The 144,179-nt window shown below is 43.2% G+C and overlaps 4 protein-coding genes across 5 annotated transcripts; 2 read left to right on the plus strand and 2 right to left on the minus strand.

Annotated features, from left to right (window-relative positions):
- Positions 1-1,833: 1,833 nt before the first annotated feature.
- Positions 1,834-16,273, plus strand: LOC311003446 (outer dynein arm-docking complex subunit 2-like; the record flags this gene model as incomplete). Its single annotated transcript, XM_083995213.1, has 9 exons — positions 1,834-2,045; positions 2,480-2,637; positions 3,084-3,283; positions 5,870-5,986; positions 8,830-8,943; positions 9,083-9,168; positions 9,593-9,742; positions 10,585-10,738; positions 16,250-16,273. The coding sequence occupies 9 exons, from the start codon at positions 1,834-1,836 to the stop codon at positions 16,271-16,273; spliced, it is 1,215 nt and encodes a 404-aa protein (XP_083851339.1).
- Positions 16,274-16,666: 393 nt separating this feature from the next.
- LOC311003777 (outer dynein arm-docking complex subunit 2-like) lies at positions 16,667-74,399 on the plus strand (the record flags this gene model as incomplete). The annotated part of the gene is made up of 16 exons (XM_083995631.1): positions 16,667-16,774; positions 17,095-17,304; positions 18,332-18,565; positions 18,791-18,901; positions 18,993-19,147; positions 23,990-24,170; positions 24,356-24,417; positions 26,821-26,935; positions 30,852-31,040; positions 31,265-31,490; positions 50,172-50,391; positions 52,614-52,773; positions 55,694-55,847; positions 59,432-59,866; positions 74,008-74,041; positions 74,186-74,399. 16 exons carry the CDS (start codon positions 16,667-16,669, stop codon positions 74,397-74,399), a joined length of 2,808 nt encoding a protein of 935 aa, XP_083851757.1.
- Positions 74,400-97,628: 23,229 nt separating this feature from the next.
- On the minus strand, positions 97,629-109,262 carry rab18a (RAB18A, member RAS oncogene family). The gene is made up of 7 exons (XM_083995644.1): positions 109,006-109,262; positions 105,830-105,885; positions 101,522-101,583; positions 100,843-100,915; positions 99,968-100,086; positions 99,488-99,554; positions 97,629-98,845 (listed from the first exon to the last, which is right to left on the minus strand). The coding sequence occupies exons 1-7, from the start codon at positions 109,071-109,073 to the stop codon at positions 98,676-98,678; spliced, it is 615 nt and encodes a 204-aa protein (XP_083851770.1). The 5' UTR covers positions 109,074-109,262; the 3' UTR covers positions 97,629-98,675.
- Positions 109,263-111,917: 2,655 nt separating this feature from the next.
- itgb1a (integrin, beta 1a) lies at positions 111,918-143,765 on the minus strand. Of its 2 annotated transcripts, XM_083995635.1 has the most exons (17): positions 143,522-143,765; positions 128,993-129,062; positions 127,883-127,968; positions 126,964-127,183; positions 126,708-126,878; positions 124,777-125,015; positions 123,654-123,809; positions 122,792-122,887; positions 122,211-122,300; positions 121,847-121,987; positions 121,541-121,743; positions 120,290-120,528; positions 119,207-119,429; positions 117,226-117,461; positions 115,893-116,059; positions 113,649-113,726; positions 111,918-113,253 (listed from the first exon to the last, which is right to left on the minus strand). In XM_083995635.1, the coding sequence occupies exons 2-16, from the start codon at positions 129,060-129,062 to the stop codon at positions 113,649-113,651; spliced, it is 2,415 nt and encodes an 804-aa protein (XP_083851761.1). In that variant the 5' UTR covers positions 143,522-143,765; the 3' UTR covers positions 111,918-113,253. The 2 variants fall into 2 exon arrangements, with proteins under 2 accessions (XP_083851761.1, XP_083851762.1); XM_083995636.1 differs by lacking the exon at positions 113,649-113,726.
- Positions 143,766-144,179: the final 414 nt, after the last annotated feature.

Consider the following 144,179-nt stretch of genomic DNA (forward strand, 5'->3'; position numbering starts at 1 on the left):
GGCTGACGGGGATCGGCCTCTGTGCCATTGGCGCTCCTGGCAGACGGCGTGCCAAGCGAGGCTTGTACAAGAGGAAATCAGTGGTTTCGCCGGCCATGAGATAACCCCCCCCTCGCCTCCCTCTCTCCTCCTCTCAGTCCGCCTCAGGACTTCATAGGTGGGCAGCTGCCATACAGTAAGGGCACAGGTTTTTTCTTTTAGATGGAAGGAGTTTAATCACATTGAATGAAAACATGTCTGCGCCCCATTTATAAATCAAGTGTCTAGGAGGATGCATGGACTCGTGTAACCTGCCTACTACTACAGGGCTTGACAATATCTTTCTGTCTCTGTTTCACATCACTGTTGAGTAAGGGAGGGTTCAGTGTGCACAATAAATATAGTTCAACATTGAATTTTCTATAGCTTTTGTCTTGAAAAGAAAAGAATGTACTCACTTAACGTGTGATAGACAGAACAGCGTTATTGCGTCTTTGCTCAGTCAAACATGTAATCTGTTTCACATGAAAATATTTTTACTCCCTCTGCTTCTCTGTGTCAAGAATACGGTTCAACATACTGTACCTGTGCTGATTGATGTTAAGTTTATTAACTTTGAACTGAGTGAACTCATTTGCTGTATCCACCCAAATAGACTGTTTTCACTACCCAATGTTTGCCTGCAGGTCAGTGCCAAACCAGCACTGAGAGAGGAAATAGGCTCTCAAATATGCGGTCATGCGGACACTCTAAAAGGAAGGCACACAGGGATTTTTATTATTATGACAACATTTGATTTAACATTTTAGAGTCTGTGACCATGACGGTCACAACACATATCTAAAGTTAGACTTAACACAGGTAGATTGCAAATGCTGGTAGTGCAGATTTGATTTTTTTGCCAAGTTGCCTTTTTAACTCACCTTCACTGCAGATATGTGACATATAAAACCACTGAATGTTTGACTCTATATGCTGATTTGTCAAACATTCAAACACTGAATGTGATATTAATGGCAATTGGCAACACACAGACAGATTTCCTTCCACCGTGTGTATACGGCATACTCTTATTGTCTATTTAAAACCTGCACACAGTAAATAATAATATAAATATGTATGTACGGCACATAATGTACACATTCATCTATCCCCTGTTTGCATATTTATGTAGTATTTATTATTTTATATGGTTTGCAGTATGTTTACTTACTGTCAGACTCATCCACCACTTTTTTGTACCATCCCATAAATTAACTGCTCTTTTTTTTTTTTTTTTGCTGCCCTTGTTTCTAACTGAATGTAAGTATTGTATTGTGTTTATGCCCATACTTTTTTAATAAAGCGGTTTTATTTCCAATTTGACAGGTTTCTTCTTTTTTTAATTTGAAAGTTTGCGTTTGGCTGATGTTTGACCCAACTCCCTCTCCGTTGTGTTTGGCTGTATCATAGCAACCATGGAACGTGAGCTTGTGGTTTCCATGGACAACGTTGTTGTTGCCAACTGTCGAGCCAACAAGTTTTATTTTTTACACTGAAAACTCTTGGTAAGTTTCTACGTGAGTTGATTTATAAATATAAAACATAAAGGCGGAAACGTATTTTTTATGTTATATTGATGAGGAAAAGCTGAACTTTGTTGAATTTGAGCTAGTAGTCAAGTCAGAAGTGTCATTTACCCTAACGTTAACGGTTCTACCTTTTTTTTTTTTTTTTCAAAACTTTATTGTTTTCAAAATGTAGTTAACGGTTCTAACGTTAGCGGTTTACGTCATATTAGCGTGTATTTTCTCTCTATCTCTCCGTGTTGTTGTTGTGTGTAAGCTACACTTCAGAGCTTCCCTTGCCGGTGAAATGGGAGCATCAGTGACCAGGGCAGCCCAGTGGACCAGCTCTGGGAAACTGGAGTCCACCCCGATGAATGAGTCCTTGTTGGGGGAGATGCTGTGCTTCGTGGGTCAGCTCTCCTCCAAACACCCAGTGGAGGCAGAGCACGTGTTCGAGGCGCCGCTCCAGTGGAGTACCACTTTAGTGGCATCTGATTTCAAAACAGACTATGACATCAGGTTAGTCTAATCATGAGGCAGGCAGGCAGGCAGGCAGGCAGCTGGCTGGCCCGCTGCTCTCAGTATTACGTGTCTGCGCAGGATATGCTGTCACCATGGTGTCCAAACGTATTTTACCTTTTGCTGCGCTCAAAGCAGAGGGCTTAGGGCTATAATTAATTTGTTTTTCAGCCTCTGTGAGACTGAGTACATTCCATTTTATTTCATCAGAAAGTTAAGAGCACGCTCCACTTTCACTGTGTGGTTAGTTTCGTATCTCAAAGCCGGGAAACAGAGAAGTACAAAAACAAAAATACAGTCTGACTTCCTTAATTATCTTGGCTTTAATATATTATTTTTATAATCTAATACAAAACAAATGTTAAAAGACATAAAACTGAGGTGTGTAATTTCGTTCATGTTCTTTCTTTTTCTTTTTTTTCCCCCTCCCTCAGTGACTCAGACGTACAGTCCCATGAAAAAGATGGTGAAGGGCTTCCATTGTTGCAGCTCTCCCCACCTACTGTTTATGTACGAAGCTTCAGCCAGCTCTCTAAACTGGTCCGTCTGGCAGACGATAAGAAGCTGGAGGAGGTTCGAGCATGTCTAGAAGGTAAGCACGATGACCACAAGATGAGATTTGACTCTCATTTACATCCCGAGTAGTCCGGCCGCAAGCATACCTCCATAACCGCGAGACTTAATTTTTTGTCCTCATTGTTATTGTCTACATCTATCTCATCATGCTGCCAATGATATTTCTTTACAGATACGTATTTACTTTCAGGCCACTGCCAAAAGAGATAAGAATATATATGCATTTTGTCTGACAGAGGAATACATGATGAATATGTAATAACTCATTTTCTTTGCTGATTTATAGAGCGGGAATGTTGGCTCAGTTCGTGAAGATAAATTTGTGTGTGGAAAAACAGAAGTACAGTGTATTATAGGCCTTCTGTGTTGTTACTTCAAAATGACCCCACTTCACATTTTTAGAAACATGGAACTGCATCTGATACTGAAGGTTTGATGAGGCTAACCCCTCTCATTATTCAGAAAATAGAGATCCTGTGGTGAAGATTCTTGGGCCCTGCTTTGCTAACATCTTGGATAGAGAAGACACCCACAGTGAAATACAGCGCTTGGTAGACGATGACCAAGTAAAAGACTCCAAGGTCAAGATCCAGCTTTTTCACTTGCTCCAAAACATGGACAAACAGATCCTCAGCAAGCTTCTCAAAGAAATATCACAGTGGGTACTTCTCTTTTATCTCCTCTTCTCCTCTCATGCTGTCAGATTTCCCATCCATCATATATCCTCTTCACTCTGACATGTGGTTGTGTCTGATTGGAACAGGCAGCACGTTTATAGAAGTAACCATGGATGAACAAGATGAATTGGATATTTATTTTGTTTTGTTTCTCTACATTTTCATTACAGGCAAGTCAGGCTTGACCCCACCGCAGTAAAGAATGACATGGAGCTGTTGAAACGGTTCTGCAGTGAAGGGGAAAAGAGGGTGTTGAAGTCGGTTCGATACACATCAGGTTTGAATTATCTCCACATTTCACTGGGTTGCAAGGAATTGCTATTAACGCTAATGCAGTGTACTGGAAAGCAAAGAAAAAAACAGTGTTCTGCTGCAACAAAAGACATGAAAGTCATTATATCTGTCAGTTTCCAGTCATTAGTCTGCATGTGTTTTTTTGCTTAATTGCAATGTATTTATCATGCCTTAGCAAAGCATCCAGCAGCATGTGCGCATCAGGAGAAGAATGCAGCTCTGTTTCGGAGGCTGAATAGACACCTTCATTGAAAATAGTCTCAAATCAGATTCCAAATTCAAAATGTGATGAGGGTGGCTCTGTAAGTTGAACACTGGCTCTATCCTGGTGTTATGCCTCAGATCTGTGGAACATAAAGTACTGTAGTATGTCACTTATGTCTCTTTAGCAGCTCAAGTATTTTCTATTATTCTCTCATTCTGCATCACTGCCAGTCTCTGTGCTCTGACTCGCTATGTCCCAATATATATCATAAAGTTTGGTTTAAATTTTTTTCCAACTTCCTTCCTCTTTGTTTTTTTTAGATTATGAATTTCCAAATGCCTGCCGCGCCCCTCTGTGGAGACAGGTGCATGGTGAGATCTGTCACCTTGTAATTGAGCCTTGTGACACCCAGGAGCTCTGCATCACCTGCACCACCACTGGAGTTTTTCTCAATGGGGTAAGACTGAGGAGATACAAAAAAACATTAGACGTAGTATTGGTTCCTTGTTCTGTGTAAGAAAACATTCATGGTTAGTTATCAAGAAGTGAAGCAGCCTTCTGGCAAACAAATTCCAACAGACCAATTCATTATTGTACAGTCAGTTAAGTGGCAGGGAACTCACCTCTGTGTGTTTTTGTACTTCGGCGATTTAAAAAAAAGATTTACTCTGTTCTTCAATCATAAATCTTTGTTGTACTGTAGGTCGGAGTGCAGGTAGATCTTACCAAATGTAACTGACTGTTTTTGTGTAACAGTCATTCAGACCACTGAATCTAGATTTTTTATTCATCTAGATAAATCACTGCCAGAGCCACACCACTCCAAAGTATGACAACAAACATAATATTCACTACATAATGAACAATACAGAATACTGGCATCGTGTTAACCAAAGGTATTATCAGTGATCAGACATCCAGACCGCCAAAATGTATAACACAAGATATCTATCATTCTCTGTTTGATCATTTATTTAACTGGCTAAAGTCTCTTTGAGATTAAAATCTACTTCCAAGAGAGACCTGGGCAAGTCGACCACAAGAAAACATTATTACAGCAATAAATCACACAAAATAAACAGATTGACAACTGTCACCTGCCACAAGTGAGTACAGACGTTCACTTAAGATGTATAAACAGTGGGTTTCCAAAACTACCAAAATTAAGTAAAGCATACATTTAGTACCAAAGATATTGTCCAAGAATTCCATTTTCCAGAAAAATAAGACTTACTTGAGTTCACTATGGGTAATAGTTTCTGACAATATTAAGTATTATTGTGAACATTGTTCCACCTGGAGGGAGCAGCACATTTAAAAGCTTTTTTGTGCCCAACTTTGTCCCAACTGGAGGATTTGACATCTGTAGAGCATAAAACACAGGCCACGCATTAACAGTGTCCGTACACAGGTAAGGAGGACCTGGGCTACAGTATATAGATATACTTTATAAGTCAGTACTTAAAGTGGTATATAGGATAACTAGATCCAGTAATACAATGTAGAGTGCAGTAGTATAATGTTTCCAACACATGGATTCATGAAGATCAGATCTCCATAATCTAAGACAGGTAGAAAGTTACCAAATTAGAATCTGATGTTATCAACATGTGGAAATCAATATCTAAATATTTGGCCTCGAAGTGTCCCCTCAAAAATTCCTGCATCTGGAGCTTCCAAATACTTCCTCAGTGTCGGTAATCTGTCTGAATGTGTGTGCAATCACTTCTCAGAAAGGATTTTGCATTCTGCAGCACCTTTCACCTTCTCTGTGACTTTGCTGACAAGCAGTAGGCTTCCTGTCTCTGTTTCTTCACCTGGAAATAGTTCGGCCAAGGTGAAAAAAATCTACAACCGAACACCAAATGGGTGACATTGATGCAAAAGAAACCTCAAAGAGCTGTAGTGTCTTAAACCTAATTTTGTGGTTTACATGGTTTTACACTTCCTTTTTGAGCCTGGCTGGAGATACTCTGAGCCTCCTAACCTCAGCAGTTCCAGCTGACATGTGGGTCACATTATAATTGTGGTTTTTAGGATTAATGAGGCTGTTTTTCACTTTGTTTTCACAGGGCATAAAACACGAGAGGGTGGAGAGTGGCTACGAGCGAACAAGTGATATGTACGAGGACCTGGTAACACTTCTCAAGAGCCGATCTCCATATTTTGCCGAGAACATAAACAAGCAGGTACCGGCAGATGCAATTATCATCAACATATTAAAACCTCCTATTTGTTGCCTTCAATTTTAGCTCTCAAAGCAAAGATGCGTGGGAGCTGAAACGCCTCTTTGTCCCATGAACAAGGTCCTTCTCTGTAAACCCCTTATTTGATCTCTGATGCCGTGTGACTCATATTCATAAACAGAGTTTGGATTGTGTAATCAGTGTCTGTGCTGTTCCACGCTAGTGAGCTAGTGTCTGGTTGTCACTGTGTTGAACAGTTTCTGAAACGACCTCCTGTCTGTTCCAAGATCAAAAAGACTGAGCCCCATACCACCCTGCACACACACACACACACATTTATAGACATTGAAATATGGATCATTTATTCAGTAGTGCTATTTCCTGCCTTAGTAATTTGATGACATAACAAATCACCTCTATAATACATCCCAGCTGCTCTCAGAAATCTGTTAATCATTTAAAAATATGATCTCTTTTTTCTCACTCAACGCTGATGTTTGTTGGAAAATGTGGTGTCATTACGAGCTCATCAAGACCACGGCTGCTCACTTCCTGTTCTGCAGGGCAATAGTTGAGTGGAGTACAGCCTTTTTTTTTTTTTAAACATTGTAAAGTGTAAAAAGGCTAATTAGTGAATGTTAGCATCCTAGTGTGATATTTGTCAAACTGTGATTGGTCTGTGTGATTCATGGTTGATGGATCTAAAGGTGGAGTTAGTGAAGTCAGCCATAAACCATCGAGTAATGCCAAGCTGAACCGTGTAAAAAAAAAAAAAAAAAAAAAGACATCAAGGCTTTTATGTTTTATGAGTCCTGTGTGAAGAGTGATGCCTTGAGTCTGGACGATCTAAAAATGACAGACAGCCTCAGTAAAACTTACTGTGAACGAGTTTGTGGAGGCACAAATCATTGTCAAGGCCTTTTTGTTTAATGTTCTTTAACTCTTTGACGTCCGCTCTGAGGTCTGCTCTTCCTCTGCTTGAGCTAATCAACCTTTAAAAAAAAGAAGAAGCACTGCTTGGATATTAATTTGATTGATTGATGACAGCAGCAATTCAGGGGTGCCATTTGCATCCTATGTCTGAGGTATGTAGTAATCGCAGTGATTCCTGGTGACATGATTCATTCCAGATCAAATATGAGAGTGTAACAACAGAAGTGTCCGTCTGAAACACAATCTCACATAACTCTGGCTCGGTTCCCTGATTGCAACACAAGGAGTACAGAGTCGGGGTGGGGCGGTGGGTGCGGTGGAGTTGAGGGGGGAGGTGGGGGGTTTGGTAGCCAAATATAACAACACCTAATCTCCCAACATATCTGCTTGTTTCCAGCGTGAGGAAGCAAATCTTTTTGAACAGTTGTATTCGATTAGACAGCCTCAATCAGATGAGCAGAGGCAGCCAAAGGAGACGAGGACGGCTGCAACACAGGGAGGAAGCGGGCTCGCCTTCTCCCCTTAGCGTTGTGGATTTGTTTTGACATCACAGCGTGATTGGAAATTGGACATGCTGTGAATTTGCATGCATAAGACACTCACTGAAAAGCAAAGCAAAAAAAAAAAAAAAAAAAAAAAGCTCCCTTGGTTGTAGATTTGTTTTTGTTATTCACATCCTGAAATTAATATAGACTGCCTCACTGCCATAATCAGTAAGTATGAAACGGCTTGAATCCCGTCACTGACAGATGTTTTATGGCCAATGGCTTCAGCTTCGCCTCCCTGCTGATTTTCCATCAGTATAGATCAAGTAATTAGATACAAGCCGGCCCCAAAAACATATGTAAATAGTTGGGGTTTAGGTTTTTAGTAGTCAACTGCTTGGAAACAAGACAAATGAATACATAAGAGCGAATAATTGAATGTCACCTACTATAAAAATGTATTTTGAGTGTAGAACTGCAGGCGTCAGTCTGGCTTAACGCAGCATTTGTCTCTAATCCTATAGCGTTTTCAGCTGCAGAAAGGCACCTGTAATAGGATGTTAAACTGTGGCATGTCAGGGAATTTGTACTGTTCCCTTCTGCCTCATGCACATGGACCTTATCCATTTCACATATAATAGAATTAAAAAAAGGTTGGTTAGCCTAATAAAGTCAGACTGTGGGTCTGTGGTTGGGTGAATTGACTTCTATGTTTCCAATAGCAGGTCACTTTGTGTTTTATGAAAAACAAGTCTTTGGAAAAGTGATTGGGCATGCTTGGCTCCAGCTTGTGCGTGAACACAACCCATAGAAATGCATCTTAATTCTTTTTCCCTTCCCTTAAAAATGTTGAGCCCCTAACAACCAGTGACAGCCGGGGCTATTTCTGCAGAGCAGGTGTCTGTGATTAAAAACTCTCCTGCCTGCTAACCATTCATATGTGTCTTATTGGCTTTCGTATATAGGTTGTAAAGTTTGGTATAAAGACTTTCAGAGCTCGAAGAAAGAGAAAAAAAATCATAACTGAATAACAGTGACACAAAGGCATTACTTTGTCTGTGCTGTGCTGCAGGGTTTTAGGTGGAGGAATGTACAGAAACAATAAACTTTTTGATATTGTTCAGCCAATTAACAGAGGGGGACCTATTCTGTGTAAAGCATTGGGAAAGTGTGATTTAATTCCAATACCTCAATAAAAAAGCGAATTGTTGTGCATGCCTGCAGAATATTGAGAAAGAGCTTTTATGTGAATTTTATGCTTTTCATGTGTCACTGATACTATTGTGTTTTAATACGTCTCCTCTTGGATTGAAATGAACAACACTTTGCAAAGTTTGGTGCACACACACAACATCTCACCAGTAATGCAAATCACAAGAATCTTTTTCCTCATTCTTCAGCTTCTGTCTTTTTCTCCCACACCGACAGGATTGTGCCATTCCATCAACACAAAGGAGTCAGCATGTGGAATCGGTTGATAAGAAGGAACAAGGCCAACCCCAGAGGTCTTACGAGCAACAGGAAAAGAATGTTCATGACAAGGCGAGACAACACCATACGCTGTACACGACGGGCGGCGAGAGGATATATGAACCATGTCCGAGATGGAAGACTCTCGGTCTCGCGTCTCCATGTTGGTATGTGATAATTCCTCGTAAGATGTGTCCTGAAATATCTGCAGCCTGCCACGTACTGTGCGTGGCGGGGAACCCTCATGTTGAAGAGGAGCGCTTCAGATGACAGTGATGCCAAGCCTCCCACACATGTGTTCGGTGTGTGTCTGCCAGCAGTCACACATTATAAAGGGATAGTTATATGGTTTATAAATTTAAGGGCAAGTGCAAATATTCCCGATTATACAATGAGTTAATAAGTACGTTCACAGCGTGGAAAACCCTTTCTGCCCAATTACAGACAGAAAACTTGGGAAAAAATCCGCAAGAGATCTATCACATCTGGTCTTTGATTGATAAATAGATCTAGCGAGGGCTGAGCTGTTGCAGCTGTACCTTGTGATATCTGTACCCATTTGAGGAGAAACTGGCTCAAGATAAAAGTATCTCTGCTGCTAAAACAAAAAAAAAACTCAACTGAACTCAAGTCTCAAGTTGTTAAGTAATGATTATGTTAGAAAAATAACCATTTTCAAAATAGAAGCAGGCATAATGACTCTTATTTCACATCATTACAGTAAAGCAGAGGAAAAGAAATCTAGAAAGAGCCCCGGAGAGGAGAGGTCTGCTGCAACGCACAGGAAAAAGCCGGGAACAGCGGCCAAGAGCAAGATCAAAGCAGAATTCTCGGTGTCCTCTATACCTGGACGCCTGTCCTCCCAGAAGATGTAAGTGTCCCTTGTTTGTTCTCCCTTTGTCAGGATCAATCAGCGACTTCTTTCTCTGCAGGTGGAGTGATTTGAGAAGAAGTAGATGCTGTTTTATCAGTAATGAGATCTGAAGTTGAAGGAAAGATCTGCTGAACAAGAACCTGTTTTCCTGGCTCCCACCATCAGGAATCGATGCAGCTGATTCAAGTCACTGTTACTGATATCACAAAGAAACAAGGTGCATTCACTAATTCACAGTTCGCCACCCAGGACGATGGATGCGTAGGCTCGGCTGCTGCGTGAAGGTCTCGCTCTCTGTTTATCTTGTTTCTTCCTGGAAATCACTCCCTCATATCGACTGACTCCTGATGATGAGCTCCCCTGGAAATGCTATTTGTATATACATGGGAACTGTCTCTCGGCGGTCCCATATGAAAGTGTACCAAATTTCATTACTCCACAGTGCCCAATCTTCGTGATACAGTTATCCGAGCAGCCTGAGCAACTTTAAAAAGCCATCTGCATTTCTGTTTGCATCAATAGCCTAGCACGAGCCTTTGCTCTGTATATGATGACCGCTCCAGTCTTCCCATGACATTATTCCAGTCTGTATTTTCCTACTGCTTAGATTCGGAGGAAGTTCAAACCTGACACTTGAATTTCAAAAACTTTAATCTTTCTTCTTGTGTGGGATGACCAAGCTGTTTTCCACACCGGAAAACAGATTTCACGATATTATATTGCATCCTTTGGTCTGTTTATGTGTTATTGTCCAGTTATTAGGCTGACCCACACCTCGGTTGGATTGTTATCTGCGGTCAAAAGTTCACCGTTATCTGCTGTTCTTTTTAAACTTTCAGTAAGACCCCGGCAGGAGCCATGCCAGTGGAACTTTCCAGTGAGAGTTCATTCGAGAGTGAGGAGGAAGAGGAGCAATCAGAGCGCCGGGTGGAGAGTAACACAGACCTGCCCCCTGAATACTGGCAGATCCAGAAACTGGTCAAGTACCTAAAGGTAGGGGAATGTTGCCCTGGACTGTTTCCTTTTCTTTCTTTTTTTTCGCACTGATTTAAAACCAAAATAAAGATTTGTACAAAGAGCTGTAGTACTCCAGGTGGAGGGCAGGCCACGGCTGACAGGAAACAGTAAAGTTCGTGCTCCTTTCCTGTCAACTGTACAAGAATTTTGATGCTAACCTGAATCGGTTTTCAAAAATTTCAAAAAAAAAAAACCTTTTCTGAACAGCACAGCGTGGAAAATAATATTTAGTCATGGGCGTGCGAGGAGAGCCTTAGTTAGATTGGATCATAAAACGTAATGTTCCAATCATTTAATCCCACCTGTCTGTGTTGCCTCAGTCATACCGAGGTGTCACAAAGCCTTTTCTGAAGGTTTACGTCGCTCCCATTTTAAAGCGGCACTTTGTAGGAAGATGCCTATTGAAGTGGTTGGCTTGGCTCGTGGATTCCTGGTTTCTGACAAAGGCCTGTTTGGTTGCACATGTGAGCTGGGGGAAAGAGCTGTCTGACGGCAGCAGCTGTACTCACTGTTTGCCCACACCGCAGAAGCATAAAAATGAAGCGCGCCTGTGATAGGTCTGACAGGGCATATGGTGAATATTAATGTGTCAAAACACAGAGGGAGAAGAAAAGAGGACAGAAAACGCCAATGACCCAGACTGGCTGGGAATACCTCCGACCACTTGACTTCTGTGATTACCCTGCCTCACTATTATCTCTTTATCTGGACAATGTCCCGTAGACAGATTCAATTAAGAGGGAATGCATTTACTTTATTTTGACAGGAATCTGTTTTGTTGCAAAACTGTTCAGCAGAAAAACTTAAAACCCAAAATACCTGAAATGTATGTTACCTCAATTTAAAGAAAATGAAATGAGTTAATGGCATTTCAATATGCAGCTATAGTATAGTATACATATCATATTTTCATACAGTATAGGATTTGTGTTCTTGAGTTCTGCGGCTTGGTGCTAAATAAGATTGGTCACAGTGCAACAGAGTAAATCTTTTATAGAAAATGTCGCTGTAAAGTTCAATTTGAGGCAGATATTTTTAGCTTAGCAAAATAGAATATAATGGAAGGAAATTCCCACTCTAAAAGCAGGCCGCTGCTCCTTTCCAGAGAGGGAAAAAAAAAGATTCAAACGATATGAAAGAGGCAAATTCAGATAAAAAAAAAAAAAAAACCTCATTGGTTTGTGTATTTTATACTTTTCAGCAGGATTGTAAGCTGTAGGCTTGTGTGTGTGTGTGTGTGTTACTGCTTCAACAAGATGCAGCTCTGCACTAACCAACATGTCCCGGCTTTCTATCTCTCTGGAAACCACACAGCACAGTTATTTATGGGGTTTGTCCAGTAGTCATTTTATAATATCATTACCATCAGACGCTGAAACTTACCATGAGCCAAGTTAAATATCTGTTTTATTTTAGGAGGAGATCTTTTTTCCCCTTTTCCCTTGCACTATAGACAGCCGTTTGTACTCGAGGAAGTTTAACACTTTCGTAAAGCGACACATGGATGTTCTGTTTTGTGTTTTAATGATATTTATGTAGGAATATTTGCCCAAGGTTCCAGTGTGTTTGTTTTTATACCTGTATGACTGGAGATCTGCGCCTGTAAATTGGTTACATGGTCTCTCTTAAAAATCCAGCGCGTAGATTTAAGTCCAAACCTGCCACACATGGGTTTATATTGTGTTATGGTTGCGTGCTGTGTATGTACAGTACCGTAGGAGATGGGAAGATGAATTATAACACATTTCACATTATTCCAATCTGTAATGCACCAGTGTCCCAGTACGAGCAAACATAAACATTAATCATACCTATATTTAAGCATTTATAGGCTATATACTGTACCTATATAGTTATGTACAACATAGAGCTTCTGTAGATCGTGTAAACTAGTAAAGATAAGTGGCAGATTAAAGGGTTAAAGAAAAGTTTTACTTGTCAGGACTAAAAATCTTTGCAATTTTAACTCACGCAACTAAGCCAAAAATGTCAAAATATGTTTTGTCTGTGTTTAAAAACAAAATTCAGCAGCTGCTATCAGTTAGGTTGGCCTGTGGCTTTCCAAATACAAAACAATTTTCATATTCTCAGAGATATAAATATTGTGTCTGATATACAAGATGTTACTGGTTAACAGGTAAACATTTCAGTATTGTGTGTTGTAAACATTTTCATAATTGACCTTTTACTATTCTTTTTTACATTTTGTTTCTTTTTCTGAGCAGATGGCTTTTGCTCACCTTTATTTTTTCAGACCAAATATTCAGAAACAGCTTTCATAAAGCGTCACGATCAGTGCAACATTTGTTCTTTTCTTACCACAAAAGTGTAAAAGTTTAATAGATTAACAAGGTGATCAGGGTGTTTTTGTGTCTGGACCCATTAAAGTTTCTCTCCCTCTGCTGGGCAGTGGTAGAATTACTGCCACAGTGCAGAGCCCTTCCACTGATTGGTGCACTGATCTGTTCCTATGTCTCTGATGAACAGCAGCCAGTAGCAGCTCATTTTCAAAGAAATATTAAAAACTTACTACCTAGAGCTAATTATGCTCTAAATAGTTAGTTTTAGATACTTTTTTAAAACATATATTCCACTCAATCTTGGTTGTAATGCATTTACTACCTGTCCAATCTGGATAATATACTTACAAGAAGAATGATGTCATTTCTTCCTCATGAGTTCAGCAACTTTTCAACTTAAAGATCTGACTAGACATTTGCCCAGTGTGCGCTGCACTCATTTTATGACAGCGAAGGCCTATTAAGTGATCAAGTTTTATGTTGTCGGAGATCTAATGTCAAATATGAAGTTAGAAACAACCAGTAATCATTCATCCTGTCCCACAGTACCTTTCCTATAATAGACCAGGAGGATTGGGTTTGTTCTTGTCATTAGCAGCGCTCACTCTCAAGTCGGCAGTAGACTGCAGAGACGGTTGAAACCTCATGAGTCCTCCATAGCTCGACCTCTGCCAAGAACCAGTGCTTCTCTCTTACACTGAGCTCTATGAAGCACTGGCAGTGGCCCGAGTCTACCTGACATACACTCTTACAAATCTGAGCACTTAACGTCCACCCTTGTTGGCATGAGCTCTATGCCACACACACACTTGTGCACAAAATATCCACAACAAAACTCTGTAAAGAAAATGACCAGAGGTCAACAGGGTATCTTTTACAGCCCTATTAACACTGTCCCTGCTCCCACGTGCTTAGTGCTGTGATTTATAGGCCTGGAGTGGCTCAGGCAGGGCAGACTGTCTGAAGAATCCAGTCTGCAGAGGAACCAGACTAGAATAAGACCTCCATTCAGTAGAGCGAAGGCTTCAGCTATTTAGTAGCTCGGGCAGAGACACCTGCAGTAAAGGAAGACACAAAATGCATAAAGCATCTTTAAGTGGCTGATATCAAGTTCTTCTCGTGAATGGAATTAAATTGTCTTTTACTTCTTAATCTCCTCTAAAGCCGTTTTAATCCTATAATTCCACCAGACAAGGGAATAAAACATTTATACAATCTATAAAATCTTCTGTCACTGTGTTTTACCTCAGTGATTTGTATCATCCAGTCATTTTACAGCCATGTTAGCAGCAAGCTAGCTAGCATGTGCGGTGGTGGGTCCACCACCTCAGTCCAGAAAGCTTTTGGATAGACTGCTGTAATATTTTATACAGAAGATTGATTGATTCTATCAACTTTGGAAGTATTTGACTTTTCCACTACTTTCCCCAACGAGTGAAGGTTTTCATTATTCGGTTAAATATCTCGACATCAATGGATGGCCTGGTACAAAGTCTTGTAAAGATACTCATGTTTTCCAGATGGAGAATATCACTGCCCTTGGTGACCCCCTGACTTCTTCTAGCACAAACTACAGGTCTCACATTGTTGCTTCGTTGTAAAATCTCTTGTGGCTTGCTACCAAATTTTGTACAGACAGTTATGATCTGCAAACATGGCTGCACACTCTTAATCTTGTTTTCCATTCAGAAATATTTACAAAGACATTCATCACTGCTGTTAGCAGCTGCCAGTGTCTTGAGTAGTAGAAGCTAACTCAGATTTATTAAGCAGATTTACAAAGATTGAATTTGTTTTTTTCCAATAGCTCGTAAAAAGAAAAGAAAATTGACAATTGAAATGCCAAGTTCATGGCGTCCAATGTTCTTAAAGTACTTTTTGAATTTCATGTTCAGAAGTCGAACAGTGATTGAATTCATTCCACTTTGAGCATCTGCTCCTATCATGCACGGAGAGAGTCAAAGATCTCTCGCCATAAAAGATTGTCAGATGTTGTCAATGTTTTAAAGAATGTCGACAATACTTCAAGACCAAAGCTAACAAAAATGAAAGCATATGATCTGTTTTCTGTTCTCCCAGCTATCACCCCTAAACATAGCTTTTTTTTTTTTCACTGTTTTTACAAGGTAAGAACCGCGTCTGCTGAATCCTTTGAAGAGTGAGAACGGAGGAGACAAAGGAAGCAGTAGATCCACTGCTGTTAATGGGCAAATGGTTCACATTTAGGCCAGCGTCATGATATGGAGAACATGTGGGCATTATCCTGCTGTGTCAGAGCCCTGCTCTGTGAGGGAGATATGATCAAACACCACTTGAAACTTTGGTAAAGGCCTACGCTGATGAGCCATCCCGTTCAATGGCTGCATGAAACAGATTACTGCCCCCGCTTTCTATATGGCGATGGGCTATTTTCTACTTATGTGGGAAGCTGATAGCAGGACTGGACATGTTGGATTCTTATGTTTGGTTGAAATAATGTGTTTAGGATGGCCCCGGAGTCTCAAGTTGTTTGCGAAAGTGTGCAACCAATAAAGCCATGTGAAGCCTCGAATGGCGGAGGCGTCCTTGAATCCACTAAATGAGAATCCTATCTGTGGCACATTTAAACCACTGCAAGAACAAAATAATATTTGATTGTTCACTTGCCAGGAAATTTTGGACTGGACGTCTCAGTGTCACATATCAAAGACGTGTAGCAGGTCTAGTGTTACAGCAGCTAACTCTTCCAGTTTCATGCCATGAACTTCTGTTTTATCTGACTACCGATTTTTTTTTTCTTCCCCCTTTGCGTGATCAAAACCATTGCTTGTCAAGAAAGTTTGTTATGCAATGGCATATGATACAGACTAAATATGGTAATGTAAAAACACACTTGCTGCCCGCGCCTGGACAATACTTTAACCATCTCAAAGCACCAGTGATAAGACTGGTATTTTAAGTGTCATAATGCTGTCAGCAACTGTCCACAAAGCTGGCTTCATGGGGATTTATTCAGCATGAGCAGAATGTGAAAAAAGACCAGAAAGGATTTGGATACTAAATTTGGGAAATTGTAACAGAGGGGCAGGTTTGCTGTCATGGTTTGACCACACATGTCCTATTTTAAATCTCTGGATTTTTCTTTTCTTTTCTGTAGTTCAGCGACAGTATAACTTTTTCAGTTGTGTTTCCTGCTCCATGTGTGTAGGTGGACTTTAAGGCCTTTAAATGAGGGTTTCAGTGCTATTAGTGTTCTTGTTTATCTCAAGGGCAGTGTCTAATGGTTTCTTAGCTTGACACTGTTGTCAGAGCTCAGTGCTGTTAGCAAATAATTCCTCTCCATCAGCGTTTACCACCACAAAGCTAAACACTTACCAGGCTGCGGTATAAACAAAACAACCCCAGCAGGAGTGGTATTATGGGGGGAGTGGGAGGGCAGGGTAATGGAGGGAGGTCTGTATCCTCCTCAGCCCCCCTCCAAATGTCTGCTTGATGTTTAATTTTCTCCTCTCCTCTTCTCTTCCTTTTCTTTTTTTCATTCCCCCATTTTCATTCATTCATTCATGTTTTGCCGTTATTATTTCAGGCAGGCGACCAGACAGCCACTGTGCTCACTCTTTGCGCCATGATGGACTTTGATTTGATGCAGGAGACGTGCCAGCTGGCCATCCGGGACGTAGGTGGCCTTGAAGTCCTCATTAACTTGCTGGATACAGATGAAGTCAAATGCAAAGTGAGTAGCTGTGCCAAAGCTGGACCTGGATGGCCTGCAGGCATGAACAGAGCCGGCCGTGTGTGCCAGCCTGTGTTTTAGTTACAGAAACACTCGCACTGGGTAGAGAGAGTGTCCCTCTGAAGACACAGGGTAGCAATTACTCTCCAGTTTGCCTAATGACGTGTGGGGGCGTCTCAAACCTGCTTTTATCATTATTATTTATTATTAGTCGGGTGCTTTATGTTGGCACGGACACAGTTTCCACCAACTAAACTATCATTTATAAACTATCATACTTAACTGTGGATGTTTTTCTGTATGTGTGTGTTTGTGTTTAGATCGGATCACTGAAAATACTGAGAAAGATTAGTCACAACGTGCAGATTCGTCAGACCATCGTTGACATGGGCGGCCTGCAGAACATCGTGAGGATTCTGGACTCGCCGGTGAAGGAGCTCAAGGCCTTAGCCGCCGAGACCATCGCAAACGTGGCCCGGTTCCGCCGGGCGAGGAGAACCGTCAGGCGCTACGGCGGCATAAAGAAACTGGTGAGTTTGAGGAGAGAGAAACGTGATCTCTGTGCTGCCAGCGTGGAGTGCAGCAGAGAAAACTACACACCAGAACCTGATCTTTCTGTTTTTGTGTTATTGAAAAAAAAAAATGTTATCCCTGCAATCCATGATGGTGTCAGCTGTGTTGTTGATTTAGTGCAGGCATTTGGTGCTAAACCACAGACACCTTGGAAGGTTTGAGGAAAAAAAAGAAGGATGGTTTTGTTATGATTATTATTTGTCTTTCACTTAGAGCGTAAAGCACATTTTCAGACTTTGCAGAAGTGTTTCGATGAACAGCGAATCAATCATCCGCCCATGCCCCCCTTTCACCCTGTGGAGCAGATGCCAGACAGTGGCCCATCCACTTTTAAAAAGGGCCCCAGAGACGGTGCTGTGCTAAAAAACAGATAGAATGTCCTTCACATCCTCTGACCTGCATTCATGTTTGTTGACAGAGGGACCTGTGATTAAAGCCTGCATGCCTTGTATATTTTCCTCAGCCCCAAATCGGATGTTCTCATGTGCGAGTCACTCACGTAGGCAGATTAATTTCATGCTATGCTACAAGACCACCTTTGAACTGCGCTGTGGGTAATAGCTTTGCCTACTCCGTCTCACTGGCCAGGAACGATGGATTAGAACACTGAATGATGGCCATAAACCGTCACACTGGGATTTTCAGGCCTAACATTAACATCTATCCTGACAGTTTTCCACTCCTAACATCTCTGGCTTTTTCATCCGTGCAGACTCCGGTGGTAATAGAGTTTTAATTATACCCTTAATCACAGCCAACAACTTGCTATTCCCCTCTTGACACCAAACATTATCACCCCAATCCAGAAAGAGACTTTTCAGAGCTTTAGAATTTATGTCAAGTTCATCAAGTTTGTGTAAATGGTGTGTGTGTGGGAGGTTTTCTGCTGAAACGCATGTGGTCCGCCTGCTCTCTGCACACATGTTAGTTCATGTTTGTGTTTATCCACGTGTGTGTTTGTTTACCTTGTGTCTCTCCAATCAGGTGAAGCTGCTGGACGTGAGCTGGAATTTAGACACGCTGACTCCAAACCAGGAGAGGGACGTAGAGGTGGCCCGCTGCGGCGTCTTGGCGCTGTGGAGCTGCAGCAAGAGCACCAAGAACAAGAAGGCCATCCACAGGGCCGGAGGCACCCCGCTGCTGGGACGACTGCTCAAGTCCCGAGACGAGAACATGCTCATCCCCGTGGTGGGCACCCTGCAGGAGTGTGCCTCAGAGGTGAGGAGGGCGGCCCGGGAAATAAATCCTGCAGCACTGGAGCACATGTGCTGTAATTTAAAGCATTCATGTTTCTGTGGTTCCTCTACAGCCATCAGGCTTTTTAGTTCTTGTGCAAATGGTAGATGAGCTGACAGACGAAATGAATTTCCCTCTGGGGATTAATAAAGTCATTCTTATTCTTATTCTTATTCTTATTCTTATTCTATTGGTGTGTCACTACAGGAAAGCTACAGGATTGCCATTCAGACCGAGGGCATGGTTAAAGACTTGGTCAAGAACCTGAACAGTGACAACGACGAGCTACAAATGCATTGTGCCAGTGCAATCTTCAAGGTGCCTGTTTTCCACACTTTTACACGCTTATGCAGAATGAACCGGAATAATATTTGACAGATTTTTAAGGCCCCTCTCTTTTGCTTTGCAGTGTGCAGAGGACAAGCAAACCCGCGACCTGGTGCGCACATACAACGGTCTGCAGCCACTGGTTTCGCTGCTGGCCAAGGTGAACAACAAGCAGCTCCTGGCCGCCGCCACCGGGGCCATCTGGAAATGTTCCATCAGCGTGGAGAACGTTGCTAAGTATAACTGGACTCGGGGCTCTCACCTTTTTACCTCTCATTAAAACACCCACACACACGCACACACAGAAACACGCCACCGAAGCGAACACAGCAGAGATACAGAAACACATTGTGTCCATATCTTTTCAGATGTATGACTACATGTGTGTAATTAGTGCCGAACAGACGAGTGTGACTTTGACAAATCACTTGCTGCGTGGGAGGACGGCAATCTAATGAGCTTCAGTGTACAGTAGATGGGGGTTAATAGCAATTAGCAATTTTGCCCACATGTGCCCTTAACTGTAGGAAAATAGGATTTCTAAGCTGACGTGGTTATAGAATGTGAATATATATTAATAGCAGCAGAGGATACCGAACACGAGGGCTCAGTCCTCTTGCGTGCATTAGCGTCGTCATGCCATCATCACATATGTTACTTTTATGGGGTCTCGCGTTCATTCATCACCGGCTGTGTAACTTTTTCCATTTGCATGCTGTTGTCATGTCTGCCTTTCTTTTTTTTTTACCACTGTGTCCGTTTGAAGTGATTATTTGCATTAAATGTAAAGTTTTTGTACGGATCCTATTAACTCTGATCTTTTATGCGAGCGTTCGCCGCTAGAATTCTGCCTTTTCCACCGTTAACAAAAGCTGAAGTGAACGTGCTGATTTTATAGACTCCAGTGATATGTTAGTCAGGGCCTGTTAGTCCTGAACCAATCGCAGGCATACTGAAAGAATCAGCCCGGAGAGACGGTGATTTTCTAATGTCAGAAGACGCGGGCTGACAGAGCCTTTAATCATTTGTCATGTAAAGCGGAGGTTTATTTAAGTGTCAGTTAGCTTGGTCCTTTCAGCGGTGACATTTCTGGAAGGGTTCTTGACTTTGCACTGTAGTGTCAGATGATTTTTAAGTCAGTATTTTTTTCCCCTTTAAAATAAATAATGCCCCAAGACTGTGCCCTGGCAGACCCATACATTTCCTCCAGTGCTCCCTTGAAAGAATGATTAAGCTGTGTTTATTTTCTTATTCGGTGTGAGGCTGGGGATATAACATATGAAAACATGCAGTGATTTAATACCTCGGTAACATATTAATCAATTCGAAACCCCTCTCTCTGTCTCACCCTCTGCAGCGTAGCACAGTACGTTACAAGACGTTGTCTTTTAATCATTTTTATGATAAAGGCTGTTTTTGAGGTTTACGGATTTTAGCTGAGGTGAGATTATGTGAAAATGTTTTTCCTCTGACTCAGAAATGCTGTGTAGTTCAAATTGCAGTGGAATTCTAAAAATAACAAGAAAAGCGCTCGGTAGCACACACGCGGATCTTTCTGCACGTCATATTTCATAACTGACAGAATGATATCCTACATTTAAAGTCTAAGTTAAGTCCTCCCAACTGGAACTGAGTGTCTGCTGCCACATTGAGTTAAGCGAGGATTCCTGTGCAGAGGCAGAAGCATGACGATAACATTCCTTCAAAGCAGGATGGACAGATCGCTGTCTATTTAACCCATGTCATGAAGGAAACCCTGATTATTTATCATTATTAACAGAACAGCATGGCCATTACTTAGACGGACAGTTCTTTTTTCATACTAGAAAATTGAACTTTTAAAATGGCTTATTAATAATTTTTTAACAAAAAAAAGAAAAAAAAAGAAAGAACAGTTATAAAAACAACAGCAGTGGCATAGCTAAGGAGCCCTTCTGACTGCAGCTTGGCGTGATGATAAAACAAGTTAACTGCACTGGCCATGAGTAATGTGGCAGCTTAATACACTTGCTGCCAGCACAGGCCTTGTGCCATACGTAATGACTTGTCACACCGCTGCGATGTAAAACAGTTATGCTACCACTGATAATAGCAATAATAGAAATAATTATAATCACATGTGAAGCACATTTAGTGACACTTCATTAACAAACACAAAATATCACAACTCTAAATTTAACATGTCACAGTGGTATGTTAGTGAGCTTCCCCAAAGGGCCGCAATACGAAGTGAGTTCTCATTTTGTGGAGGGTTTTTCTTTCTGTGTGTTATGTTTTTATTTTGTTTTTTTGGACGATGTGGGAAGTTGGGTGTGAATGAAGGTGAAAATTGGCCTCCTCATCAGGAGGAAACCAGCATGATGCACAGCAAATGTTTTTAATGCACACTTGAATGTGTAAGTGGATCTGTTTTTTCGTACTCTCTCGGGCTTATTTGAATCACTTAAAATGTCGAGGTCAGGCAAAAGCTTGGAATGAAGTGACTGAGCCATTACTGTCAAAAAGGAAAGGCTGCTAATGGTGACAGGGTTTTAGGGGCATGCGCTCATTTCAGAATCAATCACAGGCTGAGTGGTGTACCGAAATGAAAATCATTTTGGAATACAGTTTTGCTGCAGCAATAATGGCAGGCAGAGAGTGGATATTTCCCTCTTTTCTTTCATTAAGTACACGGTCAAATGAAACAGACCTCGCTGCCCACTGCAAACAACATGATTTTCTCCTCTTTTATGTGACTGATGAGTAGCGTGGTCTGGACAGTATAGGGGTCGGGGTGTGGGCCGTGGGGGGGGGCACCTCCACTCAAGACAAGTAGCGGCATGTGTTAACCATTTTCATGATTAATGACGCATCAGAATGAGAGATGATCGATGCCCTGAAATATAATTACATTCATAACCTAAAGCATGTTTGTTGAAATACCACATGAGCTTATGTTAGTTGTATCGTTTTACATGACACAGATGAGATACCTGTGCCAAGGTTGCAGCGTGCTGTACTGTATGCACTACCTTTTTGTATAAGTCCTGCTTGGAAACACTGAAACATAATTAATGGATGTATCGATATGTGGTTGCGAGGGGGCCTGTGTGTACGGAGGTGTTACAGACACAGAAATGCTGTAAAACGCCTTGACAAAGGAGCGAGTGAACAACTTTGCAATGGAAAGTCGCAGCTGCCAAGTCTCGGACTCTTATTTGCCAGAGCAGTAATGTTTAGGGTCAAGATTGTGGGGTTTGCTTCCAATTACTGACTACCCCTCCATCTTACCTCTGTTCCAGTCCTATGATGAGCAGACCATAATTGTCCCTCCAAATGATACTTCTCCTTCTCCTTGCCTCGCAAAACTCCCGTGCTCACCCAAGTTATTCACGGCTCGGCCTGTTCTGTGTCAGACACATCGAGCTGTCTGTTAAACTTCAGGTTAATCGAGCGTCTCTCTCTCTCTCTCTCTCCTGCTCCCTGAAGTGTTTTACTCTCACTTGGGCCGGCCTGTAACAACCCTGGTTAGTCAGTCAGTATTTAAGCTTTCTGCACTCTTGGTTGAACGTGTGACTAGTGCTAGATGAATGGGGAGAGGAAAAGGCAGACAATCAATCATAGAAATCTGCTGCACAGAAGCCTCACTGTGGTTCCTGTGTCTTCTGACAGGCCTTAATAAGCTTCCAGTTGTGCGGAGCCCAGTGTTTGCAGTAGGAGCCGCTTCAGGCAGCTTCGTGTAACGCTACTCCTGCCATCACGTAATTACTTGAGTTGGGACTGGCTTAACAAAAATAGACATGACTTACCATTCATTTATCAAAAGTTATGTCTGTTATTACAAGATAATTCTACTGTAGTCAACTGCAGATGACACTTCAGTGATGGCATAGGAAAACCATTGTTTTTCTTTATGGTGAATTTCACTGAAGTTAACTTTGGCAGCTTCTCTGTTCATTAGCAGTGTTTTCACTTGCAAGAATAGGCTGTCTGTCGGTGGACCCTGACCAAAACCAAATGACCTTGGCCATCTACAATAGCTTACGGACCATGATGCCAGCAACCGTAACTGTGAATAAAAACAGTCGTAGAACTTAACTGTACATCAGAGGTTTGTTGAGGTTTTTTTCGACCGCGTTATATCCCTTTTAAATGTTTACTATAGTTTACCACTCTATAGCGCTGGCAAACAAGGCAAAATCATGGCAAAAGAGGGAGGGAGAGCTTCCAAGCCACAGCAAAGCTTCAGTTGTGCACAAGTACGTACAAGGGACAACTGTGAGCAGTCGTGGGAAAACTGCTCGCACCGCTGGGACACAGTGAGACATCTGTGCCCCTGAGGCTGAGAGCTCCATAACTGCTACCTGCCACTGACGCTGCTGATAGCATTAGTGCTGCGGCTCCAGCTGTGGCAGCGTTGGTCTGTCAGTCTGTTTGTCTGTCTGCAAGTGACATGAACTCTGGCACTGAGTCTGATACAGTATAGACTTTCATGGTTCCCAGGTGATGCATCCTAAAGAGTCTGGGGACTGTGGTTCTCTCTAGTGCCACCACACGGTCAGATTTATAAAATGCATTCAGTACATATGACAGCTACATCAGCATGTTCAACCTTTTCTTGTTTTCTATAAATTAATCAATGTGAAGTGATTAAAGAGGAACTATGCAAATCCGGTTGCTTTTCAGCTGTCTTGCTGACCCTCATCCTGGCCATGTGCATTTGTTTACAACAAAGCCGTCGAGAAATCAATCAATAGAGTGGAACATAACGTTATATATGATACACAATGTTACAACGTGCTTATTTAGTCTTATCTGTCATAAACAAGAGATTACGAGGCGCATTTCTGTGGCGGTGCTGCAGAGCTGGGACACTGGGTCAGAGGCTCTGATCTTACAAGGTTTGTTTTCAACCAAGAGACAGGTGGAAGAGCCTCCGTTCTCCCTGGAACAATTTACAAGTCATTTATTAAACCATCACAGTTACTCCAAAGTCTAATTAAGATAAAAATGTAGCAAAATTAAGCTACAAATCCTGCATTGTTCCTCTTTAATTATTCTGACCTCTGCTTCTGTTCCTTCTCTCTCCACTCTTGGAAGGTTTCAGAAGTCCAAAGCCCTAGAGACCCTGGTCCGCCTGCTCAACGACCAGCCTGAGGAGGTGCTGGTGAATGTGGTGGGCGCCCTGGGAGAGTTCGCCCAGATAGCTGAGGGCAAGTCCATCATCAACAAGTGTGGAGGCATCAAGACGCTGGTTAACCTGCTGGTTGGAACAAACGAGGCATGTTCAACCTCCTCAGCCCTGTCACATTTAAAGGGATAGTTCAATATTTTTGGCAAATTCGCCCATTGCCATAATCCCTATAGTCATAGGAGTAGATTCATTACCTTTTGATTGTTGAAGTATCCCTTTAACAGATGAGTTTATGATTGTGTGTCTTTTTTATTTTCATGTCGTTTGCGCAGGCGCTGCTGGTGAATGTAACGAGGGCGGTGGGTGCCTGTGCCACAGACAAGGATAACATGGCGTAGGTTTCTGTCTCTCTCTCTCTCTCTCCCACTACGTCCAACCAGCCAACACACTTTGGTTTACACAAGGCAAACGGCCCCATGTGAGGTGTCTCTTAAAATGCGATTAGTGGCCTACTCACTGTCATTACTGAATTAGCTCTAAACACATATTCTTGGCCATGTCTTGATGTCATATGTTTTGACAAGGGAATGACACCAACTGCTGTACTATTAACCTGTCATGAGCTGATGCTCGGAGAAATCTATGTTCTTTTAATTTGTAATTACGCAGGTAGGCTCCTCTTTCATCCTCCGGCTTAATGGCAGATTTTAAAGGCTTTGTTTATTGTACCTGCTGTGTTAAATATGGTTGTGGTTTAATTCCCAGTGTTTTACTATAGCTTTGCGGTCACTGTCGAGACTCGAGCTGGTCAGATGAACATACCTAAAGCCCTGCCCTGTCCAAGACTACATGGCTGGGAAAACACAGTGAACCACAGTGCAGAGCAGGCTTTGTTCTGTGTTCGTTTAACCTCACCCTCGACAATACTGCACAACACTGTGCCTTCCATCTGCTTTTACAAGGCTGTTATGGAATACAAGACCATTCTTAATTAGCACTGGACACAAATACAGCTTAATGTCTGAATTCACACTGCTAGTTAGCTGTTAATGCTATCATATGAGCCCTATTACATTTGTTTGTGGGCAAGAAAACAAGGGGTTGAATAAAAAGTGAAGCATGTCAAAATAAAGCCACCAACTGTGGTAAACTTCACACAAGAGGAGAAGTGTTTCAGACTGGTTCAACATGTTCTCTGTGTTTTCTCACGGTATATTATATGTATATATATTTGGACCGGACCTTGTAATCTTTTCTCTCTTTACACTAAAGTTTAGATTTCAATGGCCGCTTGTGGTGATGGCTTATTCTGGGACATGAACAGTGTGTGTACAGAAGTTTGCTGAGCAATGAACACCACTTTCCTTTGATTGTTTCATGCTCCAACCCAATGTGGCCAGAGCTGTTTTTCAGATTCCCAGTGTTTTGACGGTGCTTGGTTAGCTGACAAATATCACGCTGATGAATTCACAATACCATGCTACAGCTACAGCCTTCCTGTCAGTTAACATGACTTCATTTTTAACCAACAAAAACCTTTTTTTCTTCTTCTTTTTTTTCTCAAATACCACCCTCTGTTGATCAGGGCAATCATTCCCTCATCATCATACTGATTCAGGTCATCCATAACTACTGAAAGCCCAGAAACAAGCACTGATCACTTTCAAGTTTTCCATGAAATACTCATATGTTTGTTTTTATTCTCAACCAGTAGGCAATGTGTGGTTAATGACATAACACTTCCCCCGATGAATCCCCGTGTATCTACAAGAGTGAACACACGTTGTCTAATGCCTCCAGGGTTTGTGGTCTCCTCCTCTAATCCATCACTGTCAGCTGCAACTTCATTGCTAATCTGTTTCATACCTGCTTCATGCTAAGATGGAGCTGTTTTGGCGGATGATATGACGCTTCACTTTTGTTTTTGGTCCGGATTTAAGAGGCCCCGCGCACTGGAATCTGATGTTATGATCCCTCTAGACTGATTTATGTGCAAACGGAAGACAGATGGCGCAGGGGACGTCCCTGATGAGTGTTCGCTCGTTGCCAGTCACGGAGATACTGTGATTAGGGAGTGTTTAAGTAATTATGACAGCATTCAATGTCGGCCTTGTTGGTGGAAGCACACATGGGGAACACGTTACATGTTATTTATACCAGACAACGGGTGCACTGTGGCGTAATTCTTTGGGTTCCCAGACCCTGACTGCAGTTTTGACTACAGTCATGTATACAGCATGAAATACAGCTCATGCTTAAGTAAACTTCACTCAGACTCTATGAAATACAGAGCGACCTGTCTCTGGCTCTGTTTGATTTGGAAAGAGGTCCTCTTTTTGGCTCTGGTTGAAAAACAAGCCACCAACATAAAGTGTAAGTTTGTCTCACTTGCTATTTATAGATCCATGTATGAAGCACTATACGCAGATGTATGCACGTTAACCTCTGGCCCGAGCATCGCCGAGCTCTTTCCCCGTGGAGAGCGATTTGAGCGAGCAGACGGTGGGTGGGTTTATAGACCTGGAGAGGAAATGAGCAGGACTGAAGTTGTGATGAAAAGACATTGTTGAAATCGATCGATGCTTTGAACCTGCTTGGCTCTTGTTGTGTTGAGCTGCTGCTGCACAGACGAAGAAGAAAAAATAAATCACGCGTCCTAATCCCTCAATTTTGAAGGCTCTTAATAAAACCTCAACCTAATGTTTTTTTTTGGTTTTGTTTAATCTTTGTTTGATTGTTCCTTTCCCTCCTGTCTCACACCTGTTTTCTGTCTCTCTCCCTCTCTCTCTCTCTGCAGAATCATTGACCAGCTTGATGGAGTCCGTTTGGTTTGGTCTTTATTGAAAAACCCCAGTCCAGAGGTCCAGTCCAGTGCTGCGTGGGCCCTGTGTCCATGCATTGAGAATGCAAAGGTACCGGTCCAGTTTGGATCATTTCCTCCCTCTATATGAATTAACATAGATGTGTCTTCCTCTTCTTCTTCAGTCCGGTATCTGTGCCAGACCAGCCATTAGCAATTATGTGGGACAGAATTTTCCAAATCGAGCCCCTCGTCCACATCACATCCTCGGTTGTTTGCCGCTGTCAATCTCACCTCGCTGGCTCTCCTGCAGCAGCATGTTGGCCGCTGCCCCGCTCCTCCTCTCCAACATCCCTCTCTTCCTCAGCTGCTCTCCCTTCCCTCCCCTGACCATCTCCTCCCTCTCTGCAGCCGCAGCACAGCTATGGCCTGGAAATATTCAAAACCAATCAGTTGGATAGATAGCACACTGGTTGGACAGTTCGGCTCTCCCCTGTGTTTTCTTAAGTTTCTTTGTGCTCTCTTTTGCCAATAGCTCTGGTAGAGATTGTCTTTGTGCTTCTTCAGGACAAGCTCTTCTGAGTCTGAAAATATTTTTCAATATTCATGCGGATTGAGGGAGCAAACACTCAGCTTCTGAGTCAAAATTCATTTTTTTTTCTAAATTAAATGAATGCTATCCACTTGCACAAGCAGTTGATCTTGACCGGCAGCCATTGTAGCTGTCTGCTTCACATTCACTTTTCAGATGTTATTATTTATACATGAAAATGCGTATAAATTATATTGTCAGGCATATAAGTCAGTAAGAACATTCTCATACTTGATCCCACTGAAGGGAAAACCATAGACCTTTGCATGACCTTTGTATTTACTTGGGCAGGGGTCATGTGTGCACCCCCCGACTCCCCCTGATGGTGGTCCTGGTCTGTGCAAGTGAAACCCACCAAAGGCACACAGACGGTCTGGAAAATCAAAGAGTGGTGCAGAGTTCGTGTTGTTTCAGAATAAAGGGTTATCCCGCTCACAAAACAGAAGCCTTCTTATATCACCATGCTTGTCTCTTAAGCTTTTCCTCCAGCCTGCCGCTGCTGGGAGGTGAGCCGGGGCAGGCCTGTGTTAGAGGAGGCTTACATGAACCTCGGGCTAATATGAAGCAGAGAAGCCTCCTTGGCACACTGGGATCGGCGAATTGGGAAGAACGCAGAGAGAAAGACTGAGTAATATCCTGTGGCATGGCTTTTGATTTCCCAGTTGAAAATCTTCTCTCAACATGCTACTAGTTAGAGAGGCACACAATCCAGGCATGGAGCGCTGGGTAGCCCATGGTTCCTGTGATCCCACCCCTCTAATGAAAACACTGCACAAGTGGCTTCAGAAAGCCACAACATGCCTCTTATATAATTTTAGATACAACTATGCGTAGAATGAAATGGTGTCGGCCCATAAACTTGGCACATGTTTCCATTATATAAAAAGAAGAAAAAACTCCACTTGTTTTTGCAAATCATTATACATTGGTCACGGTCACTATTTCTGCATAAGTAAACAGTTACATAAAACTCTTTGTCTCTGCGGAGGGAGCAGTGTGAGGTCTGACGTATGTCCTCAAGCCATGTCACTTGGTGCTGAAGAAACGAGGGGGTTTGGTTTCATTTAGCAACAAGCCTGACATTGTTATAGGTGCAATGCTGAGTTAGTGGAGTCTTGTATTATGAATGTCTTCATGCCATCATCACAGGTCTCCTACTATTACCCTCCAACTCTAATTTCAGTTACACATCAGCAGATCTTTGATCTCCTGGGCGCTTGTATCATTTCCAGCTACAAACGTAATGTTGTTCTATTAGATTATCGCTGTGATTAAGGTAAACAGCTTGTCAGTGGGACAATCTGGCTAAGTTTAAACATATATTGGGTCCAGGCAGGTGTCTTGGGGGCGAGGAGTTTTTTTTTTTTTGTGCTGGCTGGAATTTCTCTGGCCCAGAAGTGTAGCAAAAATGATGCATGGCAACCATATGGAGGGAGAAGGGGGACTGCAGACCCACTAGTGAGCGCTAACAAAGTTTGACAATGTTTGTCTGGACGTCAGTGTGCCAATTTTGTGGGAAATTCATGAACATGCTTTTTGGGTGATTTTTCTGAGACAGGGGCAACGACAAGAGCTAAATAGTGCTCTTTGCCCATCGAGTGGAGGAACCCGATACAGCTGCTTCGGTGCAGTCGTTATTTAGATAAAAACCCCCATGTGGTTCCAGTTAGCAGTTCCATAGTGGATTTATGAAAGAGCTGTGGTATAAATGCATCTGGTGGATGCTCCGTACAGTTGTGCTGCCTCTCCACACAGACAGACGCTCGCAGATCAGCGACTTCGACTCGCTCAGCAGCACCAAACAAGTCGACTTAGCAGTGAATCATTCAATTATCGTTGTTCTCCAATCAAGGAAACACAACCCTCTCAGTCACACGTAATGGGGTGTATCATTAATTTGCCTGGATGCAGAGGCACATTGAGATGCTTGATTTATTTTTCCTTTACATAGTAGCCATGTATGTTATAGAAGCCTGATTGCTCCGGAGAAAAGGGTCAGGGCACGCTTCTGCCATTCAGAGCTTGGCCCTGCTCCCCTCGGCACTGAGATCACGCACACCAGATAATGTGTTTTCTATTTCATTTCATCCTGAGTAAGAGGAGGGGAGAGAGAGAGAGAAGGGATAGCGAGAAAGACCTTTCCGTGTGCAGCCTCATAATGCTGTGGTTTTCGGATCTGGGGGCCCGTCCAGGCCATGAAAGAGATTCTGGCTAGTCTATCGCAGCTGGTGGCTTGAGAGAGCTTCCTCTGTCGCAGGGACTCCCGGCCAGCCGTCATCAGTATTCCTGAGGAAGGGCTTCCTGTGTGTCGGGGGGTCAGCTCCTGGCCCCGGCACACACACACACACACCCCAGCCCGTGCCCCCCCCAAACCCCCAGCCCTGCACTGCCCGCATGGCTCATCCTCTGGCACAGCATCACAGGGCCCATACACCGCAACCCTGACCTGATCTCAGCTGTGAGCTCTCTGTTATAGAGGAGAACACAGCAGTACATCACACTCCCCCAAAGTAGCTGAACACTAAACCTGTAAATCAGCTGCTCTCGCTTTTTTTTTTTTTTTTTTTCCCATTCAGTGCAGCATTGATGAAATCCCATAATTTGTACATCGAAGAACAACTGTTCAGTGCACATAATAAATTCTGTGATCGCTGCGCCCACTCCACAGTACTGCGGCATTCATCAGCTCTTGACAAGTAGATTGATGTCGAAATGAACTCAAATTAAGCATGCTTTGTGATTTCCATCCAGAGATCCATAATTGTATGCTTTTTTTGGGGGGGTGCAGAATTTCAGTTCTATTTTCAAAGCACTGAACATTACAGGCTCAGCCACCTTCATGTATTCTTCTGCGGCGGCCGATACGGTGAGTTGTGATTTTAAACAGTGGCCTGTTGTGCCAAGCCATGCTAAAGCCGGTGTCTCCGCCAGCTCTTCCGCTGTGGTTCCCTGTGCGCTCCCTAACAGCCTCTCGGTTTTGGTAGGCATTGCCCCATAAGTGGCCCGGAGTCTCTGTGGTACCAGCTGGTGCCATGAATACAAACCATGAAACGTCGAGTCTACACACTGTGTCAGCCCGGGGCGAAAGGTTTAAATGTCACTGCTAAGCTTTAAATGCTACGTTTCGTCCTCATTATGACATGGTGGGGTGAGAGCAGAGGTTGACGAACATGTCGGATTTATTGCGCGATCACGAAGAATTCAAAACACAGCTGTGAGGGTGTTTTGAGTTTGGGAAAGCTAAACATAGCTCCTCGGCTCGGTTTTCACTAATGAGACAATGATTGTTGCCTGAGCTGATGAGGATAGTTTGTTTGTACTTATTTAGAATCCTTTGTTTTGTCTCCCTCGCTTAAATGCCTCCTCTTTTTCCTCATCACCACCTCATTACACCACCTCCCTCCTCAGCAGCTAATAGGAGTCTCTTTGACTGCAGGATGCAGGGGAAATGGTGCGCTCCCTTGTCGGTGGATTGGGGCTGATTATTGATTTACTGAAGTCAACAAACATCGAGGTCCTGGCGAGCATTTGCGCCGCCATCGCCAAAATAGCCAAAGACAAGGAGAACCTGGCAGTGCTCACTGATTATGGGGTTGTCCCACTCCTGGCCAAGTTGACTAACACAGTAAGTACACCTCATCGCTGGAAACAAACAAGGTTGTACTATTCGGGAACACTGCGGTTATTGTCAATATACAAAGAAACTGTCTTTACGGTGTATTTTTAGTTGGCGTTGTCTAACTCAACGGAGCATAAATGCAACTAATGAGAAGAACGCTGGTAGATTTTGCCAGGAGTCTCTTACTGAGCTCGTTCTCTGCATAGTAAAGACTGTTCTCCTCTCCACAGACCGATGACCGGCTGCGTCGGCACCTCGCTGAGGCCGTCAGCCAGTGCTGCATGTGGGGCAGCAACAGGGCGGCCTTCGGTGAAGCCGGTGCCGTGGCCCCTCTGGTGCGCTACCTCAGGTCCAAGGACGGCGCCGTCCACCAGAGCACGGCCATGGCCCTGTATCAGCTGTCCAAGGATCCAAACAACTGCATCACCATGCACGCCAGAGGAGTGGTCAAGGTCAGTTTTTAGAGCCTTTGTAGCAGGATATCTGACTCCTCACTCATTTTTCTTTATAGATAATTAACACAGCGGTTATTTATCTAGTTTAGTCGGCGCTTTGGAGACTAAATCCGGCATAATTACATTGAGGAAAATGTGCCTTGGCCTCCCACCACCCTTGTTTTAGCAATGTGCGAAAAACACTAAGTAATAAACTTTGAAAAGCTGTGACTATTTTCAGAGCCTTTGACCGATGGAGCAGAAACAAAGTGGGTTTTATTCGGCGGCGGAAACATGACTCCACTTTCTAGCCGTCATGGGAATTCAGAAAAGCAAACAGCTCAGTGTGTGCGAAGTGCCATTTCTCCAGTAGACCCTAGATGCCATTACAGCACAAGTCAAAGGGCTGTAGCTGGGGGTAACTGTTGCTAAGGGCTGTTCCTGGACATCAGGGCAGAATGCGGCAGCGATATGGTGCAGGCCAAGGAGTTTAGTCAGAGCTGTTCGAGGCAAAAAGAGAACAATGTTTTTTTATAGTCCATTTTTCCCCCCCCTCCTTCTCTGTAAGGCCACATCCGCCAGCGCTCTTCATCATGGCAGTTGTGCGGTGGTGCACTTACAAGAAGAAACAAGCATTGTTTTGCCTTTCCATGCTCAGCTCCAGAGACTGTTTATGTTTGTCTCTGCTGACAGTGACGTAGAGATTTTATGTTAAGATTACCCCGTAACTGATGTCTTGTCACAGATGGTAACATGCCCATATTTCAGCATTTTTTTGGGGAGGGGGTAAACATTGCTATCATGCTGTAATTCAATCAAAGTTTCACATACAAAGACTTTCACATGAGAAATCTTTTTGTGGCCGCAGTGACTTTAAACCCCTTTTTTTCCCCCTAAATAACAACTGCAATATAAATTATGAAGTGGTTATGCTATTGCAGCCAGATATTTTTTTCCCATGTTCATTAAATGGTATACTTTAGCTTGATCTGCTGTTACAGTGTATGTGGTTCAACACTAGCCATAATTGGTAGCTGGACTGAACATTGGGTGTTCCGAAAGAGTTATGTCCAATTTGCAAAAGTCGTTAAGCTGAGTGCTTTTTGTAGTTTGAGCCACGACAAAAACTGGACAAGTCCTCTTTCTTGCTCACAGTTAGTGTGTGCGTGCATATGTGTGTTTCTATATTTGAAATTCTAGTGTGAGTTTGTGTGTGACTTAGGGTGTGTGTGTGTGCGTGTGTGCACAAAACATACCACCCTTTTTAATCTGTCTCTGTGTTTGCCCTTATTAATGTACCAGTTAAGAGTTGCAACACTACTCCATAATGTATTTTTGGACTTTTAAAGAGCTTAATTGCCAAAGGCCACGTAACTGCACCAGCATTGCATTTGTTCCTAATCTCAGACATGGAAACACAACACAGGCAGCCTCATTGTTCAGTCTGGCCTCCGTCTCAGCCAGTCTGGTCGGGGGAGGCTGATACTTACCTGCATGACCCCGGAGGAAACATTTCCAGTGTGGGGAGAGCTTGCTTGTCTATCTCCAGCTCTCTCAGTCTGTGATATACAGCTTGCTGGTGGAGAGAATGTGTTAAAACAATATGTCCATTAGTTTTGAGTGGATCGGAGAGAGAGGGTTTATCGATATAGCACCCTGTGTCTAATTTATGGTCCTGTGTGAGTTTTTGAGCTCCCCTCGTATTATTACAAGCGTATTTTAAAAAGTGTTTCTGTGCCGTAGAGAAGCTCTAAAAACACGCTCACCCACGTGTAGTATACGGTTTCGAAACGAGCAAAGGTCTCTCCGACTCTAAAGCAGCTTTAAAAAACTTACCTTCCTCTCCCTAGCATACATAATGGTGTGTAGACCCGCGCACCGAGATTCACGGGGGAAATTAAGAATCGAAAAAGAAAGTATTTCACACTGGAAAACACATTAGTGACCTGTATTAGTGTTTTTACTCCGCCTCAACCAAAACATTCAAATTGTGTCCGCTCAGTTATTTAGTTTCAATGCAACGAGCATTTAACATCTTAAAAAAAACCCCAAAAAAACCTGTTTAAATTCATGTTTGGATAGAAACCTGTGGAATGCGTTGGATCGTATCAGGCCTTGTTCAAGAAAAGTGACCCAGGTGCTCGCTCTCACAGGAAACACATACCGGGGAAAAGAGCGTTTTAGTTTTGGAGATGAATTGCTCTGGACATTTGATTTGACATCCCCTCTCGGTATCTCGCAGTTTTATACGGATGCGCTTCATTTTGTGTCATGTACAAAATCAACATTCCTTCCCCCTGCGCTTTACGTTGCTTCCAAAGGACTGGAGATTGTTTGCTGAAACCATAAATCCTTGTAGACAGCTTCAGCCAGCTATTTGTATTAAAGAGGCTCTTTCATAAGAAAAGCTTTGTGAAGTAAATTGATGAAAATTACAAAATGCGGATGGTAATTATTGGTAATTTTCAACCTCGGGTATTCCAGAGCGTGGCTTTTGCCAGGTCCTGGTATGTATTTTGGGCCTTAACTAATCTAAATGAGAAAAACGTTTGCACTTTTGTTGCCATGAGCACACTTCTCCTCCGGCACGGTTACTGTTTGTTTTAATTTTTTTTTTTTTTTTCATTCCCCCCTTCCACTTACATGCTCAGACTGCAGGAGTGAAAGTGTGCAGCGAGGCTGTGGGGGGCAGCAATTACACAAACGTTAAGGGAGGGAGTGAAAACCAAGCAGAGCATCACAGGTTTACTTTTGAAGTTTCCTCTGGGTTTGTGTGAAACATGACTTCAGGTTGTGGGTGTGGTGAGCAGATGATACAGGCGCTGTGTGTTGCCTGCTCTGTTATGACTACCATGTTGTTGAGATCCATGTGAGCGTAATGTTTTAGAGTCTCTGACTTAAGCCTCTCAGCCTCACGCCCACACCAGAAACGCCAAGCCGTATCCTTCAGGTTGAACAGGCTCAGGCTCAGGCTTCAGACGTTCAAACTTTCCCCCCCTCTGAAAGTCACTGATTTGAGAGCTGCCCTCCCTTCTTTTCCTCTTCCTCTTCAGAGACACAGAAAAGCAGCTTAACAGTCTCTGGCTCGCTGGAGGCTGCAGGGAATGTTGTTTACCTTGACTTCCCTCACCAACTTCCCCTCGGCCCAGCTAAACACTGCTGTCTGTTTGTGCAGTTTGCCTCCACGCCGGAGTCTAAAACATGGGAATGCTGGGAAAAAAGGGGGCAGTGGGCTGATGGAGCCGTAATGGCTGTCAGAAACTGGGCGCAGGGGGAATTTCAGGCCGAGCTCCTGCAGGCTGAAGCGGTCCAACTGAGCGCACTTAACACCATGACACCTCCGCGTGCGATAGGACGTGTGTGTGTACACATGCAACAATATGTGCAGCCCTCCCAGACTGCACGCCCCCCCCCCCCTCCTCCCTGAGCTGGGGAGAGGAGGGGATGAGGGGGGCCGGCTTGTTCCCCGGCTCCCTTCTTGGAGGTCAAGACTCACTGGAGCTCTCTGAAGTGCAAAAACCTCAAAAACTCACGATCCAGTTTTCAAACGTGGGGCAAGTGTTCATGTTACCACAGTCAGGGAATATCTAACAAGTGGCGTATTATATTCTCAGAGCTCCCAGCTGGGAGGGAAGGAGCAGGCCAGAGAAAAAAAAAAGGGCAGCAAAGAGAGACACGCTTATCTTAGCCTAGCTGTGCGCTTCGGGAGACCTTATTTGGCGACGTCTGAATAACATGCTATGAGGTTGGCAAAAATGCTGCCTCTGGCACTTCTCAGGCATCCTCTCTTTTCACAAAAGAGACTTGTCTAGTGAGCTGCATGTTTTCTGGAGCCTGTGGATGTGAGTTTGCTTTTGGAGGTGTTTTGGATGCTATTTAAAAACCATATAAAACCTGAGGGCAAATGTTTCGCATAAACTCCTCAACACTGGTGCATTGAGATGAGCTGACATCTTGGACCGCCGTTTGCCTCTCCCCACAAAATGATGTGATTATAATCAGCGGGAAGGATTTATACTGTAGGTCCGCGCTGCTTCTTGTGCCCGAACACAAGCTGGCTCACCTCATCTTTCATCTGCTTTCCTTCCACTGTTTATCTTTGTGCTTGAAAATCCTGGGAATGTCTTCTCGCTGGCTGTTTGGCTGTTTGCTAACCACACAAATGTGCAAGGCGATGTTTTAAGCTCACATGTAACACGGAGAAGGGGGTCGGGGTCATCCTCAGCTCCGCTTTGCTTCCGACGTGCGTTATGAGCACGAGCGGTTGGAGGGAAAACACGATCAGCTGGACGGAGATCAGGAAATGTCTGCGCTCGAAAATATTATTGAAGATGATTACTCAAGTTGACAGTGGCATTTCACCTTTGTGAGACAGACAAAGGAATCCCATCACTTCCTATGTTGACATGTGGAACCAACACTGAACAGGATGAGAGTTTTAAATAAGGAGGCGAGACGAGACAGAAATTGAGAAAATGGACTTTAGCCAAAAGTTTCTCTGCTGCCTCAAAACTAAACCTGAATTAATGGAAAGATGTAAGTTTTAAAGAGAAAAGACATGTTAGGTATTGGCATCTTGTGTTGCTCATAAAGGTTAACAGGGATGTGACACATTACTGCACCAGGGAAACTGTCCAGATGGTCAAACAGCACTTGTAAACCTCCTCATTGTTTTTTCCAAATCTCCTCTCCTTTAGTTGGCTCAGACGTCTGAGCTGTTACTGTTTCTACCAAGGCTTCATTACGTGTAGGAGCAGAGAGTCCTTGTGTGCTTAGCTGAAGGATGTAATGTTGTTGTTGCTTCATTATGGACGTAAACAAGACTCTCCGAAATAATTGAAAGTGTGGCTTGGGAAACCTCAAGTGGCACACCATTGTGATTTGAGCCCACAGCACACATTGAACAAATTTAGATTCATCCCTTGCACCAGAGTATTTATGCTTACATTTACTTTTATTTTTGATTCAGCCCCAAAACCGCCCACAAACATAATGTAGTGATTTTGCTGCAGATAAAACAGGAAAAAAAAGCTCAGTCCTAAAAAACACATGCCACTCAGTGGTATTCCATATAGTGTGTTCCCGTTTGCTCAGTTTTACATAATACACAACTCTTTGAACGTACGCAAATCTTAAAATGTTCAATTTTTATGTAACCAAAAAATAAACTTTCCAAAGCTAGAGATTTTTTGGAAAGCAAAAAACCTTGTTCTGCAATAAGATCTAACGAGATCCATTACACAAGCCACTAATAGTCGGATATAATCTGACCTTTGGAGCGGCGGAAAGGCTGTCGAGTGGTGTGGTTCATGCTCAGGTTTTTAATGTCGAGCCTGCCCCGCACGACTTTCATCTGAACAAACTTACAGAAGCATGTGTGCTCGCAGCTGTAACCCCTTTGCTGAGGCATGGTTTGCAAGTAGGACACACACACAATGAATACACACATGCACACACACAGAGGGACACGTGCCAGTGCAGCTTGAAATTGTCACCGCACAGCCACCGTGTGTCTTTTGCAGCCCTAACCGGTGGTAGGGTGCAGCAGCAGCCGCCGGTGCTGACATGGCAACATGCACGGCGGCCACTGCTGAGGTGTTGAAGGTGTATCAGAATCATTTATTTTAGGAATCTGTTCCCTGCTGCTGCCGCCACCAATCTGTGACCTTTGTCCTGTCCTCCCACAGCCTCTCATCCTCATGATGGGCTCTGACGATGAGATGCTCCAGGAAGCTGCTGCCGGCTGCGTGCGAAACATCCAACTTCTGGCCCAGGCCAATAGGAACGCCCGATTATTTTACTGAGAATCACTCAAGAGCTTTAGGTTTGTACCACAAGTGTTTGAAATGTGTTTTTATCTATCCATATGTATCAAATTAGCTGAGAGAGTTTTTATAAAAAGGTTTTGTGTTGATTGATGAGTATTTATTTGCCTTCTTGCTTCCGTTTCAGTAGGGAACTTTTATCCGTACATCAATTACCTCATCAGAAGTTCATACAAACATTTTTGGAAGCTGTCCACGCATCCCACCCTCCTTCCTCTGTCTGTCTCAACTCTGAAATTGTGATGGTAAAAATAAATGTGTCCCTCTCATGTTTGTTCTTTTGCCAAATGCCCCGCACATCGATCGGGGAGTGAGACGCTCTGAGGCCGTGTTCCCCACGCTGACATTCCTCAAGTAATCCACACGAGACCACAATATCTAAACAAGACCCACATCTGTTTGGGTTGCTCAGCTTCCTCTTATACAGCGTGTGTGTGCGCCACACTTATATGAATATCTGTCACACATCCAAAGTGCAGTGATAGAAAAGCGAGATAGAAAAACTGCACCAATGTTCAGTATAAATACAACGCAGCATTGTTATCATAAGTGCATAAGAAACGTCTACAACAATTAGCGGTACAACAGTGTGTCCTGTCTCCACCACAGATATTATGTACAAGAATGATTTAAAATCATGATTTTTCCACATTACTCACTGTTTACATACAGTAATTTTAGATTTTGTGAGGGTATTTATTATGAATAATAAAAAAGATATGTTACAAACAAGCTCATTATTTTTGTCAGTAAAACCAAAAATGAGTAGATGTTTGGCCTGTTGGAAATATCCATGTACCGAAGCACTTGTATGGCATTTACTCAACAGCAACTATAAAACAATCTAATGAAGGATTTTTGGGGGGGAAAACGCAGCAAATTGTTCTGTTTTTCCTCAAAAATCGGCGAGTTTTTATTTTTTTGTTACTGACATATCTTTAAAAATGATATTTCCCTGATAATTATCTTGTCATGTTCCACACTGTACATGTACAGACCACACAGCAGCAGTTATGGTGCAGGCTCATTGTATCTGATCTGGGAATCGTCTGATCCTTTTGTCTTCTGTTCTTGTTTATTATAAACAGGCCGTGTCGGGGCTCGACGGCCCCTCTTTTGCGCAGCAGATTTCAGTGAAACGACGTGAGCCTCCACCACCGCCCTTCATGTCTGTCAGCCTCTCCGTCTCTCTGATCCCTCCGTCCTGGTCCCAGTTAGCTCAGATGCTCGGCACTAACCACAGACGCTGCCACAAACTCCCATGGGACTTTCATCATTAATATCGGCCACGTGCTAAAATAGAAAATTAGCAAACATTGAAAATATGTGGTCGAAAATCTTCATCACTCTTTGAAGTTTTAAACGCTACCAGCTGCGTGTGAGGGTCACTGGAGGAGCACAGATGGAGGAGAGAGAGTGAAGAAGCTACTTCCTCCAAAAACACAAAACTAGGAGCTGAAGGGAAGCCACTGTCTCCAAAGTATTCAGAGCAAATAAATTCCCAATGATTAATGGCTCTTTAATTCTGAGCAGCGAGCTTTACGGCCTCTGCAGCATGCCTAATGTCAGAACTGATTCAGAGGAAATGTTACAAGGAAAAACATTTGAACATTTGAACAAACAACGAAGGAAACGCGTTGTTTTTTTCATGTGTGTGTCTGCTTCCTTTTTCTCTTGCCACGTTTCTTCATACTTTTTAATTTCTGGTAATTTCAGCTCCTTTTCCTTTTAGCTCTTCTCTCAGAATTTAAAAGGACGAGTCCAGCATCTCGGGGAATATCTTATTTGCTTTCTTTCCAACATTGAGATACAAAGATCGGTATCAACCTCATATCTGTGTGTTAAGCACAGAGCTGGACTCAGGATGTGGTTAAGCTAGCTGGGGATGAAGACTGAAAACAGGGGGAAACAGCTCGCTGTCTGGCTCCCCGGTTTCCTCATGAAGTATTTGCAAAAGCCATTTTTTAATATACTTCACGTCCTGCAATGTTAACATGCATGTCTCCTTCCTAACAGTGTTCTTCTTGCTTTTAGTGGCGCGTCGCCACATAACCTACTGCCTCAAACTGTCAATCTGTGGAGAAGCTGAAACTAAGAAACTACATTTTATACGCACTATTTCCCCTGTTGCTACCAGCTAGCTTTAGCATCATCTGTTGTTTACTCACCTGTCTTGAAGAAACATTGTGAGTTTAAACTTTATTCCTTTATTCAACACCAGCTCTTGTTTCTATTACGTCTTTTCTTCTGCTGATGCTAGCCAGCTAGCCAGCTAGCCCCAGTTAGCCCAACTCGTCACTTTGCAATAGTGACTCATTTTAGCCTCCAAGCTTCCCTGAAGTCGGAAGGAGAATTACAGCCTCTTGTATTATAAAGTCAACGATGACTGAAGCTCTTAATCACCACCACCTGCTCAGACATCAGGATCACATAAAGCTTGATTTTTTTTGGTGAAGAACAACTCAACACAACAATATTTCTACTGAGCCAGGTTTCTAATTGACAGCAGCACCTATTCTCTGTATGCACCGCCTCATCGTGTCTTCAGACCTTGATGAAGATCCTTAAACACTTGTGCAGAGACTGTGCTTCACTCTCAATCATCTCTGAACCTGATGTTGAGTTGAACCTTTAAAAAACACAGAGCAGAGGCTGACTGGAAGCAGCGAGGTGGTTTCAGGAGCCTAGCCCTCAGGCTCATTGGTCATGAAGCCACAGTTGAGTGTATTAGTTGAGCCACAAACCCTCTGAGAAAAGAAACTGCCACTTTCTTTGGCTTGCTGTCCAACACAGGGACATTATTCACAGGAAATTAGAGGTTCTGCCTCCACGCCTCGGCAGAAGCAGCAATTAGGTCCGGCTTTGGCCTTCCTGCTCATCATTCACGATCCCGGGCTTCTCATCACTTAACGGAAAGGATCGAAATAGTGGAGGGATATCCCTGATGTTGTTGCTCCTGTTTTGAGGGAACATGTGGGCCCGTGGCATCCACCACACCCCTGTACTGTATCTCCACTGGTGTGTCTCACCATTGGCCTGACCTTCACCCCGTCCAGACAGACGTTTCCCATAGGTCACAGTGATGGATGCAACCACACTCGCGGACTTTATTACAATGTGTGTGGAAATACCCTTTCTACAGTCGTGAGATTTGTCTGTCCACCCAAAAGTTTGGGTGGACAGACAATGTATCGCTTATTTTCACAGTCAGGCAGTGATACAAGCTAATTGTTTTAAAATGGAACTAACCTTTTGATGTTTTTGTTTAAAGATGCCACATCTCCCCAGGCGTTCTTCAGCAATATTTCATAAAAAGGAACTAATGAACAGTAAAAGTTCTTTCCAAATATTAGAAGTGGCTTTTTGTACCCTTCAGTGTCTAAAGGCCATTTTTAATATAAAATTACAAACTGTTGCACAGCAGTGGAAGCAGCTTGGTTTCCTTGTGATGCTGCCATTAAAAACATGCGTGTGTAGGCTTACAACGGCCTCTCAGAGCTCCGTCCAAACACAGAAAGCCGCCGCTGCCCCCGGGGCCGCTGCCGAGGACCAGGGCGAGAACACGGCTTCTGTTCTCAATCTGTAAATTAACTTTTATATCATTAGGGCGCGCTCACACCACCGGCTCTGTGTTGGTGTGAGTCTCATTCGCGTGTTTCCGCGCTCACACGCTGTTTGCTCAGCTTCACACTGCATCCGCCTCCTCACGGCGGCTCTCTCTGGACTCCTCAGAAGGTTTTTTTACCGTGCTGTCCTGTGATCCACTCGCAGTTCTCTCCGTGGTTTTTGAGAACATTTTTAAAAGAGCTTTCACAGCACTAATGAATCCTGACATTCCCTTCCATAAAGTGTAAATAACAAGCTGGCATGACAATAAATAAACAGAGAAATGAGTGGGCAAATACCACAGCGTCTGGGTCGGATTTCAAGGCTGCAAGAGTAATGTCTCCATAAAGGTCTCAGAAATATTAATAATACCTTCATTGGTCATGACAGCTGCGGCTTACGGTCATATATGTTAATTACAAGTGTTTGGCCTTTTTTTTTTTGTAAAAGAAGCTTTAAGTCCCAGTTTGCTTATGAAGTGCCTCCCAAACACCTATAAATGCTAAACTTTCTACATCTGCTCTAAACAGCATTATATTAGTGTCTCAGCTCTGATTATGTAACACAAACACCAGTAAAGGCTCATAAATTACATTCTGCACAGACATTATTAGCAGTCAAAGCCTAATTTCATTCGCACAAACAGAAAAAAAAACCCCCGTCTGTGCTCAATAAATGTGTTTGGATGTTTGCAGAACAGAATAATAACCACACTCAATCACTGTGAACGAGTCAAGTGTTGAGAGCAGTTTGAAGGAATGTGAAAGAGTTCATTACTCTCTGCTTTTGTGGATTACAGCAAATGAATTAATTGAGCACAGAGCAGTTTTTTCTCCTGCTTTAATTAAATTTTTCTATGTGTCATAATGAATTCTCAACAAAATATTTGCCCTAGCTTTTTTGTGTGTATGTGTGTGTGTGTGTGTGTGTGTGTAGCAGCCATGCTTGGCAGAGCAGCCAAGGTGAGGTGATGAATCATGCTAACACATGCACACATTTGGTCCAATCTCACCTTGAAGGTATTTTTGGAGTTTCCCCTCAGTAGATGCTGTATGTGAAGAATGTAGAGACCTTTTTTACATATCATCAGCATAATTTCGGTGTCAGGAAAGTGATTATTTTTGGATTATTGCACAGTATTTTGGTGCCATTTACTTGTTTAAAGGCCAAAATGTGGCCTCACCTGGTCGTACCAGTGTTTAAAATGCAAACTAAGTTCATTTCAGTGGAAGCAACTGCTTAGCTTCTTAGCCGTGTTGAGTTTTATTGAATCTTTGGTCAATATTTATCAGGCTGGCTCAGATAACTTCCTCCAGGAGCTCTGTTGAAAGTTTACCAACCACTGACCAGCCCCCCTGTGAGTCGCTGCTGTGTCACCAAGTTCCTAGCAAACACTTGTTTCAGATAGAAATTGTGCTGTGAGTGGACAGCTGTGAGTCTTGACAGTGAGTTTTTTTCTTTTCTTTTTTCTTTTGAAGCAGCAGCAGCAGATTGGAGGGACCTCTCTGTTCAAGATTTATGTTAGATTAGTCATCCTGGCTCATCCTGAACTGTTACGGCTCTCAACATCCAGGCATTTCTAATGAAACAGTCTTTACTCACCGGATCTGTTGTCTGTGTGTCTGTTGTAGTCAGAGTTAAGGTAGAAGAAAGGGAGAGGGTGGGGGGCGCTGGCGGTTTGGGGGCGCTTAGGACATGCTTGTCAACCGCATTAACAGATCATAGCATTTTTTTCTGTACCTGACCTTGAAATTGAGGAAATTGTGAAATCTTAGACACCACCGCTCTGATTTGATGAAAGTTGGAAGGTATGACTCGAGCTTTAAAACACACACACACACACACACACTGATTGGCTTCAAAAGGTAAATGCATCTTTTTTCCTTTTCTTTTTTTTTCTTTTTACGCTACAACTTTTCTTTGTAATGTTGACATGTGATGTTCGGCACACTTCACAAAGGTTTTTCTTCTGTTTTGTTTTTTTCATTTGACCCGAAGCCCTATTTGAAGTTTTCTCCTTGCACTCACACCAAACTGGAAAGGAGTGGATACTGATAGCCAACAGGCAGTTATATTCATTTGCAGACAAAGGATATTGTCTAGTAAAGATGCTCAAAAATGCCAAGTTCCTCACACAGCAGACAGTGATGAATTGGCACGCACTCGCAGCTGCACAGCTGTGAACCATAAGCCCCGGCCAGGTTTCCCCCATCGCTGGATCGTGAACCAACCTGAGAGCTCTGTATGGCACCCCACCAAAAATTATATTATCCCAGAGTTTTCATCAGAATCTTTTCATCAAGCTATCACAACTCTGGACCTGAGGGGAAGACATGCAACAGAGGGGGAATAGCACCAAATCAACAAATCATCAGCAAGGCATTATAGAACATCCTATTTAAATCTGTAACTGATTGCACACTTTGAGACATGAGCGCAGAGCACAGAGCTGTAGTGGATGCTGTCGGCTTGAGTTTCTTCACAGATTTAAGAATAATATTTGTAAAAGTGGTCAATTAGGCCGATGTTCAAAAGCACATTTCTCCGCCCTGCTGTGGTCTTGTATCTCTTTTATGCGCGACACTCGACCTCTAAACTCGGACGTGTTTGCTCTTTTTTCCTTTTCCTTTCGTCTTTTCTTTTTAACTTCTTTTAATTCTGACATTAACAAATGTCCTCTCCCTCTGCGCGATGCATAAATAACCTCCCGTTCCAGTCTAGCTCACTGCTGTCTGTCAGTTTGCCCAAGCACTCCCAAATACTTCAGAGCTTTGCAACTGTCTGCTCACTAAGAAAAAATACCTGGAGACTCAACAACCCGAAGATAGTACAACCAGAATTATAGAGGCGATGACACACGAATAACTGAAACAATTCACCAAAGTTTTCACACTGGCATTATAAACGAGCGAGTCAAATATGCCTCTTTGTTATTCCAACATGAGTGAGTAGTTTTGGCAAAGCTTAGGTGCACAAAAAGCACGCTTTGTTTGACTTAATTCAACTTGGATCGGCAACGCAAGAAAATCTGAGGGTCCGGTTCACAATGAAAGCATATTACTTGACAGATGTATCCATCACCTCCATGCACACTGGATACTGAACTGGCATCTCATCTCCCTCCTCTGTGAAGGAGTGTGTGTGTGTGTGTGTGTGTGTGTCTGTTTACCAGCCGGTTTGTGTATTCTTGGAAGGTCGTATTTAGAAAGACAACAAGAGGATGGGAGGGTTAAAAGAGCGTTGGGTGTTCCAAGTTGCAATTACTTCCCCACTGTAATTTCAAGGAGCAAAATCCCAGTGACATCTAATGGCGCTTGGTTTTGACTCCTGATTGCTTTCAGTAGACATGTACAGAACAGGCGCGCACGCTTCAACCGGCTGATTAGTGTCCCGAATGTTTAAAACCCTCCCCCGAAAACAGTAATTGGGTCATTTTAAACAACCTGCAAATTTTCTCCTCAGTCACATTTTCCACCAAAGCTGGCAAACTATTGAACAAATATGTCTGTGGCTTTACAAGTAGTCTGTGTGCCTCGGTCGGTGCATAGTTCCAACTTGGTTTACATGATGAAATTAAGTCCAAGTCTGCAGTGAAAACATCGTCTTTAAACGAGGGACAGATTACGGCTGCAGAGACGTGGGTTTTAAAAAATAATTTGGATTGTAATGGCGTCAGGTGTTGACATTGAGCTAACACTGATTTCAAGTAATGGCCACCTTTCATAGCCAGATCCTTTAATACATATTGAATGATGAAGAACCCTCGAGGCAAAAAACAGGGTGTTCCCTGCTGGATCTGTAATGTATGATGAATGTCTGCTTTTCAATTTTATGCCTAAACACACACACACACACATACACACACACACACAAGTCCGACGTTTCAGGCCGTATAATGTGGATCTTCGTCCATTGCAACAATATTTAATGTTTTTTAAAAAGCAGAAACATTTAATTGCCTCCGTAAGTGGTGGCTTTTCTTTAAAGGGTTCAGAGTTAAATTGGAAGTTTACGGAGAAAACAAATGTTATGAGTGCAAGGGAATAAAACTTTCACTGCAACCGCCCTCTGGCAGCCCGGACTAAACCCACATACAAATGAACTCCAGTAGACGTGATATAAAACAATACAAGACCTGCGTGACACATGTGTATAAAACATGTACGGAGAGACTAGATGTAAGAACAGAGCTACATGTTTCCCAGAATCACTCTCTGACATTTAAAATTACATTGTGTTGGATAGAGGAGGAGGCAGCGGGGTGACGTTAAACCCTGGGCTCCTTCCTGGCACCGGTGAGAACGAAGCTCCAGATGTTGGGATGCAGACCATAACGTATCAGACACACTGATACAAATCAGTGTAGCTATAGACATATTTGGAATTTGGGCCTTTAACTGTATGACAAGAGGCGATCCAGTGATTATTACACAGCTTAAATTCAAAAACAAAGCAGCAGCGGCGGAGGCCAAGATGTTACGATGTTATGGCCCAACTTCACTTCCCTGAAACAATCAGTGGATTCGAATCGTGCATGGAGGCGGATTAACGTCATCCTTCACGTCTTTGACAGAAAAATTAGCACCATAAGGCTGAAGATACTTTTTATCATTAGCTGTTTATCGTCATACTTTTATTTAACCCTTTCCTTTTGCAGCTGAAAGAGGAATGTTATTGGAAGACTTATTGTCTTGTCTATTGTCTCTCTACTGACCGATACCTAGTCTTGTAGCTTGGAGAACATTTTCCTCCCTTCACTAACTCTGTGTTGAACTCAATGAAGTGCAATCTTAGGAAACAAATACCAGGGACAAATAAACAGTCTAATGTTGCAAAATAAAATGTGTTAACTCATTATCTGGTTAGCGACTGAGCTAACGAGCTTAATGAGTGATACAATAGTAGCAAACAAAGTGCTGAACTGGTTCATCAGAGTCTGAGGTTCGTATCCAGATCTGTTTAGACGATAAAAACACTTTGGTTCAGGTTAAAGAGGGAAACTTTCAGTTTTACAATGCCTTTTGTTTCTAAATTCATTATAAACACAAGATAGACTGAACCTGTGAACACTAAAGGTTTACAGTCTCTCTTATAGATGAGTTTCAACACCTTCATTCAGCCAGTCACAACAGTTTATCTCAGATGGAGCAGATTTAATACGATGACTGACAAAGGAGAAGCAGTAACACACTGCACTTACAGCATCTGTTTATAGGATGGATGTACAACTGATAAAATATAGATACCGTTAATGTACCTATGTCACATTTCAATGCTCTGATTGGTTGTGACTCTATGTAACTTTGGTTGGCGACTGTTAAAAACACACCGAGAGGCTCCAGACGAAAGGTTTTCCCATAGAAGGGAAGCAGAGAGTCAGGTGTCGTGTGAAAGTCTCTCTTTTTTTTTTAACCATTACGAGACAGAGTTTCTGAGCTTCTTGTATCATCTGACCACAAAACTCCGTCAATATTTGCACAACGTCTCGCAAGATCAGAGGACAACGGGAGCAGATGCCGGTGTAGCTCACGAACTCCGGCCTGAGAGATGAAACAGAGCAGAGTTTTGCAGGGTTCGTCTGCAGAGTCGCTGCATGTCACCAACCCCCACGAAGCCGGACACCATGATTAATGTGGTGCTCCTACCTGCTGAATCGTTTGCGTACGCCCCCACTCTGGACAACAGCGTCTGGAGCAGCCGTCCTGAGCCAAAGCAGAGGCCTCGGGGAAGGCGGATGAAGAGATGCCCAGTGACAAGCACTCTTACGTTTTCCCATCCCTGGAGAGGAGAGACAGAGGCCTGACCTACTGGTGAAGATATCGGCGACAAGGTCACCGAGGGGGAAGCCGGAGTTCACGTCAGGTGAGAAGAAAAACTTACATATTGTGTGTAACATGAGCAAATAAACCCTCCCCGACCCTTAATTAACATGATTACATGACTGGGCCATTCATAGCATGTTTGCACAAACTGTTAGTAAAAGTTAACTTCCCCTGTTAAATGAAAATAAGTACAAATAAACAATAATTACACGGATCCCAAACCCTTCATATGGCTCTTGCTGCTTAGTCACGTCCTGCGAATCACTACCTTGGATAAACCCCAAGGGAACACACAGCTGAGCGCCGCAAGAAGCTCTGACTCACCAGCCCATAATGTGACAGGTTTTATAATGGAAGTCAATGAGAGGGTGCATCGGGAGTAATCAACAGTGGCATGGCTATATACAGTAGGAATCCGAGTGTCACCAAAACCCAGCTTGGATTGTGTTTCGCCTTCGTTCTGATGGAATAATTATCGTCGTTGCGAGCGAAAAAAGAAAAAGCTCTGGGGTTCTGTGTGTTTGATACCGAGTTTGGCTTCAGGCGGCTGGAAGACGAGGACGTGAACGAGAAGTGAACCAGAAAGAAGGAGGATGGACAGAAGATGGGTAGAAGATGGACTTTGGCTTTGTTCAGGTATGGAAGAGACAAAGGTGTTTTGAAACCTATGTGATAAGAATAATAGACATGATGCAATCCTTAACACAGGTTTACTGTGCTGTTCAACAGAGGTATGACTCCCTCATTCACAGTATAAAGGGGCTGTAAAAAATGTCACCTCCACAAAGAGACTTGGTTTCAGCACTGAGAGATTTCATTCTGACTCATTGAAATTCTGCAGTTGTGGTGAGACGACTCTTGATTTCAGTGGTTTCTTTTTTTCTCTTTTCTCTCGTTTTAGGCATGAGAATAAAATCCTTTGGTTCTGACTGAGGCTGAACTCCCACCAACCAGCTGCACCCGGGGCCGAGACCCTCTGTGGCCCCAGGTGGCTGCAGGGTCACTGTACTGTACGTTTAGCTGCCTCCACACTAATGCATTTAAGTCTTGAAATGTGTCTTTTGATGTGTTTATTCCTCCAGAGATTTGGAGCAACCTAGAGTGGAAACCTGTAGAAACACTGCCCGCCTCGTTTTAGTTTGATGACTCTGAGGGCGTGTTGTCGTCTAGACAGGTGAAAACCGAGACCTTTGGAGATGATGACGTGGACACCGAGGATTGGATCTTATCAGCTCCAATTACCAGAGGTCAAAGCAATATGGATATTGAAAATAAAAGAGTTACTAACGTTGTTCTTTTCATGCCGCTGTTGAGAAGTTAAATCCTGCATTTTAACATCCCAGCTTTTTTTTTATATATGCAAACTAAGAAACTTCAGGTTGATTATCTACTTCCTGTTTACGTTTGCTTGCACGTGCCACATGCTGCTCAGGTACCTCTGTGTTTTCAGGTGTTAGTCTGGACCGAGATGCTTTAATCCTGGCTATCTGGAAAAAATTCTAATACAGTGCTGTTTATAAGTTGTAATTATTGTCTTTTGTATTATTAGCACTTCAAAGAAACCAACATTTTAAGTCCCTTTACAAGCTGTTTCTATTAAAAACTTTTGGGTTGCCAGGTTGGGAAACAGGTAGACTGATCCTACACACCATATTTATTCAGATTAAACATGCAAAATATAATTAGTTAATCAATGAGCAGAGCTGCTGATGGTTGTGTATTGATTTGCACAGTCACTTTTATAAGATGCATGTGGCACAAGTTGATATTTTGAACTGCAGCACAGAGAAAACTAACCTTGATTCAGTCAGCCTACTTTTTGCAGCGTGAAGCCTGACCCCCCCTCTCCCCCTCTCTCTCCCTCTCTCTCTCTCTCTCTTTCTCTCCCCCCTCCCTCTCTCCCTCCCTCCCTCCCTGCGCTGGCCGCGGCCCCAGAACCGGCGTAAACCATCGACAGTATGTTCGCAGGCTCGGGCTGTGAGCTAGGAAACATGAGCAGGGTGAGATATTCAGAGTCCCGGGCGGCGCAGCGCAGGCCGCTGGATAAAGCGGAGGAGGAGACGGCGGTCCGTGTGGTTTGAGCTCAGGATCTCAGGACAGGAACATGTGAGCAGGGAATGGGCGACTGGAAACAGGATTATTGTTACACACAACAGAGAGGAGACGCAGCAGGGGCCCGGGACAGGTAACTCACCGACACACACACTTAACACTGGGCTATTGTTTTATTTTAGGAGCGGACCGATATGTGCAGGTAATTAAAAGTTTGGAGCAGGGATGTAAAGTGCTCCACTGGCTGTTTACTGCACTTTGAATGAACAGGACTCAGACTGTGTAGCCTATCATCCGGCTCTGTGGCTGATTTACATATACACCCATTTAAATTATATATAATATAGATATAGATTCAAAAATCCATACATTTCAGTTTTATTCCATCTCTGATAACATGGGGCTTTACATACAGTATTTGGCACCAGGCTGCTGCTGCTGCTGAGGATGGTAAAGCGCATCAGGATGAGCGACAGACAGAAAGAGAGAGAGAGAGGATCTGATTTTTTTTTTTTTAATTGAAGAGGAGAAAAACAGAAAGTGACATTTGTGAGTCTGCAGGGTTTGTTTGCTTTGCATTAAAAGCGGGAGAGCACCAACCAAAATAAACCGTCCAGGATTTATAGCGACGAGCGGAGCGGACCGCAGCGCAGCTCTGGAGGAAGGGCAGAAATATTCACGCTTCACTTTTTACATTTTCTTTTTTCTTTTTCTTCTTTTTCACCCAGAATCAAGTGTTTACGGTCCAAAACCCCGAGCTGCAGACTGACTGAACAGTAGTAAACCCTCTGTTCTCACAGGCGTTTATAGAAAATAAAGTGAAACCACATTAAATAAAGTTCAAAAGGAGGAAAAATCAGATTTGAAGTTGAATGAAAGGTTTTGTCCCAGCTGAAAAGAAAAATACCTGCACCATGAAATAAACACTTATTAAACTTATTGCTCTGTGAGGTCTCGTATAGATAATTTAGTGAAATTCAGCCTCAGATGTAAATGTTTTGCACAGAGTGAGTTCATAATGACACATCAACAGCAGCGCAGTTACGCATGGACCGTTTTAGCTGAGGATGGTCTGCAGCCTCTGTTTGTATGAGCAGGCTAATCACACACACACATACACACATATACACAACACACTGAAGCCATCACATTATAATTCACACCAGAAGTGTGTGTATGTTTTTTTCTGATATTAGATTCTTGTCCGGACTTGATTTTTCTCTCCACTGCACCTTTTTTGGTAATATCCTATTCGCACTTGTTCCACAGGAGCGACGCGGGGACACTGTGACCAAATCCGAGGAGATTTTCTTTTTCTTTTTTTTCTTTTTCTTTCTTTTTTTCTTTTTTATTATTATAATTATTTAAAAGAAAGAAGAAGAAAAAGCCTCATCGCAGCATCAGATACCATACTGGAAGGGCTACTGTGTGTGTGGCCAAAGATGAACACCATAGTGTTTAACAAGCTGAGCAGCCAGGTCCTGTTCGAGGAGAAGGCGAAGGAGGTGGAGATGAGCAGCAGAAACTATCTAGAAGTCATCGACGGGCAACATCCAGACCTCCTCTCCAGCAACCAGGCCATCAGAGACAACCAGGCCATCAGGCACAGGCGCAGCGGGTATGTGGAGCTCCCTCTCCTTCTCCTTCTCCCCCTTTCTATGTCTCTCTCTGTCTCGAGCCGCCGAGTTTAACGCAGCATGTGTGGCTTGTATTAACATGTGGATACTAACTGGAGTCCCGGGGAAGCTCCCTTGGGGGGTTTTACTGGTTGTTCTTCTGTGGTTATCTCTCCTCAGCTCTTTACGCGTAATTAAGGCAGATTATGGAATATAAAGCTCTAAATGGGCCGCAACAATCCGTAGATACTGGTTAATGATGTGTTATTGGTGATGATGGATGATCCTCGTTGGGTTAGTGTTGTTAATTCCGTAGCTGTGCAGCTCAAGTGGCAATTTACGCACCAAAATCATAAATTTACGCGCGGATGAAAGATCCAGATGGAGTGACGTTTACATGTGGAAAACTACTTGCACTTTACACCTCAAGGCTGAAACACACAATTCACTGTTCCAGTTTTTCATGTGGCTTTTTCTTTTTCTTTTTCTTTTTTTAAAATTATTATTTAGTGCAATAAGATCTGATGGATCAGGGAATTAATATTTTTAAACCCAGTCTGGTCTTCACTGAGGTGTTGATGTTAACACCTAATCTTAAAATTAATAAGTAGGTCAACCGTGTTCAGTAGCGTGTCTACTTAGAGGTCTCCATCTGTTTCCAATATAGAAATTCGTCCTTCAACTCTCTGTGTGGTCGAGTCGATCACATTTAGGATCCAGTGCAATGTGGAGGTTTTTTTATTTAGTTTTTCCTGCGACAGGGAGCAGGTGTAAGAAAAGTCCTGTCTGATGCTGAGTGTTTATGCCTCACTGGGGCACAGAGAGGTTCAAGAACATCATGAATTATTGAACTTTTGTGACTGTGGAGTGTCTCCTCTAAGGAAACATCAGGGCTAATGAGGGACATTAGATTATTAAAAAGGTGTGTGGGTGGGTGGGTGCACTTGTGTGTGTGTCTGTGAGTGTTTAAGAAATCCAAAGTTCAGAACACGGAGTAAAAAATGTCCTTAAGGATGTTCATACCGATCTAGATTACAAGGAAAATATTTGTAGAACATGGACCTCGGGCAGACTTGAGGTTAGACTAAAATATGTTACATCTGCAGTCAATGGAGCTTTTTGGTGAGATAAAGGGAGAAGCAGCAGCAGCAGCAGCAGCACAGCAGCACCACACTGACATCTACAGGTTCAGAAAACCTGGATGGAGCCACAGGTGAGAGCAGGTCCTGCACCGCTCAGGAAAACAAACGCACCTCAGCTGAGAGATGAAGCTGAATCCTCCTTTAGTTCATCCGTGTTTCTCATTCATGAATTTCATGCTTTTATTATGTGTTGCACCACTGACATCAAAGCTGCAGAGCTGCTTTCTCTCTCTCTTTCTCTCTTTTCTTGGATATTTACACCCGCCGTCTCCACCCGTGATGTTTTTTTATAGCCTCCTCCTCCTCTGGACCGTGTGTCACAGCTTTTTCTCCGTCAGGGTCAAAACCAGGAGTAGCTATAATTTAATTTTCTTTGCCAGTCCCTTGTGTTGAAGGCTGCTTTGACCCCGGTTTACATTGTTCTCCCAGTCCAGTCCCATCCCAAACTCCTCCTGGGTGTCAAAAACGTTTCAAATCTCGCACCCCGAGCAAAAAAAATGTTTTTGTTTGTTTCATTGCAACGTGTTGGTGGTTTTTGTGGAGGGGGGAACACAATGAAAAATGAACCACGAGCCTCCATTTCTCTCTCCCTTACTCTCTCTCTCTGTGCCGTCTGCCCTCGGCCTCTCTCTCTGCTTTAATCTGACGTGTCTCGGTCTAATTGCAGTGCTTTGGGTGTGAAAATTGCACGGTGTGTTGAATGTTCGCTCCATGTGTCATGACTTGCTAATTCAGACAACACGCCGGTCGCCTCTCACAGCTGTGCAACAGTGTTGGTTCACTTCAATAAACAACATGATCCTGGAGCTGCTGGGTTTTTTGTGTATAAAACCAGATTTGAACTCAGTTTAGAAAAAGAAAAAGTGGTAACTGGATTGAATTCTTGTGATATATTATCTTATATCCTTGCATGTGTATTTATTTTATTTCTACATGCTGATGCACAATGAATCTCTTCTTCTATAAATCGCCTCCAATCTGTGTATTTACGTCTTTATAATCTACATCCTGCACTAAAAGCTTCCTGTGCTGTTTTTTTTTAAACCATCTGGCTGAACATTACTCTACCTGCTTCTCCACAGGGGTCGTCCCAGCGGCGGCAAAGTGCGACACAAGCGTCAGGCTCTGCAGGACATGGCGCGGCCCCTCAAACAGTGGCTCTACAAGCACCGAGACAACCCCTACCCCACCAAGACAGAGAAAATCCTGCTGGCCCTCGGCTCACAGATGACCCTGGTCCAGGTGAGTTCACTTCACACCGCCGCCGGCTTATGATAATACATTTTTAAAAAAGAGGAAGAAGGAGAAGAGGAAAAGAAGGAGCGATGGTGAATATGTGAAAAGCAGGGAGGGGCTTTATTGAGTGTTCATGATGGGTGAGGGGAAAAGTCAGATTTGATTTCTGTGGTTTTGTGTCTCTGTAATCAGCTCTGAAAAGCTGGATTTTAACTTGCATTTGCAATTAGGAGAAAGTGTTTTTACATCTTGAACTGTTTATTTTACAACACTCATGCAGTGGTGAACTGTTAATTCTACTTTTCTTCCAAATGCTGCAGTTGGCAGTTACATCCCTCCTCCTCCTCCTCCTCCTCCTTCGTCTTCTCCTTTCCTTTTTTTTTGTTTTATTCTATTTCACAGCAACATGAAACTTGAAGTCATAAATTAAATTTGCAGTCCTGTCTCTCCCTGTGACTGTGACTCTTTGAGTTATGACTCCTTAAAAAGTAATTACCACCTGTCAGCTCTTGTCATATTTCATCTGCAACACAAAAGTTATTCTCTTTTCCTATTTGAACAAAGTGTAGAAAGAGAGGAGAAACACGAGTCCCCCTCTTTCTTCTTCTTCCTCTTCCTCCTCTTCTTGGAAATCACCTGTGATGTTCCACTGGACCCCCTTGTTTTTTTATTTTATTTTTAATTCATTTTTGACTTCATAATCATGTGAAAACTTGACATGAATAAAGGCAGGGCAGGAGAAAACACATGTCTACACAGCAGGGCTGGTTGGTTTCTTATATTATTTTACTGGTTTACTCAAATCATTCAGAATTTCACGAGGAAATAAAATAATAAATGAGTGAACCGCTGATCGACAGCAGCTGTAGTTGCACTAAATCCGGTGTTTAAGTTCTCTTGCACCCTCTGCTGATAACACCGGAGCAGAGTGGACGGCTCGACCAAGTGACCACTTCGAGGAAAACCCTGCGGTGAATGCGAGTGTGTTTCGTGTCTGGCGCGTTCAGCTGTGTGTATGTACAGTATCATCTGGCTGACAAGGTCACTGATACGGCCTCAGAAAGTCTGCGGCAGCTTTTTTTTTTTTTTTTTTTTTTTTTCTCGGGCCGCCGGCCACGACGCTTAATCTGGTTCTCATTTCGGGGGCCTGATGGAGCTGTTTGTTTTGGTGAGCGCGAGCAAGAGTGCAGAGGAATGCTTTGTGTTGGACAGTGGGATGCCGAGCTGCGAACACACACACATGCACACACACACACACACATAGGAACAAGCACACATTCAAATAGCAGCAGCAGCAGCAGTGTCAAAGGTCAGTGGAAGATTTCTTGAAATTGAGTGAGAGCGATGATGAGCAGGTAAATTGTTTTCATCACATTTTCCAACGTGAAAACTCTTCTTGGGGAATCTGCAGGGTTTTCTTTTGGTTTTTTTTAATCATCCATTGATTTTCTGCTTAAAAGTTTGTGCTGCTGAGGAGATCAGATGATAAACCAAAGAGCTGAGCAATAGAAAAGGACAAAAATGTTCAAAATGATCTGGTGTTACTTCCTCATGCAGCTTTTTTCACTATTTTTTTAGATTTGTAAATGTGATATTTCTTGGTTTTTCACTTTGCTGCAGCAATAGGTGGCACTCTATTCTTTCCCCTCCGTCCTGTTTAAGGGGAGGGTTAAAGAAACTACCCAGTTCTTCCACTGTTTGGTCCAAACAAACCACTGATGCTGCCGCTGCTGCCAGAAATGTAGCACGCATCACGTCCTGTGCAGTTTTCCCCTGCAAGCACCCACCTGGCACCAGGTGTTCGAAGCAACTAAATCTGTCATGTTTTAGCAAAGCGTCTCCGTTTTTCCGTGTAAATATTGTGGACTGTTTCTTTAATGAGTCGCTGCCATCTCTCCATCGCCACTGAAATCCCTCGCCGTGCCTGCATGCCGTCTCCTCTACGGTACACACAGTGCAGACAGGCCACGGGTGAAGGAGCTGGTTTGGCTTCTTCCTCCTCCTCCTCCTCCTCCTCCTCTGTTGGTGTCACTGGAGCAGACGTGCCATCCTCCACCTCCTCCTCCTCCTTCTCCTCCTCCTCTTTCTTCTTCCTCCCTCCTCTCTGTTTCCTCTCACCCCGTTGACAGCCATCTTTCCTCCAGTCCTCATTAGCGAGCCGTCCCATGCGTCGCCTCGTCTCACCTCGCCTCGCCTCCCCTCCGGCCAAAGCCACATGTACGAGATGCCGCCTTCCCCTGAGTGCCACAGCGCTGGGCTCAAGACAAAGGGATGTGGGATGGTCTTAGTTAACGAGAAACACGATACTGAAAGAGAGGATCAGAAAAATAAGTACTCTAGCATAAGGCCCCGGTCCCAGCCCCTCCATAAGCCGCTTGAAATCTATTGAGCATGAAAAGTTATTCTAGTATAACATCTAATGGTCTCCCTTCCCAGTGAAAGGAGGAGCGCCAGCTCAAGTGTCTTTTTTATTGCATCTTGAAGACAGTGTTGGAAAAAATGTATTATTCAAGGGCGTCTGTGCGAGTCCAGAATAAGCACGGGGGGGACGTACATCTCGGTCGGAACATTAGTTAATGAAACGTTGCGTTCGCTGGCCGTCCGGCATGTGGAGGGTGTTAAATGTGTCTGTGTGTGGGGTTGATACAGAAAAGATGCATGCCGGCGTGTCTCTCCGGAGCGTCTGGGATGTTTCTTAAAGCTCGGTTTCAGTCGGAGCAGCTCTGCAACCTGACTCTGTTTCTGTCTCCTGCCTCGGCCCTTCGCTGGCTTTTCTGAATGAGAGTGACGGCGGGCGGAGAGCAGACGTTTTCATAAAGGATAGTCTTTGTTTTGCTATGGATGTGGAGATGTTTGGATTCAAAACAATAACATATGTTTCTATTTGCTGTGCGCTCCCACTTCCTTCTATTCCTCTCTCTCTCAGGTCTCTAACTGGTTTGCGAATGCCAGGAGGCGACTGAAGAACACAGTGAGGCAGCCGGACCTGAGCTGGGCGCTCCGGATCAAACTCTACAACAAATACGTTCAGGGCAACGCAGAGAGACTCAGTGTGAGCAGCGACGACAGCTGCTCAGAAGGTAACGACCGATACGCACCAACACCAACTCACCAACACCTCATCATGTCCATCTGCTCTGGTTCGTACTGCGGAGGATTTAAAATTAGAGTCGGAGCTCAAAGAAAGTCTCAGACATTTAGTTGTTTAATTAACTCACTCACACCCACTGTTTGGACGGTGACGTCAGTGACGGTCCACTAGTCAAACAGGAATCAGTGTTTCCAAAGGGCAACGTAAACAAAGGAACTGTCAGATCACGACATCAGGAGGCTCTGGAGTTGCATTGTGGGAATTTTAGGGTAGAGACAAGTCTGACCTCTCACTTTTTCATCGGTGTCCTGTCTCTTTAAAGTCCCCCAACTTCATAAGAGTGAGATACTGAATTGTGACATTACGTAACTCTCTCTCTTTCTCTTTCTCTTTTTCTCTCTCAGACACAAGCTGTCTGTCTCTCTTTCTCTTTCTCTTTCTTGTCTGAAATTCCTGTTGTTCTCATTGCGAAGCTTTTTATGTTTTTATTGGTGACACACAAATAACCTCCGGCTCCCTGCTGCTGCTGCTGCTGCTGCTGTCCTCGCTGCAGTTCACCAAGGACGCCATCACTTACTGTAGACCTGCAGACTGTCACCTGCCTCATACGTGTCCAGCCACTTTGTAATGTTAAATAAATAAACACTGGCTGCTCAGTATTGGCCAATTGCATGGCATAAATCACAGTTAGGGTTTAAACTATTTGACATGAGACAAACCTGAGTCACATCGGGCTGAAAGGTGCAGGATTATCCAGTATGCAGCAGCAGGATTACCAGGCCGATTCAAGTTCGTTTTTTGTTTTACAGCTCAATAGAAGTTAATGCAGCAGAAGAACAAACAGTATAGAGTTAGTTGTCTGGATTTTGTCTGTGACCCTTGCCCTCCATCGTTGTAATGGTAACCGAGCACGTCTGGAGTTCCTCTGGATAAAAGCTGCATCAATATCCCTGAATCTATATGTCGAATTTTTTGAAAGTCATTCAATTTGTTTGATTGGCGAGATTTAACATAGGTGCAGCACGGTGCGTTAAAGCACCGGAGGGGGAAACTTTTCCATTTGTGCGGCTGCTCCATGCATCAAGCCTGATGGATGATCTTTTCAGAGATATCACGTCTTAATGTCTCCATTACTTCCATTATAAACCGGTCCCATACTCTCCACCAGTAAAAGGGAAAGTCCTGACATCATCCTCCTGCAGCATTACATTATGGGCCGTCCTGGTGCTGCAGCAGCACCTAAAGCGGGCTGATGCTATGCAGAGTCATGTTCTGGGTCTACACAGTATATAATTGGCGAGTGTGCGACCCAGCCGGGAGACACGGAGGCAGGCGGGCCGCGGCACGCTGTCATTAAGACACCCCACTGAGCCAACCTCTGTCCTCCAGCCTACAATCTGAAATGAGTAGCTCTATGTCAGCCTGTGTATTTACTGCAAACACACGCTGATTTCCAATGGAGGGGGGTGATGGCCTCTTCCTCCTCCTTCTTCTACTTCTTCTTTTTCTCACTGACGGCGCAGAAAACATGGTCAGGAAACATAAAAACAAAACAAAATAAATAAAACACACATAGTCACGCAGTGCGAGGATGAACAGAGAGGAGGAACGCTGCGGTGTCGCTGATCTCTAATTAAATTTTTGAGGAGGAGAAGCCGAGCGTGCGGCCGACACAGGAATGTGCGCATGGTGTTTGCATTGTGTCCGCCACAGGCCACTGTACCACCGGAGGCTCTGTATATCTCCCTGACTCTTCCCCCTGTCACATAATGGTTATGAAGCTGTCCGCAGCCTGCTCCCGCGCCTGACCCACGCGCTGAAAGGCCCTCCATTATGTTTTTATGCCTGTGCTTTTGTTCCTATTTATGGGGCCAGACCTGACCCAGCTAACCCGGTGTGCTGTCCTGAAATGGTCCAGCTTGTTTGCAAAAAGTCCAAGAGAGAACGTGTTGTTTTCTGTTAAAAAAAAAAAAAAAGAGGGCGTTCTTGTGTTGAAGTGTGAAGAGCTGCACAGTTTGATGTAAAATGACTCTGTCAGGGGATTATAATGACAATCTGATCGTGTGGTTTCAGAGGAGATGCTGAGGGTTTGTTCATTTCTGACTCAGACAGCACAGGAGGAGGAGGAGGAGGAGGAGGAGGAGGAGGAGGAGGAGGAGGAGGAGGAGGGCAAGTTCTTTACCTCCATGTGTTTCTGATATGTGGGAGCTATAATTTTAATTTGGCCCAGACTGAATCAAATGTCCAACCTGCCCAAATTACAAAATTACAGTCTTGGCAGGGACAGTATCTGCAGCGAACTTCTCCCTGATTTCCCTCCTCGCCAGAGGATATCTGGTTTTTCAGTCCGGTGTTTTATCTTTCTCCCCCCTCCACCTCCCCCCTTCCACCTCTTTCATCAGGTAGGGACCCGTGCTTTATTTCAATCTCCTCAGCTGCAGAGCACCCTGGAAATTATTTATTTCTGCAGGGGGAATTGAGCTGGGGCAACGAGCTTAAGATGGAGCGGAAATCGACTGCCATCCGTTACGGTTTGGTAATGTGTCTTTAAGGGCTTGGCCCCGGCTCGCGGCTCTTGAGGCGATGCCAACACGAGGGCAGGAGTGCCAGGTGGAAATCTCCCCTGCCCTGGTATTTAGATCGAAGATTAGCTACGAGTCACCTCGCGCTGACTCAGAGCGGGGACGGAGGAGAAAGCAGCGCAGAGAAGAAGTGGACGGTCGTTAGAACCTAGAGACGAACATTAACGCTGACTGGAAGGAGTATTTTTTTACATTTGAATGGAAATAACATCCAGGAACAACGTTTATTGAATTATATAGATGATAATAACCGTACATGTCGTTATCAGGTTATCGCTCAGTGAGCAACAGTTTGTACTTGTGCATTAAGTATATCAGTTATCAAGAAGCAACCACATGCACAGATGTGACACACCAGGTGCAGAATGTTGTTGTAGCACTCAAATCAAAAGTTTAAAAAGTGAAACAACTCATAAAATATGCATATTTAAAAAATACAGAAGTGTTGAAGGTTAAAAACAGGATAACATGGTCTTGGCTCTGGAAGATTAGTTTAGTTTATTTATTTAAAAAGGACCATGTACAGTAATAACATCAACTCTTTTCTCTTTTTAAGGAAAAGAGAAAGGAAAAGGCCCAACGTAAATGTACCGGAGTTATAGCAAATAGCTCATTTTCACCCGCTGTCCTCTGGCAGTTTACATAGAAAAGATCTCATTACAATTAGACAAGACACAGGTAAACAAGACAGACATATAATCAGACACAGTACGGACAGATGAAGTAAAACAGACAGTACAATAAGAACTCGACAGAGCAAAGCACAGGGAACAAAAACAGGCAACAAAACAAAAACCTGACATACAAAACAAAGCACAGAGACAAAGAGGTAGAATAAAGTGCTATACTGTAGTGGCAATGCTTTACACACTGTAAAGTACATTAAGTGCAGTAAATCAGTTAAAATTAGAAGTGAGTGCAATTTTGACTGCTTTTCAACCAGCTTTTAAAACACTAAACCTCTGAATCTTTGTGACGTTTGTCCCGGCAGATGGTGACAACCCTCAGAGGACACAGAGCGGCCCCGAGGACCTCACCAAGCCCATGTACCAGAGCGTCATCAAGAAGGAGGGCTCGTCCATGGTGGGCATGTCCATGGTGGGCATGGGCATGGGCATGGGCATGGGCATGGGCATGGGCATGGGGATGAGCATGGGCATGGGCATGGGCATGGGCATGGGCGCGGGGCTGCGCTCGGCCGCCGAAGCCGCCTCGTTGGCCGAGGACTACGTGTCTCCGCCCAAGTACAAGAGCAGCCTGCTGCACCGCTACCTGAACGACTCGCTGCGCCACGTCATGGTGGCCAACGCCGTCATGGACGCTCGCAAGAGGAACCACTCCGGCTCCTTCAGCTCCAACGAGTACGACGACGAGCTGCTGTCGCCGTCCTCCTCCGAGGCCGAGGCGAACTTTGTTTATCGGGCTGGTAAGGAGCCACATTTCTTGCATTCTTTCCCCTCGCACACACGACATCCTTCACTTTTGTTCTTTTTTCGTCCCCCTCCATCTGCACATTTTGTTTTAATTCCTGCAGCTGGTGGTGTTATTTCCAACTGTCTGCCGCTCTGCCTGTCTCTCTCCCTCCCTCCCTCCCTCTGCCATACTACACTGTTTTCTCCCACCTCCCCACCACTCTCTCTTAATATGGGGTTTGTGTTGCTAAATGCGGTTCCTCCGACTCCTGAAATGGAGATGCAGTTACGAGGGCCCCGGCCTTAAATCTATTAGATTTAAGCGAGACTGTAAGCGTGTCTTAAAAACCCACACACACACACTCCTGTATTGTCACTTCACACACTCGCGTAAACACTCGGGCCCCTCCAGCTGAGCAGAGGAGGAATTCCCCCTCAGCCAGCTCCTCTGACCGGGCCGGGGCCAGACACAACAAGGCCATGTGGAACATGCTCACTTTCATGCTACTGTTTGGCAGCTCTTTGATCTGCCATGAGGTCCTGCTGCGAGAGCCGGACTGTGTTTGTGTGTCAGCAGACATCAGAGTGTGCGTCAAACAGAGAAGCTTGCGTTCCTTTTTCAAGTTCACGCTTCAAGTCTTTCACGTACAAAAACTCACTGAGCGTCGCCTGGTTCGCTGTCGCCTCCACGTCAGCGCAGAGTTGAAGGTGTAACGTCCTCGTTGTCCTCCAAAAAAAAAAAAAACACAACAACTCATGATTAAACTGTTTCTCTGCCTGTTTTCACATTGGTGAGCACAATATGTTCCACTCTGGGAACATATTGAGTTTTTGGCACAAATGGGCAGAAACGAAAGTCTCTGAAAGGAAATAATCCTTTAAAAAATGTCGCCCAACAGACTTTGGTGCTCTCACGTGTTTTTATTTAGGGCGTCTTTGCTGGAAGGGGCTTCATCTCTGACAAGATTTAACACTGGAAAGTGAATAAAAAACAAACTAAACATAATAAAATGTATTAAATGTGGCTTTTAAGTTGCAAAAATGATTCTGCCGTTACTACAAAACACCAGAATCAGCTTATTACTCATTATTGATTTATTATAAACACACGTTTTATTAACTTGACATCAGTTCCAACTTTATATTTGTATTTTAAGTCATATAGAAACATGCAGTTAGTAGTACAGAGTTCCCAGGATGCATTAGAAACCTGTTGCACTGTCTGCAGTGAGTTCAGTGTGAATCACAGTTTGCTGTAACAGTGTCTCGCTTCACAACTCGTCTGAGCTGTGAACAATCAGCATCGGCTCGGTCTTCTTCAGCTGAGAACACTGGCCCTTTGTTCACTTCATAGGCGATAGTGATGTTTTCACTTTTCTGCCGAGCGTGGACGGCGTCCCCGGAGGGGCCGGATCTGAAGGTGAAGGTGACGGAGTGATGGAGGAAGAGGAAAGGAGGAGGAGGGAGGAGGAGGGGAGGGCTGGCTTTGTGTGGGGGAGGAGCAGCTTTTATTGTTTCATTCAGAGCTCTTCGTATGGACAAATGTGTTTCATATTATCTCGAGCGTGATGGAGGGTGGAGTGTGTGTCTGTTCGTCTGCATGTGTGTGTGTGTGTGTGTGCTGGGTTTGTATAAAATGCATCAGCGACCGCGACGTTACAGTCGTCCTGATCAAAACACTCGAAACCCTGTGACCTGAACGAACGTCAGGTTTTTTCACAGCGAAGCACCTGCTGGGTCTCACAGATGGAGAAGGAAAGAAAGAGATGGATGGACCAAGAGAGACTTATAACTCCCCCTCTACCAGATTTTAATAAGAGAAATCCCAGAAAAAAGATTAATTCACCTGGCCGGCGTGCTGTTTTTAATAGAGAGTAACTATTTTATCTCTATGGTTAATATAATTTCTTGGCACCGGCGTCTCCCTCTCGGATTTCTCGGGGCTCTGGCACCTTTACAGAAGTGTTACTCTGTTACATGCAAGAGAAGCTTTCTGAGTCCACACATGGAAACTTCTCTGAAGCCGTGTTGACTCATGGGATCGAACACCTGCTGGGGCCCTGCGCTCCGATCGCCCGCTCGAAAAAGAAACGCAACAAAGAAAAGTCGAGAAAATGAAATTTTAATTCCACACCTGATCTTGCCGCCGCCCGACGCAGACGGAGCAGAATGAAAGAGGGAGACGGAGAGAGGGATGGCTTTAAGCTTCGGGTTTGCATCATTTCCTCGGCTTGCACAGTCCAGATACTTTCGTAGTGAACACATTCCTCTGCACAAATAGTTTTATTGTGTTTTTATAATATGAGAAAAATGTTTCCCAGAGTAGTAGATTTCACATAAATCTGTACTTATATCAGGTACACAGAGAAAAACAGACAGAATAAATCAGACTTAAGCTCTCTGAACGTTCCCCCTAGTTTTTCCCTGACAGTGACAAACGTCTGACATTTTCAGGCAGAAAAGGAGGAAAAGAATTTGAACTCGACAGAAAGAGCACAAACGATGTCTCTTGGCTCGTTCCTTTTGCCGAATTCCTGCCCGTGAAGCAACAGTCGTGATTGGTCAAAGCTGCCAGTGGCGTGCCTGGCAACCATGATGCGATTGGCCAAAAGTCCATTAATGGGCCAGTTGGCCGTTGTGCAGCGCGGCCTGAGCCCACAGTGTTATCTGTGACTACAGAGGGCAGTCAGACGTGGCAGGAGATGGAGAGTGTAGATTTACCCCAGTGGAAAACTAAACTTCTGCCGGCTTGAAAGGACACACACACACACACACTCACACATACACACACATACACACTCATGTACCATTCACAGGCTTCATACAAGCACACACACACATCCAGTACAAACAGCCACATGCACACACACCTACAGGCCAAAGCCTGTGGGGAATTTCATTGAACACAAGGAGCAGGAGAATTCCATCACACATGCCAGGGGTTTCATGCCAAATTACCCTTTAATGGGATATTAAATGGCAGGAATCTGGCTGAATGTTTTTCTTCTTGCTCAGTACCAGATTTCGCCCCGTCTGATATCATATAGATCATTATACGCCAAATAACTCCCAACGTTTCTGCGGACGGAGACTAAGAGATCTCGGTCAGACGTTTTACGCGAGCTTGACAGGGCTACGTTTTCTCAGGTTCGCTCCTTTATGGACTCTGGTTACAGCTGAGCACAGTAGCCTGATGGTGAATGCAGCGCTCCTGCCAAAGGCTCTTATTGATGTGGAAAAGTACAGATAGCTGAAAGCAAGTCAGCTGCCACCAGCGAGTTTCCAATCATTTGATTTTTATAATGCACCTCCTTCAAAAAAAAAAAAAAAAAAAGCGCATCTATTAAATTAAGACAGCAGAGTTGGATCTGCAGCCATCTTGGCTAAATTCTAACACTTGGATGTTAGCATGCTAAAGCTGAAGATTTTCAACTGTTGCATTGCATTATGACGTTAGAGGCTCATTAGATTGAATAAATTAACTCGTTCATTCATGGAAATCCACCCGAACCTCGTTCAAACATCTGAGTCAAAGCCTCAAATCTCACTTTAATTGTGGCGTTTGATGTAAAAATAAGCTGAGAACACTTGGATAAAACTCGCTGACAGTTCATCAAACATTTATTGTTATATTTTAAATCTACTTCTAGCTCGTGACTAAAAATAATTTCAGAAGCCAACTTTATTGTTTTTCCGTGCAGACTCCATTGTTTCCGAGCCGCACGTTAACTCCCACTGCAGTTTTAACAAGAGCAGCCGGGCTAGCAGCTCTGTTTCAGCAACATCCTGCAGTATAAACATGGCTAGTGGTGCTCACACATTTAATAAGAAATGCAAAGGCCAGTCGAGGCCGATGGGAAGATCATTAGTTTTGCAGGTATTTGGGTTTAAACCCAACGCGCTGAACAAAGTGAAGGGATCACCAACGTCATTACCGTTCATCCTGCAGAGAGCATAAGAGTGTCTGGCGAGGCTGCGCTCACGATTTATGTGCTCAACCCTGACGAAACGAAACGGTCTAATTATTTACTTTTTTGTCTGCTGCTATTAGTGTTTATGGCGTTTTTCATCAACACATAAGGAAGCCAGGGTCTTTTTTGGACATACAGCGCAGCAGTAAAGCAGCTTATGTCTGAGTCAGGTGCAGTGTAACACATAGTTTCTCAGAAATGTGTTCAATGAAAACAGCAGCGTCTGACAGCAGCAGCTGAGATCCTAAGGGCCTTTCAAATTAGGTTGCAGCGGGCGCCAGACAGTTATTGAATCCTGGAGAGTTTAGTGGCACTTAAGGAGCCGTGGAGTCGTCCAGGTGAATGGAAGAAAAGTTGTCTTAATGTGGAAAAGAAGAAGAATGTTTGGATTTCTCTTCTGGAGGTATAAAGATAGAAAGACGTGAGGGTTGTTCATGATAAAATAGAGATTTTCTATCTTGGCTGTTTTTATATTTTGACTAACAAGATAGAGTGGATTTGCTTTAACGCTATTGCCTCTTTTGTTTCCTCCTCAACTGCGATGATTTATGGAGCAGCATCGTGGCTGATTTAAGGCTCTGATGTCACGTTTGCTGACTGATGACACGTGGGGTAATTTACCGTAGATAATGCTCAACACGGGGGCCGCTCTGCGACCATGAACCGCTCCAAGGCGCTGAAGGCTGAGGCTATGAGGACTCCACTTCTCTGGAATCCAGAGATGTGGATTAACTGGCTGCAATCTGGTCTTTCCACCGATTCATAGGAAAGGAGAGAGGGAAGACAGAGGAGAGGAGGATGTTGGGGATGTTGTTCCAAGTCGGCGGCTTCTGCCAAGACTCACTGGATTCAGGTTGAGCTTCAGGAATCAGTGTGGAGGGGATGCAGAGAGGAGGAGGAGGAGAGGGGAGGAGGAGAGGGGAGGCACTTGCTCCATCCAGGTCTAGAGTTGAGTTTCTCCAGCAGTGGCCTGTTGGGAGAAGAAAGACAACATGGTGGCAGTGACTAAGAGACACAGAGAGTGTGGTTGGAAGAAATGAGTGTGTGCATAAGTGTGCGTAACTTCTTGAATTTCTTCTCATAAAGATAGGAAGGCCTGCCAGCTCGAGGGCAGCTGGTCTGGCCTCACGCTAAGTGGCTGTTTCAGACGTCGGACTTGGACTCGGGGAGATCGAGTGGGACAAACAATTAAACCACCGTGAAGGCAAAGTTCACCCAAATTACAAAAAAATATAGCTTTTTTTGCACTTACTCATGGTGTCGTCTGGCCGTGGAGATCGTTTTCTTTTCTTCTGCCTCCTTGCCAGAGCGATGGAGATGATGAGGATTTTATTTCTGCTCCTCGGAGTATTGAAAAATTTCCTTTGAAAAGCTTCAACAGCAGAGAGAGAGAAGAGAGAGAGAGAGAGAAATAGTCGTCTCTCCAAATTCACTGTCCTAATCCAGAGACATCACTACCAGCTGCAGACCAGTGGCTCCCAAACTTTCCAGACCTTTATTTTGAAAACTGACAAAACCAACTGTTATGTAAAAAATGTGATATTTATAAAATAGCAGCAATAATGCAACATGAACTGACATTATATTGGCTCCTTCGCAGTGACTATGGAAAAAAAAAGACGTCATCAGGCTTTTACTGTGCAATCCACAGATAAATATTGAAGTTATAATAAGCAGTGATTAAGAATGGAGTTTGTTTTTGTGTCTTAGTTCAAACAACAACAGGGTCCCACATTTAGCTCTTAATAAGATTTTTAATAACAATTTCAAAACCATTTCTTTTATTTTCATAAATATAATGTCATTTACATCAATATTGCCTCTTTAATGTGGTGAAACGTCATTAAAAATGCATTGAAATGAATAAAAAAAGGACAATTACAGTCTAATATTTCACTGCTGAAGGGCACAAATGAAACTCCAGTCACTTCCCTTGTGTTTCGATTTATGTTCACAGGAGAGAGTTGAAAAGTTGAGGTGAAGTGATGCACAGATGTTGACTGAGGATTATATTATTCTTCATGTATAAAGAGAAGATGGTCCGTTGAGGTTTTAGTACAAACATCGTTCAAAACAAATTATCTCAGTGATCTGCACGTGCACACAGCTCATGCACATGCAACGTTACCTGCAGCTACAGAAACTGACAGGTTTAATTGTTTCCCTCTTTGTTTCTGGACGGATGGTTATAAACAAAGGGACCGTTTCTGTGCAGCTTGGAGCGTTGGGAGATTTTTAAAAAAAAGTTATTCTTGCAGTAATGTTTCAGTGTCGGATAACGGCGGCGACACAGATGATACGACACATAGAGGCTCTGTGCAGTCTCCGAGTGATGGAGCTGGGAAGTCGTCCTCCATGGGTGTGGCCGCTCGCTCCGAACGGTGGGAACGAGCGGGAGTTGGCAGAGGAGGAGTATAATCCTGGCATCGAGCTGTGGTGCAAGCTTCATGCAGATGGAAAGGTGGATAAAAAAGACACAGAGAGAGAAAGAGAGAGGGTGAAAAAGAAGAAAAAAAAAACCCTGATGGTGAACCTCTGTCAGTGGAAGATGAGATATTGGCTTCCGACCACTAAACAGAGGCTGGGTGTGAGGCGAGCGGAGAAGCAGCAGCAGGAGGAGGATGATGATGATGATGATGATGATGATGATGATGATGATGATGATGGAGATGATGATGGAGATGATGATGGAGCCGTCATCCTGCGGAGAAGTGTTAACGCACAAACATGGACGCAGACACTTGTTTATACACAGCTCCCTAACATAGAAGTGCAGAATAATGACTGAGCCCTCTCAACCTGATCGTTTTTAAATCATCAGCATGCCAAAAGCTTTTTAGGATACACACACACACACATGCACACACACATGCACACACAAAGCACACGCACACATACACACACACAATCGGGTCATCAGATTCAGAAAGCACAGCTGCCTGCCTAGTCGGGGGAAACCGAGCCGCGCTGCCCTGGTCTGTATAAAACACAAATTGTTTCCATTTAAAAAAAGACAGAGCCGTGTCTAGAACAATAGGCCTCCATTGTGTTCCCACGGGACGGAGAGAAAGAGAAAGAGAGGGAGAGAGAGAGAGAGAGAGAGAGATGGGTGAGGTTTAATGAGAGAGCAGAGGTGTGACCCAGCGAGGACACACACGGAACACACACACACTCAGAAAATCCCCCAGGAGTGTGAGAGGGCAATTCAACAACCCACCACTGAGAAGAATTGCAACATAATGATGCAGTGCAGCGCAGCGCAAACATATCATTTGGCCTCCAGCTCCCGAAAAAAAGGATATTTTTGGGCACATGAAAACACTTAAAAATCCAAATAATGTTTACTCGTGGTTTTTTTCCTCTTTTTTTCCCGTGCACCGCTACTAACAACAGCCATTCACTCCCCCCTCCCCTTCCTCCCCTGTGGAAGATGCTGCTGCTGCTGCTGCTGTGATGAGATGAGATGGGTGTGGCCTGTTATGTCTAACCCTGGTACCTGTTGTGATAACGGGCTCATCTGTTCATCATCAGCGAGCGACGTGTCCCCGCTGTCATGAAGTCAGCGTTTGAAGTTATGAGCCGCCTGATCCTCAGATGTTATCGCCCCGTCTCCTTCTCAATCTTCGTTTTCATGCGATCATCTGTTGTCACGCCAGATCCTCAACCCCCTGATCTCCGCTCATCACGAGCCTCGGTTGTCTCTTCCTCCTCATTTTTTATGTCTTTTTGTGTTCTCGTTGTTGTTTTTGCATGACACACACACACATATATGTATATATAGAGAAGACACACTTGCCATGACAACGTATTTACTTCCCTGTCGAGACGCTCATCTCATTTTGGCTGATTTACTGGGGCCCTGATTACACTCTGTTTACTGGCACTCGTAAACACAATGACAACCTGGCAGCGTTTAAACATCTGAAACACTGTTATTATTTCTCCATCTAGCAAGACGACACAAGGCAATCCTCATCGCTGGCTCTTGGTTATCTGCCCCGACCGCAGCCACACCAGTGTGTCATCTGCCGGGCAGACACGGAAAAAAAAAAGAAGAAAAAACTGAAAAAAAAAAAAAAAAGTCACACAGAAAAAGAAAAGCAGCAGCGGCGGATGGGAAGAGTCATTTCTCTGGGCAGAGGCTCAGTATCTGTCTGGCCGTGTCGCTGCTGTGCATGTGTTCTCTTTAGCAGCATAAGAGCTAATTATTCAGTGTTGTTTTTTTTTAAAGTGATGAAAGCGTTGTCAAGGCAAACGGAGAAGGCATTAAATTCACGCCGTGTATGATGTCTTTGGCGAAGTGAGTGGAATTGACAGTTTGGTTCTTTGGAGTCTCAGACTAAGACTTTTCACCACCCGTAGAGACACAGAGAAGGAGAGAGAGAGGGAGAGAGAGGGAGAGAGGAATGGATGGGAGGGGAGGGGAGGGGTAATATAGAAGCAGCCGTTGGCAGAGGAGGAGGCAGCAGAGTGCCAAGGCATCTCTAACTTCATTTACAGACCCTTCCTGACATTATAAAAAGCACAGATCATTTAGGAAGTGTATTAACGATAGGTCTGGGGAGCCTTTTGTCGCACCTCGCGCTCATTGCTGTGGCTTGGGTCGGTGTCAGAGCGAAGATAGCATCAGTAGACGTCAGTGTGAATGGCCTGAAGCGTTGGTCATTTCCTGTTTTGTACAGAAACCAAAAAGGTCTTGGCTCTGAGACGCCGTCACATGTCTGAACAGTCACTGACCCCGAGTTGTCACAACGCAGGCGGCTGCAGGGCGCTGCTGGAGGTGCAGTTAGTATTTGGCTGCAGGATCGTGCACCTCAGCGTTATGACTCACCTGTGTTGACAGTTAAAGTCCTGACTCATCCCCTCGGCGGCGGCGGAACGACTCTGATCCGCTCTCATCTCGACCTGAGCTGCGGTTGCACAGGTCAGCGGCGAGCAGATTGTCGAGGCTGCAACACCACTCTGGTTCTCATCAGGTGCTTAAAGGGAAATCAGCTTAGATCATTTCCTCGGTTTTAGTCTGTGTGTGTGTGTGTGTGTGTGTGTGTGAGTTTTTCTCCAGTGGTTGGATAATCGTCTCATTCCCGTCAAACTAAACTCTGTCTGATCTTCTGCCCAGCAGCAACTTTTAGAGACATTTTGATTAACTAAACATAAAACTAATGACTCTATCAATTCTTATCTAATAGATAAATAAGCCAATCAATACTTTTGAGATTTCTTAGAACTGTTTTTTTTTCTTTTATTGCCACATAATTCTCTCAAAAACTCTCAGACTGGTGTTTGTCAATGAATTTTGTCTTTTTTTTAGCTGTTTATTGCCTTTTCCACCCTCAGACCAAGTGGATTTCTTCAACGGCATCATAACAACTTCAATTAACAAAGTTTTGTTGATCTGAGCTGAGCTGAAAATGTGTTTTCTTACATATTATTTACACATGTACCAGTGAGCACAGATCCAATGGTGACGTAACATCTGTGAACTTTATAGTAACTGAACTAACAATGACCGGACTCACTAGATCTGATCTATCAGGTGTTAGTAACTGTTTTATTATTAATTAAGTGACAAATTATAAACCTTTAATCTAAGTATGAAACATCGGTCACATGACAGGAAGACACAAGATGCTCTCAGGATTTTCACACCAACATTCGTAAAGGAATGATTTGACATTTCAGGAAATATTCTCATTGCCTTTCTTAGTTTGGAAAGAGTAAAGATTGAAAACATCAATCAATCAATCTTAGCTTAGCATAGCAAATTCAACAATCTGCTAAACGAACCTCTAAAGCTTGAACGTGTGAAAAGTTTTACGACACAACTCCATGAAAACTTCACCCAGAGGTTGTAGAGGTGTTGCTCGAAGACAGAGCCAGGCTAGCTGTTTCCCTCTGCTTCCAGTGTTTATGCTAAGCTAAGCTAATAGACTCCTTTTATATCTAATGCACAAACACAACCATGAACTTTACTTTAAAAAGAAAGAAAAAAGAAGAAGTTCAGACGGTTCCTCTTCCCAGCCGTCCCTCCTCCTCCTCCTACCTGCGCCGCCGTCTGACCAACACTTTCCTCTGTTTCCCTTTATGGTCGTGGGAACGTCGTTAAGCCGCTGTCGACTAATTCATGACCTCAGAACTGACACTTACTCTCCGACTCTGTGGATTCGACCACCATCTAAAAGCCTGAAATGTAAAACTTGTATAAAACGTGTGTGTGTGTGTGTTTCTGTATGTGTGTGTGTGTTTATTTGTCTGCCTAATTCAGCCCAGCCCTCGGTTTGTGCAACAGAGCCTGCCTTGTTTATTGTTGCATGTTGCTAACAACAGCACCAGATGGTAATGATGATAGTCGACCGCTCTCCTCCGCAGTCGTCTTAACAGGTGTAACCTCATTCCCTCTGTAATTTGTCAGCCCCTGCTTGTTTTCCCTCATTTTCACCAAGTTTTGTTAAAGCTTGTCAGGGTGTTTTTTTTTTTTTTTTGCCCTCTCTTTGCTCTCCCTCCATTACCCCGCGGTGATGCTAAGTGAGCTAGTATTTTTGGACCTCCAGCACGACGCCAGAAACCATCAGACTTCTTAGCTTTCCCCTTTGGCGGTCCGTGAAACCCCACTGTCGGCGAAGCCCAAAGGCAACAGCGGAGTGGACTGAGTGTTCGGTAGCAAAAAGTAAAGACGTAAAAAAAAATAAAAAAAAAATAGCAAAGAAAAAACCGGGGGGAAAAAAGACAGAGAAAATAATAAAAGCTCCTCAGTGATTTATTGGTGATTTATTGAGTCTTTGGCACCACTCTTGTTTTAAAAAATCTGAGTTTTAGATGTTTTAGGCACAGGGCTTTGGAAATAAGAGTTTTTGTATGCAGTGGTGCATTCCCAAAATCCTGGGGTCCGGGGTCCCCATGGGCACCGGCTGGTGGAGGTGGAGTGAGGACGGCTCGGGTCAAGTCTGCATCCAAAAACACTGTTTTGTCTGCGCCGAATGCAACATCTGGACAGTGGCGAGCGCACACACACACACCGACACTGGAAACACTTAAAGCTGTGGATGGACAGACACACAAATCGAGACACTCTCTTTCTTTCTTTCTCCCGCCTGTTGTCGGTCTTTGATGTCGCCGCCGCGTTCGACCTCTTCGCTGCTGTCACCAAACAGATCTACACACTGGGCACCGCAGCCGTAAACACTGAGCTAATACGTCTTGAGGGAACATAAACAACAGATGAAAACAGTGTAATTGTCCCGTAATTACACGGCACTGCAGTGATTATGGAGAACGCTGCACATTTTTTAATCAGGACCAAATCCGTCGTCGTCGTGCAGCGCTGGCAACAATCAGAGGAGAGAGCGGACGGAGACGAGGAGGACGATGCCTTCAGTGTGTCTATTATATATACCTGACAGACATAAGCACATGAAAAGAGACGGATAACATCAGGAGGGGCTTTGAAAAGTCAGCACTCTGAACATAACACAGTCACTTTTTATTAAAAACACAGAGGGGAAATATTGCATTTGTTTTGGCTGCGCTGCATGGGAATGGTCAGTGTCGAGTACCTGGATCAGAGCGCATTAGAGGGAATCACAGCGGCGAGAGGTGAAGGAGTGGAGGGATATCAATGAAGGAGAGGAAGGGCCCCGCTGATAAAGCAAGATAAAGGCGGATTGAGGGAGGGAGGGAGAGAGGGAGAGAGGGAGAGATAGCGGCGGCCCGGTGGAGTTGTGACAGGGGGAGAATGCGAGGATTTAGCTGGAACGCTTTGACGCACTAAAACCTAAAATCTCAGTCTGTGGTTTTGTACTTGTGGGTTATCGTGTCCTCATCTCCCTCACACACGTGCGCGCACATTCCTCTCCCTCATTCTCTCTTTCTCTCTCCTCCTGTCGAGGAACGATCATCAGCCGAGAGGAAAACTGAGGGGAGTGAAGTCTATCTCTCTCCCAGGAATACACCTATTACAGAACAAACGGGGAAAACTACAGGAAATTTCATAATCAGACCCACATTAGCCCCGGGGCCTTCGCAGTCCCGGTACCGTCGACTGAGAGAGAGAGAGAGAGAGAGAGGGTCACGCTACATGGGAACATTTTTTAGAAAACAAGGGAGGAACAGAGGAAGGCATTGGGAATAATTAGGCACTTATGGCAGCTTGCAAAAAAAAAAAAAAATCCTGGACACTGAATCCAGATCTTTGGAAAGCCGACAGAGGGATTTTGGCGAGGTTAGAGGTGACAAAGCAGAACGGTAAAACTCTTGTGTTCGTTTTTTTTTTTTTTTTCTTCTCCCAGACGCCAGAGGAGTTTGGAGCTCTTGGCTTCTTCCGTCTCTGCGGCCCGTCTGTGTGACAACGCGAGCTCGGTGTCCTCGCGCAACCTCCTCGTGTCCCTCAGAACGATCATGGGAATGAAACTACGGCGCAAAATTAAGATTTCTCGTTAGTTCAGGAAGGCGTTGGTTTAGACGCTGTCGAGCAAAGGACGAACTCTTCGCTACCTTTGCGCTAAATGGAGATTTTAACCCTCCTGTCGTCCTTATGGGTCAATCTGTTCCCTTCCTCCATCCTTCCTTTCTCCCTTCCTTCTTTCCACAATCCTTATTCCCTTCCTTCATTCCTTCCTTTCTCCCCTTTGTCCTTTATCCTTCCTCTTTTGATCCAATTGACCTGATCTGTTCCCTCCCTCTGTCTTTCTTTCCTTCCTTTTTCCCTCCCTTCATTCCTTCCTTCCTTCTTTCTTTCCTTCTCTTTGTCCTTCCTGTCTTCCTCTTTTGATCCAATTGACCTGATCTATTCTCTCCCTTCTTTCACTTCTTCCTTCCTTCTTTCTTCCTTCCTTGAGCGAATCTGTTCCTTCCCTCCGTCTTTCTTTCCTTCCTTTTTCCCTTCCTTCTTTCCACAATCCCTTTTCCCTTCCTTCCTCCCTTCCTTTCTCCCCTTCGTCCTTACCTTCTTCCTCTTTTGATCCAATCGACCTGATCTGTTTCCTCCCTCCATCTTTCTTTCCTTCCCTTTTCCCTTCAATCTTTCCACAATACTTATTCCCTTCCTTCTTTCCTTCCTTCCCTCCCTTTGTCCTTACTTTCTTCCTCTTTTGATCCAATTGACCTGATCTATTCCCTCCCTTCTATCCCTTCTTCCTTCCTTCATCTTCCTTCCTTGAACGAATCTGCTCCCTCCCTCTCTCTTTCTTTCCTTCCGTTTTCCCTTCCTTCCTTCCTTTCTCCCTTTGTCCTTACTTCTTCCTTCCTTTTTGACCAAATTAACCCAATCTGTTCCCTCCCAACTTTCCCTTTGTCCTTCCTTCCTTCCTTCCTTCCTTCCTTCCTTCCTTCCTTCCTTGACCCAGGAGGAGATGAAAGTCGGTGAGTCGGCTCTACCTGGTCAAGACCGTCTGCAAAGATCCCGGGCTCTTAGCTCTTAGTGTGTTTGCGTAACTTTTAAAAAAAAGCATCTGTAAATCCAGACTACTCTCTGGTCTCTTTTAACACCTCATGAGAAACGCCGAGGCCGATTGTGTCATTGTGTTTGAGCGGCGGACAGAGCGGACAGGTTCAGCACAAACACCCAAACGAACGAGCGAGCGCATGGTCTTTCTCTGAAGTAAACACCCTCGTCTGCCCCGAAGTAAAAGTTTGGTTTCATTGTTTAATGACTTTGCTATTCCCTGCTAATGTTTCACATATGAGATAAAGATTGCTCCCATTTGAAGAGAGAGAGAGAGAGGGAGAAGGAGAAGGAGAAGGAGAGAAAAAAAAGCGAGCAGCCATCCATCTTTCTCTCACTGACTCACTTTGCTGCCTTTTCATTCCCACTCAAGTCTTTTATACGCTCAGTCATTTTCAATCTGATTTCCTCAGACAACTCAATTACGTTGGCCGGGGCCCATTTGTTTTTGAACAAAATATTAGAGAATGGAGTTTATGAGTCATAAGAAACATCTTTCAACTTGATCCTATTAGTCACCTTGTTTCTTGACGGCTTCTTGCAAAACGTCCTCTTTTGTCCAGCATCTGAGCAAAGAGAGAAAACAGAGCAACACATGTTTGCAGAGAGGACGTGGAGTACACACACATACACACGTACACATATACACACACACACACACCTCGAGATTTCAATAAATCCTCATTGACCCTGAAGAACTCTGTGAAATTAACCTTTTTTTTCCTTCTTTTTCTTGTGTTTTCAGAAACCACAGACCATGGATCAAGTAAATGTGACAGGTGAGTGGACGTTCAGATCAAACTCTTTCTTTTTTTTTCTTGTTGCCTTCGTTACAACTTGACCTCTAATGACTTCCTTCTCTCTCTCCCTCCTCCATGCTGTGTTTTCTTCTTCCCCCTGCATGTTTTGCCGATCAACAACAGCGGCGGCAGCGGCCTCGTAGCAGCTGCGCAGAAGGAGAAGGTGAAGGGCAAAGACGAGACGTACTGGAAGGAGATCAACGCCGCCATGGCCTTGACCAACTTGGCGCAGGGGAAGGACGGCGTCTCGGGGACCACCACCAGCTGCATCATCCAGAAGTCGTCCCATATAGCAGAGATCAAGACTGTTAAAGTGCCGCTGATGCAGAAATATTAACCCCTGACGTCACCACCGAACAGAACACCTCCACAACCTCCCGTCTCTCTATGCAAACCAGCAAACATTCCTGTTTCAGCAAGCTCGCCGGACTCTTTTTTGGTTGTTATTGGTGTCTTTGAGGAAAAAAAAAAGATAAAGAAAAGTGCAACAGAGGCCTTGACCATCCGTTTCTCTGCTGGGTTAAAGTGCGACAGACAGACAATAATAGTTCCACTGCAGTATTTCCTTAAAAAAACAAGACACTTTTGTAATGTTAACTTATTTTTGGACGAGTTTGATTTTTTTTTTTTTTTTTTTTTTTACGCTACGAAATGTGTATTTTTGCCAAAGTGCCTTTTTTTGTTATTTAGACAAAAACAAAGACAAAAAAAAATGCAGAGTTACACAAACTGAGATACTGAGTTGTTGCCTCTTTGGAATTTGTGAAGGAAGATTTTTTTTTTTTTTTTTTTTTACAAAGTTTAGAGTCACAGTCGTGATTCGTGATTTGTTTTTGTGAATGGAAACGCACCATAACAGCCCTGTGCCTTAAGAACTGAATGAGCTCACCATCTGAGGCACTGATGAACTCAAATAACACACACACACACACTCAGAGAAGGAGAGAGACACACACATACACACACACCCTGCAGAAAATGCCCAGCATTAATTCTCTGTTCTTGTTTTGACTGGAGTCTTCATTTTGACTGTAAACCGAACACTGTTTTGTCTCGGTCGGCCTCTTGTTTCTGGCAGCCCAACGCGAAACTGTTGGATACGGAGATAAGTTGCACTAACGTGAGCAAGCAAGCGAGTGAGCGAGCGGCAGATCGATAAGCGAAGCCAACGTTTTCTTTCCTCCACATCTCATCATCATCATCATCATCATCATCATCACAGCCTTGGATTTCACTTCTACCAGCGGCGGCGGCAAAGGCGAAGGCGAAGGATTCCTTTCTTATCGCGGCTCTTTAAGTTTGCTGAAACGTGCACAAATAACCCAGCTGGACCCAGAATGAAGTCACATGCTCCCACGCAGCAGCAGCAGCAGCAGCAGCAGCAGCAGCAGCAGCGGCGACGACGCGACTCCTACGTAGATCCACCAGGGTTCACTACACTATTTGTTCTAATGGAAGAATGCCATGACCTAAAAGGGATATTTTTGCTTTGCAGTATCAGTGTTTTTTTTGTTTTTTTCTTGTGTGTGTGTGTGTTGCCTTTTTCACTTTTTTTTTGTTCTGACAAAAAAAAGAAAAGAAAAGAAAGAAAGAAAGCCAGCAGCACCAGCTCCCCCAGCCTTTTGATCCTCAGCCCTCTCAGCTGTTTAGCATTACATTCAAATTACAGTTTACAAGAAGCCAGAGGAGAGGATAGACTTAAAAGTTTACTTCCTCCCCCTCTGCTTTTTTTTTTTTTTCTGTGTGTGTGTGTTGTTTGTCTTCAAAAATACACTTCAGTATTATCTCTTTGTCGCCCGAGCAAGTGTTCATTCAAAGTATTTGTTATTGTGAGTGTGTATATGTGTGGTCGACGGTTTTTTTTTTGTTTTCGCTCAGAACTTTGTAACTTTTGGTTTTACGTAACCATACCGCATTAAGAGCTTCTTTTGTCATCCAATGGAAAGAATCTTTTTTTTTTTTTTTTTTTTATGTACGGTGCATATGGTATAAACGTTTGCGGCGAGGGATGCCAAGTTCACAAACTGGTGGACTTATGGGGGAAACTGAAGTTGGCTCTCTGTGCCGACTTTTTAATTTTATGTATATCTTCAAGGTACTGTGTTAATGTGTGTCAAAATGTACACTCCTTCATGAATTGTGCAGTTTTTTTTGTGTGTTTTTTGTTTGTTTTTTCAGACAACCCAGACTGTGCTTATTGGTCAAGGACTTTTCGGGGAGAGTGAAGCTGCACAAAGTGACTTTTTGACCTTTTTATGTGTCTTGAATGTGCAAACTGTTATAAGAAGAAGATGAAGAAAGAGAAGGAAAAAAAACGCTGCACTTACAGTTCTTGGTTTTCAATCAGAAAACTCACAGCTTCCATTGAGTGCTTTTTACATGAAGGTGATGAGAAGTTAAAAAAAAAGAAAAAAGCAAAGAAATGAAGGACAACCGTGTTATTATTATTATTCCTGTTAGCGTGCCTATGGAGGTATAATGAAATGAATCGCACTAGCCAATCCCCAGGCGTTGTTTGCTTATGCAGTGGGGGTTGTGGGCTCCCACATGTGTTTTTTATACACCTGATCCAGGCGGGGTAGCTGCGGGGTAGTGCTCCTTGTGTTTCTAATCGCACCTCTGAACCTCTGGACCACTCGCGACCCTCACACCTCACACGATACATACTATACACCCCGCTCGCTGCGAAGAGACGAGAGGAGCGAGAGGAGGAGGAGGAGGAGGAGGAGAGAGACAACAGAGCGGCCTTTGTTGTTGTTCCTTATACCTGCAGCCGCTCCCCGACACAGACACTACGAGTCGAGTACTAACTAACAAAGGGGTTTCTACAGCCGAGACTTTTTGGTGCTGTACACACATTTCTCCAGCTCAAACCCTGCTTTCACACCCACGCCGACGAATGGAAAGCAATGGTGTGTAGTAAAGCCTATAAATTATTATTACAGACTTTGTAAAAAGACAAAGAAAAGTGGTGACCATAGTTTGTTTTTTTTATTGTTAAGTTATATAAATTCAGATTCCTTTTTTGTTTGTTTCTTTTGTTCGTTGTTCGTTTTTGATAGAGACTGGATTTTCAATCCAATGACCAAATGCATATCTCCTTGTATTGTCCAATTTGCTCTCATGTAAAGTTTCTTTTATAAAAACAGTTGTTACTTGGTCAAAGCAATGAATAAATCTCTGAATGAAATGAAAGGCATCTTATCTTTGTTCATGTTGATCTTCACATGCTTTTTTTTTGCCACTTTAAAGACACTTTAATCATTTTATGAAGATCTAACGTGTTAAACATTCACTAGCTATGAACATTAGTATGTATGTGTTGTGTTTTTGCGCTACTCTGTTCACTAGAGCTGGAGTTGGCAAACCGATCTTTTTTTATTCACTACATGTGGACATTAGCACATGTTTTTTGCCTCCAAATGCTGCACTTTGCTCACTTATCTAACTGAAATCAACAGATATTTTTTCTTTATTTTTTTGCCACTTGGGCTCAGAGAAGCATGATGTAATCACTTTGCAAATGGCAAATGTGTTAACTAAGAGTATTGAATATTCTCTAGATATAAACATTGGCATTCGTGTGTTGTTTTTTGCCTCTTGGGCTCAAACCAAGGCAAATGAGTTATCTAATAGTTTTAAATATTCACTTGCCATGAACATTTTTGTCTCTAAAGGTCAAACATTCACTAGTGGAGCTAGTATTGCATCAAAATGAATGAATCTCATAAGTTACCAATAGGAATCTCTTATCTTGTAGCTATACCTGTTTTGGTAACACTTTATAATAAGTAGGCTACACACTATTAAGCATTAGTTAAGCATTAATAAATACTGAATTCTTCATTTATAACCCATGAATACTCATAAGTATGAGTTTATAAACACATATGAACATTTTAATGATAATGTTCATATGCAGCATAATGATGAATTCAGTATTTCATGCTTAAAGGGATAGTAGCATTTTTTTAAAAGTGGGGTTGTATGATCTACAAATAGCCCCTAAGTACTTTAATTGCAGTAGAAGACTCCCGTTAGCAACGCCAGCCCATAGCCCTGCCCAGATACATTGTTGTGAATGGACCCAAAGAAACGGCCTATTTTCACGACCTAAAAGAGGTTTTACGTGAAAAAAATACACAGTTCCATTGTATGTTGTAAATCTCTGGGCAGGGCTATGGGCTGGCGTTGCTAACGGGAGGAGTGTAGAGAGTCTTCTACTGCAATTAAAGTACTTAGGGGCTATTTGTAGATCATACAACCCCACTTTAAAAAAAAAAATGCTACTATCCCTTTAACTAATGCTTAATAGTGTGTAGTTATTATAAAGTGTTATCAAAACAAGTAGCTACAAGATAAGAGATTCCTATTGGTGACTTATGAGATTCATTCTATAGGCTAAGGCTATATATATATATATATACAATCATCACAGTGCAGCTTTGAAGACAAAATTAAACACTCGGGTTAATTATACTCTAGATCGGGCCTCTGTGTGTTTATCATCTGTGAGGAAAGGACAAATCACAAACACAAATCCGTGCCTGTAGACGGCTATTTCAGGCGATGTCAGTTGAGTTTTCCTTTGTTGATGTCACCAGAGCTAAAGTCTTAATTCTAACCGTGGGCCACCGCTCGACACTGATCGCAGCGTTGGAGATGTTTGTTTACGACACACAAGTCTGGGCGGTTTTCGAGAGCTAAACAAACTAATCATGACAAACCATTGAAAGAGCTGAATGTATACAGCAGCGAGCTGCGTCAACCACACACCACACATTAGTGGTTTGGGCCCCAGCGTTTTCTATCTCCTGTGTATTTTTGCTACCTTTGGAAGGATGTTGGGCATTTCTCCTTTATTTGTTTGACCCGAGATCGAGATCAGATCGAAATCTGTGTCTCAGAAGGAGTTCAAGAGTTCAAATCAATAAGATTTCATAAAGCCTGGGCTCTATATCTATATCCGCTGCCGTGATGTGTCTGTACATATAATTTGAACGCTTGTGGTTTTGTGGAGTGTATATGACAGCGTCAAAAGACAACAGAGTCGTTGTCCAGCATCTGGCATCTCAGAGAGGCCGCACGGGAAGACTGAATCCATGTCTTACACTTCCTAGGTGTGTCTTTTTCAGTCTTTCAGCTTCTCTTTTCCTGTCTATTAATGTCTCTACCATGCCACCGCCTGAACCTGAGCAGCAGAGCCACAATGCACGATCCTGAGGCCAAGACCAAGAGACCAAGAGACCAAGACCATGCAGCCTCGACTCTCTGGAAGGACAGAACGAGACAGGAGGGAGGATAAAGATTTAAGAGGCAGGGAAATAAAGATATTGACAGCAGCTGCTCCCAGGCTGGTTAGCAGCAACGATGCCACAAACTGTAAATGCTGCCCAGAGCTGGAAGGACCTTTATCCTGCGGTTTCATTGTCAGTCAAAGCCAATCAGGACGCAGCCAGCGGAGCAGCCAAACAACCAACCAACAACAACTGTTTTTTCCTGCACATCAGCTAAGCTGCCTGCCTGTGGCCCTTCAGCTATAGCTTGGCCCCCGTGAGACAGCTCACCCTGAAACTTCCTCAAATAATCCTATCAGAGTTTTTTTTTTTTTTTTTTTGACCTCTCATCCCTCGGTGCTCTGAGCCGGCCAAACCCCGCCTTCCCCTGTGAGCCACATTTTCCATTGAAAAACTAAGTGATATTCCATGCTGCCTATAGCTTCTCCCTTCATTTCTGTTTTTTTTTGCTTTTTCTCTCGTCCATGCCTCTTCTCTGTGTCTGTGCTGCAGAAAGATTTGAAAGCAGTCGTTCGTGGTGGTGGTGGAAGAGCTGCAACGGTTATCTCGGCTGCACTGCAGGAAGAGAAGACAGACAAGTGGAGATTCTCGCTTGGCTCGCCCCGTGACTTTTAGCTGACAGACTCCAGACTTTCACCTTGGCCGTTTTCTCTGAGTCGGGCCAGAAACTCAAGTTCACCGACAGGCAGCAGCGGCGGGGCGAATAAACCACACACGGAATGAAATCCAAGAACGCAGCTAGACGTTTCTGAAAATCATTTCCCATTTGATGAGGAAATATGACTCCCCGTGGCATGCTGAAGTAATTAGTTACCTTGCTGTGAAGTGAAGGATGCTCCAAGGAGCCCCCGTTCATTAGAGCCAGGGCTTTGTCTTTTGCTTACTCCCTTCCCCTGGACCTTGGACACAAATATGAGAAAAATTGCTGGGCTCTAATTGTTAGATTCCTGAACTGAACTGACTGATTAAAACTTGGTCCAGCCTTGCAATCATTTTCAGGACTGGGGCTGTTTTGGATCAGTTTTGAACTCCATGGGTGTTTTGAGGAGGTGAAGCATGCAGGCCACTGCTCAGATCATGGACACCGTGTGAATCACAGATAATCACACGGGAGACAAAGCGTTAGCGATTTTGCAAATTGCACCCTCAAATTAGCATATTTCCCCCAACGGGGCTGTCGGACGGAGAGTGCAGCGTGAGTTTATACATGATACTGGGAACTTCCACTGGAAACATTAGCTAACACCGAGGAGGAATTACGCTGCTGAAAGCTTACATAGATTACTGACTAAATTAATTAATGAGGTCGGTATGCACTGAGAATGATGTGTTATTTCAGTATTATTTAAGATTTTTGGATGACCTGCAATTGCAAACACATTTTTTTGATACATGTGTTCAGAATGAAGAAAACCTTTTGATCCAAGCAGTTCACACCCAAGTCAGAATTAGATCCATACTCCTTTTTTTTTCTTTCCCTGGGTCACAATTTTTAGTATTAGACGAGACGTTTCGTTTACATATATCCCTTGAGTTTGTCTTCTTGATTCCATTATTGTATTAAAGCCACATTTCTCAGCTCTTCCTCTGGATTCGCTCTGTTTGCGAGGCGGTTTCTGAGTCTCCTCCTCGCTCAGCTAACCTAAGGCAGTTGAAAAATATTTCCTGTCTTCATTTCTCATAATAAACGTCTTCAGAAACCACCACCAGAAACAAGAGGGGAGAGAAAGAGAGAGAGAGCTGTGCTTACACACGGAACCGCAAGCAAACGCCGTGTTTTGGCCAAATGAGGACATGCCGGGTGTTATTCCAGGTGGACATCATCTCCATTTTGTTTTGGGAGGGGGGGGTCTGGGTCTGAAACAGGGGAAAAAATGTGACACATGCCAGTTTTAAACAAAAAGGGTCAATTGCGTTTGTAAGAACAGACTGTGGAGGCATGCACATTGTTCTGACCCGAGAGCATTGGGAAACGGATAAATGTAGGTGGTGCAGTTGCCAGAGTAAACTGCTCTCACAGAAAGGGAGGCACTCGCTTCATGAAGTGGAACAGGAATGGGTCTTTGGGGGCGAGGGAAGGCAGGAAATCTCTTGCTTTGATACCTGGTGTCAAGTTTTCATTCACATGATTTCCCTGACCGCAGTAGCCTACAACAAGCTCGTACAGTACAGTACAAGCTCCGTGCTGTGTGTGTGTTTTGCCGGCGAGACGACGACAACGCTTACACAAACTCCAACCACGCAAAACATTTCTTCCTCCTTTGCTGTAAACTCACATAATCCCGGTTGCAGCCTCACCGCAGAAAGCCCTGCAACTGCAACACACACACACACACACAACAGCTCTCATGTTCAGAGGTTATACTGTAGTCTGATCCATTTTCCATTATCCTCCAGCTTCTGAAACAGGCCCGACCGACATGCACACACAGACACATGCAGCATGCAGCTCTCCTTGTTTGTTTACTGAGGGATAATATCTGTGAATTTCCTCCCAGGATCCCACGTCTCGGTCCATCCAAGAGTCACTCACACACACACAGACACACACACACACAGACGATAACAGTAACAAGGCAGGACAAGCAGGCGGTTTAGCTGCCTGCACCTCAGCTGTTTCCTAACAGTCTAAATCCCGGGTAATTGGCCGACTCCCGGGCTCCTGAGACAGGCCCAGTAAACAGCTGCTGCAAACAATGAGAGAGACCCCTTCCAGAGGCCGGCGCACATCTGCCAGCGTGGGATCATCAAGGCAGCGATGGAGGCAGAGGAGGAACCTGCGGAGTGACAGGCAGACGTGTTGTTTCACCTCAAACAAATGTTAACGTGACCAATCTGTTTTCATATACACACACATGACGACCAGCGATATTATAGTTTAAATCTTTTTTCTATTCGAGCACTCGAAATGACCCCTGGCTGGAAAAAACACGCTCATTCACACACAGCTAGCCCGTTGTTTGGATTTCACAAAAACACACTGCAGACTTGTGTTTGTAGGTGTTGGGGACTGAACATGTTGAATAAAACAATTTGTTTCTCCAGTGGAAGCTGCTATAAACGGAGTTAGCAGCATCAGTCGTGATTCGCTGTGTGTGTGGAGACGTCTCTGTTTGGTCCTGGAGGTTTTTTGACGCTACATTAGCTGCAAGTTGTGTAACACAACTAAACAACCAAGTGTTGTTGTAGTCTGTTAGTGGTCAAGTTGCATCATGGGTTATGAAGAATGTGTGGAAAAAAAAGACAATATCTTCTTTTTTGTATCATTTGGGTGCAAACAAAGCTAAGTTATAGTAGCACAATTAGCTATGCTCTCAGATTGCCTGCTAACAAAGGATTAGTGGCTTCAAAGGACAAAAACATAGTAAATCCAGTTAGTTTAGCTCATTTGAACATAATTAACAAGAAGCTTCACTTGTTTCGAAGCTAATTCTGCCTACTAGCATCTCTCAAACCGAACCAACCAATCATATCTCATGTGTTTCATCTATGTTTTTGTTTGAAATCACATTTTTTAAAATCTGGGATCTGCAGTTTATAACAAATCAAATCTGAACTCATTAACTTTCCTTCTTCAGTTTACAGTTTTCAAGGCCTTTTGGTCACGTGACAACACAAGACAAGACAGGCATTGTGCACAGCAACTCTCTCTTCCTATATTTCCCGACCACTTGCTGAAAATTAATCTTTTTCAAAAATACTCTGTTTAGTCTATTCACTTTTATGACTCGTCACTTGTGAAGAAACTGGATTCATAATCTCTTCTGGGCTTTTAACAGTTTCTGGAGCTCTACAAGGAAAAATCACTCTTTTGGTTAAAATGTGTATAACTCATGTCCACACTCGCGCACTGTAAGCTGGGAATGAGGAATCACATGTAGACATTGCTTCATTTTCGAGGTGTCACAAGCCAAAAAGCTTGGGAACGGCCGCCCCGGACCGTGGCACAGCCGAAGTGACGATGGGAAACTGCGAGGATCTGCTCTTCTCGAGGACTCGATGTACAGACAAAGGTCATAGTCGTCGTGATCTTTCAGATATTTTTGCGTTTGGAAGAAAACCACTCATTGCCGTCTTATTTCAGCTTCCCGTGAATGAACTTTGGGTGTTGTCAGTTGCTGAGGCAGCATAATTCAAAAATAACAGTCATGGCAGCACCGTATGCCATGATTGCATGATTGCTGTTTTCGCATTCTGTGGTGTCACCAGCAGAGCCACTTTACTCTCCAGAGTTCATCCTCCAGAAGCCGATAGCACTGCCCGTTCCATGTGGGGTTTGCCCTCGGCCAGGCTCTGAAATGTTGGTTTTAGCCTGATGGATTGGGCTGTTAAGGAAAAGTGGAATCTTGCAGGGTTTGCAATTTGCACAGACAGTGCCTCATTGAGGTGGGGTGCATCATCCTTCCACGTTTACGGGCACAGTTTTAAAAAAGAAACGCTCAAGACACTTCCACCTCAGAAGGCAGCAGAAGCAGCAGCAGCAGCACTGTAACCTCGCTGTGTGAGGCTTTTATAAGTGTTGTGTAAACAACCAGTAATTACTTCATAACGTTAGTGACATACCTGAGCATGGAAACTCATTCTTCATCTTGGAAACTAGTGTGTGTGAGAGAGAAAAAAAAACGACTTAACTTAAGATCCACTTATTAGATTTCAACAGCATCTCATAGTTTTCATCATTAATTACACACACAGGGAGAGATTTACTCTAAATTGTTCCACTTATGTTCAATCCCTGTGCAATTGATGTAATATCACAGCGTCATACTCCATTATTATGTCATTTTAAAACTTGAGATAGCATTTAAAGCTGTACAGAAAAGAAAATGGAATTTGAGCCCACTGTGGGTCTTAACATTAGTGTAATAACTCATCTATCAGACGATGTAGGCCAAACTTTGTGCAAAATTCTACTTTTGATTAAATCCGGGATGAAAGTGTGCTATTTTTTTTCCGCATTGGATAATGCAGGCGCATGGATTATACGTCAGCCTGCGCACGATTCATTAGCCACTGATATTGGATCCGTCATCCGTCAATCAAACATCTGATTCGTTTTCCTTACTCAGGTAAACTCGTGCGGCAACTTGTGACAACTTGGCGCGACAAACAGGACAAACGGCCATTTCTGTACACCTTTAAGTAAGAGATAGTATAAAAAACATTCATAAATGAAGCATTAAAATGTTAATAATACTAAGATAAAATACTAATAATTTGAAAACTTTGATTAAACCTGCATTAATGGGTTATTTTTGGCCAGTTGGGGGCAGCACAACTGACAGTTAATCACTATAGATCAGTTATAATAGCAAATGCAAACAGCTGCTTCTTTGCACACCATAGCAACGTTAGCTTCCATTTGCTAATTGTTCTCTCTGCTTGGTGCAGGTGGTTTTGTGAAATCCAAAACAAAGAGCTGAAAGGAGCTAAAACACTGTGAGTTGAGCTACAAGCTATACAATTAGAGACTTGTGCAGCTTTACCTCATGTTTCTGCTACTTCATCTTTCTGTTTTGTTTCTATTATCACTATTATTTCCTATTTATTTATCTTTTTTTCCCCTACAGATACTGTTTATCCACCCGTCAATGCTCACACTAGAGATTCAAGCATGCACTTGCACTTGCCTCTATGATTTATCAACTTACAATACACTGGACACAAACTCAAATCAGCATCATGATGTTGTGTGTGAGCACTGAGCAGTGAGAGCGCGGCTGCCTGCGAGGGTTAGAGAGCATTTCCACCACCCGCTGTGACTGGTCAGAGTGCAGAGTAAAACAGAAGCCACAACCACTCAAAACATAATGACAGCCGGGGGATCACAAATAAGACGTAGAGGAGAGAGCAGGGCCTGGTGTCTCTGTGTAATATTTCATCACAGAAAAGCTAAATAAATTCCTCACTACAGTCAAGTGAAACCACGTCAATGCAGCAGATGTAAGAAATGGCAGCTGCAGGAGGAATGTGGTTTGGCAAGCGAGCGCGGCCTGGAGAGAGACTGGAAGGTCCTGTCACGTTAACACTTTGTGTTTGGGAACACAAAGATACATTGTTGATGGACTGACTGGGATTCAAACGCATGTCTAGCTTTTTGCCGAGTGTGTGTGTATGTGTGTGTAAAAACGACAGGGTGGTGGGTCCAATCCTCTTTGATTGTCGTATGGAAAAAAAAAACAGGCCTCTGTGTGTCCAGGCCCATGCAGTGAAACTCCCAAGACATATTTTAAAAGGATGGCATTACAGAGCAAAGTCAGAGTGGTATTTAAAAGGCATTAAACACAGATGCACACACACATTCAACCGTTTTATAAGAGCATATTGTGATATTTAAACATAGAGGGAGGTGGAGGCAGAGAGGCAGAGAGACCTAGAGGCAGAGTGCGAGGCTGCAGACCTGGCAGGCAGCATGGCACGAGTAGTGGCAGCCAGTTTTGAAGGCCAGCAAATAAATAGGCCTCACATTGCTCAAGCACAAGAGCCGCAGCCAAAACTGTAATGTTACCATAAATCTGGAATCGAATGGGTACGCTCGGCCAACGCAGGAGCCCATTCCTCCAGATGTTAGTTATGGAACTCTTATTTTTATTTTTTTTTCATCCATCCCCTCCCCTCCCCTTCCCCAACCCACCCCCCATCAGATAAATATACACACATGTTAGGCGTAAAATTGTGGAGTGGAGCTGTCTGGATTCACGATCTCGTCATGGGTGATTCGCAGTTTGATGAAGGTTACTCACTGAAACCATTTAGTGGGCTGACATTTATCAGACATCTAATCCTGACCAGAGAGTGTGAGTATATGACTGCTGGGTAGAACTACTTATAACACATAAAAAAGTTGGGACGAGAGGTTGTTTATACTTCTACTCGAATTCAACATTTTAAAATGTTATTTTTAGTTTGTTTCAGGCAAGTTATGATGCTTCATACTACATCATACTACAAACAATTTGTCTTTATTCACCAGCTGTAATTTTAATTTAAAATGTGTAATACGCTTTGTTGGGACCAAATTTCTTGCACTAAATTGTTCTGGAGTGAACAGTTGATCACACTTACAAACTGACTGTAACCACAGTAGATGTGTTTTTTCACGCTATGTAAATCATAATTGAAAACAACTGCGAGTAACTTATTGTGCTCAATAGGCCTACTGATGGTGTGTTCACTGTCCTTCATGACATTTATGACCTGGTGTTTAAAAGTGAACAGTTAAGTGTGTATTTGTACAAAGCTGCAGTGTTTTGTGACGTTAAGGAATAAGAATTATAAATAAATACATGTTCACTTCATAAAAATAACAGTGCAACATGACAGAATTGGTGACTCAATGGCAAATCTTTGTTGTTTTTGGTTGTATTTTTATTACTTCCTGGCACATTCTGCTGATAACACTTAATTAGTTTGTGCAGAATGTGTTTTATGAGTAATTGACTCTAAGACTTCAATAGAGCAAATTTAAGACGTTTCAAATGGGAGAATATTTTCCTCTATGTGACAAATTGGTCTGACTGTACTTTTGGTCCATGAAGCAGATTATTCACTGAGATCATGTTTCAGTAAAAGCTACATAAACCGTCTAAATGATGCAATTTTATCACACTAAAGAGTTTATTATTGTTATTGTTGTCCACAGGACCCACTCTTTAATTCAGATTGGAAATAATTTAAGACTTGAAATACAAATTACTGAACGTTGACAGTGCATGAAATGAACAGGAACATTGTTGCATAGGGAAAAATGAAACCTACAATAGTTGGATTCTTTAATACTTTGTACTTTTATTATGAAAAATTAAACACTGCCTCTGCAGAGACTCTACGTTTGCACTGGAAGGAAAACCAGACAGAGAGGGAATAAATGACACTGTCATTTCAAATCTGTTGATGTTTCTGGAGCCCGATTACTGTTTTATTGGATATTTATTGGGAAAATTTAATCAGAAATAATCAGTTCCCCTGGAATCCTGGACCTAAATGATGCTTATAGATGGGTGCCAGCACTGGCAGAGGCAGACACTGCATTTCCAAACCAAAAGTGCAGTTTCTTGAGTGGATCTCTGCATGGCTTCTTCTTGCTGGAGACACTCGTGCAGCCTCATCTTCAGCTGTGCTTCATTTGCCTCTGAGGAGAGTAGGAGACCTCTGTGATGTGCACAGTAGCGCTTTATAAGCGAGCTGCGTGACTTTAGCGCCATTTGGCACGGAGACACACAGGACCTCCCGTGGCCCTCGGAAAATATAGTTTTTTCACCGCCTATACAGAGCTCACACTGTGCAACACTTTGATGACTATTTTCACCATTTTTGGGTGCAGATGGTTGCGGGACCACCTCATGGGGACATATATGGTCACATACAGTGTCCCTTTAATTTAGAGTTTCCTGGCTGTGGCCATCATGGGTGGTGCACGAAAAGAAATGAGGGCACACTGCAAATTAGCATAACACAAGTGTCAGACATGTGACTCAGACGCAATTTGTTTTTGCAAAAAGAAACTTTGAAGGGGGAAGCAGGTTTCTGAAGCATCCAAACCAAAGTATGTGCAACCTAAAACTTGTCGGTATGTTGCCATGACAGAAAGTAAATATTGCAGCATGCACCTGAGACAGCTGTCATAACTTCTGCACCCGCGGCAGCTTGGCTGAGCTAGCGGCCGGGAGTTAGCGTGGAGGCCGCGGTGAGATATAGCAATTGAACGAAAGCCTAATGGCCCATTTGGTTTGTATTTGAGGAGACAAATCTGTTCAGTCAAAATTGTGTATTGAAACAAAAATGTGTCTGAAACAAGGGGGAGGAGAACACAGACAAAAATAAATGTGTCATCTTGTGTTATTACTGAGTGACTGTATCTGTCTGTCGATGATCACATGCTCCCTGCATATGTGAGTTAAAGCTGCGACTTTTTGATTGAGTGATTTTTTTTGGTTCATTCACTAATTTGCTTTCTCGCCAAGAGTTAGACGAACGTATCGGCCCCACTCTGTCTCACACACATTGTAAATCTACTGCTATAGTCCAGCTAGCTTAGCTCATCTTCACACAAACACTGGAAACAGAAATAAACGAGGATTCAAAGCTAAACTAATCCTGCCAACTAAACCAACAAACACATCTAATAAACATAACAACGCTAACACTCAAAGAAATGAAACAGCCTATAACTAAGCAGTTGATTTAGTGTCACATTTGTCCAACAGACATGAATGACCACATTTAAAAACCCAAAACTAAAAAAACAACTTAACAACAAAGCAAATATTTCATAAAATACTTCTCAGAATACTGATATATTCATTTTTGGCTTTATTTACGCTAATAAGATCTCTGTTTTCTCATTAAATAATTTGGTCCAATAAATTGGCCTATTGCCATAATCCCTATAGTTTTAGAAGTAGGTTTGTTACCTTTAATTGTCTGTGCAAGCTGTTTTTAGAACGGCGGAGCAGAGCCGTGAGCTGCTCAGAGCTACGCTACAGAGGCTTATGGGATTATTTGGTTTCCCTCATCAAACTCATCAAATACACAATCCAACAACTCCAAAACGCTCTGGTGGACAAGTTGTGACCTGCTCATTCACCACACTATGAGATAATAACAGAACGTTACCAGACAGAGTTGTTTTAGAGGTAAATTCATGCAAAACCGCAGGTTGCACTGCTCTAAAAGTAGCTCTCACCAACAATTAAAGGTAACGAACCTACTCCTAGAGTCTACTATAGGGATTATGGCAATGGGCCAATTTGCCAAAATGCTGAACTATCCCTTTAACTAAATATAATAATGTGTTAATTTTTTAAAAGACAATTAATTTTGTCTCCTTCAAACAGAACAAGGTTAGCCCAGGCCTCTAACCTACGCTGCAGCTTGTTTGTAGCTTCCTACAGACATGAGGGCCTCTATCTTCTCACCATATACTACTCAACAATAAAGCAAAAAAGAAAAATTCACAGAGCATTTCTCAAAATATTTATTTTGGCTGTATTTCAGAGTCAGAAAAACAAAAACCGCAGTGGTTTTAGCTTTCAAAACTAAACTGGATCATTCCTGAGACCTGAGCTGGCCGCATTGGTCTCTACTCTACACAGCGAAGGTGGAAATAGTTGGCACCTCTTGACTTCACTTAAATCTACTACGTGCTACTGTCTGCTGCCTGATTGGACGAATGTAAATATTTAACGGCGCAGCACCGAGGCATGCTGGGAGGCCGAGCCCAGGTATCCAACAACACCATCATAAGTGAATTCAGGCGTGAAAAAGAAACCACGGCTGGGCCAGCGGGGATGCAGAAACCCATGCCCACACATTGCTGTTACACTATCTGTTCACAGCCCCGGGGGTCACGACGAGGCAGCAGCAGCATCGTGGAGGGAGGTGGGATGGTGTTGGTCTTTTATTACAAGCTCGCTCTGTTTGTGCAAAGCCGATGTACAGAGAGAGAAGGAAGAGGAGAAGTCTGTAGTGTGAGGACAAGCAGGAGCTCAGCGGGATAATAATGTGAGCCATACTGCAACTGGAGGTGGTGAGGTGTAGACAAAATAGCCACACCACCACCCAGTACTGTAGCTACCATTACAACCCCGACCGACCGTTTTCTCTCTTTCTCTCTCACACTGACACAAGTCAAAGTCGCTGTATGTAGCCTATGTGCACAGGACGGCCTGAAGGAATGCCCACATGCATGGACATCTGGTTATAGCAAGTCTATGGCATCTGAAGGTATCGGTTTCCTTCTACATCTAAAACAAACAGTCAAAAACAGTGCTTCTCCAAATTCCTAGAACAGCACTGTCCTACTAAAACACAGAAACCACATATTTGGTCATGAGTAAATCTGGACTTCAAGAGTTCAAGTAGCTACTCTGCAGACATAAGCATTCACACATCCACCAACCAGGCCCCAGTCCCATTTCTCATTCATGCCCCTTCAAATACAGAAATATTCCCCTTCCCCTATGAAATTAGACACCACTTCTATACTGTTATATGTCGCCATATGCATCAAAAGGCATCGATATTAGACCAGTGGGGAAAAGTTAATCAGCTGCTGCTGGACTTACGAACAAAGTTGTAATACATGGACATAACTTTAATGTAACATAAGCTGGTTTGTGTCGTTTTAAAATCCTTATTAAATATAAAAATACTCCCCTTATGAGTAACACTTAAAGAATTGAGCATTGCTTTAATACTTAATTCATTTTTATAAAGCTTTCCTCCCACACTGATCACAATTAGTCTGTAATTTACAACTAGTTACAAAAGAGAGAAGTATTTTTTTACACCCACTACATAAATCAAGTGAAATTTTAATTACGGACTAGTTATTTAGGAGATGTCTGTGGTTCTTGTCTGTAAATGATTAAAAAACTGTTTAGATGAACATTTATACTGCACTGACACATACAATGATTTAGACCCGTACTAATAGTTAGTGAGCGTGTTGACAGATGTTACATATAAACACTCATTAATACTGTACTGCCGTTCATGAAGTTATTACTCGTTAGTTAAGTACTTGTGTGTGAGCTCATCTATTCCTCCCATTTAAATAGTTTAATCGAGTGAAACAACTTTACAACTCTGTTTATAAATCACACACTAATTTGTATTTATGTAGGTTTTAATAAGACTTTATTGCAAAGTAAGGTGTCTCCTTGGTTGCCCTCAGCCTCAATCCAAAGGAGGAGGGTCAGGATTTACCCCTACCCCTGATGTAAATGTGCAAAACACAGCGTTAAGTGGTAGAACTGGGACTGTATATTTTCTGTTCTTCCATTAGTGCAGATTTTCTCTGTGATTGTGCCATTTCATTTACTTTTTTTTTTTTTTTTTCCACCTTAAGCACATGACGACAAAGCTGAACTACAGTGCACTCGCCCTGACAAATCCCCCCACTCTCCCCCTTACCACCACCACTTAAAAAGACCCACTTCCTCATTTGTCGAAGTGTAAGTAGCTTTGAGTAACCAGAGATCAAACGAGAGTCGCCGCCGCCGCTTGTCTCATTAGACGGGACAGAAAGTACCTGTGGTTGAACCCGCGCTAAATGACTCTCGCTGCTATGTGGTTACAAAACACTTGTCACGCCTCTGTTATTCCTCATAATCTGATTGTAAGGAAATCCTACGACAAAGTGGATGATGGTGGACTGGACACACACACACACACACACACACACACACACACACACACACACACACACACACACACACACACACACACACACACACACACACACACACACACACACACACACACACACACACACACACACACACATACATTACGTAGGTGAACATGTGAGATCTTGTGTTTGCGTGACCTGGGTACCATTTCCTTGGAGAGAGCTTTGTTTGACTGGAGCTTTCTGGCTTTGTGTTTTCAAATTCAATTGTCCACAATAGAGCCACAGAGCCCGAGCTTCCTGTGGTTTGTAGCAATAAACCTAAACTCAGGTTACCTCCGAGGGTCAGAGGAGAAAACGCGAGGTCGAGGTCGAGGCATGGAGGCTTCGAGATGTGAGCAAAGTGACAAAAAGTCGCTCCATCTTCTTAAAATCTGCTACGGTTTGGAGAAAAAAAACCCATCTTCCTCTGGCGTCCAGATTTCCTCTCTCGTCGTCTCTTCAAAGACGGTCAAATTCGGGGTCTTTTTAGTCTCGGTGGTTTACAACAAATTCTCTGGTTCGACCCCAAAAAATCGAGATCAGTCTTTGGCGAAGAAAAAATAAGCAGTGCAATTACAACACAGGGGCCGGATTATTTATACAAAATAATGAATTTGTTTCTATACATGCCAATCATCTCACCCAAAGGGGGGAGTAGTTTATTAATGTGGATTTTTTTTTCCCTCCTCGCTGCTGCAGCAGCAGGAGCATGTGTGTCGGCGGCCGTGGAAGTGTTGGAGGAGGCATGTGGAAAGCTTACACCCGAGCCCGTGTTGATACAGAGTGATTAGTTTATTATAGAAGCCGATGGCCTGAGTACATGGGTATTTGCTTCCATGTTGTGTAGCGGTAGCATGACTCTGGGTCCGGATGAGGCGTCCCATCATGACGACACGGTCACGGAATCTGAGACGGTAGGAGTCGGCGTGTGGCCGGAGCTATAGGCCGCCACACACACACACACAGAGGACCGGGAGCGTTGTGAACAAGGGGAATTATGGGATGTGGTGGTGGTGAGATGTTGGGATGATGAATGAAGTTACTCATCCTTCCATTTTGTTTCTACAAGGCCGCCTGTCCTCGGCCTGTTCTGCTTATTGCCTCAGTAACCCGAGGCCGGGATGAAAGCAACCCCCGCGGAGAGAGACGAGGGCGACGAGGGCGAGGAGGAGTCGCTCCCCTCTCCTGCTTTCTTTAGGGGCCCGTACACACACGGCGCTGTGTTTTAGAAAACAAGTGTAAGTTACAACGCAATCATTTAGGTTTAAATTAGATTGACAGGGGGGATCGAACAGGATGAAACTCAATTACAAACTCTATTACAGCTGATTTGACTTACATGGATCCGAGGCCAGGGGTTCACACCAAAACAAGTCCAGGGGTTTCCTGCCGACCCGGGGCGGGGGCCCCTTCTTATTAAGTTATGGGGGGTGGCGGCCCGGTGAGATTGATGGGTACTAGGGATGTCACGATTACTTGTTTCCACAATTAATCGCGGTATTAAACGCCACAATTAATTATTAATCGTAAAGATTCCTAAATACCGACACTTTCCAAAATAGATTGGGTTGGAAACATGGAGGCAGATGTGCACCAAAGTGAAGGTAAATGTAAGAAATACTGGTCCATTTACCTAATGTAACATACAAGGTAGGAATTTAAATGTTAGCGTGTCAATAAACGAACAATTAAAATAAACTTAAACATTTGGTATAGATGACAATAATGATTTGAATACACTTCCCCTGGAGGAGTATTAATTGGTTATACGTATATTAATAGTAGCTACTTAAAATATTTAGCGTAAATAATTATTAATGTATATATATTTTGACTATTTGATTTTACACTTTCATATGCTGTGAAATTAATTAATGCATAATAATCGTGATAATCGTAATACCGTGATTATTTCTCTGAAAATAATCGTACAAAGAAAATCTATAATCGTGACATCCCTAATGGGTACACAGATCTTCTTGCTCTTCTTCAGCTGAAATATGAAAAATATATAACGTTATCATTGAAGAAAACCTCCATCGAAGGCCCACACAAGATGATTAAAGGTTTCTTACAGCGAGTCTGACTTACCCGTGACCTGAAGGACACGTAGGCCGGCAGCAGGTCAAAACAGATCCGACTGAGGCCCTGAAACGGGGGAACGTTGCTCGCTCGTGTTGGCTTGATGAAATGTCAAAGGGGTCTAAATGTAAACGGGTGCAACAATGTAAACACGAGAGCCCCGCACAATCAAAGTGTTTCCACCTGCAGTGACAAGAGCCATCAGTTCTGGGCACGGCGGTCATTACCTCACAGCCTTCTGGTGCTCGGGAGGGTAACCCAAGAGAGAGGCCGCGGCCCGGCTCTCGGCTGATTCAGAAAGGAAGGAAAGAGCGAAAGGCGAAGAGGGGGCATTTTTCCTCTACCTCACCTCGCAGAACGTAAACAAGTGAAACAGTCTGCAGACCTACAGGTGCCTCCGCCGAGCGTTTCTGTACAGAACAAGGACGTTGCCGGCCGGCGTCCGGAGGGAAAACGGTTCCTTCTTGTTTACAGAAACCTGCAGCCAGGGGCCTGAACCTGAACTCGTGTCCAAGATTTCTGCAACAGCTCAACATCCACAGAGCTGCTGACCTTATGGCAAACATATTAGTCCCCTCCTCAACTCACTACACACACAATATGCAATTCAGGTGGTTTGCGGGCGAAAAAGGACGATGATCTTTCCAATCATTCTCTCACTTTTTTCTCGCTCCTCTATAAGTCAACATGGCAAAACAATTACCTGGTAGAAAGCCGGCAATGAGCATGACAAAGTGAGTGACGTCTGGGAACCCAACACCTTATGAAACGATGCCCGACGTCTCATAACATTTTTACACATGACAGCATGACTGCTCTCCTGAGGGGCTCGTCTGAGCGCTAATCCATACGGCCCCCGCCGCTAAGGCAGAGGGAGAAGGAGGAGCAGGGAGACAAAACTGTGTTAATGAGAGCCAGATCTGCTCTGCTTTGGTAGCCCAGGGCCAGTCCGAGTTGGGCCGCACCATCCCATACAGGCAGGGAGCAGTCCGTCAAGCCACTGGCTGTTGCTGCTGCTGCTGCTGAGGCAACGACAAGGTGGGGCAGCAGCAGGACTGGATGGTTTCTGGGAGTCTGGCATGTCACAGAGTCTGGATGTGCCAAAGACTGTTAGTTCTTCCTTCCATCTCCACACACAACAGCCCGACTTCCTTCAGGTATTTTTGTAGCCGCTGTGCAGCCGTAGGAAGTCTATGGGCCAGAAACACAGGAGTCTATGAAGTATCAGTGACTGCTGCTGATTCACTGCCTCTGGGCCTGTACTCTGTGTCAACGGGGCGGTGGGTTAACGGGTTTATTATGTTGTCGTGTTGAAAAGGTGAAAAGCTCATCAGCTATCAGTTGAAATGCAGTTGGGATGCTATTAAAGTTTATGCATCCACAGAGTTTTCTAGCATCATCACGAGGGGGGAACTCAACCTATCGGGACCAACCTCAGTGGATGAAATGCAATCAAATAGTGTTCAGATGTTCATGTCTCTCCACAAATTGCAAATCACATTTCCATCAACTTTGTGTTAAATTAGGAAATGACAGCATGCTATGATGCTAAATGTGGCTAATACGGCGCACCTGCAAAACAACATAATCATTGAAAGCATGTTAGCATCCAGATGTGAGAAACTAATGCAGTGGTTCTGGTTCCCAACCTTTTTTGCCTCGGGACCCCATTTTGACATCCCAAATTTCTGGCGACTGGCATCTTGATTGACGGCCGCGATCACGTGACTGCACATGATCGCGGCCGTCAATCAAGATGAGCCAGCTCAGATGTTTTTATATGCTGCATTTTATCTTAAATCAATTTATATTCGAGAAAGTGAAAGTATAGAATACAGTTGTTTAAGATTGTGTATGGTGTTTTTAATCATAATTTAAAAAGATTTTTTTTTTTATCAATTACTAGACATTTCAGGTGACCCCATTTGAATTCCAGGCGACCCCACGTGGGGCCTCGAACCCAAGGTTGAAAAACACTGAACTAATACATGAAGAAATTAAAACAATATGTAGAATAAACATGTTATTTTAATGTTTTCTTATCCTGGTAATCACTATTTTTTGTTTCTGTAATCACCCTAAGTTGCATTTTGACTTGGATGAGAGGATGCATGTTATTTTTCTGCAGCACTGTGTGAAATTGCGCTGGTTTCAGTGGAAACAGTGACTGTCGAGAACAACTTGACAAAGCTTTTTTCCATGGTTGATGTAGAACTGAAATGAAGTGATGAACTGATATTAATCTACAACAAGAACTGATCATTTAACTCAATTAACAACCCGTCGCCTTGTGCTGTGGGAACATTTCATACACTATGAGTTGATCATTAAGCATTAAATTAAACACTTTACTGACGATAAATAATCTTTGTAACGTGCTGTCCCACTTCTCATGATGTGATTATACAAACAATGTCAATCTCCCGGCTTTGTAACTTCTACAAAAAGATATTTAAAATACTGAATCTGTCATCTTTGAGTGGCTGATGTTTTTCCAGTGTAGGCACGAGGAAACGGCAGCGCTGCGGCCTCAGCACATGGTTGGACCACATGAAGGCATTATTACGCTGTGTGCCTCCGTTGTTGTTTGACTGAGACATATTTCCAGACTGCTGCCTGGACTCGCTCTGGCTGCCAGCCCCCTCCCCTCCTCCTCCTCCTCTCCCCCTCCCCACCCTCTGGCCCTTTCATAATCGCCCAGGAATTATGCACATCCCAGTTAAAGCACTGGTAGAGTGAGTTATGGCTGCGGTGGTGTTTCCTGAGAGGTCTGCCAAAAAGATGATTTAGATAGATCACACGTCTGGGGTCCGGGGGCTTCCTCGGACACTGTTTAAACACGAGTCTTTATTCTGAGGACGCAGGAATGTGAAGGGGCGCTGAGTGAAAAACCCGTCACCTAACAGCGACATTTCCAACATGGCAACGGTGGCAGCAGAGTTATTGGTTCATCTGGTGCGAGGACTTGTTCGTTATTAATCAAAGTCTAAACGCCGCAGTCGACGACAACAACAGAAAAACTGGAATCTGGATCAACACCGACATCTTTTTCACTTAAAAAAAGGTTTTTATTTAAGTTTAATAATACATCAGGCGGTTTGTAGTGAAATATGTTTACATTCAGCTTTTACAATTCATACAGGAATTATTATCCCACCAAAATTCCTCACATACACACAATGTACAACTTATACAGGTTTTAACAAACTGCTGAACGCACAAAAAAAGAAAGCTTAATAAGTAAAAGCCTACTTTTTTTTCTTCCTTATTATTATTTCACAGTACCATTCAACTGAAATGGTAAACCTGCATGTTTAATATTTTATTTCCAGCTAAATATAAGTTAATGTGTTTATAGTAAACAGCCTCCGAGGGTCATTCACTGGACAAACAAAAACATAAAAACATGAAAAATAAAAATAAATGGCACGCAGAATTTCTCATGCAATTAAAAATTTAACTTTTAAAAAATAATTCCCATCTGTGATGAGACATGCTCCCGTCGGCCATGTCATTCTCACCATCCCTGTTAAAGACGCCGAGCTCTCAGTCTCAGAACTACAACTACATTTCCCAGAATTTCTCAGACCGTATATATTATACCAGCACTCGAATACTACAAACACAGTCGGAGGGGGGGTCGGTGGGGGTGCGGGTTCGGGGGGGGTACAGTACATTTATAAACGGCCTCTCGGATACAAACACAGAGATAGGAGTGCTGTGAAATCCATTAGCAATGTGGAGCTCAGCGCTTTGATTTTCCAAATTCAGTGGAAACACCCTTATGACTCACTGCCCTGTTTAATATTGAACACTTTTCCTTTGTGTCTGTACAGAAAGAGAAAGAGAAAGAGAGGGGGGGGGGGGGGGTCTATATGAAAGGCTGTAGCAGTGCTTGTGATATTACTGATATTATCTGTCTGAGTGGGGGGAGCACAAGTAGGTCGCACTCCATTAAAACAACTCGTTACAAAAAAGGCGTGCAATTTTAAGAGGTTCCCTCTTCTTCTTATTCTTCTGTGGAAAGCTTGCTGGTGCCAATCTCTTTGATTTATACACTCTTCAAAACACACCAAAAAGGTTTGAAGTCCAAGTCAATAAAAGCAGTAAAACGTCATTCCAACCACTTGGTAACTCTATTATTATTATATTCTGAAAGAAATGAGGCAGTCGTGTGGACAACACGGAGAGACGCATGATCCGGCTCACGGCGGCTGAGATGGAGCGGGAGATGGGACGGCTTGATAAGCTTCTCTATAAGCAGCATAATGTTCATATAATAAGAGTCTGTGCTTGATGGAGTAGGGGGAAGAGGGGAGAGAGGAGAGGGGGACAGAGGAAAGACAAAAAGTGGAGAAAAATCGGCCCTGCACTGATACGATGTGCTTGCTAAGGCGAGATGCTCCGAAAAACAAAAAAAAAAGCATGCTGGAGACGAAGAAAGAGGAGCCTCGGTCAAAAACAAAACAAAAAAATGTTTTATCCGTTTCCCGTGTTCAGAGATTTCGCCTTTTTGTCTGACAAACTTTGGTTTCCACTTTTGCGGACTGATCCGTCCTGTTTAAAAGAGTTAAAAAACCTCCGAGCACAATGAGGAGGACGTGAGAAAACAGGTGTCGTCTTTGACCGAGGTTCTGACTGAAACTGCAATAAACTGAAGAAGCTCGAAACAAAACAAGAGGAGAGTCAACTCGCTCAGATTCTATCAAGAGGAAGGCTGAGCTGCATTTTTTTTGCATCTTTAGCGCAGCGTTGCTATTAGAAAGTGTGCAAAAAGTACTCTGTGTGTGTGTTTGTGTGTGTGTGTGTGTGTGTGTGCAGGTAGAGTGTGTGGGACGCGGTCGGACCTCCACTGCCTTCATGTCTGAGTCGGACGCTCAGCTCAGGACAGCAACACAGTGGGAGGAGGAGGAAGAGGAGGGGGGTTTGTTCTTTCAAGTGTGTGTTTATGTTAGTGTTTGAGTGTGTGAGGTATTCACACGTGTATGTTTGAACATCTGTGTGTGTGTGGACCTGTTTGTGTACTCTGTGTGTGCGTCATCGTCGTCGTAATCGTCATCTAGACCAGAGAGCAGTAGCCGCCGCAGCTTTCTCCTCCCGCGTCCTCGTCGGTGAGCTGCACTCCTCGGCCGTGGTTCTCGCTCTGCCACAGACCGGGAGTCTGGATGATCTTCTCCACCAGCTCCTCGAACGCACACTGGACACCGTCTCTAGTCTTTGCACTCGCCTCTGGGAGGAGGAGGAGGAGGAGGAAGAGGAGGAGGAGGAGGGAACAGGGCGTGTTGGAGGAGGTGGATGGAAATAGAAAAGAAAATGAGACACAGATACAACAACTGTTAATGTCTGCATCTTGATGTCATCATGCGGTGGTGGTGGAAAATGTCTCAATAATACAATAACTGTCATGTCCAGACACTAATAGTGGACCTTAGGAGGTTATTAGGAGATCTAGTTAACACCCACCACTCCGCTGTGTGATGATAACCAGAAACACAATAGTAACGGCCACAGGATTAAGAAATAAATCTCATTTAGAAAGCCAAATCTGAAATAATACATTAGGAAATGCCTTGGAAGGAGCAGAGCGAGCTTGTGCCATTTTTTAACAAAAATATCTTCTCTTTCTTTTTCTCAGTTGTTTAACAGTGTGTGTCGTTTCGACTGTGAAAAATAAAAAGCATAAAAAAGGCGCGGGGAGAGAAAACAAGAGCACATGGAGGATGATATACGAAGCCCGTTTTATAAATAGAACTATGCAAGCATTCCTCAGCAAGTATGATAGTTATTTCAAAAGCTGTTTCCCCTTTGTAACAGTCTGCTGTAACTCATGCCCAGCAGATCTGCGCGGAGCGGGGAATCCTCCCGACTTACCTATAAAAAGCATGGAATGTTTTCTTGCAAACTTCAGCCCTTCGGCCCTGTCTAGCTCGTGGTTTTCCTAAAACAAAAGAGAGGTAATGACTTATTTGAGGTCTGCCGGGGGCGGAGCCGTCAGCCCGCTGTGGTCGTCACGGGGCAGGGAGGGAAAAGTGAGTTTTTTCATAGACAAAGAACAGGACACAATAAATTCATAATGCTCTACTTAGTGGGTATTTTTATGCGTGGTGCTCAGCCATTTATCAAAGCGATTTTTATTTTATTTTTTTAATTTCTGGCAATTTATTTCCCTGTTTTTTTTTTTTTATCCCAGTCTCACTTTGTGGAGTTTTTCTTTGGTCATAACAGCTCAAACCAAGGCAAAAAGCTCTGATGACATACAGTACATGTATCTTAATGAGCGGCTGATATCTAATCAAACAACCTTGTTGTCGGAGCGAGTGCGAACACGTACAGTACACACAACTCACGCACCTTATCAATTTTGTTTCCGACAAGCATTTTCACAAGGTCGTTCCTCGTGCAGTACGTCTCCAGCTCGTTCAGCCAGTTATCCAGCTTGGTAAAGGTTTCTCGCCGTGTGACATCATACACTGTGGAAAAAACAAAAAACAAAACAACAACATCAACCTAAATCACTCATCTATATACACACATTATAACATCAGAACAATATGGCAGAGTGGGGGATTATTATATAGATGCAAGCCGTAACAGAACGACTGTAGGGGATCGTTAACTTCTAAACAGTGATTAGATCCAACATGGCAACAGGATTGTAAAGTGTATTTCTCTGCTTAAAGGCAAAGACATATTTAACTTTTAACAAACAAATCTTGATTATGTACTACAATAATTCAGGACTAACCAAAAGCACATGGTTGATAAAAAGCAAAAAGGGGATCAAAGTGTTGTGATAGGATCACAGTGGGAGCTGTGGTGGCGATCCCGGTGCTGCAGCGAGGCGCCTTCTGATTCACACCGGTCTCAGACTTTTGGACCCTGCTGCATCATTAGACCGGTCAGAAACCATGATGGGCTTCAGAGGAAGTCTGTTTTAGAGGTTTAACTAAGTTCCTGTGTGCGTGCGTGTGTGTGTGTGTGAGAGAGAAGGAGAGAGTGTGTGTGTTGTATATGCATGTCCATATGAGGAGGGTATAAACCAGCTTCCAGAAAGACAGGCGAGCGGGTGTGTGTGTGTGCGTGTGTGTGGGTCACAGGATGAAAAGTCATCACTCTTTTTACAACCAGGAGCCTGACTCTGGAGCAAAGAGGGCAAACACACACACACACATACACACTCAAATGCACTCACACACACACATGATGGCGTCAACAGCTTGGCTTACCCAAGATGACTCCCTGGGCACCTCGGTAGTAACTCGGCGTCAGGGTTCGGAAACGCTCCTGTCCTGCAGTGTCCTGCAAAACACAACCAGCTCAGAGCTGCTGGACACACACTCAGGGGAAAAAAAAAAAAAAAAAAAAAAGGCTGGTGGCTCGAACAGAAGGAAAACCAGGGCAGATAAACAACAAGTCTGACTCCTCTCTGTCCCTCAGAGCAGCAAATTGCATGTAGAGTGGAAACGGTGTAACACAAGCGCCATCTTCTGGTCACATGAGAGAACGCACTGTAAAAACTCCAAATCTTACCAAGAATATTTGTCTTAATTTTAGTCAAAATGTCATTTCTAGTCAAAACTAATCTCATTATACTTGTTTTTAGACACTTTTTACTTCTTTCAAACATATTTTCACTTGAAATAGGTAGAAGAATTTGATAGTGGAGCAAGTGTTTCTTTCTTATTACAAGCACAAAGTGAAAAGTCAAGTGAAAATTTGTTTGAAACAAGTGCAAATGATGTAAAAAGTTAATTTTTAGGTGGAAAGAGATTAGTTTTGACTAGAAATGAGACATTTTGACAAGAAATAAGACAAATATTCTTGGTAAGATTTTGAGTTTTTGCAGTGCAACCAGACTTTGTGCTGCAGATGAATCTCTGTACGTGTGTGTGTGTTGCTGCTCACCCATATGGCCAACTTCGCCTTGTTGCCGTCCACGGAGATGGTCTTCACTTTAAAGTCGACACCTAGACAACGAGAAGAAGAAGAAGAGGAAGAAGACAGCCCATCATCAGTCATACCTCCGGCTGTGTGACCTCATGCGCCGGTACCAGTATGATGATGACTCTTACAGGTTTTGGACCAATTACTGCCAAGAATATTATCACGGTGACAGACTATGATTACCCGTGATGAATTGTCAAAACACACATACCACACAATGTCTGTGAACTCGCGTTAACCCCTCGCACTGGCACCGCGCCCGCCCGCCAGCCCCATGTCCTGTATTTGAATTATGGCTATTATTATTATGGACTATGTATTCAGATTAAGCATGAAAAGGATGGCGTGGTTTAATATCCTCAGTTGAAAAAACAAAATAAGACATAAAAAAAAAAAAACCCAATACAGGTCTGTATGAAAGAAAGAAATATATATAGAAAAATCCGCCACCTGTGAAACGGCTCAGACAGCGATGAATCAACCCCCGAAATCCCTGCCAGGTCCCAGAGGAGCAGACATTTACATGAAAATAACAATGTTGTCCCCCTTCCCCTCAACAAGTAAATCTCCTCTATTGCCTTTGTGCAGTGTCTGGGTGCGCAGAGTGTGCAGCGTCTGGATGACAAATTGGCCCGAGTATTAGCATCCACTGACAGATTTACCAGGGAAATGTACACTTGTGATGGGCCCTGTTTTTACATCTGGGGCGGTGGAGTCTAGAGCCAAACAGAAGAAGAGGAGGGAGAGAAAAAAAAGAGGAGGAGGGGGGGATGAGGACATGAAGACAGGCTGGGACGGAGGGGATATATGACACACACACACGTAGACACTGTAAGATGTATTTGTTCACACGGTCAATCACAACAAGCGGCTCTTTGTGAGGAGCAGCGGGGTCGCCGGGACACTGCAGTGCAGAGGAGAGGAGGGGAAGAGTTTTTACACTAAACATTTCCATGAACCTGCACCACCAGGATCTCCTGCTTTCGTTTACTATAAACTCAAGACTCACAGCGGCTGCATCTGTTTGTTATTTCACATCACAACAAGACGCCACCACCACTACAAGTCAAGGCTGCAGCCATCTCTGCAGGTGGACTTCAATATAAATAAATAAATACACGACTACTACAGCATCCTGCGACGTTCAGAAACAATAAGAGCGGATTGCAGCACTGACAGGGTTTAACTTTAGATTTGATTAAATTGCGGTATGAGTTGAAATTCTGCACCAAACTATGGTTCATTTTGAGTTTGCTGCACCAAAACTTCGCCAGTTGAGGTGGTTTAACTTTTACAACGCCTGTGGTTTTTGGGGTGGATCGTCCAAAATCAAGTTTGTCGGAGAAAATTGAGAGATAAACTCGACCCAGCTTGAGTTTTATGAAGACGCTTTTGAATTAAACTATTTCAGAGCTGACTGGGCCAAGGGCAAAAACACCAGCAATTTGTTTTAACTAGCGAGCTGTAAGGTGATGTTTTATTCTGGAAAAAACATCTGTAAACACTTAATGCCCCCTCCATGCACTTGTCTCTGTTGATTAAACTCACTTTAAATAAATAAACTGAGTTTAATTTGAAATGATGCAACAGTTTTAAACCCTAGTTTTACCCATCTCTAATCAGAGCTACGTCTTTAAGGTCAAATTCGACTTCTTGTGTGTCCTTTTACCTTTTCTTAAGTCTCTTAAATGATGACAGCTGCTCATCTTCATCCCCCATTAAGACCAAAAGACAGTTACAGTCATTAATTCTTGCGTAACTAATAGTCTGGCCAACTCTATGGGTGATAATGTGACAATGGACTGAGAAGACTCCACTCGTGGAGAGAAATACGACCTCAGATGAACTGCTTTTACGTGGTGAGAGCGAAAATACTTGAACGGAGATCAAGTGATACTGGATTAGAAGTGATTTTTTCGTCTGAATCTGAGGGGACTTGAGTCATTGAGAGAAACTTAAGTCCAAATGAAGACATCTGTTTTGCGAAGAATCGCAGATGGCCAAGTACAACAGTAGCGATCCATGCGTTGACCTTGACGAAAATGTGTTTTTACTGTTTCAACCTTGTGGAATCTGTGCTGTTGGGTTGTTTTAACAAAGACAGCTTTGTGGGATACAAGCTTTGAATAAAAAGTCACATTAGTTAAGGGAGGGGTCGGGATCGGGGAGGGAGAGGGAGAGAGAAGAAAAATTAATTCCATATCTCGTCGTAAAAGGTGACACATTTCGAAACTGTTCGATGCTTTCATGAGAATAAACCCATTAAGGTAGTTACAGCCTCAAGACCACATGAAAAACTAGCAGATGTGTCCTTGGTGCATCACATGATTTATGCCATTAAATAAGCTGATGTCATTTGCAGGTCTACCATAAAGTGGAAAAAACTCCACTTGTAAAAAAAAAAGAGAAAAAAAAAGTAATGTACCACTGTGCTCGCCCTCTGACCAGATAAGATGCATCGTTTCGTCTGCTGTGCTGTAAGGTTTTATTTCATTGTTTTGTTCTTCACACTCCTCATTAAGTTTAGTTGTGACGCGGTGGCTTCGACCTGCAGCTTTGCCAAGTCGCTCATACCTTCTGTTGAACAGCAGACAGACATCCCTGAAGGCAACATGTCTAGTGCTTTCGACCTCGACTTGACTTTTGCGATTCCACTATTAAAAAAAAAAAAAGTTTGACTTTTAATTTCAGGCTTTAAATTATATTCGCAATAAATACTGTAGCATGCAGTTGAAGGAGAGAGAGAGAAAGAGAGAAAGTGTGTGTCCGGTTCGAGCCAATTCTGGTTCTGGAGCAGATAACAAGTGTGCTGTGGATTTGTTGCTCAATGCGATGTTCGGTATCTGCCAGCAGCAGCCTCAGAGTGGGGCCTCCGGGCGGGCGAGGAGGAGGAGGAGGAGGAAGCACACAGAGAACACCAGTTTACGTCCAATTTACTGAATATGGAAGCCATTGTAGTCGTTCACGGTTGTTAAAAACTGAATACAATGTGCTGGTGGTGGTGGTGGAAGGACGGACAGATGAACGAACGAACGGAGCAAAAAATATCCTCCTCCTCCTCCTCCTCCTCCTGACAGACATGATGAACTTTCTCTCCCTCGTTAGTCCCCAGATGAATCCCGGTTGTTCTGCCAGACTGTTTTATAGTGAGGTCACACACGTGGACCGGCGGTGATTCATCTATTTCACTATCGCTCAGCAAATCAATAGTGACTATCTGTCTGAGCGAGACACAGCGCAGACGGCTCCGCGGACTTATTTAATAGACGTCTTGTGTTAAAATGATTTTTGGAAACTCTTAGAGAGACCTGAGTAAAAAAAAAAGTTGCTGCACTTAATAAAACACACATCTCTTCAGTTTTAAACAACAACAAATTAAATAAACAACACATTCCCATTTACGGCGTCTGTGAGGCAGAACGGACTGCAGCGGATTTAAAGTGTTTTAATGATATTAGACTGTGTTGTGCAGTTTGACCACCGGGTTCATCAACGTCAGGAGCAAATTGCCTTTAACATTAATGAAGCTCCAGGGAAATTCTGACTGAAAATTTACTTACTTATTATTTAACGTACGTATGCTCCCTGGATGGTTTATTATTATTATTATAATATACTCCTATACAATTAAATGCAATCCAGTGCTACGGCCTTTACGAGGCTTATAAAAGGCCAGTTCTTGTGAAAACTCTGAAGCGTTCAGCTGTATGTTTATAGCTGAGGTTGTGCTTAGTGGGCTGCATTTAACTGGGATGTGTTTCTAATATTGAGGTGGGAGAGAAAACATTAGAAAACAACTCCTAAATATGATTCAGTGCAGTCCAAACGCAGCTTCCAGTCGTCTGCATTGCGTTGCATTTGCTTGTGAGTCTTATCAGGGTTTCCACTCTTTTCTTTAAATCATTTTTGGAGAAGTCTTTTCCACAGTTGTAACTTATTTTGGACAGTTTGTTTCTCCCAGAAGTCTGATTTAAAAGTGTAAAATCAATGGCTCTAAATTCTCTATGAAATAATCTCTTACATGCTTAGAAATTAAGACAAATTTATCAGCAGAGGAGACAATAGTCGCTAGTTTTCAAGTTTTCACTCAAGCTTTTTCAGGAAATTTGACTTTTTTTCTCAATTTCCATGTGTTTTCTATGACTGGAAAACTGGTCAACCATTTTGCAGGTTTTCCAGGATAGCGTGGGAACCCGGCTTGCTTATATTTTCTATTTCATGTCTTTGTTAGCTGCTGAGCTCAGATTGTGTTGTGTTGTTATTACTCACCTATTGTTGCTGCCTGTTCTGGATCAAACGTGTCGTCTGTGAACCTCAAGAGGAGGCTGTTGACAGGAGGAAGGAAACAAAAAGGAGATTAGGGCCCATTATTAATCACTCACAAACACGGCAGAGTCGCCCTTTCCTCTTCAAGTCAGTCTGGGATCATCATCAGGTTTCCATTTGTCTGACTCATAACTTGTCCTGCGGCTCCAGACTTATCTAATACGGTATCCCTTTTCTGTTTCTATTGATCACTTTGTGTCTTTCACTTGCGTTATGAACCGAAAACACACACACAGACACACACACACACACACATACAAGGTCCAGATGATATCATCACTAGATTGTATTCAGGAGGACAGGGTTCATTTCTTAACTATGACTAATCATGTGCAAAGGCACTAATCATGGCGATGATGATGGGGATAAGCTCACTCTTTTCCCTTGACCCATGTATAATGTTCTTATTTTCCCCTCAAGGGCCATCAAAAGGGAGGGAGGGGGGGTTGTGGTGGTGGTGGGGAGGGAGGGGGGGTTGCTGGAGCGAGGAGTGTTTATTGTCTCAGGTCCATACAACAGATGAGCGGTGCTGGGAGACCGCTGAGGTAAAAAAAAAAAAAAAAAAAAACTTGTGTTCATTTCGTCCAGGTAAAATAAAACGTGTGTGTTGTTTGTTGCCAGGCAGTGCAGACATCTCCCTGATGATCTGGAGGGGAGGGGGGAGGGGGGGTCCACAGATTGCAAGGGGAAACAAATTCAAAGTATTTGTAAGCTTTTCAAAAAAAAAAAGTCGACTCGGTGTGTCTTTTTGACAACAGCGCAACTGGCTCGGGAACATTCAAACAATGACATTCGAAACTAATCTGAGTCTGAGTTCGTTTATTAGTGTTAAACAAAAAAAAAAGAAGAAAAAAAAGAAAAAATCATATTTAATAATAACACAAAATGACTTTATGGAAATGATTCCCCCTGGCTGGAGAGCGATGCACTAGCAGCAGGCAGCTGGACGCACAAACGGCGTCTGTTTTCAAGAAATATAAGCAAACTCAGGTCTACGTTACAGTGTTGACATCAACTCAGTCCCTCCTCGGTGTTTGCCATCACCCAGGACCGCGGGGATAAAAAAAGGTGAAAGGAAAAAAGAAGAAATTCCGTAAAACTAAAAACAGGCACACGCTCGCCACGACATTACTTCAGTTATGATCAATAAATGAAATATGATAATGCCAAGAGAGTGAGTCGCTACAGGAGGAGAGAATGGAGAAAAAGAGTTATAATAATAATATAATAATTTCTTACCTACACTGTGGGAACATTCATGCTGACAGTATGAGATCTAAACAACATGTACTTCCACTAACATTGGAGATTATTTACAACCTCCTGGGCTAACACGGGGCCGATCCAAAAGGAGTGTGTATTCCCATGTCCTCTGCAACAATTGATCCCTTGTTGATCTTGCTGGTCTTGGAATTTACCATGCAAAAAAAAAAAAAAATAGGCATATATCCTTCTCTGGTTCATGTTGCAGCGTGTTATTTTGACGACTTAAGGCTATGTCATCAGTGTGCACTGAAAAATGATTGTGCTTTTGGCTGGACGGTTATCAAAACTTATCAAAAGGCTTACATTTAAAGCTTGGAGCAGCAGCTCATTATCTATGTACCGTGCTCTAGCTCTGGCTCTGACTCTGACTCTGGTTCTGGCTCTGGCAGGATGGAAGACTGTACTCGATACCATAGTTTGCAATGTGATGGTTGATGGCTCAGGCCGGCTATCAGGAATCTTTCACGCAGTCTGGACCACAGTCTGTCATCATGATGGAGACCCAGAAAAAGAAAAACCTGACTTGCTGGCAACAAGCTGCACCACGGTCGTATAAACAGCCAGGGTAAAGAAAAGTTGGTAAAAACATTATATACTCTGCTTTAAATATTAAGCTGATTTGTGGTCGCTAACGAGGTCCCCCTGATTACAGTGTAATGACATAAATCAAATGTGTGGTGAAGGAAAGAAAAAGCTATACAGCCAATTTACAGAAGCTCACTTAAAGGGATAGTTCAACATGTTGGCAAATTCGCCTATGGCCATAATCCCTATAGTCATAGCAGTAGGTTCATTACCTTTAATTGTCGGTGCATGTTATTTTGAGATCAGCAGGGCAGAGACGTGAGCTGCTCAGTGAACACAATGGAGGTGAATGGTACAGGTCCTCTGTCCCTCATCAAACTCATCAAATACACAATCCAACAACTCCACAACACTCTCTTGTAGAAGTTGTGACCTGCACATTCACCACGCTATGAGATAATAATGTTATGTTATGAGACAGCGTTGTTTTCAAGGTAAATGCAGCCGGGACTACTTTCCAGACACGGCTGCTGGGCGGAGTGATTTCAAAAGCACAAGTAGTTCCGAGTATGTGCTTCCTGTGTCGTAATGTTACATAATTATACATGGTTATCTCAGAGCGTGGTGAATGTGCAGGTCACAACTTGTCCACCAGAGCGTTTTGGAGTTGTTGGATTGTGTATTTGATGAGTTTGATGAGGGACAGGTTGACCTGTACCATTCACCTCCATTGTGTTCACTGAGCAGCTCACGTCTCTGCCCCGCTGATCTCAAAACAACATGCACAGATAATTAAAGGTAATGCACCTACAACCATGACTATAGGGATTATAGCTAGTGATGGGCGAATTTGGCAAAAATGTTGAACTATCTCTTTAACCTTTAAATAAATACCAGCTGTGTATGGGGCCACTTGATCTTAGAGATGCTACAGCAGTGATTATTAATAGAAACCTTGCACAAAAGTCGATTAATCATGACTATATTAATCATATATCCTTAGATAGCTATTAGGTAACTGTCATCCAACTATGTCAAACGATGATGACGTCACGGACAAACATGAGGCTAACGGTTCAGCTAACACACCCAACAACGCCATGTTTTACCAACAACACAATAACTAAACAATGTGACATGTTTTATATATATAATAATAATAATAAAAACTAAGAGGATTACATTATATAAAACCGCTGTATCAGCTTTGAGCATCGTAACACATTAGGTTGGTTACAAACAAAGCTAGCAGCAGCTTGCTAACGCTAGCACCGACCGAGCCACGACATCAATTTTTTCGGGGGGAGATAACTTGGATCTTTTTTTACCTGGACTTCCCAACGCCGCTCTCTCCTATTATGAGGATTTTCAGCGTCGTTAACGTGTCGTCCTCCATTTCCCCCTCACGTCCGGTCGTGTTATTGTCGATAAAACGGCTCAAACACACCGTTAAACACACGTCCGACGCTGTAAACTGCTCCTGTTTACAGCAGCAGCAGCAGCAGCAGCCACAGCAGCAGAGATAGTTAGTTGTGTCAGCTGCGGCTCGGTAAGATGTCTCACTTCAACCATATCCGGTGTCAGTTTCCCGACACTTCCGCTGTAGTCGACACTGACAACGTGAACACGATGAGTCCATGATTACGTAACGATGTGGACCCTCTTGCAACATAATGAATACATGTCATGGACACCAACGACACACATGACTATGGCGTCAGATGTGTGTCCCTAGTGTTATATAACATTAGTACAGTCTGTCTATTGATTGTTCTTTCTAATATGGATTTTATTATTTATTCTAATAAGTACTTGAAATGTACAAACAGGGCTGAATTACATGTTTTCAACTACAATCTGCATCTGCTGAGTCATTTATTGTAGTGAATACAGTAGGCTACATACTGTACAGTAATGTATATGCCTCTTTTTTTTGATGGATTATGGGGTTATTATGATCTATTTTTGTTTTTTGTTTTTTGCACCATTTAAATAGGATTAAAGAGTAGGCATTAGCTACAAGTTTAATAGCTTCAGCCTACTCCTTTTTGGCATATGCTATAGTTATGGACACATAAGTTTGATTGAATATAGTTTGGAAGGAAGATTAGTGATGATTGTTTAACACATGTTGATTTTCACAACATGTGCATTTGACCGAAATAAACTACTACTAAACCATTATACTATTGATTTTAAATGATTGCCTATACTTTCTCTTGTTAAAATCAGTGATGGGAATAACGGCGTTAAAATAAACGGCGTTACTAACGGCGTTATCTTTTTCAGTAACGAGTAATCTAACTAGGCTAATTACTATTTCCACCGTTACAACGCCGTTACCGTTACCGACAATTAAATGAGGCGCGTTACAAACTACTCAGTGAAGCCGTTGTCCTCCGACTTGGCTCATCTCATCTCAGACACAGAAGCTGCTAAACTGTTGTTTTTTTTCCTTCTCTCCTTTGGTGAGGGGAGGGGGGAGGAGGGAGGGACGAGACAACCGCATAAGTGATGATGATTGGTTGAGGCAGAGTAAGGTTTCATGCTAAGCCAATCAGAGGCAGTGTTCAGTTTGTACACAAACCACACACGCACGCAGTTTAGCCTCACACACACACACACACAAACTAGCAGAGGGAAGCTGCCGAGATCGGAGGGAAAGTGGAAACAGACACTACTTTAATCTCCCTGAGGTAAAAGACAAGAACATGTGAGGTGTAGCTACATTATGTCCCGGAGCGAAGTGTTTGTCCTGAGCTTCTGCTCACCTGACTCTGTGCAGCTTCTTCATTAAATCCAAACAGTCCGACACAGCGACGCACTGCTCCTCTTTGACTTTAAAGTCTCTGTAGCTCATCAGCTGGAACTCTTCTTTTTTTTTTTTTTTTTTTTTAATTCTTTATTTCAAGTTGTAACAACAACAACAACATTTCAGCTTTTCCAGCTCACATTCGCTACAACATCAACAATACATTTACAATTATGACAGCATAACAATTTAGGTTAAGTGAAATAGATTAAAATAAAATCAAAAAATAAAAGACAGTTAAATTAACAATAAAGGAAAACAATGACAGACCTCGTATCCCATGCAAACCACAATTATGGCCACTGTGACAAGATCATTCACCAAACATCTCTGAATGTATGGTCGTTATTGCTATACATTTCCGGTTTGTAATTAAATTAAGAGACTTAAAATAATAATCAACTTCAATTAAAAACAACTTAAATGAAGGTGAAGAATTTTGAAATTTACATTTATGAATCAGCTGGAACTCTTCCAGAGCAGCTACAGCAGCGTTGTGACCTCAACCATGGTTGGTGAGAGCAGAAATGTTGTTGTAGTGAAAATGGGCGGGCTCGTGAAGACGCGAATTTACACAAAGTCAAAACGAGCGATAAATCGCATTTCTCGCGTATCTCGTGTTTGGTCGCGCGTATAAACTCGAGCGAAAAAAAAGCGTTCCTCGTGTTTGGTGGGAAGCCCCTTGCGGGTCTTCCCACCAAACACGATGAAAAGGACGAAGACGCGAAGGTCCCGTCGCCATAAAAGAATCCCGTGTATTGCGTCGCAAAAAAAAAAAGTCGCGTCTACCGCGTCTCGCGCCTAATCGCGTCTTTGTGTCACGGCCTTTTACACCGCGGACGTAACGAATAAACGGTGAATCACTTTTTATAAATAGTGCTGTGCAATATTTATTCCATCTGGTCCAATACTATTAACTCTATTTCATTACTAGGCTTTTTATATTTATCCATTCCCCATTCTTATTTAAGTTGTGTATAATGTACATAGTCTGTGTTTTGAATGGATAGATGAATGATTTAACATATTTTCACACTGTGGGATGAACAAAGTCTATATACAGGTTTTTTTTTTAAACTCAAGTAGCCTACAATGTGGTGATGCATGTCCAAATAACCACTAGGCATTGCTCTCATTTTGCTTATTAAATATAATTCTTTGGCCTTCAGATCAGCTGAATTATTCATTTACTTGTTGGTAATTAACTACCTGCTGCCCCAGGTTCAGTACAAATGATCTTCAAAAACACCAGGGCCTCCAGCCTTCAGATGAAATGTATCATTACTCACTTTGCAGGTTCTCATTGTGAAAAACTAAGGGGATGCAAACCTGATAATACAAAAAAAAGATTTTATACAGTTGAGTTATGTTTTTGCCACACAAACAGACATGTTTTCTACTTTTTTTTGTACATTTCTTGTACTTTATTTAATAAATAACTCATAAACAGCACGGAGAGAGAAAACATGGTACTGAAATAAAAGGCACTTTGAAAACAATACTGTAAAAGGGCATGTGTTGCACTTCAGAGGCATTTGGGTGTGAAAGCATATCAAAGGCTGACCTAATAGTCTAGAGATTCATTTTTTTACAGTCTAAAAAACATGTAACCAACAAAACTGACCCACCACGAGTGAACGAGCTGACAGAAAACATGTTTTTGGCGTAGAACTTGACAAGAACACAGGGAAGGAGAGGAAACCTGAGAGTGAGTAATAAAGTTACTGCAGTTAGCACACACAATAATAATAATATTTCAATAGTTAATTGCTTCTTGTATCATAACTATACAAATCCTTTGATTGTTCAAGACCGCCATATTTCATAATTTGATCAAGTGGTATACAATCCCTTTGTGATAGAATATCAACAATACAAATGATAATAGTTGATATTAATATTCATCTTGTGTATTTATTTAGTCCTTGAAGATATTTAACAGTACTCAGTAAGAGTGCAATAAAAAAATTTCAAACATTGGATGTTTTCTAAGCTGCAGTTTAAAACCACATTTACAACTATTCAACACATATTGTCCAATCTAAGTTGAATGCTAAATATTATTCAATATTTCCTGTTGCAGTTTGTTTTCTAATATACACACACACATTGACATAATGTGCTGCTATATGGCTGACAATTTACATATTAAACTCAGGTCCTGTCTGAGACACAGAAACAAACACACACACACATACACGAAGTCAGTGCACAGAGACAAAAACAAAAAAAACGAATGACAGACATAGACTAAACATCTGAGGGACAGACAGAAGCTGAGGAATTCTTGTACATAAGCTGTTTATCCATAATGTCCACACTGTGTTGTAAAAATTAAAAAAAAAAAAAAAGCTAAAAGTCTGCCCATACCAGTCCTGTGGCAGGAAAAAGAAAAAACACACACACACCATCATTTCATCAACTTCTGCAGATATGAAACTTTAAAGTATATACACATAATTGTATACTGTACATCTAAAATACAAACAAAAATGCCGATAGATCATAAAGTGTTAGTTAAAAATACAGATGCAGTGGCTGAATGGTACAATTATAAATGATGATAAAGCGACAAGAAAGAAATGACGTGATGAAATCCACCTCGGTACCCAAACAAACTCAAAATACTGCAGATGTCAAACACTCGACTCGGTAGCAGAGTTTCATCCTTTCAACGTGACGTTCGGTGCTGACGTTAACATTTTCCTTCATATTTGGGATTGACCACGGTCGTGACAGCGCTTTTGTAGATGGGATTTTCACCCTGGGGAAACAAAGATTAAAAAAAAAAAAAAGGTCAGTTAGTATATTCATTTTATAGTTTTATTAGTTCACGACAAACACTTTTTATATGCTGTAATAATCACACTCAGCACACAGTCATGCCTCTGTGACAAAACACCAAATATTAGGAGCTAAAAAACTACACCTTTTATTTACTTACCAAGATGAGGGTTTTTGTTTTTGTATCCTGCAGACGTTTTATATCACTGAACAGGTTTTGTGCACACTCATGCACGTATATATATATAAAAAAAGATATGTAGATAGCTGGCTGACAAGTGGGTGAAAAGGCAAAGAGAGTGCAGAGACAGAAACAGAAACAGAAACAGGCCATGCAGGAAAATCAAGTGGAGAAGGAGGAGGAGAGATACAAACTTAAAGGGCAGCGGCTCTACGTCCATAGCTCGGGTTCTGGAACTGATTGATAGGACTCTTGTATATGGGGTTCTCTTGCTACAGGTAGAGAAATGAGGACAGAGGAAGGTTGACATGGAAAAAGAACAACGGCAGAGAAAAACAAAGGAATAACAAAAGGAAAGAAAAAAGGAGCAACAAAGAAATAAGTAGAGAGCGAATGAAATGAAGGGAAGACTCCGAGAAACAAAGATGAAGAGATGCTTCATATCACTAATGTAATATGTACGTTGTGATACAGTGACAGGTCTGTACCAAACATTGATGTTCACTCATGTCTGAGTATAGAGTATTTATTTTATTTTTTCGCAAAAGAATTATTAATTAATTTAAAATATTTATTTGAATATAATATGATTGATGTTTTTTTTTCAATAGCTTCCAAGTCATGTGACCCACTGACCCCAAACCAATGCAGAATGGTCTAACTACTCTAGATGAACAAGACACACCCCTTCGTATGGTATTTTTTAGTGCTTATTCTATTTTAAATGAATATTTTTAGGAAAAAATTGCTTCTTTTTTTTCCCAATAGCTTCCAGGTCATGTGACCTAGTGACCCCAAACCAATGCAGACTGGTCTTACTACTCTAGATGAATAAGACGCACCACTTTATATGGTATTTTAATGCATATTCTATTTTAAATGAATATTTTTATGTTTTATAATGTCACAGAAAACTCTTATGTTTTGCTCTTCGTGCTCCTACACTAGATAACTTGTTCTTCCTGTTGATCAAACAGTGCTGCCATCTTCACTCATGCCAATTTTAAATACCACCGGTATAACATCACTGGATGCTGCTTATACTTTCCATTCGTTCTGCTACAACACGACACACTGAGTTACTGTCACTTCAAGCGATTAATCATTATTAACTCAGAAAAATGCTGAGATTAATCGTGATTAAAAAGTTGAATTGTTTGAGAGCACTACATTATGTACCCTTTAGTCTGCACCTTCTCTCTAAGAGATAAGAAAACATTAATTTAACCTGAACGTTACCTGAATGTGTCACATCATAATCATTTCTTTATTCCACTAAGTCAGGGGTGCCCAAACTTTTTGCAAAGAGGGCCAGATTTGGTGAGGTGAAAATGTGTGGGGGGCGGCGAACCACTCAGCCTGACATCCTTTGAACCATTAACATATTTTTATTGCAAATGGTATTCTTTTAATTTCTTCACATAGATAAATAAATCGAATTAAGTGTTTACCAAAATCGTTCTGCTTTTCATATTTGAAGACCACATACAATGAAGAAAAAAAACTTTCAGGAAGCTTAAACATATCTAGGTTTTATTTTATATTATATTATATTTTAGAAATAGGTTGGAAAGGGTCAAGTAGGCCTGTTTTTTTCTCACTTAGTCATGTTTTTTTTTTCACTCACTAGTGACTAAGTAAAACATGATGGAGAGAGAAAAACAAATACTATAGTGTGGTTGCATCTGTAAGAGAAAACAGGAAGCAGCTGACGCAGGGTCTTAAATCTTCTGCTTTGCCTTGTTATCTTGTCAGGAGATGCAGGTCAGTCAGAGTTTCTAGTTTCTCTAAATTAAAGGGAAGCGTAGCCATAGGCCGCCCTGCCCATGGTAATAAGACAGACTCTGAGCCATCTGTATTATACATAAAAAAACACGCACACACTGTTGCTGTGACACTGTTCCGCCACTAGGTGGAGGCACATCACTGCACATACACTAGTTGTGCTGAGCGCTGAGCTTTCTATCCTATTGATGTTGGCTGATGATGCTGCAGAGGGGAGGAAGCATGGAGGGGAGGAGCTGTGGCCACTCCTCAGAAAAAAAGAAAAGAAAAAGAAAAAACCCAGCTATGCTCAGAGTGCATAACATTCCCAAAAAAGTACAGTCTCTGACATTTTCCCCCCTTTTTATTTTGAGCGCCATTCAAAAGCAACAGATCCATGCTGTTTCTGCAGCTGTGGGACTCTGAGAGAATGCGAGTGAGACACTTTGAAACGATATCAACAAGTCTGCGAATCTCATCTGCTGCTATACGAACAACAAAATGATCTTCTCAAGTTCACTCCCTGACAGTGGCTGCTGGCTTTGTGGCCAAACAACACCTGTTTTTCCACACTGAAATCACTCAAACAAAACCTCCGGCCCAGAGGTGAAAGAATCAAATCAACCCCGACTCATCTTTCACAGAGCCGCCGGTTGCACTTCCAAGCCGCTCACCGTATCCCATTTGGCGTTCATCTTTTCCTTCTCGAACTTGGCGAACTCTCTCCTGTCATGAATGATCATCAGCAGCTTCCAGATGAGCAGCAGGGCTAAGCCAATCAGGACGATGCCGGCGACCACACCTGCGATGATCGGGACGATGTCGGGGCCGGCGGGGCAGTCTGAAAAAAAAAAAAAAACACACAACAGTGTTTAGACACAGCTTCGAATAACAAACGGTGCAAAAAATAACAGAACCATGGGAAAAACCAAACCCTCAGGCTGCCGTATATAAATAAACAAATGACCTATTTTTACGGCCCAACCACCACGGTCCCTGTAATTAGCCTCTCACTGCAAAAACTCAAAATCTAAAAGAATATTTGTCTTATTTCTTGTCAAAATGTCTCATTTCTAGTCAAAACTAATCTCTTTCCACTAAAAATGAGACTCATCACCTAAAAATTAACTTGTTTTTAGATCATTTTCACTTGTTTCAAACAAATTTTCACTTGAAATAAGTAGAGAAATCTGCCAGGGAAAGCAAGTTTTTTGTGTTTTTTGTGAAAAATTTGCTCCACTATCAGGTTTTTCTACTTATTTCCAGTAAATATGTGCTTGAAAAAAGTAAAAACTGTCTAAAAACAAGCTACTTTTTAATGTGATGAGTCTTATTTTAAAGCAGAAGTGAGTGATATATTTGTGTTAATATAAGTCTTAAATAGTTATATCTTCCGACAGCAATCACTTACATAGAGTGTTTGGTCTGAAACACGGGTCTCTCAGTCCCTCTGCTCTGCTCTGAGCCGAAGAGAAAACATTTATCGTATCCTACAGTTTTTATCCAATGAGGAGAGAGAACGGCATGCAGGGCTGTGTGTGCAGCCAAGGAACGCCGTGAATGTGGTGACGTAGCGACGAGGACTGTTATGGTGCGTTCAAGGAAACTCGTATTTTTCCGACCGTGAAGTGGTACCAGTTCGATCTGGTACGAGTTCACCGGTCGGAAGTTACGAGTGGCCGTTATAGTGACTTTCACCGGTAAAACAGGTCGGAAAAACACGAGTGGGTTGCCTGGAACGCTACAAAGTCGTAAGTTGTGACTTGAAGCTGTAATTTACGATTTCAAAAGCCTGCCTGGAACGCAGCATTAGCGAAAACGACCGGATCACTCACTTCTGCTTTAAGTATAATTAGATTTGTTATGACTAGAAATGACATTTTGACAAGAAATAAGACAAATATTCTGGGTAAGATATTTGAGTTTTTGCAGTGCCTCTGTAACAGAAACTTCCCACCCACACCCCCAGTCCCAGTTTGGTACGGTCCGGTCTGTGTCTCCGCTCACCCAGCGTGTCCACCACATGGACCTCCTTCTCCGTGTTGTTGTTGACGGCGTAGGTGTAGTAGAACCAGCAGTCGTTGGCGTCCCTCTCCTTGCAGTGCATCACCGGGTACGAGGCGTCGTTGGGCTGCGGCAGCTTGTCTCTGTCCTTCACCTTGATCAGGTTGAAGTAGCTGCAGTTCCTCTCGCACACGTCCTTCATCTCCCCCGTCCCGAACGCCCGGCACTGGACGCACTCTCTGCAGGGAAGGAAGCGTCGCCGTTAGTTAGCCATCGAGTTAAATCCAATCTTAAGGCATGACATTATTATTATATTATATTATTATTACTCCCCTACATCCACTCATTATCCTTTTTTATCGTAACTCTGGTCATTCATCATCAGTAGAAGTACACTAAATGAGCTATCACCACTTCCAGTGTGCAATAAACCCATGAACAGACAGAGGAGCATCACTGCATTTCATTAATATTGAAGAAAACTTTACAGGGAGTTCCTCTAGTGAGCAACTATTTATTAAAACCAGGCCTAATAAAACCAAAACAAAACATTTTTCTTTAATTTTGTGTGAAATATTGGAGTAGAAGTTTCAAAGGAGGTTAAATCGAAAGCAACTGGACTTAGTTATTTGTCTTATTTGTCTTATTTGTCTTTTCCTAGACAAATAACTAAGTCCAGTTGCTTTCGATTTAACCTCCTTTGAAATACTATGACCTGGGCAAATGAGAATATGCACCGGCTTATTGGAGTAGAAGTTTTAATTTCTCCCTTTGGCTTGTCCTGTGTATCATAAATACATAAAGTATGTTAACTGGTAGTTTTGAGCTATTGAATCAAGTCCATCTCTCTATTAAATGTCATAAATACAGAATGTTTTAAGACTTGTGGTGGTATCATGACGGAGTGATCACATTGTGAGGGTTAGGGGATGTGCTCAACAGTCCCTCCCTGTTGTGTAAAAATAAAATTGAAAGTTCAGCCAAGGCTAATATAAGGAGGCATTAGTCTGGATCATCTGTGACCTGGCAGTCATGCCTCGGTTTATTATTGGTATTGTGTCCCAGCAACTCGCCTACGTACTGTACATAAGAATACTGGGAAATATCCCTGTGCTGCAGCCCAGACAGGAACTCACAGCCCAAAAACACAAAGAGGATGAACTGATGAAGCTTCAGATGATCTTCAGCCAATATTTAGACCTTAATACAGGGCAGAGGAGTAAAAACAACAACCCGAATTTACGCTACAAGACAGACTTAAAGGGATACTTCACCCAAATCAATAATTTTCTACTCACCGTCATGCCAAGGAAGGGTTCGGATAACTTATTATCAAAACGCTTTAGGAGTTCCAAGGGGGGTCTGGCTGGCAACGGGATTTCATATAATGGCGGCGGATAGAGTTCACTTTTGAATCGTCAAAAACAGACACTATGAAACATCCAGATACCTCCATACTGCTCGTCTGTACTGACCCAAGTGTCCTGAAGCCGTGAAATAAAAAAATGTTGTTCTGAAAAAAATTATTTGATCTGTTTTTAGCCTTGTTGTAGCAGTAGCTCTCAGTGGCTGCGCGATGTTCTTCTGTGTTTATATCATACATCCAAATCTCACGCATGCGCACAAACATCGACAGAGCCACTGGGAGCTGCTGCTACAACAAGGATAAAAACAGATCAAATTACTTTTTTCAACTTTTCCATGTGGCGGCTTCAGGACACTTGGGTCAGTACAGACGAGCAGTATGGAGGTATCTGGATGTTTCATAGTGTGTGTTTTTGTATATTATATGTATATTATATGAAAATCCGTTGCCAACCGGACCCCCCCTGGAACTCCTAAAGCGTTTTGATGACTCAGAAAGTTCTCCAAACCCTTCCTTGGCATGACGGTGAGTAGAAAATTGGTGAATAAATCAATTTTGGGTGAAGTATCCCTTTAGTAATTTGAGGTATCTACTAGTATCTGTGGCTTTCAGACTTACTTGTGCTCGGTGCAGACTCCTGGACAGGTGGGGCAGGCTTCACAGGTGGGACCCTGGAACTTGGCGTCAGTGCACTTACAGAGGCCACATTCACAATCACCTCTGCCGTTACACACCTGCTTGTTGCTGGCCATGCATGTGCTGTTGTCTAGGGAACAATCACAGGCGCTTCCTGTCCACATGGGCTCACACACACACACTCTGCACTCACAGGTTCCGTGTCCTAGGAAATAAAAAAAAACAAAAGTATGATGTTAGATACGCCCTCAATTTTTACCCTACCCATGACCCCTGGACAAACCCCTCCCTGGCCAGTTGTTTTAGCTGCAAAAACACATGATTTCTCATACTATGTTTTTATTTTATTATTTTTTATTCATGTCTATAGTCTGAAGGTTTTTACAGAGGGGATTGTTGATATATCATTCATACAACATTTTATTCCAAAAAACAAAAACAAAAAAAGCTAAATTTGATTATTTTTTTTTTTACTGCTGGTGACAGTATTTTCTCATTTACAGAGTGATAAAAAGAGATATCCAAAATCCCCTCAGTGAAAACTTCTGACTCTAATATGTCAACAAAATAAAACAAGAATTTTGAAATCTGAACAAAGAAAACTGTTCAGATTTCGGTTCTGGAAATATATGCAAATTAGTGCATATTTCATGAAATATTGCCTCATTTACATATTTAAACATAAGATTTGACAAAACTTGTAATACAAAAAATATTTGTCTTAATGTGAGTGATAAACTTGGGAAGTTTCATGGTGATAGCTGTTAGTTAAAATTTTCACTTTAAAATAGATTAAAAAACCCATAGGCGGAGGTGGACTTTTTTGTCCACTTGGAGGGTCATGGATGTGGTAAAGATGCATTATGGGTCCAAAAAATGGACTTTCATTCTAAAACTTGGGACATCCAGAGTTTACCCAAAGATACACCTCCTTGCCAAAAATCAGGCTCCAGTGATCTTTCATTTGACCGTGAGGAGTTGGGAAAGTGTGAGAGGTGGAGAAAAATGTCCAGGGGTAAAAGGATGGCTAACGGTGCAAAAAGAGATGATCGTCTCTATGCTCACCTCCACACAGTTTGTTTCCCGAGCGGTCGCAGTTGAAGTTGTCACACTCGCAGTACTGTCCGCTGTACCGCTCCTCGGGGTTGTCTCTCTTCTTGCACTCGCAGGTGCCGCACACGCAGTCGCCGTTGTTGCTGCAGATGTCGGTGCCGTTGTCCTTGCGGCAGGTCCGGTCCATGTCCTCCGTGGCCACGTCGTTGCTGCTGCACTCGCACTGTCGGCCCACGCGTCCCTCGTTACACCTGAGGCAGAGGGGGAAAAAGGTTTTTCAAAATGTCTTTACCTTCACTTATAATGTACATTCTCACCGTACTAGACACAGTAATAATCTATATTTACCCTTTACCCGCACATCACACCATCAGTTTAATATGTCCTATAGAGGTCCTATGTTTTGGAATGGACTACCTGCTTCGCTAAGATCCATATCTTCCTATTCACTCTTTAAAAAGCAGCTAAAAATACATCTTAACTTTTCTTGAATTTCCCGCTCTCTCCATATCACACATCCGTACTCTGTCTTTTTTCAATCTATCTTTTTGTACCTTATTTCCATTGTCTCTATTTGTTCACTGCAAAAACTCAAAATCTTTCCAAGAATATTTGTCTTATTTCTTGTCAAAATGTCAAAATTTCAGTCAAAACTAATCTCTTTTCACTTAAAATAAGACTCATCACCTAAAAATGAACATGTTATTAGACAGTTTTCACTTGTTTCAAACACTTTTCAATTGAAATAAATAAAAATGTGCCAGTGAAAGCAGGTTTTTTGTGCTTGTAATGAGAAAAACTTGCTCCACTATCAGATTTTTCTACTTATTTCAAGTGAAAATATGCTTGAAAGAAGTAAAAAGTGTCTACTGTAAAAAACAAGCTACTTTTTAATTTGACGAGTCTTATTTTTAGTATAATTAGATTTGCTTTGACTAGATATTACATTTTAACTAGATATAAGACAAATATTCTTGGTAAGATTTTGAGTTTTTGCAGTGTTACTGATCACTTTCTCTCCTCATTTTTGCTCATTTTGCTCATATAACATTGATTATGTATGCACTTTATCTGCTTTTGTTTATTTGTTAGCCATAGAAATTTGTTTTATTGTAATTAGTGACAGGGCTTTGTTCCCTCCTTGCACCATCGAATATAAATGTGTGCTAAATAAATAAACCTAAACCTAGGTTGCGGTTGTTTTTTTATGTATTTGAAACACGGTAAGTGCGGTAAGTGTTGTCCACATGTCGGCTGACTTACTTGCAGGCTCCGCACTCGTACGTCCCGTTGCCGTTGTGGCAGAGCGGACTGTTGACGACGCCCTCCTTGTGGCATTCACACTCACAGATGAATTTAAGGGTAATCTCCACTTCCTCTGTGAATCCCAGGGGCTTTATCTTTATGGTCTCGGACTTGCCTTCTTTGGGGCAGCCCTTCGCTGTCACACTGATGCTAAACGTCACCTGTAGCAATAAAGGATAAAAAAAAAAAGAAGATACTGCTGAGTGACAACTGACGCGGTATTTATAAGCCAACAGAAAGGAGGAGACGTTTCCCAAACTTCACCTCGTCCCCGATGGAGATATTGGAGCACTTTCGTCCGTTTTCCCCCTCGCTGATCAGTCCGTTCTTACAGCGGGAAGTGTACGCGATGGTCACTCCCTCTGGAAGCTTGCTGTTCTCCAGAATAACCTCGGAGGAGAGAGACTGCCAAGAACAAGCGATAACAACACGTCGAGGGTTGTTATTTCCTGTCATCTGGTGGTTTTATTTTGACAGATCATGATACACAAAGGCTTAACACGGGATTAGAGGAGAATATGTCTTTGGAAAGACCTTCAGCTATTCCAAAAATACTGAATGCTGCAATGTGGCTCATGTGAGTAAACGATAAAGTTCTTACAGTCAACAATCTCCACAGTGTACTTACATTGTAAGCGTCTATAATGAGGTTGATTACGTTGCTTGAGTTGGCAGACAGAGTGCCCACTGCAGACTTCGGTATCAGATTTTTCAGTTCCTGAGGAGAGGGAGAGACGTTTAGTTTAGTACAAAGCTTTATCAAAACTATGTTTATCTCAGGGATCTCTGGAATCTCCATTAGCAGCAACAGCAAGGACCAACGTTAAATAGTTGTATCAGCTCCAGCACACAAATGCATCACATCAGAGCAGCGCCCAAAAATAAAAACTGGATTGAAAATTTCATTCCAGATTCCAGATTTGGATGAAATTAAAAAACACCAATTTGAGGCGCGTCGAGGCTACTGTGTGAGCAGACGTGACGAAAAAACGTAAAAAAAACCTGATCGGACTCAGATGGAGCCGAGCTGAACCGGCCAGAGAAGCAACAACAGTAAAACAGAAGGAAGTAATCAGAGCGTCCATTAACACAGCAGATGTATCAGACCAGGTGGATATTTTTACACACTGGGCATCTTCCAAAAGCACACGTGCACTAAGGAGGAATGAAGAATACGCTCCAAAAGAAGAAGACTGAGAGGGATCAAACCTGGTAAACAGGCTGGAACTCCTCCGTGACTGCAAAGATGGTCTGAATGTTGTTGTCGCTCAGCTTCTGGACCAGGTGAGCGATGGAGGGATAGTCCTAAAAAAGAAGATGGAGGAGAAATTAAAGGGATTATTCACCCAAAATTGAAATTTCACTCATTATCTACTCACCCTCATGTCGACTAAGGGCTATGGGAGAAGTTTCAGAGTCCTCCGTGGCTTCTCTGAGTTACAGGGAGTCTCGGCGTAGCAGTGCATGTCCATATAACGGTTGCAAATGGATACCAACTGTCTTCGTAACAAAAAGACACACCAAAAGACATCCAAATACCTCCATGCTGCTCGTATGTAATGTCCGTCTTGTATTGAAGCCCCGAAATGCGAAATTGTCCCGAAAAAATTAAATAAGTCTATTTTTCAAGCTTGTTTTGTAGCGGAAGCTTCTCGAAGCTCCTCTTCCTGGTCGAGGAGCATCCGCTACAAACAAGCTTGAAAAATAGACTTATTTAATTTTTTTTTGGGACAATTTCGCATTTCGGGGCTTCAATACAAGACGGACATTACATACGAGCAGCATGGAGGTATTTGGATGTTTTTTGGTGTGTCTTTTTGTTATGAAGACAGTTGGTATCCATTTGCAACCGTTATATGGACATGCACTGCTACGCCGAGACCCCCTGTAACTCAGAGAAGCCACGGAGGACTCTGAAACTTCTCCCAGCCCTTAGTCCACATGAGGGTGAGTAGATAATGAGTGAAATTTCAATTTTGGGTGAACTATCCCTTTAAGTCTCTTTTATCCAGGAGGAATCAGAATAAAAAAAATTAAAAAAAAGCAGCTGCAGTTTTATAAAAATGCTCACATAATAGTGGCTCATGGTGTAAATGTTGTTCTCCAGGTGACATCTCCCATCGTTAGGCAGCACGATGCCGCCCAGTTTACCGTCGCCGGCGAAGTGGAAGCCGGCGTCGGTGGAGAAGACCAGAAGCCGGGTCACATTCCTCCAGCCAATCTGCTCCTGATCAACGAGAAATAAATAATCACGTTATTATAGTAAAAAAATAGGTGTTTTTGCTACCAGGTTTTTTATTTTACGAGCTGCTCCGAATGTGACACATAAACTTTTGATTATCGCTGCATCCAGAAACCTCCTTGTAAAGACGGAGAGCTCGTAAAACACCTTTTTCACACATCACCAAATAAACATTTACTGGCGCTGCATACCTCCAAACAAGTGGAAACATTACCCTGTATTGTGTTAAAGGGATAGTTCACCCAAAATTTAAATTTCACTCATTATCTACTCACCCTCATGTCGACTAAGGGCTGGGAGAAGTTTCAGAGTCCTCCGTGCCTTCTCTGAGTTACGGGGGGGCTCCGTGCAGCAGTATTTGTCCATATAATGGTTGTCAATGGATACCAACTTTCTTCGTCCAAAAAGACACACCAAAAAACAGCCAAATACCTCCATACTGCTCGTCTGTAATGTCCCTCTTGTATTGAAGCCCCGACATGAGAAATTGTTCCGCCGGTCAGTGCAAATCTCGTGATTTGCACTGACACAGGAAGAGCAGTGAACTGAGACACTGGGAGCTTCCGCTACAAAACAAGCTTAAAATATAGACTTATTTAATTTTTTTCCGAACAATTTCTCATGTCGGGGCTTCAATACAAGAAGGACATTACAGACGAGCAGTATGGAGGTATGTTTTTTGGTGTGTCTTTTTGGACGAAGAAAGTTGGTATCCATTCACAACCATTATATGGACAAATACTGCTGCGCGGGTCCCCCCTTAACTCAGAGAAGGAACGGAGGACTCTGAAACTTCTCACAGCTCTTAGTCGACATGAGGGTGAGTAGATAATGAGTGAAATTTCAATTTTGGGTGAACTATCCCTTTAAAGTGAAAAGTCTAATTATTTCCCACAGCGTTCCCAAGCTTTTCTTTCTTTTTTGGGGGGGGGGTTTTCGTCTTTTTGCTTACCCCACACACAGCCACTTGCATGATGGCGTCGAAGCCCCCCTCAGGAGAGTCCAGGTTTCCAGAGATGTGCTGCTGGCCGACCAGCGTGTTGAACTTCTTGCCGTCGTCGGTGAGCTTCAGGACGTTCTTGTAGCTGAAGGGGCTGGTGCAGTTCTGGTCGCCGGTGCACGGGTTCAGCAGCTTGGCCGGCGTGGTGCTGATGTACGGCATGACCGTCTTCTCCACGAAGGAACCGAAGCCTTTGAAGGATGGACGGAAACGGAGAGTTCAAGCGCTTTATTCGTAAACACTGCAAAAACTCAAAAACTTTCCAAGAATATTTGTCTTATTTCTTGTCAAAATGTCTAATTTCTAGTCAAAACACAACTCTTTTCACATAAAATAAGACTCATCACCTAAAAATTAACTTGTTTTTAGATCATTTTCATTTGTTTCAAACGTATTTTCACTTGAAATAAGTAGAAAAATCTGCCATTGAAAGCAATTGTTTTGTGCTTTTGTGCATAAGAAAGAAAAACTTGCTCCACTATCTTATTCCAAGTGAAAATATGCTTGAAAGAAGTAAAAAATGTCTAAAAAACAAGCTACTTTTTAATGTGATGAGTCTTATTTTACGTATAATGAGATTTGTTTTGACTAGAAATGACATTTTGACTAGAAATAAGACAAATATTCTTGGTAAAATTTTGAGTTTTTGCAGTGAACAGATTAAGGATCATCAGATTAAGGGAAGTCGAGTACTGAGTAAAAGGCTTCGCAAGAGGCTTGGTTTTGTGGTTTTGTGGTTTTGTGTTTTTGTGTGGAAGGTAAGTCGAGTCGACACTGGGTGGATTCTGAGGAAGGTCAATGAACTCTCAAACATTTACTTCTTTGGTTTGTTTGTGCAGGTCAGACCAAGGTCAGTCAAACCTGGGTGGCAAGAGGACACCTGTGAATACAAGTCGGCTATTCAGCTCCGGGAGACGCAGTCCGCCTTAAAGGAATAGTTCACCAAAAAATGAAATGCATCTGGAGACCCGGGAGGGGGATTCGTAGTCCAACGAAAACTTTATATGAGAGTCAATAGCGCCCGACACAGAAACATCCATAAAACTACAGAAAACTAGGGATGTCCCGATCCGATCACGTGATCGGAAATCGGGGTCGATCACGTGGTTTCAGACTCGATCGGAATCGGACGTTACATCCCGATCAGGAATCGGATATATTACATATCTACATGTCAGGGTTTTCCTATCTGTCTAAAGCGAAGACGGGCCGCAAGGGGGGGCGTATTATTGTGAGATTGTGATATTGTTACATCCCTAGTAGAGCACAAAGAACAGAGAAATAGTGGGATGATACAGTTGATCTACATTAAAAACTTTACTGCATTGCCAAAGTATCGGATCGGGACTCGGTATCGGCAGATACTCAAAATCAAATGACTCGGACTCGGACTCGGGGGCAAAAAAATGTGATCGGGACATCCCTACAGAAAACCATTTAATATTCTTCCACACTGCTCGTCCACTGCAATCCAAGTGTCCTGAAGGGATATAGTCTAGAGTTTAGTTGAAACAGCGTCATTTAGGACATTTTTACAGCCTAAACAGTCCTGTATTGAATTTGCCTGGTGCACGCTCTCGCGTTCACACGACGCACGCAGACGTGGCCAGACTTGCCTCAATGACGTCATTTCGGGTAAACTCTGGACTATCTCCCTTCAGGACACTTGGATTGCAGTGGACGAGCAGCGTGGAGGAATATTACAAGGTTTTTGTGTAGTTTCCTTTAAAACAAACGCAACACGACTGCATCTCCACCCAATCTGAACCTTGGCAGTATGTTGTTTCTCTTCTACTTTATAAAGAAATGTATCTTTCCGTTGTTGATATAATGAGACAGAACCAAATAAAAGCTGAGTCCCACGGCGCAGTGAGACCTCTCACCTATCCTGAAGTCAGAGGTGATCTTCGACATCTCCAGCATCAGACTGGTCCCCAGGTTCTTCACGTTCTCCAGATCGTCCTTCATGGAGTAGGACAGGTCCATCAAGTAGTACAGGTCGATGGGATAATCTTCAGCTCGTTTGAACGTCAAGTCAAAGGTCTGAGGCTCACCTGTAGGAAGGAAACCGTGATTACAAAGAAGTAAACGAAGCTAAAGACCGATCGATCGCCTTCAGATGAAAAACTGTCTTCTCACCAGATCGGAGGGTGAGGCTGAGTTTCTGGGGCTGGATCTGAGTGATGTCCTCTGGCTTCAGTTTGTCTGGTCCCTTTCTACGGTTCGTCACCGCTTTGTTCTTCAGGACCCTCTTTTCTCCGTGCGGGTTCTCGATCATCGGCTCCTCGCAGCCTCTTTTGATCAGGGACTGGAGCTCGTCGCAGCGGGTCGACACGGTTTCACCCTGTTTCAGGAAAGTCTAAGAGCAACAGCACAGGGAATATTAAAAGGTAAATCTCTCTCTATTTTACGAGTGTAAAATCAGTTTATTTGTCATAAGAAGAAACATTCAGTCTGTAAAATGTGTTGCATAGTGTCCTATAGGCTCTGTAGGTATCTGATGAAGCCTTTAGGGTGATTTAGAGTCTACATACTTAGAAAATAACAAATTTTTGGTGCAAGATATACATTTTATCAGGTAGAGGACGTACAACAGAATGCACTTCTGTGTAGGATCTAGTGTTTTCAGTGTATATATCTATGCTAGGGACTGATAATGTGGCTGCACCTGGATTAAATCTGCCTGCACCATCAGTTACAGTCATTTTACAGTTTCACTAATTTATTTATTCCTCTGCTCTGAGAAAATTCACATTTAAGGCAAAAATACAAAAAAATTAGCTTGTTTCAGCTTCTAAGATGTAAAATAAATTCAGTATTTTACCAGTTTTATTATTTATTTTTTAGGATAATGATTATTCTTATTTTGGGACCGATGACCTAGCTTTTTCTGATTCATCCCTGGTTGAATCATCAGTTACTCAGCTAAAATAGATCTATTAATAATTCTGCAGCCTATCTATCTACTGTTTAAGTGAACTATCTCTACTTTCCTAATGGCCTCATCAAACCGCATTTCTCAGCAGTGAAAGTAGCTGACACACTCAGATCCACGCACCGGGTCTTTACACCAGCCGCATTTGGCTCCGGCCTGGATGCACTCCCCGCAGTATTTGGCGTTGGCATTGATGCACTCGTTCCCCTCTGCATGGAAAACAAAAAGAGAGAGAAAGAGAGAGAGAGACAGAGAGGAGGAGGCAGAGTCACAACGAGCAGTGGTACGTCGCAGCCCCTGCAAAGTAAGCAAAGCAGCCCGTTAAGCCCCCCCCACGTGTTTACACATCAGTTCATGTGGAACACCGTGTGGCTCGACGGTAATTGGAGACAGAGGCTGAATATTCCCTATTTTCCATTATCCTTGATGCTGAGGGCATCTGATCGGAGGCGTCGTTAGGATAAAGTAGTAAAGTAGCCGGCCCCCCTCTCTCTCCAGGGAGGCAGGGGGGTTGGGGGGGTCGTCATGTGACACAATAATGATGTTACAGCAGCAATATGTAAGGGAATATGGTTTAAAGGTGCATTAGGTGCATGTAGGAATTACTCCCATCTTGCGGTTGTATGTCGCAAGCAACTCAATCGTATTTTTCATGCTGCATTCACCTGAAATTGGGCAGACGGCAGACGGACGACAGCCGCTGCACGTAACGGCATAAACAAGCCTCTATGTAAACAAGTGGTCCGTCAGCACGAGGCAAAACGATACACGTGACGATATGTTGTCATGGCGATGTCGTATTGTTTAGCTGACCCACGTTTTACCGGCTTTCTCTGGACTTCTGTGACTAAAACGACATCTGGTTTGTTAGCGACGGCCGTCTGCCCGACTGCAGGTGAATGCAGCATCAGTGTAACGCTCCATTCCTCCTCACTGCGTTACCGCTGTGACTTTTCACAGACGCCACCTCGACCTGAGCCGACAGCTCCGGTGTCTCCGCCGGTGAGTTTCCTACCGTCACGCTGCCACTGAACGTAAAAACATGGCGACACCACATGGCAGCAGCACCGAGCTTACCCGCTCCATGGAGATATGAACGATATGAACAGCAAATTGTTGATGGGGGGGGGTTACTGATTAATGAAAAACATACTTTTGGACGAAATAATCGATTTTCATGAATAGATAACAGGAGAAATTACATAATGTCCCTTTAACAAGAGGATGACTTACCTTTCTGGGCGCTACAACAACAAAAGGCTGCTAACAATGTGGCCACCAAGAGCTTCAGCTTCACGTCCATCTGAAAACACAGAAGAGGAGGAGGAGATGAGTTTAAAGTGGAAAACACAAAAGCGCCCCTGTTGCTTTGTCTCTATATGTGTCCGCTGCTCTGAATGCTTTAATTCATAACTTCCTGGGCCAAAGGGTTCAGAGGAGCGGGGGGGGGGAGTCGCACACATGAAAGATTGCAAATGGCCTGGATATAATTGGTGGTGATAAATTATCTAGTGTCAGGGGGCTCAGCTATTCTCAGCCAGCTAATTCAATGCAGACCGCTCCCATACACAAACATATATGTATGCACACACATAGACACACACACGGTCACATCAACTTGGCCTCTGGCTCGGACTGCAGCCTTCTTTTTCCCACAACCCCCCTCTTTTTTTTTACTGTAAATAGCACCGACTCCCTCGGGCCGACCCGTCTCTTTTTCGTGTATATCGATCCCCTGTCTGTGCGCAGACCCCTCTGCTCGCTCATATCAATACATCTTGTCGCTCTGCTAATGCAAAGCTCATGACTTACTAATGATAAGAGGACCGAGAAGCCTCTGTCTGAACCCAACGGATGAGTTATGAGGCGTGCACGGCCGTGCTACAGTAGCTACTGTGTGGGACTCAACTTCAAACATAGTAAAACATAGTGCTCTGAGCTACAGCCTGCTAACATGATTACACTGCTGATGCTAACACACTTGATTTATCAAACCAGCCTAGCTTAGCATTTACTAGGTAGCAATGAACAAAAATGACAATAGAAAAATATCTGATGTTTTCTGAGACTTCCTTATCGCTGAATTTAAGTGAAAAGTAGAGTTTGATAAGATCGTCAACTGTCTGTCCAACCTTGCAAAGTGTAGGCGGGTTTCCTTCCTTAATGGGAAAAAAACACAAATTTATGATTTTTTTTCTTGCACATTTGTGACTTTTTGATGTCAGAGCACATCCAAGTTTATTTCTTGTTAATTTGTGACTTTAAATTTGAAAATTCTGAGTTTTAAACGCCCAACTCTCTCCCAAACATGTTGTTCTAGACAAGCCAAAAGAGAGCCTGACTGTTTGTAACATTCTTCAAGGACATCTATTCTCTAGTTTGGCCTGAACCAAAATGGCAGATAAAAACCAACCTACTGCAGCTGACGGAGTATTTACCTTTCAACCTTGCAAAATAAAAAGTGAGCAGATCAGCCTCTGAGAGCTACCAATGTCTGTGCTTCAGCTAAGTCAGTAGATGTTTTACGATAAATCCAAAACAACCTGGTGCTACTAAATGAAACCAATGTCAAGTTGGGTTCAGGTACAGTTCACCAAAGGTCATTAAACGATTAAACCGACACCACCTTCCCTTGATGCTGGTCTGTCTCCATCACTGCTGCTGCTGCTGCCTTCAAGGACTTAGCGAGCACTTTAAAGCTCTTATAGGATTTTCACCACCTCGTATTGACAGCTGTAATAAGCAACAGCTGGACGAGCTCCTACAGAGAGACACTGACTGCACTAATGAGCAGATTCTTATCAAAGGTGCAAGAAGAGATCAGCATGTGAGGAATCTAATTAACATATGGAACGCAGAAAAGCAATATCCACAATCAGAAACTCATGGAAACTCATTTTCTGAAAGAATCTCCGTCCACAGTAGCTGCCGTCGTCCACCACACTGGATATTAAAGCACGAGGTTCAAATTAGAACCAGACAGACGCCGATAAAGTGACAAAACCGTTTTTTTTTTTTTATGTGTGTGTGTGTGTGTGTGTTTTTAGCCCGGCGGCTGTGTCTATTTGCGGCGGCTGCATTACGAGACCGCGTTCTCTCTTACACTGCGGGTTAAAGGAAGCTCTGACGCTCGGTGTGCGTGGTGTTGAGTGATGCATTCCTGAGCTCCTGTGTGTGGGGCAGTGTCCGTTTATATAGACACACAGGGGGAGACGGACTGTCTGCAGCCCCCCCCCCCAAACCCAACCCCCCCAGATTAGATCAGCTGGCTTCAATCTCTGCTGCTTCACACATGGGTTTGCTGTGCGTGTCGTGTCAGTGTGTGCACTGTGCACCTTTATATTGTGTTTAAACACCGAATCCAAACTGGAGATAAGTGTATTAGCTCCGTGTGAGGCAGGTATGAGCGTTGTGTAAGTTTGTGACGAGGCAACAGTAGATGTATGCCAGCGATTAAAGTGAACACGGGGCTTGAAATGAAGGAATTCAGGTTCACATTCCTCTTATAACAAAACCACACACACTCAGATATTTCCTTTTCATTCCTCCTCCTGCTGCCGGGGTTTGGACTCGGAGCTCTGAGGGAATCATTCAAATGCAAACTACGTCTATAAAAGTCCAGAGAGGTGTCAAGTTAGAAAAACAGCCATGTTGTCTTTATACGGCGAAGCTTAGCAGCTGCAAAGAGGAATGTTCACTGAAAAAAAAGAAAACATGGCAGTGAAATATAAAGATAGAGGAGGACAGAGAGCCGGCCAAGGAAGAGCTGGGATCAGGATGTTACAAAGCACCTCTGAAACGTTCAGAAGTCGTAAACACAATGTGGTTCTGGTTACCTGAACCGTTTTACAAGGGAAACGGCTGAATGGAGATGGGAAAACAGAGCTGATAACACAGAGATGTAAAGTGTAGAGACTAGAAAGTAGATTTTTCTTTGTCCAATGTTTATTCCTAACATCAAGACTTCAATTAGACATATAACACATAATCCAAACCCAATCGGTTGAGGCTCAAGCAAATCTACAGGAATCATATTTGTCGATATCCGTACAATTAAAACTTTAATGGAAATTGGCTTCTGTCTGGTTTAAAACAGAGATCCAGTCACAACTGTGATCTTTCATCATTTTTTCAAGGTTTTTGGTCAGACTAAAAGGAAATAATCACTTGTTTCCTCTTCACCTTGCTCACCCCTGACTCTCTGTTTTTCAATGAGGCCAGAACTAAGGAAGTTGTGGACGACCTGCATCTGTGAAATAACATTTTCATTACTGTAGTAGTGGAAGTGGAGTGGGGTCACAGTGACAATAGACTGGACTGGGAATGCATCTACAGGAAGAGACAGAACAGATCTACTTGTTCTGTGTCACAACTGCAGCAACCTGCTATTAAAATCTGTGAATTAAATAAAAATATATAACTTTAAAGCATTGGTAAAACATGAAATATGAACTTTAATAAGTCCACTGACTTCTGCAGTGGCGATGGCCGTTATGTGAATTTTTCCACCGCTGGGAAAACCAGAGTTTGCAGCAGCAGCAGCAGAAGCAGCATTCCTCTGACAGCAGCCCTCAAACTGCCCTCCTCTGTGGGAAAACTTCTGGGAACTATGATGCTGAGGAAAAACCCGTACCCACATTTTGAAGAAGCCCGGCCGACGATGCCAAGAAACATTATCTTGTATTACCGACCGAGGAATCACTATGAATCAAACCGTCAGCTTGATGTATGGGCTTTGAAAAGCACAAGCTGCTATAATCCTCCACTTTTTTATGAAGCAGCTTGAATATGCTGATAACGATGCATCCAGGCCAGTTTACTGTCAACAGGAAGACAGAGATGTGCTGTTGCTGCTGCTGCTGGTTATTCTCAGGGCTCACCAGACCTACTGTACTCCCATCGATGCCCCGCCCACTTGTCAGCCACACCTGAGCTGTGACTGATGGTGGCCAGTGTTTTATGAGCTCTATCAGCTGGCAGGAGACGGTGATGCATGGCAGACACTTAGGTGCGTGACTAAAACAGGCCGAGCCTCTCAGGCATTCCTGGAGGACTGAGCGCTGTCCAACCGACTGACCGGGATAGTAACCTGCAGCACCGTCACTGCACTTTGTGGGAAATGTGAGTCAGGACGCCGATGACAGAGATTGTATATCTGTTACACACTGATTCCTGCATCAAAGGTGTCATATGGTTAAAAAAGTGGGATGTACAAAGTAGGTCTAGGTTCAATATTAACATATTAACACTGTGAGTGTCTGTGTGCTGCCCGTGCACAAATTGAATTGAGTCTTAAAGGAGACATATTCTGCCCTCTTTCCACAAATGAAAATAGTTCCCAGGTGTCTTAAAGACATATCTGTGACATGCTTTTGTCAAAATACCCCAAGGATCAAACATCACAGCTCTTTTCATCCTCTCAAAACAGCCCTGTTCAGAACGGCTGGTTTCAGTGCCTGTCCCTTTAAATGCAAATGAACCACTGCTTGCTCCGCCCCCATAGGGGTGGTATTATGCAAATTAAAATCCTAGTTACATCACTGGAAGACAACTGAGGAAACAGCTCGTAAAACCATGTGGATTTCAACCCAGGGAGCCTGAACATTACAGATTTTTTTGTCAATTCTCATATTTTGGGGTTCGGAAGGCAAGACTAACACCCAAATATACGTTAAAGAGCCTTCAGAAAGTGATATTTCCACAATATGTCCCCTAAACAAGTTGTCAGAACTTATGTAACTTTGTGATGCCACAAGGAAGCAGTCAGTTCTTTCAGCCGCCCACCCAGACGGAGTGTTTCACCTGAAACTTGCTCTATTTTGATTGGATCGCTCAGAAAACAGTCAGCAAATCAGAAGAGAAACTCAGAGCTTCCTCTCTTCTGATTGGCCGACACTGACCTCCTGTTGTTACTAGAGCTCCAGAAAGAGAAGAAGGAAAACAACTTAAAATGGTTTTAGGTTCTTAAAACCACACATATATCTTTAGCAGTTCAAACAAAACACAGTTAAAAGCGTCTATCAAAAGATTGAGAATTGTGAGAAAGCAAACAAGTGCATAAAACATGGCAGGGCTGCTATTGTGCTATCATTTATTTATAGATAATTGCATTCAGCCCTATGATGCATAAGCCTCTTGCTGTGTTTGGGGGCCCCAGGTGTCTGCAGGCTCCTGCCCCCCACCCACCTCCATGCAGAAAACCCCTGGTGCAGCTTAATTGAGCCGTACAAGCCTCGGCCATGAATGAGTGGATTTACTTCCCTTTAAATGGAGCTGCATTTACAACAAGTGCTTGCTTGGAAGAACTGAGTTCAGCAGCAGCAGCAGCAGCAGCAGCAGCAGCGCCACAGTGAATAATGACCAGCGAGAGAGGAAACAGTAAAGCATACACATATACTTGCTGGTGGCGGATCAGAGTCACAGCGCTCTTTGTGGGAGAGAAGGCCCGGGCTTCCCCTCCCTCAGAATGGCTGTTCTTCTCTGGCCGCGAAAAGAGGGAATGGAAAAGAAGGAAAAACAGGAAAGGGCGGTGCAGACGTCGAAAGGGAAAAGGAGCTGCCTCAAAGTCCAAAGCAAAGGATCTTACAGAGTTTCCTCCTTCTGCTGAGTTAGCCCTTTAGTCCCTTACTAATCCTCCCTCCTCTGCTTGTACAGTGTTAGTCTGCTTGTTAAAGTCAACAGAATATTTACGGCTTCATTATAGCTGAGGGTGACAACAGATCCGGTAGCTCAGACTTTACAGACTTTTATCTTCTTGGATTTGATAAATATTTCATTCTCAGTCTCTCCAGTGATGTCTGTGGCATCCTACACTTCCATCTCCCCCCTCCCCTTCCTCTTCTTCCTACCACCCACACAATCACTCGGTTCACTCCCCTCCACAGTGAGTGTGTGAGCCGAGCCAAACCCGCGGCCCCTTGACTTGACTTCACATTCCCCGCAAACAGCGCGGAGCGGAGAGAGAACATGTCTGAGCTCTGAGACGTACAAGCCGCCCCGACAGAGTGGAAGGAGAATACCAAACAGTGTCCGTCTGTGTCTCTGTCTCTGTCCACCCCCCACCACCACCTCCTCCCACCACCCATTCGGAGGAGGACCCTCTCATTGGAGACAAAAGCAATGAATCAGACTGCCCTCTGAGACCGTGACAGAGAGTCTGATCTTTAAAGTGTTCCCACTCACCGTCCCCTCCTCTCCCAAAGAGCCACTGTGATAAATAATGTTAATGAGATGAGAAGTATTTTTGCTCCTAGGACATCGATATGGACAGACAATCCTATGTGGTTTCCAATGTGATCCTCCACAGGAGAAAAAAACCATAACCCTAACCCCTAGAAAAAAAAAGAGGGGAAAATACTCCAGATGACAGGGATGAAGGCCCAAATTACCAGAAATGTCATCACAGTTTCCACATTACATGAGCGCTCCAGTAGTCGAGCTATTCCTCAACAGATGAAGCTTCGTCAGAGAAAAAAAAAAAAAAAACTTATGTTGAACGCTGAGAGATGGAGTGGAACGACAGGAGCTCGCAAAAGCAAAGCCACAGAGTTTCCATCCCGTCTAAAACAAACAGCCTCAATGTTATTTTTAGAAATACACATGTAGGTGTTAATGACATCTGTTTATTTTTTGCATATCCATAGAAATGGCTCAAACTTCTCATGCATACGTTGAGCATGACCTTCAAAATATCTCCCAATGGTATGATGAACGTAGTGCTCAAAGTGGCTTTAAGTGCGAATTACATGCAAAATAGTGCATCTTCAATGTCACGCACTGAATGAGTGGGAAATTTACTGCAAACACTGTGTCCAAAAGTGGCAATTACATAATAACAGTGTTTATCAGAGACATGTTCGAACATATTAAACATTTGCAACCATTATCCCCCTGAGACCTGTGTGTGTGTGTGTCCCGAGGGTTTACTACAGGAAAGGTGTGGCTGTCAGATTTATATATAAAGATGTGGTTTCTATGCACGGAAGTCAGCACCAATCAAACCCTCTCCACTTGGGAACACACACACACACACACATCACCCAACCCATGGCAAACACAATATCAATCTGATACGAGACCAGAAAATGGCACAGCTTCGTGTTAATGTGATAACTGAAACAGGCTAACAGTTGAAACTGCTAAAACCAGTGCCATATACTTCATCTAATTAATAGATGGCGCACTATTGACCGCCGGCCCTGCACCTCTGTGGAGTCAGACTGGCCCTGACATAGCCTACTGTACCCGGTCAACTCGGATCCAAACTGCATCAGATACCCGGCCACTCTGGGACATAGGTTTTGGACATGCACAAAACTACACACATTCTCCTCTATTTGTAAAAAAAGAAACGGAAATGTAACAAATTGAAGCAAGAAACTTCTATATACTATGTGTAGGAAGTTTGTATGTATGTAGTCTATGTATATGTTATATCCAATGTACATGGCCATTCATGCAATTGTGTCTTTTGGCCCTTTACTGTATGTCAGTTTGTTTTTCTTATTTCTCCACATTTTCTTTTTCTCTCTCACTACATTCTATTAAAAACTCAATAAAAACCATTTGAAATAAGGAGATGGTGCACCATTAATGCTTTGTCATCACTGCAGCAGCCAGGGTTTGGATCTGACCCTTGACCCTCAGCTGCTGTCATACCCACCACCACAATCCAAGATTACCTGATGAAGGTCTGAGGACCCAAACGTTGTGTTTTCGGAATAAACCAATAACCTACTGCAATGCAAGTGTATTTTCTGTTTCTCTTGGTCGGCCGTTGGTCTCTGTCCTTTGTTTAAAGGTGTGCAAAAGTTGTTCTTGCTTGATACTCACCACAATAAAAGAACAAAGTAACTAAAACACTTTCTGTGGTAGCTCTGTTGCTAATGGAACAGATGGACTTTGTGCAAACGTGTCTCATTTAAGAACTATTTCCTGTTTGTTGTGGTGTGGCGGTGTGACTGGATCAGTTTGATGCATGTGTGTGCTGAATCCTGCAAGTGTCTCTTATAGTCTGCATTAAAGGAATAGTTATTTTTCAGAAATTAAAAAGAAAGGTTGTTGACCTGTAGGCATTACGCTGGTGCATCAACATGTTTTTCCTTTTCAAGGGACACGCGGCGTGAAAAGTGACAGCAGCAGGTCTTTGTTAATCAGGTATTTCACAGCAGTTGCAGAATTGGTTGAGCGGAGCCAAAGTGCGACACTCTCTGTAATAGAGTAATTGAATAATGGAGGTGGCGGCTGCAGCCTGAATTCCTGTTTTAGCGGTGGCTCAACAGAAGGGCTTAGTACTACTGCTGGACTCTGCTGGAGAAAACTCTGCTCTCTGCTGCTTTTCACACAAAACACTTAGCCACATATGTTGGTGCGGAGCCTGCCAACATTCCCGTTGTGTGACAGAGGCTAAAGATACACTTCAGGGGGGGATGGATTGGATATTGCCTTGGAAGGACTTTCTAACTTTTTCCACACAGAAAAATCAATAACACTTAGGCAGCTCCGGTTTCTCTGCTGCGCCCAAAATACATTTGTATTGAAGAGTGTTCACATCTCATCACATCATGTCGTCTGAGTCCAGTCCAGGTCAAACAATTAAGGCAAAAAAAAAAAACAAGAACAAATCTTCTGTGGGGGGAGAGAGAAGGCCACGTCCATATCATTATTCACACAGCTCTGCCTCTGTGTTGAAAATAGCTGCACGGTGCTAACAAGTTATTTCTGACTCGTCTTCCCCACCTGGCCTCTGCTATCACTCCTTCAGATGAACCGAACCGTGATGAGAGACACAGAAACATAAATCTGCCTCAGCCCCATAGAGACAAACAATTCACGTCTCATACAACCCACTTAGCGCCAATAATATAATAAATATATAATCAAATTTCCGTGCAAAAAAGAAAAAGGAAAAGGGAGATTGTGCTCCAAAGCTAAAGAGCTCCAGCGCTGTCGAGCTGTTGTGTTTGTGCAGAAACAGACAGTAACCTGACAGGAACAAGCTCTGCTCAGGCATCTGTGAAATCAGACATTTTTAGGGGCCCCATCTGTTTTACCACTTATGGTGTTCCTCTGAAAACGCAGATCTGATCCACAGACGGGGGCAGAGCGTCCCATTCCCACCACCGAGCTAGAAGCTGCATGGCTAGAAGCAACTTCAGGCTGGTTGTGTTGTGAGTGAGGCTGCTGTGGGAGGGGAGGGGGTTGCCCTGGCTGTGACAGTGAGAGCCAGGGCTCAGCCAGTGGAGCTGCATGGATCTGCTGTACAATAAGCCTCCACAACCCCCAAACCCCAAACCCCCCCTCCTCTTCTCTTAGTCTTTGCTGAATCGGCCCTTCCTTTGCTGAAACACAGGAAGCTCAACTGAGTAAGGCAGGAAGGCCAGTATCTCAGCGCTTCGGGAAACCGGCCATATCTCCAGCTCTTGATGCCATAAAGATGACATACTTGGCAATCAGGGTAGAGAGAGAGGGGGGGGGGGGGGGGGGGGGATGCAGAAAGAGAGAAAGCGAGAGAGAGACAGGACCATGCAGACCGCCTTGTTACAGAGAGTTGAAAATGTTGCGAGCTGCCAAAACGGCAGCATATTGTCTCTGTGAATCAAGCGTGTCTGATTTCTAATCCTAAACCAGGCCACCGCCGTAATCTAAGCTCTGGGAACGGCCAAACAAGCCTGGAGACTGTTTCAGACAACAACAACAACAATGACGACGACGCAGCAGCCAAAGGACCTTCGCTTGGAAATTAATGAACGGCCGTCGTCACACAGATATTATTAATTCTCTGGGACGATCTACAATAATCAGAGCAGCATCTGTGCTCACACACACAGACAGAGAGAGGCATCGCTCATACGACGGCGGTCTGGTCTGAAGCCTCGGACAAATATTTACAGCTGGGAAGTGATTAATGGATTTCTCAAGACCTTAATGGTCCCAACAGTCGGTCTGTTGGAGACAAGCTGCAGCTACTGGGAAACAAACGGCATCTGCTTTAAAAAAAGAAAAAATATCAGTGAAGTCAAGTCGTCCGTTCAGCTGTTGAAGCCTCTAGAGACTCTTGGAAGAAACTCTTTGAGGCTAAATGCTAAACATGTTCATAATGAATAGACTTGAGCTTAACATGTGTAATCAGTGCTTTGTTTACCTTTAGTGTGCTAGTATTTTGAAAAAGGGCCCTTTGTAGAAAGTACAGTTGGGGTTGGGGGGCAAATGATGCCACGAAGGAGGAGAAAATGCAACTCCAAAACGATTGAACAGCAGCATGGAGGAGCGATCTGCTGTCCAACAGAAGCTGAACGCCATAAAAAAACGACATTACCTCCCATGTTTTTCTCTCTGCGCAGACAGATATGTCAAAGTTGGGTCTTAATCGGATTTGAGCCTTGCAGCAGCAGCGGCGGGCCAGCTGTGGACACCTCTGCCTGATGCCGGAGAACGGGCACATTAACGACACTCAGATGTCTTTCATTAGACCCCATTGACACTCGAAGTAGAGGAGAGGAGAGAGGGCCCCCGTTTCCTTTCCGCTACCATGGGAGAGTGAAAACTGCAGCGGAGCTACAACAGTGGGCTCTCTATGGAGCTGAGAGCGTTTCCTCTGGGGAACACCGCAGGAATATCTGTCATGTTTAATTCTCTCTCTTTCTTTCTTTCTCTCGGACCCGCAGACTGAACATCATGTTCTGAAACTGTCTGAGCTCCGCGCCGCCGTTTAATCTGAACAATAGTCTGAGTAAAAAAGGGTTGTACTTAAGAGAAGCGTCCCTGTTGTGCAGCTTTAAAGCCCGATGTCCTTGAAGTGTGCAGCTGGTGGTGAATATAAATGAATGAATCAGAAAAGAAGCTAGTAGTGATCTGCCTCGGTTTATGCTTCTCTTGCTTTTTCCTCCTGTGAAGTTCCTGAAGCAGCAGCTGGTGTCAAGTCTTAACATTTAGGAAAGGAAGGAACAAACTACTTCTTCTTAGTCGGCCCTTTAATTAATAATACGCAGCTGTCAGTGACATTTAACACCTCTGAATTCTCTACACACTGCAAAAACTCAAATATCTTACCAAGAATATTTGTCTTATTTCTAGTCAAAATGTCATTTCTAGTCAAAACTAATCTCATTATACTTTAAAATGAGACTCATCACATTAAAAGTAGCTTGTTTTTAGACACTTTTTACTTCTTTCAAGCATATTTCCCTTGAAATAAGTAGAAAAATCTGATAGTGGAGCTAGCACAAAATGATGACAGATGTTTCTACTTATTTCAAGTGAAAATTTGTTTGAAACAAGTGAAAATGATCTAAAAACAAGTCAATTTTTAGGTGATGAGTCTTGTTTTAAGTGGAAAGAGATTAGTTTTGACTAGAAATGAGACATTTTGACAAGAAATAAGACAAATATTCTTGGAAAGATGTTGAGTTTTGCAGTGCACTACTCTTTACATCTTTTATAAAACATGACACAGCAATGTGATGAACAGGCAGCAGGATTTCACAGAGCGAGCGACCTTGGAGCAGCCCAACCTCAGAAAACACTGTTAAACACACACACACACACACACAGACCCTCCGACTCAAAAACACAGACGGCTCCTGAGTGTTTGTGTAGCTGTGGTAAACACCGGCCACACCGCCAGCTGACCAACAACGTACAAATAACACTAACCACTTCCCAAACCGGTCGGATATCAAACCCTGCATCACACTCTCAGTAACAGAACCAACAGTGATAGAGCTTCACAGTGATTAATTTAAGATTATATAACTTAATCTAGTGGTCTAAGCAATTATAAAGGGAAATGTGCGATGTTTAAATAAAAAGCAGCATCAGATGGAGGAGTCAGAGAGTTGAAGTTCACATAATCTTCTCTGCATCACCTCTGCAAAGTCTGATGAGCATTTCTGCATCGTCTACATAACACATCGCACCATGCACATCTGAAAATATAAGAATTCCCAAGGTGAATGAGTTACAAAGCCCCTCCCACCATGTAGCCATGTATGAAGTTACAGTTTCCTGCTGGTGACTCACTTAACACCCCTGAGACGTCAGCAGCGCCGTCGAAACAGACCCCGGCCACAAAGATGGAGAACACTGTTTGCATTGTTCTGTGTGTCCCTGCTGCATATGTAGGCCACTGGATGCAAAATGCATGGGAAATGCCCGATTTATGAACTCATGATGAACTTTCATCCGTTGCAAAGACTTCTAATCTAGAGTTAAATGAAATAGCTGTACGAGTAGATTTTAGACAGATGATACCAATAGTGCAAGCAAAGTTACTGAGCTTCGGAGTGTGAAAGGCCGCTTCTTTGATCACAGCTGTTATTTGTGAGCGCTTGCTGAGCACGCTGAAACACAAAGCCAGTGTTCATGTTAGAGGATAAAGCCACATTTTTCTAAACACAAACAGTGAATAAAAAAAAAGACACACACATAAACATTTCAGTGTCGGCTCACAAGCCCCCGCAGTTAAAACCTTCACACTATCACAATAATAAACACATTGTGACGGAACTCGCAGCCCACAAAAAAAAAAAAAGAAAAGTCTACTGCTACTATTTACTACCAACACAACATGTTCAGCCTCGCTTTTTTTTTTTTTCTTCATGGCAGACCTTGGCAAGCAGAGGTCAGCTTTAACCACGCCATTCCTCCGCTGGTGTTTCAGAGGCTGTTTTTAGAAGCAGGAGGCCCTGGCTCTCCCTCTCCCTCTCTCTCCCTTTCACTCTCACTCCCTGTCTCAGAATAATAGTAATAATAATGATAATAATACAAAAGAAAAGCCCAGAAGTTTATTTGAGTTAAACATGGAGAGAAAAGAGCGCAAGGGGAAAAGCAAAAAGCAAACATTTTGGCAAGGAGGTCGAACAAAAAAAAACCCAAAACCAAGAGTTACGGCCCACCCGGCAATCTAGCTGCAAAAATAGACGGATCTGAGCCAGAGAGGATATTCAGAAGAATGGAGCAGAACAAAAGCGGTAAAGGATGTTTTTGTTTGTTATTTTCATGTGTTGCACAGAATTAAAAAAAAAAAAAAAAGCTGCAACACTAGTCAGGACTTTATCACCATATGTTTTAGAAAGCTGCAGACTGTAGGAGGAGAGACTGCTGAGGTCCGTGCTCGTTGGTCAGTCATGTGATTAACTGCATAACAAATCATAGATAACAGCTCTTATGGGACTGTCAGTTGAAGACCGTTTTTTAAACTTGCAAGATAAGTGTGCATATGTGCGTATGTGTGTGTGCGGTGGAGCTAAACAGCTGTAACAGGCGATTATTTGTACCACTTTACGCCTCTGAGCCCTGAGATCCCTCCCTCCGGCACCGGGCATGTGTCGCAGAGGGTAATCATACACATACATCACTTCTAATACCACAGCAACACACACACACACACACACACACACACACATACACAATCACAAGAGTGCACATTCATCACTACTTCCTCAGGGGACGAGTTCACACATAAGGTGTACGTCACTCACAGAAAGAAAGAAAGCAAACACACACAGAGTAAAATGTCACATGTGCAGGAGAAAGGCCTGGGTGTGGGAGTGGGTGTGGGTGTGGCCCCGTGTGTAACGGTAAGTGGCCTCGTAAATCAGGTGGAAGCCCCCCCACCCAACCCAAACCCCCTCCCGGTAGCTGCAGCTGTTCCCTAGGGGGCCTCGAGGGTCACATCTATACAGCTGGTGCTGGTGGTGGTGGCTACTGGCTGTGGCTACTGCCTTTTAAACTCACCACCGCCCCTCCTCTCCTCCCTACTGTCCTACATTTACCCTCCTCCTCAATTAGCCTTCCTCCCCTCCCCTCCTCCTCCTCCTCCTCCTCCTCAGTGTCCGTCCTCCACCCCTTCCTGCCTCCATTTCCCTGATTAAACCGATGCCTTGGCTCTCCGTCTCCATCTCCGGCTGCTGCAGCGTGGAGTCAGCTCGGTCAGATGTATTTATTAGCCCTTCATCCTCCTGCTGCCCTTCAGAGGAGATGATGCTGAGGAGGAGGAGGAGGAGGAGGAGGAGGAGGAGGAGGAGGAGGAGGAGGAGGAGGAAGAAGGAAGAAGAGGAGGTATCCATCCTGTGGATCCTCTGCAGCCTGTCAATCATGCACTAACGAGCAGCCGGCTCTTTATGTGGAACCACAAAGCCACTGTAGTGTTGCACATCCCATCCCCAGACTGTAATAATCTCACACATGCTTGGAGCACTTGTAAACCTCCCTGCCTCCCTGCCTCCCTGCCTCACTCCCTGCCTGCCTCCAGGGCAGCTGTATCTGATGTGAAGTGATCCCTGGGTTAATTTTAACAGACCATGTGAGATCACTTGTTGAAGCCCTGTCATATGACAATCCACAGCAAACAGCTCGCAATGCATACTGTAGATCACAATGCAGATTAGTTCAACAATGATGCTGCACATTATAGGCTATCTAGACTTAGAAAAACCACTATAAAACCTAAAAACACCACTTTTATACAGAGCAACGAGCCACAACGACTTCCCAGCTAATTAAAATATGATTTCAAATAAAAACCTTTAAAATCTGAGTGATGTTTTATCATTGTAGTGACAGTTTGGCATGTAAAACTACACTTTTGAGCACAAAAGGCAGCATTCAGTCCACAATAAACCCAAAATAGCACTTTAACACCACTAAAGACACTTTACAAACGATTTAATATAAAATGTCACAATAACAAAAAAAAAAGTTAATTTAGTTTGAACAGGGATGGAAACAAAGTGAACAGAGCAGCCTCTTCAGCCTGTTTACCTTGGCGCGGTGCTGTTACATCCAGAGAGGAGCTGAGTCTCCGTGTGCAGCTCCCGGTGATGACCGATACGCAGCAGCGACTCTCTGCCCTGTTGGCACCGACACACCGACCGACCGGGGGCCACTGACTGTCTCCTCCGTCTGAAGTCACCGCAGCTTTGCCCCGCTACTCATTCCCCTCGACCGGCCTCCGAGGAAAGAAAGAAACCCTGTGTGTGTGTGCAGGAGTTTAGACGGAAAACCACCGGCGGGAACGGCTCGACAGCCCGCGGCGAGTTAAAGTCCCAGCGGCGGCGACGAGGAGCCTCTTTTCCTCGGTCTAAATCGGTCTAAACGGAGAGTCAGCCCCGCTGCGCTCCGCTCCTCCTGCCTGGAAACACAGGACTGTCAATGCGCACGACGTACAATACACACTTCCGGTAAGGACTTTCAAAATAAAACCCCATAACCCACAGGCAACTACATTTAAACAGCGTCTTTCTGTAATGTAGGCTAATAATTGCGTTTACATGTAGCTAATATAGTTTTAGTTTATTTACTCATTTATTTAACAAGGACAATCCAATTTAGGCTATAGGCTACAGTAAAATAAAAAAAAATAAAAAAGTTTAGCTAGCCTAACCTAGCTAATGCTAACTTTCAAATCTTGTTTGTGTAG

This window comes from Trachurus trachurus (assembly GCF_905171665.1).
Source record: "Trachurus trachurus genome assembly, chromosome: 20".
Lineage (NCBI taxonomy): Eukaryota > Metazoa > Chordata > Actinopteri > Carangiformes > Carangidae > Trachurus > Trachurus trachurus.

What these genes read in the sequence shown, in the direction of transcription:
- rab18a (XM_083995644.1), bottom strand. Translation starts at nt 109,073, where the DNA reads ATGGAGGACGACACGTTAACGACGCTGAAAATCCTCATAATAGGAGAG. An exon ending in TGCCCAGGGAGTCATCTTGG is followed by an intron (nt 100,087 to 100,842) that starts GTAAGCCAAGCT and finishes TTTTTTCCACAG; the next exon opens with TGTATGATGTCACACGGCGA. An exon ending in ACATTCCATGCTTTTTATAG is followed by an intron (nt 98,846 to 99,487) that starts GTAAGTCGGGAG and finishes TCCTCCTCCCAG; the next exon opens with AGGCGAGTGCAAAGACTAGA.
- itgb1a (XM_083995635.1), bottom strand. Translation starts at nt 129,062, where the DNA reads ATGGACGTGAAGCTGAAGCTCTTGGTGGCCACATTGTTAGCAGCCTTT. An exon ending in GCGGCTGGTGTAAAGACCCG is followed by an intron (nt 127,184 to 127,882) that starts GTGCGTGGATCT and finishes TGTTGCTCTTAG; the next exon opens with ACTTTCCTGAAACAGGGTGA. An exon ending in CACCTCTGACTTCAGGATAG is followed by an intron (nt 125,016 to 126,707) that starts GTGAGAGGTCTC and finishes CATCCTTCAAAG; the next exon opens with GCTTCGGTTCCTTCGTGGAG.